This window comes from Brassica napus, chromosome C4 (genome assembly GCF_020379485.1).
Source record: "Brassica napus cultivar Da-Ae chromosome C4, Da-Ae, whole genome shotgun sequence".
NCBI lineage: Eukaryota > Viridiplantae > Streptophyta > Magnoliopsida > Brassicales > Brassicaceae > Brassica > Brassica napus.
Window position 1 is genome coordinate 1,442,477 of NC_063447.1, and position 138,890 is coordinate 1,581,366.

Below are 138,890 nucleotides of genomic sequence, written 5' to 3' on the forward strand. Positions count from 1 at the left end.
AAGATCATAAACTTCAGTATATAGAGTATTTACCGAAAACTTCAATATTTTCGTAGGGGTTAACACATAGATTTTGAAAAAAATTTAAAAATATGAAAATTTGTTTTAATGCATATTTGCATCATTCACTAACATATGATGAAGGGCAAAGAGGTTTGGAACTTTTGTTGTCTCCGTTTCTCTAGAAAATAGCGATTTTATAGTGGTTAATCCACCAATTTAGGGAGTATTATGAAGTTTTACTAAATTAATAGACAAAAAATTCAAACGATACCCGTGTATCATGAAAGTGAGTTTAATATACATTAATACAAATGTAGAATGTGTTTAGAAAATTTAAAACAACACTAAAGATCATAGATTTCAGTATATAGAGTATTTACCGAAAAATTCAATATTTTCGTAGGGGTTAACACATAGATTTTGAAAAAAATTTAAAAATATGAAAATTTTGTTTTAATGCATAGTTGCATCCTTCACTAACATATTATTAAGGTCCAAGAGGTTTGGAACTTTTATTGTCTCCGTTTTTCTAGAGAATAGCGATTTTATAGTGGTTAGTTCACCAATTTAGGGAATATTATGAAGTTTACAGAATTAATTGATAAAAAAATAAAACGATACCAATGTATCATGAAAGAGAGTTTAATACATATTAATACAAATGTAGAATGTGTTTAGAAAAATTAAAACAACACTAAAGATCATAGACTTAAGTATATAGAGTATTTACCGAAAAATTCAATATTTTCGTAGGGGTTAACACATAGATTTTGAAAAAAAATCAAAAAAATGAAAATTCTGTTTTAATGCATAGTTGCATCCTTCACTAACATATTATTAAGGTCCAAGAGGTTTGGAACTTTTGTTGTCTCCGTTTTTCTAGAGAATAGCGATTTTATAGTGGTTAGTTCACCAATTTAGGGAATATTATAAAGTTTACAGAATTAATTGACAAAAAATTAAAACGATACCAATGTATCATGAAAGAGAGTTTAATACACACTAATACAAATGTAGAATGTATTTAGAAAATTTAAAACAACACTAAAGATCATAGACTTAAGTATATAGAGTATTTACGAAAAATTCAATATTTTCGTAGGGGGTTAACTCATAGATTTTGAGAAAAATTAAAAAATTATTAAAATTTTGTTTTAACACACAGTTGCATCATTCACTAACATATGATGAAGGTCAAAGAGGTTTGGAACTTTGTTGTCTCCGTTTTTCTAGAAAATAGTGATTTATAGTGATTAATCCACCAATTTAGGGAGTATTACGAAACTTTACTAAATTAATTGACAAAAAAATAAAACGATGCTCATGCATCATGAAAGAGAGTTTAATATACATTAATACAAATGTAGAATGTGTTTAGAAAATTTAAAACAACACTAAAGATCATAGACTTCAGTATATAGAGTATTTACCGAAAACTTCAATATTTTCGTAGGGGGTTAACACATAGATTTTGAAAAAAATTCAAAAATATGAAAATTATGTTTTAATGCATAGTTGCATCATTCACTAACATATGATGAAAGGAAAAGAGGTTTGGAACTTTTTTTGTCTCCGTTTCTCTAGAAAATAGCGATTTTCAAGTGGTTAATTCACCAATTTAGGGAGTATTATGAAGTTTTACTAAATTAATGGACAAAAAATTCAAACGATACCCGTGTATCATGAAAGTGAGTTTAATATACATTAATACTAATGTAAAATGTGCTTAGAGAATTTAAAACAACACTAAAGATCATAGGCTTCAGTATATAAAGTATTTACCGAAAAATTCAATATTTTCGTAGGGCACATAGATTTTGAAAAAAATTCAAAAAAATGAAAATTCTGTTTTAATGCATAGTTGCATCCTTCACTAACATATTAAAAAGGTCAAAGAGGTTTGGAACTTTTATTGTCTCCGTTTTTCTAGAGAATAGCGATTTTATAGTGGTTAGTTCACCAATTTAGGGAATATTATAAAGTTTACAGAATTAATTGACAAAAAATTAAAAAATACCAATGTATCATGAAAGAGAGTTTAATACACACTAATACAAATGTAGAATGTGTTTAGAAAATTTAAAACAACACTAAAGATCATAGACTTAGTATATAGAGTATTTACGAAAAATTCAATATTTTCGTAGGGGTTAACTCATAGATTTTGAGAAAAATTAAAAATATTAAAATTTTGTTTTAACACACAGTTGCATCATTCACTAACATATGATGAAGGTCAAAGAGGTTTGGAACTTTTGTTGTCTCCGTTTTTCTAGAAAATAGTGATTTATAGTGATTAATCCACCAATTTAGGGAGTATTACGAAACTTTACTAAATTAATTGACAAAAAAAAGTAAAACGATGTTCATGCATCATGAAAGAGAGTTTAATATACATTAATACAAATTTAGAATGTGTTTAGAAAATTTAAAACAACACTAAAGATCATAGACTTCAGTATATAGAGTATTTACCGAAAACTTCAATATTTTCGTAGGGGTTAACACATAGATTTTGAAAAAAATTTAAAAATATGAAAATTTTGTTTTAATGCATATTTGCATCATTCACTAACATATGATGAAGGGCAAAGAGGTTTGGAACTTTTGTTGTCTCCGTTTCTCTAGAAAATAGCGATTTTATAGTGGTTAATCCACCAATTTAGGGAGTATTATGAAGTTTTACTAAATTAATAGACAAAAAATTCAAACGATACCCGTGTATCATGAAAGTGAGTTTAATATACATTAATACAAATGTAGAATGTGTTTAGAAAATTTAAAACAACACTAAAGATCATAGACTTAAGTATATAGAGTATTTACCGAAAAATTCAATATTTTCGTAGGGGTTAACACATAGATTTTGAAAAAAATTTAAAAATATGAAAATTTTGTTTTAATGCATAGTTGCATCCTTCACTAACATATTATAAGGTCAAAGAGGTTTGGAACTTTTATTGTCTCCGTTTTTCTAGAGAATAGCGATTTTATAGTGGTTAGTTCACCAATTTAGGGAATATTATGAAGTTTACAGAATTAATTGATAAAAAAATAAAACGATACCAATGTATCATGAAAGAGAGTTTAATACATATTAATACAAATGTAGAATGTGTTTAGAAAAATTAAAACAACACTAAAGATCATAGACTTAAGTATATAGAGTATTTACCGAAAAATATCGATATTTTCATAGGGGTTAACACATAGATTTTGAAAAAAAAATCAAAAAATGAAAATTCTATTTTAATGCATAGTTGCATCCTTCACTAACATATTATTAAGGTCCAAGAGGTTTGGAACTTTTGTTGTCTCTGTTTTTCTAGAGAATAGCGATTTTATAGTGGTTAGTTCACCAATTTAGGGAATATTATCAAGTTTACAGAATTAATTGACAAAAAATTAAAACGATACCAATGTATCATGAAAGAGAGTTTAATACACACTAATACAAATGTAGAATGTATTTAGAAAATTTAAAACAACACTAAAGATCATAGACTTAAGTATATAGAGTATTTACGAAAAATTCAATATTTTCGTAGGGGGTTAACTCATAGATTTTGAGAAAAATTAAAAAATTATTAAAATTTTGTTTTAACACACAGTTGCATCATTCACTAACATATGATGAAGGTCAAAGAGGTTTGGAACTTTGTTGTCTCTGTTTTTCTAGAAAATAGTGATTTATAGTGATTAATCCACCAATTTAGGGAGTATTACGAAACTTTACTAAATTAATTGACAAAAAAAATAAAACGATGCTCATGCATCATGAAAGAGAGTTTAATATACATTAATACAAATGTAGAATGTGTTTAGAAAATTTAAAACAACACTAAAGATCATAGACTTCAGTATATAGAGTATTTACCGAAAACTTCAATATTTTCGTAGGGGGTTAACACATAGATTTTGAAAAAAATTCAAAAATATGAAAATTATGTTTTAATGCATAGTTGCATCATTCACTAACATATGATGAAAGGAAAAGAGGTTTGGAACTTTTTTGTCTCCGTTTCTCTAGAAAATAGCGATTTTCAAGTGGTTAATTCACCAATTTAGGGAGTATTATGAAGTTTTACTAAATTAATGGACAAAAAATTCAAACGATACCCATGTATCATGAAAGTGAGTTTAATATACATTAATACTAATGTAAAATGTGCTTAGAGAATTTAAAACAACACTAAAGATCATAGGCTTCAGTATATAAAGTATTTACCGAAAAATTCAATATTTTCGTAGGGCACATAGATTTTGAAAAAAATTCAAAAAAATGAAAATTCTGTTTTAATGCATAGTTGCATCCTTCACTAACATATTAAAAAGGTCAAAGAGGTTTGGAACTTTTATTGTCTCCGTTTTTCTAGAGAATAGCGATTTTATAGTGGTTAGTTCACCAATTTAGGGAATATTATAAAGTTTACAGAATTAATTGACAAAAAATTAAAACAATACCAATGTATCATGAAAGAGAGTTTAATACACACTAATACAAATGTAGAATGTGTTTAGAAAATTTAAAACAACACTAAAGATCATAGACTTAGTATATAGAGTATTTACGAAAAATTCAATATTTTCGTAGGGGTTAACTCATAGATTTTGAGAAAAATTAAAAATATTAAAATTTTGTTTTAACACACAGTTGCATCATTCACTAACATATGATGAAGGTCAAAGAGGTTTGGAACTTTTGTTGTCTCCGTTTTTCTAGAAAATAGTGATTTTATAGTGATTAATCCACCAATTTAGGGAGTATTACGAAACTTTACTAAATTAATTGACAAAAAAAAGTAAAACGATGCTCATGCATCATGAAAGAGAGTTTAATATACATTAATACAAATTTAGAATGTGTTTAGAAAATTTAAAACAACACTAAAGATCATAGACTTCAGTATATAGAGTATTTACCGAAAACTTCAATATTTTCGTAGGGTTAACACATAGATTTTGAAAAAAAATCAAAAATATGAAAATTTTGTTTTAATGCATATTTGCATCATTCACTAACATATGATGAAGGGCAAAGAGGTTTGGAACTTTTGTTGTCTCCGTTTCTCTAGAAAATAGCGATTTTATAGTGGTTAATCCACCAATTTAGGGAGTATTATGAAGTTTTACTAAATTAATGGACAAAAAATTCAAACGATACCCGTGTATCATGAAAGTGAGTTTAATATACATTAATACTAATGTAAAATGTGCTTAGAGAATTTAAAACAACACTAAAGATCATAGGCTTCAGTATATAAAGTATTTACCGAAAAATTCAATATTTTCGTAGGGGTTAACACATAGATTTTGAAAAAAATTCAAAAAAATGAAAATTCTGTTTTAATGCATAGTTGCATCCTTCACTAACATATTATGAAGGTCAAAGAGGTTTGGAACTTTTATTGTCTCCGTTTTTCTAGAGAATAGCGATTTTATAGTGGTTAGTTCACCAATTTAGGGAATATTATGAAGTTTACAGAATTAATTGATAAAAAAATAAAACGATACCAATGTATCATGAAATAGAGTTTAATACATATTAATACAAATGTAGAATGTGTTTAGAAAAATTAAAACAACACTAAAGATCATAGACTTAAGTATATAGAGTATTTACCGAAAAATTCAATATTTTCGTAGGGTACACATAGATTTTGAAAAAAAATCAAAAAAATGAAAATTCTGTTTTAATGCATAGTTGCATCCTTCACTAACATATTATTAAGGTCCAAGAGGTTTGGAACTTTTGTTGTCTCCGTTTTTCTAGAGAATAGCGATTTTATAGTGGTTAGTTCACCAATTTAGGGAATATTATAAATTTTACAGAATTAATTGACAAAAAATTAAAACGATACCAATGTATCATGAAAGAGAGTTTAATACACACTAATACAAATGTAGAATGTATTTAGAAAATTTAAAACAACACTAAAGATCATAGACTTAAGTATATAGAGTATTTACGAAAATTCAATATTTTCGTAGGGGGTTAACTCATAGATTTTGAGAAAAATTAAAAAATTATTAAAATTTGTTTTAACACACAGTTGCATCATTCACTAACATATGATGAAGGTCAAAGAGGTTTGGAACTTTTGTTGTCTCCGTTTTTCTAGAAAATAGTGATTTATAGTGATTAATCCACCAATTTAGGGAGTATTACGAAACTTTACTAAATTAATTGACAAAAAAAATAAAACGATGCTCATGCATCATGAAAGAGAGTTTAATATACATTAATACAAATGTAGAATGTGTTTAGAAAATTTAAAACAACACTAAAGATCATAGACTTCAGTATATAGAGTATTTACCGAAAACTTCAATATTTTCGTAGGGGGTTAACACATAGATTTTGAAAAAAAATCAAAAATATGAAAATTATGTTTTAATGCATAGTTGCATCATTCACTAACATATGATGAAGGTCAAAGAGGTTTGGAACTTTTTTTGTCTCCGTTTCTCTAGAAAATAGCGATTTTATAGTGGTTAATCCACCAATTTAGGGAGTATTATGAAGTTTTACTAAATTAATGGACAAAAATTCAAACGATACCCGTGTATCATGAAAGAGAGTTTAATATACATTAATACTAATGTAAAATGTGCTTAGAAATTTAAAACAACACTAAAGATCATAGGCTTCAGTATATAAAGTATTTACCGAAAAATTCAATATTTTCGTAGGGCACATAGATTTTGAAAAAAATTCAAAAAAATGAAAATTTGTTTTAATGCATAGTTGCATCCTTCACTAACATATTGAAAAGGTCAAAGAGGTTTGGAACTTTTATTGTCTCCGTTTTCTAGAGAATAGCGATTTTATAGTGGTTAGTTCACCAATTTAGGGAATATTATAAAGTTTACAGAATTAATTGACAAAAAATTAAAACGATACCAATGTATCATGAAAGAGAGTTTAATACACACTAATACAAATGTAGAATGTGTTTAGAAAATTTAAAACAACACTAAAGATCATAGACTTCAGTATATAGAGTATTTACGAAAAATTCAATATTTTCGTAGGGGTTAACTCATAGATTTTGAGAAAAATTAAAAAATATTAAAAATTTGTTTTAACACACAGTTGCATCATTCACTAACATATGATGAAGGTCAAAGAGGTTTGGAACTTTTGTTGTCTCCGTTTTTCTAGAAAATAGTGATTTATAGTGATTAATCCACCAATTTAGGGAGTATTACGAAACTTTACTAAATTAATTGACAAAAAAAATAAAACGATGCTCATGCATCATGAAAGAGAGTTTAATATACATTAATACAAATGTAGAATGTGTTTAGAAAATTTAAAACAACACTAAAGATCATAGACTTCAGTATATAGAGTATTTACCGAAAACTTCAATATTTTCGTAGGGGTTAACACATAGATTTTGAAAAAAATTTAAAAATATGAAAATTTTGTTTTAATGCATATTTGCATCATTCACTAACATATGATGAAGGGCAAAGAGGTTTGGAACTTTTTTTTGTCTCCGTTTCTCTAGAAAATAGCGATTTTATAGTGGTTAATCCACCAATTTAGGGAGTATTATGAAGTTTTACTAAATTAATGGACAAAAAATTCAAACGATACCCGTGTATCATGAAAGTGAGTTTAATATACATTAATACTAATGTAAAATGTGCTTAGAGAATTTAAAACAACACTAAAGATCATAGGCTTCAGTATATAAAGTATTTACCGAAAAATTCAATATTTTCGTAGGGGTTAACACATAGATTTTGAAAAAAATTCAAAAAAATGAAAATTCTGTTTTAATGCATAGTTGCATCCTTCACTAACATATTAAAAAGGTCAAAGAGGTTTTTGGAACTTTTATTGTCTCCGTTTTTCTAGAGAATAGCGATTTTATAGTGGTTAGTTCACCAATTTAGGGAATATTATAAAGTTTACAGAATTAATTGACAAAAAATTAAAACGATACCAATGTATCATGAAAGAGAGTTTAATACACACTAATACAAATGTAGAATGTGTTTAGAAAATATAAAACAACACTAAAGATCATAGACTTAAGTATATAGAGTATTTACGAAAAATTCAATATTTTCGTAGGGGTTAACTCATAGATTTTGAGAAAAATTAAAAAATATTAAAATTTTGTTTTAACACACAGTTGCATCATTCACTAACATATGATGAAGGTCAAAGAGGTTTGGAACTTTTGTTGTCTCCGTTTTTCTAGAAAATAGTGATTTATAGTGATTAATCCACCAATTTAGGGAGTATTACGAAACTTTACTAAATTAATTGACAAAAAAAATAAAACGATGCTCATGCATCATGAAAGAGAGTTTAATATACATTAATACAAATGTAGAATGTGTTTAGAAAATTTAAAACAACACTAAAGATCATAGACTTCAGTATATAGAGTATTTACCGAAAACTTCAATATTTTCGTAGGGGGTTATTAACACATAGATTTTGAAAAAAAATCAAAAATATTAAAATTTTGTTTTAATGCATAGTTGCATCATTCACTAACATATGATGAAGGGCAAAGAGGTTTGGAACTTTTTTTTGTCTCCGTTTCTCTAGAAAATAGCGATTTTATAGTGGTTAATCCACCAATTTAGGGAGTATTATGAAGTTTTACTAAATTAATGGACAAAAAATTCAAACGATACCCATGTATCATGAAAGTGAGTTTAATATACATTAATACTAATGTAAAATGTGCTTAGAAATTTAAAACAACACTAAAGATCATAGGCTTCAGTATATAAAGTATTTACCGAAAAATTCAATATTTTCGTAGGGCACATAGATTTTGAAAAAAATTCAAAAAATGAAAATTCTGTTTTAATGCATAGTTGCATCCTTCACTAACATATTAAAAAGGTCAAAGAGGTTTTGGAACTTTTATTGTCTCCGTTTTTCTAGAGAATAGCGATTTTATAGTGGTTAGTTCACCAATTTAGGGAATATTATAAAGTTTACAGAATTAATTGACAAAAAATTAAAACGATACCAATGTATCATGAAAGAGAGTTTAATACACACTAATACAAATGTAGAATGTGTTTAGAAAATTTAAAACAACACTAAAGATCATAGACTTAAGTATATAGAGTATTTACGAAAAATTCAATATTTTCGTAGGGGTTAACTCATAGATTTTGAGAAAAATTAAAAAATATTAAAATTTTGTTTTAACACACAGTTGCATCATTCACTAACATATGATGAAGGTCAAAGAGGTTTGGAACTTTTGTTGTCTCCGTTTTTCTAGAAAATAGTGATTTATAGTGATTAATCCACCAATTTAGGGAGTATTACGAAACTTTACTAAATTAATTGACAAAAAAAATAAAACGATGCTCATGCATCATGAAAGAGAGTTTAATATACATTAATACAAATGTAGAATGTGTTTAGAAAATTTAAAACAACACTAAAGATCATAGACTTCAGTATATAGAGTATTTACCGAAAACTTCAATATTTTCGTAGGGGGTTATTAACACATAGATTTTGAAAAAAAATCAAAAATATGAAAATTATGTTTTAATGCATAGTTGCATCATTCACTAACATATGATGAAGGGCAAAGAGGTTTGGAACTTTTTTTTGTCTCCGTTTCTCTAGAAAATAGCGATTTTATAGTGGTTAATCCACCAATTTAGGGAGTATTATGAAGTTTTACTAAATTAATGGACAAAAAATTCAAACGATACCCGTGTATCATGAAAGTGAGTTTAATATACATCAATACTAATGTAAAATGTGCTTAGATAATTTAAAACAACACTAAAGATCATAGGCTTCAGTATATAAAGTATTTACCGAAAAATTCAATATTTTCGTAGGGCACATAGATTTTGAAAAAAATTCAAAAAAATGAAAATTCTGTTTTAATGCATAGTTGCATCCTTCACTAACATATTAAAAAGGTCAAAGAGGTTTTGGAACTTTTATTGTCTCCGTTTTTCTAGAGAATAGCGATTTTATAGTGGTTAGTTCACCAATTTAGGGAATATTATAAAGTTTACAGAATTAATTGACAAAAAATTAAAACGATACCAATGTATCATGAAAGAGAGTTTAATACACACTAATACAAATGTAGAATGTGTTTAGAAAATTTAAAACAACACTAAAGATCATAGACTTAAGTATATAGAGTATTTACGAAAAATTCAATATTTTCGTAGGGGTTAACTCATAGATTTTGAGAAAAATTAAAAAATATTAAAATTTTGTTTTAACACACAGTTGCATCATTCACTAACATATGATGAAGGTCAAAGAGGTTTGGAACTTTTGTTGTCTCCGTTTTTCTAGAAAATAGTGATTTATAGTGATTAATCCACCAATTTAGGGAGTATTACGAAACTTTACTAAATTAATTGACAAAAAAAATAAAACGATGCTCATGCATCGTGAAAGAGAGTTTAATATACATTAATACAAATCTATAATGTGTTTAGAAAATTTAAAACAACACTAAAGATCATAGACTTCAGTATATAGAGTATTTACCGAAAACTTCAATTAACACGTAGATTTTGAAAAAAATTTAAAAATATGAAAATTTTGTTTTAATGCATATTTGCATCATTCACTAACATATGATGAAGGGCAAAGAGGTTTGGAACTTTTGTTGTCTCCGTTTCTCTAGAAAATAGCGATTTTATAGTGGTTAATCCACCAATTTAGGGAGTATTATGAAGTTTTACTAAATTAATAGACAAAAAATTCAAACGATACCCGTGTATCATGAAAGTGAGTTTAATATACATTAATACAAAAGTAGAATGTGTTTAGAAAATTTAAAACAACACTAAATATCATAGATTTCAGTATATAGAGTATTTACCGAAAAATTCAATATTTTCGTAGGGGGTTAACACATAGATTTTGAAAAAAATTTAAAAATATGAAAATTTTGTTTTAATGCATAGTTGCATCCTTCACTAACATATTATTAAGGTCCAAGAGGTTTGGAACTTTTATTGTCTCCGTTTTTCTAGAGAATAGCGATTTTATAGTGGTTAGTTCACCAATTTAGGGAATATTATGAAGTTTACAGAATTAATTGATAAAAAAATAAAACGATACCAATGTATCATGAAAGAGAGTTTAATACATATTAATACAAATGTAGAATGTGTTTAGAAAAATTAAAACAACACTAAAGATCATAGACTTAAGTATATAGAGTATTTACCGAAAAATTCAATATTTTCGTAGGGGTTAACACATAGATTTTGAAAAAAAATCAAAAAAATGAAAATTCTGTTTTAATGCATAGTTGCATCCTTCACTAACATATTATTAAGGTCCAAGAGGTTTGGAACTTTTGTTGTCTCCGTTTTTCTAGAGAATAGCGATTTTATAGTGGTTAGTTCACCAATTTAGGGAATATTATAAAGTTTACAGAATTAATTGACAAAAAATTAAAACGATACCAATGTATCATGAAAGAGAGTTTAATACACACTAATACAAATGTAGAATGTATTTAGAAAATTTAAAACAACACTAAAGATCATAGACTTAAGTATATAGAGTATTTACGAAAAATTCAATATTTTCGTAGGGGGTTAACTCATAGATTTTGAGAAAAATTAAAAAATTATTAAAATTTTGTTTTAACACACAGTTGCATCATTCACTAACATATGATGAAGGTCAAAGAGGTTTGGAACTTCTGTTGTCTCTGTTTTTCTAGAAAATAGTGATTTATAGTGATTAATCCACCAATTTAGGGAGTATTACGAAACTTTACTAAATTAATTGACAAAAAAAATAAAACGATGCTCATGCATCATGAAAGAGAGTTTAATATACATTAATACAAATGTAGAATGTGTTTAGAAAATTTAAAACAACACTAAAGATCATAGACTTCAGTATATAGAGTATTTACCGAAAACTTCAATATTTTCGTAGGGGGTTAACACATAGATTTTGAAAAAAATTCAAAAATATGAAAATTATGTTTTAATGCATAGTTGCATCATTCACTAACATATGATGAAAGGAAAAGAGGTTTGGAACTTTTTTTGTCTCCGTTTCTCTAGAAAATAGCGATTTTCAAGTGGTTAATTCACCAATTTAGGGAGTATTATGAAGTTTTACTAAATTAATGGACAAAAAATTCAAACGATACCCGTGTATCATGAAAGTGAGTTTAATATACATTAATACTAATGTAAAATGTGCTTAGAGAATTTAAAACAACACTAAAGATCATAGGCTTCAGTATATAAAGTATTTACCGAAAAATTCAATATTTTCGTAGGGTTAACACATAGATTTTGAAAAAAATTCAAAAAAATGAAAATTCTGTTTTAATGCATAGTTGCATCCTTCACTAACATATTAAAAAGGTCAAAGAGGTTTGGAACTTTTATTGTCTCCGTTTTTCTAGAGAATAGCGATTTTATAGTGGTTAGTTCACCAATTTAGGGAATATTATAAAGTTTACAGAATTAATTGACAAAAAATTAAAACAATACCAATGTATCATGAAAGAGAGTTTAATACACACTAATACAAATGTAGAATGTGTTTAGAAAATTTAAAACAACACTAAAGATCATAGACTTAATTATATAGAGTATTTACGAAAAATTCAATATTTTCGTAGGGGTTAACTCATAGATTTTGAGAAAAATTAAAAATATTAAAATTTTGTTTTAACACACAGTTGCATCATTCACTAACATATGATGAAGGTCAAAGAGGTGTGGCACTTTTGTTGTCTCCGTTTTTCTAGAAAATAGTGATTTTATAGTGATTAATCCACCAATTTAGGGAGTATTACGAAACTATACTAAATTAATTGACAAAAAAAAGTAAAACGATGCTCATGCATCATGAAAGAGAGTTTAATATACATTAATACAAATTTAGAATGTGTTTAGAAAATTTAAAACAACACTAAAGATCATAGACTTCAGTATATAGAGTATTTACCGAAAACTTCAATATTTTCGTATTGGTTAACACATAGATTTTGAAAAAAAATCAAAAATACGAAAATTATGTTTTAATGCATATTTGCATCATTCACTAACATATGATGAAGGGCAAAGAGGTTTGGAACTTTTGTTGTCTCCGTTTCTCTAGAAAATAGCGATTTTATAGTGGTTAATCCACCAATTTAGGGAGTATTATGAAGTTTTACTAAATTAATGGACAAAAAATTCAAACGATACCCGTGTATCATGAAAGTGAGTTTAATATACATTAATACTAATGTAAAATGTGCTTAGAGAATTTAAAACAACACTAAAGATCATAGGCTTCAGTATATAAAGTATTTACCGAAAAATTCAATATTTTCGTAGGGGTTAACACATAGATTTTGAAAAAAATTCAAAAAAATGAAAATTCTGTTTTAATGCATAGTTGAATCCTTCACTAACATATTATGAAGGTCAAAGAGGTTTGGAACTTTTATTGTCTCCGTTTTTCTAGAGAATAGCGATTTTATAGTGGTTAGTTCACCAATTTAGGGAATATTATGAAGTTTACAGAATTAATTGATAAAAAAATAAAACGATACCAATGTATCATGAAATAGAGTTTAATACATATTAATACAAATCTAGAATGTGTTTAGAAAAATTAAAACAACACTAAAGATCATAGACTTAAGTATATAGAGTATTTACCGAAAAATTCAATATTTTCGTAGGGGCTAACACATAGATTTTGAAAAAAAATCAAAAAAATGAAAATTCTGTTTTAATGCATAGTTGCATTCTTCACTAACATATTATTAAGGTCCAAGAGGTTTGGAACTTTTGTTGTCTCCGTTTTTCTAGAGAATAGCGATTTTATAGTGGTTAGTTCACCAATTTAGGGAATATTATAAATTTTACAGAATTAATTGACAAAAAATTAAAACGATACCAATGTATCATGAAAGAGAGTTTAATACACACTAATACAAATGTAGAATGTATTTAGAAAATTTAAAACAACACTAAAGATCATAGACTTAAGTATATAGAGTATTTACGAAAAATTCAATATTTTCGTAGGGGGTTAACTCATAGATTTTGAGAAAAATTAAAAAATATTAAAATTTTGTTTTAACACACAGTTGCATCATTCACTAACATATGATGAAGGTCAAAGAGGTTTGGAACTTTTGTTGTCTCCGTTTTTCTAGAAAATAGTGATTTATAGTGATTAATCCACCAATTTAGGGAGTATTACGAAACTTTACTAAATTAATTGACAAAAAAAATAAAACGATGCTCATGCATCATGAAAGAGAGTTTAATATACATTAATACAAATGTAGAATGTGTTTAGAAAATTTAAAACAACACTAAAGATCATAGACTTCAGTATATAGAGTATTTACCGAAAACTTCAATATTTTCGTAGGGGGTTAACACATAGATTTTGAAAAAAATTCAAAAATATGAAAATTATGTTTTAATGCATAGTTGCATCATTCACTAACATATGATGAAGGGCAAAGAGGTTTGGAACTTTTTTTTGTCTCCGTTTCTCTAGAAAATAGCGATTTTATAGTGGTTAATCCACCAATTTAGGGAGTATTATGAAGTTTTACTAAATTAATGGACAAAAAATTCAAACGATACCCGTGTATCATGAAAGTGAGTTTAATATACATTAATACTAATGTAAAATGTGCTTAGAGAATTTAAAACAACACTAAAGATCATAGGCTTCAGTATATAAAGTATTTACCGAAAAATTCAATATTTTCGTAGGGGTCAAAGAGGTTTTGGAACTTTTATTGTCTCCGTTTTTCTAGAGAATAGCGATTTTATAGTGGTTAGTTCACCAATTTAGGGAATATTATAAAGTTTACAGAATTAATTGACAAAAAATTAAAACGATACCAATGTATCATGAAAGAGAGTTTAATACACACTAATACAAATGTAGAATGTGTTTAGAAAATATAAAACAACACTAAAGATCATAGACTTAAGTATATAGAGTATTTACGAAAAATTCAATATTTTCGTAGGGGTTAACTCATAGATTTTGAGAAAAATTAAAAAATATTAAAATTTTGTTTTAACACACAGTTGCATCATTCACTAACATATGATGAAGGTCAAAGAGGTTTGGAACTTTTGTTGTCTCCGTTTTTCTAGAAAATAGTGATTTATAGTGATTAATCCACCAATTTAGGGAGTATTACGAAACTTTACTAAATTAATTGACAAAAAAAATAAAACGATGCTCATGCATCGTGAAAGAGAGTTTAATATACATTAATACAAATCTATAATGTGTTTAGAAAATTTAAAACAACACTAAAGATCATAGACTTCAGTATATAGAGTATTTACCGAAAACTTCAATTTTTTCGTAGGGGTTAACACATAGATTTTGAAAAAAATTTAAAAATATGAAAATTTTGTTTTAATGCATATTTGCATCATTCACTAACATATGATGAAGGGCAAAGAGGTTTGGAACTTTTGTTGTCTCCGTTTCTCTAGAAAATAGCGATTTTATAGTGGTTAATCCACCAATTTAGGGAGTATTATGAAGTTTTACTAAATTAATAGACAAAAAATTCAAACGATACCCGTGTATCATGAAAGTGAGTTTAATATACATTAATACAAAAGTAGAATGTGTTTAGAAAATTTAAAACAACACTAAATAACATAGATTTCAGTATATAGAGTATTTACCGAAAAATTCAATATTTTCGTAGGGGGTTAACACATAGATTTTGAAAAAAATTTAAAAATATGAAAATTTTGTTTTAATGCATAGTTGCATCCTTCACTAACATATTATTAAGGTCCAAGAGGTTTGGAACTTTTATTGTCTCCGTTTTTCTAGAGAATAGCGATTTTATAGTGGTTAGTTCACCAATTTAGGGAATATTATGAAGTTTACAGAATTAATTGATAAAAAAATAAAACGATACCAATGTATCATGAAAGAGAGTTTAATACATATTAATACAAATGTAGAATGTGTTTAGAAAAATTAAAACAACACTAAAGATCATAGACTTAAGTATATAGAGTATTTACCGAAAAATTCAATATTTTCGTAGGGGTTAACACATAGATTTTGAAAAAAAATCAAAAAAATGAAAATTCTGTTTTAATGCATAGTTGCATCCTTCACTAACATATTATTAAGGTCCAAGAGGTTTGGAACTTTTGTTGTCTCCGTTTTTCTAGAGAATAGCGATTTTATAGTGGTTAGTTCACCAATTTAGGGAATATTATAAAGTTTACAGAATTAATTGACAAAAAATTAAAACGATACCAATGTATCATGAAAGAGAGTTTAATACACACTAATACAAATGTAGAATGTATTTAGAAAATTTAAAACAACACTAAAGATCATAGACTTAAGTATATAGAGTATTTACGAAAAATTCAATATTTTCGTAGGGGGTTAACTCATAGATTTTGAGAAAAATTAAAAAATTATTAAAATTTTGTTTTAACACACAGTTGCATCATTCACTAACATATGATGAAGGTCAAAGAGGTTTGGAACTTCTGTTGTCTCTGTTTTTCTAGAAAATAGTGATTTATAGTGATTAATCCACCAATTTAGGGAGTATTACGAAACTTTACTAAATTAATTGACAAAAAAATAAAACGATGCTCATGCATCATGAAAGAGAGTTTAATATACATTAATACAAATGTAGAATGTGTTTAGAAAATTTAAAACAACACTAAAGATCATAGACTTCAGTATATAGAGTATTTACCGAAAACTTCAATATTTTCGTAGGGGTTAACTCATAGATTTTGAAAAAAATTCAAAAATATGAAAATTATGTTTTAATGCATAGTTGCATCATTCACTAACATATGATGAAAGGAAAAGAGGTTTGGAACTTTTTTTGTCTCCGTTTCTCTAGAAAATAGCGATTTTCAAGTGGTTAATTCACCAATTTAGGGAGTATTATGAAGTTTTACTAAATTAATGGACAAAAAATTCAAACGATACCCGTGTATCATGAAAGTGAGTTTAATATACATTAATACTAATGTAAAATGTGCTTAGAGAATTTAAAACAACACTAAAGATCATAGGCTTCAGTATATAAAGTATTTACCGAAAAATTCAATATTTTCGTAGGGCACATAGATTTTGAAAAAAATTCAAAAAAATGAAAATTCTGTTTTAATGCATAGTTGCATCCTTCACTAACATATTAAAAAGGTCAAAGAGGTTTGGATCTTTTATTGTCTCCGTTTTTCTAGAGAATAGCGATTTTATAGTGGTTAGTTCACCAATTTAGGGAATATTATAAAGTTTACAGAATTAATTGACAAAAAATTAAAACAATACCAATGTATCATGAAAGAGAGTTTAATACACACTAATACAAATGTAGAATGTGTTTAGAAAATTTAAAACAACACTAAAGATCATAGACTTAATTATATAGAGTATTTACGAAAAATTCAATATTTTCGTTGGGGTTAACTCATAGATTTTGAGAAAAATTAAAAATATTAAAATTTTGTTTTAACACACAGTTGCATCATTCACTAACATATGATGAAGGTCAAAGAGGTGTGGCACTTTTGTTGTCTCCGTTTTTCTAGAAAATAGTGATTTTATAGTGATTAATCCACCAATTTAGGGAGTATTACGAAACTATACTAAATTAATTGACAAAAAAAAGTAAAACGATGCTCATGCATCATGAAAGAGAGTTTAATATACATTAATACAAATTTAGAATGTGTTTAGAAAATTTAAAACAACACTAAAGATCATAGACTTCAGTATATAGAGTATTTACCGAAAACTTCAATATTTTCGTATTGGTTAACACATAGATTTTGAAAAAAATTCAAAAATACGAAAATTATGTTTTAATGCATATTTGCATCATTCACTAACATATGATGAAGGGCAAAGAGGTTTGGAACTTTTGTTGTCTCCATTTCTCTAGAAAATAGCGATTTTATAGTGGTTAATCCACCAATTTAGGGAGTATTATGAAGTTTTACTAAATTAATGGACAAAAAATTCAAACGATACCCGTGTATCATGAAAGTGAGTTTAATATACATTAATACTAATGTAAAATGTGCTTAGAGAATTTAAAACAACACTAAAGATCACAGGCTTCAGTATATAAACTATTTACCGAAAAATTCAATATTTTCGTAGGGGTTAACACATAGATTTTGAAAAAAAATTCAAAAAAATGAAAATTCTGTTTTAATGCATAGTTGAATCCTTCACTAACATATTATGAAGGTCAAAGAGGTTTGGAACTTTTATTGTCTCCGTTTTTCTAGAGAATAGCGATTTTATAGTGGTTAGTTCACCAATTTAGGGAATATTATGAAGTTTACAGAATTAATTGATAAAAAAATAAAACGATACCAATGTATCATGAAATAGAGTTTAATACATATTAATACAAATCTAGAATGTGTTTAGAAAAATTAAAACAACACTAAAGATCATAGACTTAAGTATATAGAGTATTTACCGAAAAATTCAATATTTTCGTAGGGGCTGCTAACACATAGATTTTGAAAAAAAATCAAAAAAATGAAAATTCTGTTTTAATGCATAGTTGCATTCTTCACTAACATATTATTAAGGTCCAAGAGGTTTGGAACTTTTGTTGTCTCCGTTTTTCTAGAGAATAGCGATTTTATAGTGGTTAGTTCACCAATTTAGGGAATATTATAAATTTTACAGAATTAATTGACAAAAAATTAAAACGATACCAATGTATCATGAAAGAGAGTTTAATACACACTAATACAAATGTAGAATGTATTTAGAAAATTTAAAACAACACTAAAGATCATAGACTTAAGTATATAGAGTATTTACGAAAAATTCAATATTTTCGTAGGGGGTTAACTCATAGATTTTGAGAAAAATTAAAAAATTATTAAAATTTTGTTTTAACACACAGTTGCATCATTCACTAACATATGATGAAGGTAAAAGAGGTTTGGAACTTTTGTTGTCTCCGTTTTTCTAGAAAATAGTGATTTATAGTGATTAATCCACCAATTTAGGGAGTATTACGAAACTTTACTAAATTAATTGACAAAAAAAATAAAACGATGCTCATGCATCATGAAAGAGAGTTTAATATACATTAATACAAATGTAGAATGTGTTTAGAAAATTTAAAACAACACTAAAGATCATAGACTTCAGTATATAGAGTATTTACCGAAAACTTCAATATTTTCGTAGGGGGTTATTAACACATAGATTTTGAAAAAAATTCAAAAATATGAAAATTATGTTTTAATGCATAGTTGCATCATTCACTAACATATGATGAAGGGCAAAGAGGTTTGGAACTTTTTTTTGTCTCCGTTTCTCTAGAAAATAGCGATTTTATAGTGGTTAATCCACCAATTTAGGGAGTATTATGAAGTTTTACTAAATTAATGGACAAAAAATTCAAACGATACCCGTGTATCATGAAAGTGAGTTTAATATACATTAATACTAATGTAAAACTAGATTTTGACCCGCGCTTTGAAAGCGCGGGTTTATTTTGTTTTTTTTTTTTCAATTGACAAATATTTAGTAAATGTCACATTTTCATATATTTGTGTTTTATTTTATAAAAGACTTAAAAATTTTATCTTTATTTATCGTATTTCATTTTAAATGACTATTTATGTTAAAAAAATTAAACTTTATTTTTTTAATGAATTAAGTTGGTATAACTCTGATAAATTAATTTTATTATGGGGTTAATATTTTAATTAAAAAATTATATACTTTTAATAAAGATTTATACTTTTCAATAAAAAAATTCAATTATTTTTATGAATGCTTAAATTATATTAAGAAAAGAAAAAAATAATAATTAAGAATAGTTGAAAAAAAATTATTTGAACTTGGACTCAATGGTCCAAAGGAAAAAAAAAGGTGAGAATTGAATCTGATTTTTTAATAGGCCCAAATGGCCCAAGAGAGATTTGATTTGAGCTGGATCCAAAAATAATGACCCAATATAGATTTGTTATTAATATTACTTAATTGCCCTTAATGAAACATGCAATGTTAGTGAAGGAAACATGCCCCTAAGGTAATTATGACAATAGGATCCTGCTTTAATAGTATAGATGTGCTTAGAGAATTTAAAACAACACTAAAGATCATAGGCTTCAGTATATAAAGTATTTACCGAAAAATTCAATATTTTCGTAGGGCACATAGATTTTGAAAAAAATTCAAAAAAATGAAAATTCTGTTTTAATGCATAGTTGCATCCTTCACTAACATATTAAAAAGGTCAAAGAGGTTTTGGAACTTTTATTGTCTCCGTTTTTCTAGAGAATAGCGATTTTATAGTGGTTAGTTCACCAATTTAGGGAATATTATAAAGTTTACAGAATTAAATGACAAAAAATTAAAACAATACCAATGTATCATGAAAGAGAGTTTAATACACACTAATACAAATGTAGAATGTGTTTAGAAAATATAAAACAACACTAAAGATCATAGACTTAAGTATATAGAGTATTTACGAAAAATTCAATATTTTCGTAGGGGTTAACTCATAGATTTTGAGAAAAATTAAAAAATATTAAAATTTTGTTTTAACACACAGTTGCATCATTCACTAACATATGATGAAGGTCAAAGAGGTTTGGAACTTTTGTTGTCTCCGTTTTTCTAGAAAATAGTGATTTATAGTGATTAATCCACCAATTTAGGGAGTATTACGAAACTTTACTAAATTAATTGACAAAAAAAATAAAACGATGCTCATGCATCGTGAAAGAGAGTTTAATATACATTAATACAAATGTAGAATGTGTTTAGAAAATTTAAAACAACACTAAAGATCATAGACTTCAGTATATAGAGTATTTACCGAAAACTTCAATATTTTCGTAGGGGTTAACACATAGATTTTGAAAAAAATTTAAAAATATGAAAATTTTGTTTTAATGCATATTTGCATCATTCACTAACATATGATGAAGGGCAAAGAGGTTTGGAACTTTTGTTGTCTCCGTTTCTCTAGAAAATAGCGATTTTATAGTGGTTAATCCACCAATTTAGGGAGTATTATGAAGTTTTACTAAATTAATAGACAAAAAATTCAAACGATACCCGTGTATCATGAAAGTGAGTTTAATATACATTAATACAAAAGTAGAATGTGTTTAGAAAATTTAAAACAACACTAAATATCATAGATTTCAGTATATAGAGTATTTACCGAAAAATTCAATATTTTCGTAGGGGTTAACACATAGATTTTGAAAAAAAATTAAAAATATGAAAATTTTGTTTTAATGCATAGTTGCATCCTTCACTAACATATTATTAAGGTCCAAGAGGTTTGGAACTTTTGTTGTCTCCGTTTTTCTAGAGAATAGCGATTTTATAGTGGTTAGTTCACCAATTTAGGGAATATTATAAAGTTTACAGAATTAATTGACAAAAAATTAAAACGATACCAATGTATCATGAAAGAGAGTTTAATACACACTAATACAAATGTAGAATGTGTTTAGAAAATTTAAAACAACACTAAAGATCATAGACTTAAGTATATAGAGTATTTACGAAAAATTCAATATTTTCGTAGGGGTTAGTTAACTCATAGATTTTGAGAAAAATTAAAAAATATTAAAATTTTGTTTTAACACACAGTTGCATAATTCACTAACATATGATGAAGGTCAAAGAGGTTTGGAACTTTTTTTGTCTCCGTTTTTCTAGAAAATAGTGATTTATAGTGATTAATCCAACAATTTAGGGAGTATTACGAAACTTTGCTAAATTAGTTGACAAAAAAAATAAAACGATGCTCATGCATCATGAAAGAGAGTTTAATATACATTAATACAAATGTAGAATGTGTTTAGAAAATTTAAAACAACACTAAAGATCATAGACTTCAGTATATAGAGTATTTACCGAAAACTTCAATATTTTCGTAGGGGGTGGTTAACACATAGATTTTGAAAAAAATTCAAAAAAATAAAAATTCTGTTTTAATGCATAGTTGCATCCTTCACTAACATATTATGAATGTCAAAGAGGTTTGGAACTTTTGTTGTCTCCGTTTTTCTTGAGAATAGCGATTTTATAGTGGTTAGTTCACCAATTTAGGGAATATTATGAAGTTTACAGAATTAATTGAAAATAAAATAAAATGATACCACTGTATCATGAAAGAGAGTTTAATACACATTAATACAAATGTTGAATGTGTTTATAAAATTTAAAACAACACTAAAGATCATAGACTTAAGTATATATAGTATTTACCGAAAAATTCAATATTTTCATAGGGGTTAAATCATAGATTTTGAGAAAAATTAAAAAAATATTAAAATTTTGTTTTAACACAAAGTTGCATCATTCACTAACATATGATGAAGATCAAAGAGGTTTGAAACTTTTGTTGTCTCCGTTTTTCAAGAAAATAGTGATTTTATTTATTAATCCACCAATTTAGGGAGTATTACGAAACTTTACTAAATTAATTGACAAAAAAAATAAAACAATGCTCATGCATCATGAAAGAGAGTTTAATATACATTAATACAAATGTAGAATGTGTTTAGAAATTTTAAAACAACACTAAAGATCATAGACTTCAGTATATAGAGTACTAGGGGGGTGTTCGCGCTTCGCGCGGAATATTGTTTTACTATTGCTAAGAGCATGATTTTTTTTTGGATAATGTAATTATGTTATCGTTTTTATTTGTTAAGATCATTATTTGACGTTTTTAGTTTGTTATGTAGTAGGTGATAAGGTAATATATTTTGCGTTTGTTTTTTTTTTTGAATAATGTGTTGTTGTGTATATAGTACTTGTTAGTAGTCAAATGAGCCTCTAACGTAAACTAATATTGAATTTCAATAACTTTTCATCTACGCATTTGTTGATTCTAAGATTAACGGTTTCATCGTTAAAATTGTATTATATTTTTTTCATACTTTTGAAAATTATAATTTTTAAGATGTTTTTTGCCCTCTCCCCATATTTTAAACTTGAGCCCTCACCGTCTATGTATTTCGTTACAAATCTGGTGTGCGATGCTTCTCACCATCACCGGAAAAAAGACTCACATTTTTCTCTTGTTCTTCTTGCCTTCTTCACCTATGAGATTATATGGTATTTGTTGCAGAACGGGTTTATGAGTTTTCAGTTGTTCAGTTGCTTCCCACGGCATTGTAGGTTGTTCCAGTCAATATTGATTGCTCCTCTTCTTCCTTATATTTCAGCTGATGTTAGGAACTGCATCTCCTTGGTTGGGTCAGAGTTTATTCGTCTTTGATTTTGTATTCCTCGTCATTGGCTTACCGTCAATAGTCTCTGCTCGTTTTGGCTTTCAAGATCCAGTTTTTGGTGTTCTGACTTCTATGCTCTCTTTCATATATAGCTCGAGGACGGCTCCATAGTTTTCTGATTTCGCTCCGTCTCCCTTTCCCTCTCTATTCTTGCATCTCTTTGCAGCTTTCATCGCATCTCTGGTGGCTCTCCCTTTCACCATGTTTGCCAGTCGAGATTTGGATAATGTTTTCGTTCGTGTATGCTATGTGGGCTTGGAAGGTTATTTCTGGTCTCAAGTTTAGTCTCTGATTTTTTGGTGGTTGTCTTCCATTCTCCCTCTCTCAAGTTGCTTCTTTTCTTTCCATGTTTTCCTTGGTATAGGTGTGCGGAGTTAGTCTCTTGGAGCTTTGGTCCCTTCTATCCAGAGCTTTGTGGTTTTTCAGTTGCATGCCGTATTGTATGTTCTTTTTTAGTCTGTGAGGTGTTTCTTTCTTTTTAGCTACTGGTTGTGATTCCGGTGTTTTAGGCATATATTTTCCTGCTTTTTGGTGGCTTTGGCCTTTCGATTATTATTCTTCCTTTGGCCCGCTTTTTTAGTTTATGTGTTGGTTGTCTAATTTCTTATTCTTAATTTGATTATCTTATGATACTAATATTGAAATAAATATAATTTGTAAATGAAATAATAAAATTAGTAAAAATAATAAAATGATGAAAAGTCTTGCTATTTTTAGGTGTGAATAAATTAAATATTTAAAATATATTTATATTATTTTATTTATTTCTTGAATTTTAGAGACCAATAAGTGTGAGAAGGATTAGATAATACACAATTAGAAATTGATGGAGAAAATTGCAATAATTTAAAAGAAAAAGAATTTAAATACAAAAAAAAAACATGAGGACACATGTCAACAAACCCCCCTTCCACATGTCATAAGAAGGGAAAAAGCCAACTTTATATATAAAGATTTACCGAAAACTTCAATATTTTCGTAGGGGTTAACACATAGATTTTGAAAAAAAATTCAAAAATATGAAAATTATGTTTCAATGCATAGTTGCATTCTTCACTAACATATGATGAAGGGCAAAGAGGTTTGGAACTTTTGTTGTCTCCATTTCTCTAGAAAATAGTGATTTTATAGTGGTTAATCCACCAATTTAGGGAGTATTATGAAGTTTTACAAAATTAATTGACAAAAAAATTCAAACGATGCTCATTTATCATGAAAGAGAGTTTAATATACATTAATACAAAATTAGAACGTGCTTATAAAATTTAAAACAACACTAAAGACCATAGACTTCAGTATATAGTGTATTTACCGAAAAATTCAATATTCTCGTAGGGGGTTAACACATAGATTTTGAAAAAAAAATTAAAAATATGAAAACTTTGTTTTAATGCATAGTTGCATCCTTCACTAACATATTATGAAGGTCAAAGAGGTTTGGAACTTTTGTTGTCTCCGTTTCTCTAGAAAATAACGATTTTATAGTGGTTAATCCACCAATTTAGGGAGTATTATAAAGTTTTACTAAATTAATGAACAAAAAATTCAAACGATACCCGTGTATCATGAAAGTGAGTTTAATATACATAAAAAATAATGTAAAATTTGCTTAGAGAATTTAAAACAACACTAAAGATCATAGGCTTCAGTATATAAAGTATTTACCGAAAAAATCAATATTTTCAAAGGGGGTTAACACATAGATTTTGAAAAAAATTCCAAAAAATGAAAATTCTGTTTTAATGCATAGTTGCATCCTTCACTAACATATTATGAAGGTCAAAGAGGTTTGGAACTTTTGTTGTCTCCGTTTTTCTAGAGAATAGCGATTTTATAGTGGTTAGTTCACCAATTTAGGGAATATTATAAAGTTTACATAAATAATTGACAAAAAAATTAAAACGATACCAATGTATCATGAAAGAGAGTTTAATACACACTAATACAAATGTAGAATGTGTTTAGAAAATTTAAAACAACACTAAAGATCATAGACTTCAGTATATAGAGTATTTACCGAAAACTTCAATATTTTCGTAGGGGTTGTTAACACATAGATTTTGAAAAAAATTCAAAAATATGAAAATTATGTTTTAATGCATAGTTGCATCATTCACTAACATATGATGAAGGGCAAAGAGGTTTGATACTTTTGTTGTCTCCGTTTCTCTAGAAAATAGCGATTTTATAGTGGTTAATCCACCAATTTAGGGAGTATTATGAAGTTTTACAAAATTAATGGACAAAAAATTCAAACGATACCCATGTATCATGAAAATGAGTTTAATATACATAAAAACTAATGTAAAATTTGCTTAGAGAATTTAAAACAACACTAAAGATCATAGGCTTCAGTATATAAAGTATTTACCGAAAAATTCAATATTTTCGTAGGGGTTAACTCATAGCTTTTGAGAAAAATTAAAAAATATTAAAATTTTGTTTTAACACACAGTTGCATGATTCACTAACATATGATGAAGGTCAAAGAGGTTTGGAACTTTTGTTGTCTCCGTTTTTCTAGAAAATAGTGATTTTATAGTGATTAATCCACCAATTTAGGGAGTATTACGAAACTTTACTAAATTAATTGACAAAAAAAATAAAACAATGCTCATGCATCATAAAAGAGAGTTTAATATACATTAATACAAATGTAGAATGTGTTTAGAAAATTTAAAACAACACTAAAGATCATAGACTTCAGTATATAAAGTATTTACCGAAAACTTCAATATTTTCGTAGGGGGTTAACACATAGATTTTGAAAAAAATTCAAAAATTTGAAAACTATGTTTTAATGCATAGTTGCATCCTTCACTAACATATGATGAAGGGCAAAGAGGTTTGGAACTTTTTTTGTCTCCATTTCTTTAGAAAATAGCGATTTTATAGTGGTTAATCCACCAATTTAGGGAGTATTATGAAGTTTTACAAAATTAATTGACAAAGAAATTCAAACAATGCTCATGCATCATGAAAGAGAGTTTAATATACATTAATACAAATGTAGAATGTGTTTAGAAAATTTAAAAAAACACTAAAGATCATAGACTTCAGTATATAGAGTATTTACCGAAAAATTCAATATTCTCGTAGGGGTGTTAACACATAGATTTTGAAAAAAAAAAAAAAACATGAAAATTTTGTTTTAATGGATAGTTGCATCCTTCACTAACATATTATGAAGGTCAAAGAGGTTTGGAACTTTTGTTGTCTCCGTTTCTCTAGAAAATAGCGATTTTATAGTGGTTAATCCACCAATTTAGGGAGTATTATAAAGTTTTACTAAATTAATGGGCAAAAAATTCAAACGATACCCATGTATCATGAAAGTGAGTTTAATATACATAAAAACTAATGTAAAATTTGCTTAGAGAATTTAAAACAACACTAAAGATCATAGGCTTCAGTATATAAAGTATTTACCAAAAAATTCAATATTTTCAAAGAGGGTTAACACATAGATTTTGAAAAAAAAAAAAATATGAAAATTTTGTTTTAATGGATAGTTGCATCCTTCACTAACATATTATGAAGGTCAAAGAGGTTTGGAACTTTTGTTGTCTCCGTTTCTCTAGAAAATAGCGATTTTATAGTGGTTAATCCACCAATTTAGGGAGTATTATAAAGTTTTACTAAATTAATGGACAAAAAATTCAAACGATACCCATGTATCATGAAAATGAGTTTAATATACATAAAAACTAATGTAAAATTTGCTTAGAGAATTTAAAACAACACTAAAGATCATAGGCTTCAGTATATAAAGTATTTACCGAAAAATTCAATATTTTCGTAGGGGTTAACTCATAGCTTTTGAGAAAAATTAAAAAATATTAAAATTTTGTTTTAACACACAGTTGCATGATTCACTAACATATGATGAAGGTCAAAGAGGTTTGGAACTTTTGTTGTCTCCGTTTTTCTAGAAAATAGTGATTTTATAGTGATTAATCCACCAATTTAGGGAGTATTACGAAACTTTGCTAAATTAGTTGACAAAAAAAATAAAACGATGCTCATGCATCATGAAAGAGAGTTTAATATACATTAATACAAATGTATAATGTGTTTAGAAAATTTAAAACAACACTAAAGATAGAGTATTTACCGAAAACTTCAATATTTTCGTAGGGGTTAACACATAGATTTTGAAAAAAATTCAAAAATATTAAAATTTTGTTTTAACACACAGTATCATCCTTCACTAACATATGATGAAGGTCAAAGAGGTTTGAAACTTTTGCTGTCTCCGTTTTTCTAGAAAATAGTGATTTTATAGTGATTAATCCACCAATTTAGGGAGTATTACGAAACTTTACTAAATTAATTGACAAAAAAAATAAACGATGCTCATGCATCATGAAAGAGAGTTTAATATACATTAATACAAATGTAGAATGTGTTTAGAAAATTTGAAACAACAATAAAGATCATAGACTTCAGTATATAGAGTATTTATCGAAAACTTCAATATTTTCGTAGGGATTAATACATAGATTTTGAAAAAAAAAATCAAAAATATGAAAATTATGTTTTAATGCATAGTTGTATCCTTCACTAACATATGATGAAGGGCAAAGAAGTTTGATACTTTTGTTGTCTCCGTTTATCTAGAAAATAGCGATTTTATTGTGGTTAATCCACCAATTTAATGAGTATTATGAAGTTTTACAAAATTAGTTGACAAAAAAATTCAAAAGATGCTCACGTATCATGAATAAGAGTTTAATATACATTAATACAAAAGTATAATGTGTTTAGAAAATTTAAAACAACACTAAATATCATAGACTTCAGTATATAGAGTATTTACCGAAAAATTCAATATTTTCGTAGGGGGTTAACACATAGATTTTGAAAAAAATTTAAAAATATGAAAATTTTATTTTAATGCATAGTTGCATCCTTCACTAACATATTATGAAGGTCAAAGAGGTTTGGAACATTTGTTGTCTCCGTTTCTCTAGAAAATAGCGATTTTATAGTGGTTAATCCACCAATTTAGGGAGTATTATGAAGTTTTACTAAATTAATGGACAAAAAATTCAAACGATACTCGTGTATCATGAAAGTGAGTTTAATATACATTAATACTAATGTAAAATGTGCTTAGAGAATTTAAAACAACACTAAAGATCATAGGCTTCAGTATATAAAGTATTTACCGAAAAATTCAATATTTTCAAAGGGGTTAACACATAGATTTTGAAAAAAAATCAAAAAAATGAAAATTCTGTTTTAATGCATAGTTGCATCCTTCACTACCATATTATGAAGGTCAAATATGTTTGGAACTTTTGTTGTCTCCGTTTTTCTAGAGAATAGCAATTTTATAGTGGTTAGTTCACCAATTTAGGGAATATTATAAATTTTACAAAATTAATTGAAAAAAAAAATAAAACGATACCAATGTATCATGAAAGAGAGTTTAATACACATTAATACAAATGTAGAATGTGTTTAGAAAATTTAAAACAACACTAAAGATCATAGACTTAAGTATATAGAGTATTTACCGAAAAATTCAATATTTTCGTAGGGGTTAAATCATAGATTTTGGAAAAATTAAAAAAATATTAAAATTTTGTTTTAACACACAGTTGCATCCTTCACTAACATATGATGAAGGTCAAAGAGGTTTGGAACTTTTTTTGTCTCCGTTTTTCTAGAAAATAGTGATTTTATAGTGACTAATCCACCAATTTAGGGAGTATTACGAAACTTTACTAAATTAATTGACAAAAAAAATAAAACAATGTTCATGCATTATGAAAGAGAGTTTAATATACATTAATACAAATGTAGAATGTGTTTAGAAAATTTAAAACAACACTAAAGATCATAGACTTCAGTATATAGAGTATTTACCGAAAACTTCAATATTTTCGTAGGGGTTAACACATAGATTTTGAAAAAAAATTCAAAAATATGAAAATTATGTTTTAATGCATAGTTGCATCCTTCACTAACATATGATGAAGGGCAAAGATATGAAAATTAATGCATAGTTGCATCCTTCACTTACATAGTTGTAACCACAAAAATATGAAAATTATGTTTTAATGCATAGTTGAGCCATGATACGCTTGTCTTTAGGTCTGATGACCTGGCTGGTGCATCTCCTCTCACCATGGCTCGTCCTGCTCGATCCTATCTAGGATCAGGGACACTACAGATGCAACTATGCATTAAAGCAATATTTTTATATTTTTGAATTTTTCTCAAAATCGCTATTTTCATATGTGTAGAATGTTTCTCGAAAATATTGATTTTTCGGTAAATGTCCTATAGACTGAAGCCTATGATCTTTAGTGTCTTTTTAAAATTTCAAAACAAATTCTACATTTGTATTAATGTATATTAAACTCTCTTTCATTGTACATGGGCATCTTTTTAATTTTTTGTCAATTAATTTAGTAAAACTTCATAATACTCCCTAAATTGGTGGACTAACCACTATAAAATCGCTATTTCCTTGAGAAACGGAGACAACAAAAGTTCCAAACCTCTTTTACCTTCATCATATGTTAGTGAAGGATGCAACTATGTATTAAACAGTATTTTCATATTTTTGAATTTTTCTCAAACTCTATGTGTTAACAACGCCTACGAAAATATAGATTTTTTGGGTAAATGCTCTATATACTGAAGCCTATGATCTTTAGTGTTGTTTTAAAATTTCTAAACACATTCTACATTTGTATTAATGTATATTAAACTCTTTTTCATAGTACATGGGCATCGTTTTAATTTTTTGTCAAATAATTTAGTAAAACTTCATAATACTCCCTAAATTTGTGGACAAACCACTATAAAATCGCTTTTTTCTAGGGAAACGGAGATAACAAAAGTTCCAAACCTCTTTGACCTTAATCATATGTTAGTGAAGGATGCAACTATGCATTAAAATAGTATTTTCATATTTTTGAAATTATCTCAAAATCTATGTGTTAACCCTTACGAAAATATTGAATTTTTCGGTAAATGCTCTACATACTGAAGCCTATGATCTTTAGTGTTGTTTTAAAATTTCTAAACAGATTATATATTTGTATTAATGTATATTAAACTCCATTTCATGGTACATGAGCATTTTTTTAATTTTTTGTCAATTAATTTAGTAAAACTTCATAATACTCCATAAATTGGTGGACAAACCACTATAAAATCGCTATTTTCTTGAGAAACGGAGACAACAAAATTTCCAAACCTCTTTGACCTTCATCATAGGTTAGTGAAAGATGCAACTATGCATTAAAACAGTATACGGAGGCTTATGATCTTTAATGTTTTTTTTAATTTCTAAACACATTCTACATTTGTATTAATGTATATTAAACTCTCTTTCATGTTACATGGGCATAGTTTTAATTTTTTGTCAATTAATTTAGTAAAACTTCATAATACTCTCTAAATTGGTAGACTAACCACTATAAAATCATTATTCTCTAGAAAAACGGAGACAACAAATGTTCGAAACTTCTTTGACCTTCATCATATGTTAGTGAAGGATGCAACTATGCATTAAAACAGAATTTTCATATATTTTATATTTTCTCAAAATCTATGTGTTTAACCCCTACGAAATATTGAATTTTTCAGTAAATGATTTACATACTGAAGCCTATGATCTTTAGTGTTGTTTTAAAACTTATAAAAAAATTATATATTTGTATTAATGTATATTAAACTTTCTTTCATTGTACATGACCATCGTTTTAATTTTTTATCAATTAATTTAGTAAAACTTCATAATACTCCCAAAATTAGTGGACTAACCACTATAAAATCGTTATTTTCTAGAGAAACGGAGACAACAAAAGTTCCAAACCTCTTTGACCTTCACAAAATGTTAGTGAAGGATGCAACTATGCATTAAAACAGTATTTTCGTAATTTTGAATTTTTCTCAAAATCTATGTGTCTCTACGAAAATATTGTATTTTTCGGTGTATGCTCTATATACTGAAACCTATAATCTTTAGTGTTGTTTTAAAACTTCTAAACATATTCTACATTTGTATTAATGTATATTAAACACTTTTTCATGGTACATGGGCATCGTTTTAATTTTTTGTCAATTAATTTAGTAAAACTTCATAATACTCCCTAAATTGGTGGGCTAACCAATATAAAATCGTTATTTTCTAGAGAAACCAAGACAACAAAAATTCCAAACCTTTTTGAACTTCATCATATGTTAGTGAATGATGAAACTATGCATTAAAACAGTATTTTCATATTTTTGAATTTTTCTCAAAATCTATGTGTTAACTAACCCCTACGAAAATATTGAATTTTTCGGTAAACGCTCTATATGCTGAAGCTTATGATCTTTAGTGTTGTTTTAATTTTGACATGTTGTTTTTGATAGGCCACCGCCATAAGCTGGACAAATATTTTATCCTGAATGAAGGATCTCCCTTGGTTTTGCATTTTCTTCATTGTGGTCCAAGCTGCATTTAAATATGAACCGGTAATGCTATGATCTCAGAGCCTTGGTCTTTTACCATTGCCTTGAATCCTGTGGTGCGTCTCAGTTTTATGTTATTTGTTTTTTTGCAGGCAGTCTACATTTACTTGATTACGGATAGAATATCTCTATACATATTATCCATGTGTAAGTCCCTCTTCTCTTCTCTTTCTCACACTGTCTTTCTTGTTCAATCTAAAACACTAGACTCTTTTCTTTGCACTCAAATAGCTTGTAGAGATAAGCAGGTCGCAAAGTTGAGAAAGGCATTGGGGATGCCATATGATCCTGCAGTAACGGCCTCTGAGCAGCAAAGGATCATGGCGAGAGTGATAAGTGCGATGACAACAATTGACGTGGTGAAGAAGAAAGACAACAAATGAATCTTCTTTTGCTCTCTTACACGGCCTTTCTGCCTTTTCAGTCTTCAAATAAAAGCTACTTGAATACTCTATGTATTCATATTACAACTTATGGTACCTGTTTTTAGTTTCTGAACCTATCTCTTAGTGAAGACTTGACTTTAAAACAGCAGCCTCTCTAGATTTCCATGCATGGTTCTTGTCTATGTCAACACTATATATTGGGGCCTTGTTTTGCAATATTTGTTTATTAAAAAATGGAGCCCTAAAAGCTAAAGAAAAAAATATTGTTAACAAATTAAATGGACCATGTGCAAATTGTTACACAATTATTTGAAATCACTTTGGAAGGCAGAACTTGGCTCCAAGGATAGACATTCTTTACTTCTATATGAACATAACAAAGACCAGAGGGAGAGAGACTTGGCCTTTCTCTCTGCCTGACAGCCGGAGCTATCCAAAACGCACCGTATCAGCTATAAGCATGCAAGCTTCGTTTAGTGGGCCTTATTATTGGGCTTTATTGCCCAACTAAAGGGCTCATGCATTATAAAAATAGTCATAACTACCTAAAAACGGCAACTACTTTACAAACTTGGCGGAAAGCAGAGTTCGTAGAGTTACAAGTTTGTGAAACATGCGGGCTTGTCCTGTCCCTCTAGTTTAGTTGAAACAAATCTGGTTGAAGCTCATTACTTTAACCAATGGAAGCTATAAATGATGTGTCTCTTTGTCTCGTTTTTTGAGGGAACTTAGGTTTTTAATATTAAGCTCCTTACCTTAATCAATATACATCTCCATCTCTCTCTGTTCTGTCTAGATCTTGCTTAGATGAGAGACATTTTGCTTCTACTGTTCGTGTAAGAATCACCACCTCGCCGTTCTAGAAATGGCTTGTGCTCTTCGTAGCTTCTCAAGGAGAAATCTTTCACCAAAATGGTTCAGCAAGATCTCCTCCACAAGCCCCCCCTCTTGTTCTTCACCATATCAAAGATTATACTGAACCCAGTTTAACGGAATCAAGTCTTCTGGTTCCTATGCTTCATAGGCAAGTTTTCTTTAAAGATAGAAAGAAAATGTCTTTTGCTCAACCAGTATGTTCTCCTGGAGTATTGCTATGTAGACACATCTCTTCATCCAGCAAACCAGAAGAATGGAGCATAGATGCCTTAGGAGATATTGTTGAGGGACTTGTCCCTAAGAAGTCTGTGGAAGCAATGTCCACTACTATAGATGGATGTAGTGCTGCATTCGAAAGCTTATACTCCCCTCTGAACTGCGTGCATTATGTGATTAATGGAATCCATGACCTTACCGGCTGCAACTGGTATCTCTATTTGACTATATTTGGTTGGTTTTTATGTTTGTTACTGTTTGATGATTTACTTACAGTGGTTTGGTTTGGTTTGGTCACTACTCTTGTATGTATATATAGGTCGATGTCCGTTGTTCTTACGGCTTTACTGGCGAGTGGACTCATGTGGCCAGTCTCTATGCGGATTCAAAGACAAGTTTGGGAGTTAAAAGTTAGTTTCTTTACTTGTGTGCTTGCTTTCTCATTTTTTGCTTTTGAAACCTTTACACAATTCTTTCGTAAATTAGATTTTGCGTATGAGCATTCAGAAAGCGAGGAGAGTGATGCAGACATGTGATCCTAAATCTCTGTCTAAACATAAAAAATGGGAAGCAGAGTGTACACATAAGTGAGTTTCCTTACACAACAGTGTGTTGTCTTATGTCTCAAAATAATGAATGTTTCTCTTTGACTTTCTCTCTCTTGTGGTTCAATTATTTACATCAGATTTGGAGAATGTTACAAGTCTTATCTGCCACTAAGCCTTCTTAATCTACTCATCTTCATCAATGGGGTAAAAAGAAAAGAAAATGATTTTTTGTACACATTTTCACTCTTGTCTAGTAACTCACTGTCTATCTTTTAAAACAGATCAATACCATGGCTAAGAAAATCCCAGGGTTCACTGATCTTTCAACTCTAGACAGTTTCTACATGTTACCTCTAATGACAGGCTTAACTTTCTGGTTCACATCTAAGGTCTGAAAGGCAAACTGTGAGAAACATACATATGGTTTGACTGAAACATAATCCAAGCCAACTTTGACATGTCCGTTTTTTGATAGGTCCCCACCATAAGCCTGACAAAAAATTTATCCAGAATGAAGGAACTCCCTTTGTATTGCATTGTCTTCATTGTGGTCCAAGCTGCATATAAATATGAACCGGTATTGCTATGCTATCAGAGCTTTGATCTTTTACCATTTGTCTTGAATCATGTGGCTAGTCTCAGTTTTATGTTTTTTTTTTTGGCAGGCAGTGTACTTTTACGTGATCACATATAAAATCTCTCTATGCACATTAACCTGGAGTAAGTCCATCTTCTCTTTCTCAAACTGCTTTTCTTGTTCAGTCTAAAACACTAAACTCTTTTCCTTTTTACTCAAGTAGTGTGTAGATCTAAGCAGATAGCAAAGCTGAGCAAAAGGATAATGGCGAGAGTGATAAGTGTTATGAGGGAGTTTATTGACGTGGTGAAGAAGAAAGACAAGAACTGAATCTTCTTTTGCTCTCACACGGTTTCTCTGCCTTAGGCTTCAAATCAAAGCTACTTGACTACTCTGTATTCATGTACAACTTTTTTTATATATTCTGAACCTATCTCTTGGTGCAGACTTGACTTTAAAACAGCAATCTATCCAGTTTTCCATGCATGGTTCTTGTCTATGCCAACACAATATATATTGAGCCCTAAATGCTAACAAAAACATAGATAACAAATTAAATGGACCATTTGCTAATAAATGCTTTGTGGGCACAATTAAAAAAAAAAAACTGTTTACATAATTATTTGAAATCACTACGGACATTCTTTATTTCTATATGTACACAAGATTAGGTTTCATCCATAGGAAACTCAGGATCAGCTGGTTTCTGAGGCAATAAAGATAGCATATGAGGAAGCATAGAGTTGCGTGCTGCTGCATTCGCCCTTACATTCCTCAGAGCATGAGAAGCAAACCTAGACGCATAAATCGCAGCACCTAAGTTAAGTTTATTGCCTCCTGAATCATCGGTCTGAAGAGTATTTTCTAGTCTTTCTTCTTCTTCACGTAAAGCCCTTGAGAGCTTCTTTCTACAATATCTCTTCCATGCTGCTTGTATAAAACATGCTGCCCATGTTCGCCACTGCACTGAGTGATACCTGGTAAAAGAAGAAAAAAATCATTGCCCAAAAGACAACAAGAGTTATTTAGGGGATACATTGAACTAAACTTGACAAACAAGTTACAAGGTAGGTTAAAAAATATTTAGGGTTAGGTTGCTTTTTTGAATAGGGAAGTCTTGCCTGAACATGTGCCGTAGTTGCTTGCTATTGATGCGACGATACTGAGTAGCAACAAATTTGAGATCATCAGCTGAGAGAACAAAGCCTTCGACTTCTGTCTGAGCTTGAACGGTGCTAGTAGAGATAGGGAAGTGAGAAGTGTTTGGATCTAGTGCCCATGTGAGAAGATCTCCACAGAATTGACCAACACCCAAGCTAACCGAATTGAAGAATCCGCTTTTGCCGCCATAAGTGGTTGTGCTAGTTAACTTTCCTCTCATTATAAACACCATATCCTCAAGTGGTTCACCTTCACGCACAATGTAACTGTTCTCCGTGTAGAGAGCCGGTTTCAAACGTGCACAAAGTGCGTCTAGTAACCGATCATCCATAGCTTTAAACCACGGCACCTGAAAATAAAAGAAGTTGGCCATAAGTGGATTGGTCCAAATCTATTATATAGTATTCATGGCTCCTCAAAACTCCTGATATAGAAGCTTATATTCTCACAACGTGAACCAATTAAGGTTTATATGTTTACCGTTTTGAGCATATTCAAGCAAAGATGGCGTTTAATGTCCTTTCTGAGATCTTTTGGAAGACTGGAGAGAAGAACTTCTTCCTCAACTCCTCTGGTTTCTTGCCATTTATACTGTTCGTATTTACGTACACGTTTTCTCAGATCGTCTGGTAACATACGGTGAGACATCCATTGCTCTGCATCTCTCCTTTTCACCCTCATTTCCTCAACTCTTACCGTAGTTGATTGCAAATATTTCTACAAAAAAATTTAAGAAAACATTTTTAGAATATTAATTCACTGTTTCATTGCTTGATGTCTCTGCTGACTCCTTAACCAAAAAGACAAGAGCAAGATGTGTAAAATTTTCTCATGTTAATCAGACATGGTCTGATAGAATTAGAGTTATTTTTCGAAACAACTCTATTTCCCTCCAAACCTTAATAAATGGGTAGTCCACAAAAAAAATGTTTTGCTTGATGCTCAAAGAAGAGTTACCTGCATGTTTCCTATGAGAAGAGCAAACAAAACTAGTCCAGAGATACAAATGATGACCGCGAAAATGATCTCTCCTTCAAAGGCACTTGTCTTCAAGTTTTGGCCCAGAGCACTATTCACAAAAGAGAAACAAGATTTGTATATCTATGAGTAACACTAAGAAGTTGTTAGCACATACCTATAGCAGGACCAACTTTTGCTTGTAAAACAAAAAAGTGCATATATATTCTAGTCTACAATGTCGTTATTATAACGTTATGAAATTCACTAGAGAGAAACGTAGATGAGAGTATAAGTGTTACAAACCTAAGGTTGCGAAGACCCCACCAGAAACAATAGAAAAACTTCTTAGGGAAGTCCATTGACTCCACGACTCCAGACTGCAATGCCTCAGCGAATATACCGAAGTTGAAAACAGTCGAGTTTTTAATCTCCTCTGGGTCCATCAACGGGCAAGAACCTATTAAATACTGGCTATTGTCTTCCCCACCCGAACAGTATAAGTACGCATGAATGCAACCTTTTATCTTAGCACATGTTTCACGCCAACATCTATCTTTCCTTTCAATCGATATCAAGTACCAAAAAGATCCAAAGACATGGCTAGCTAACATGTAGAGGAATAGGTTTAGAGCAGCTCCAGCCCATGCAGTCTCAGTTACCAAACCGGACGTTCTTGTTACTTCTTTAAAAAGCGGATAGATTCGTGCAATCCTTGGAACATACTGACAAAATATTACCCATTTCAGTAGCTCTTTTGTTACCAGTGACGCAGGTCGACCCATCGATGGAACAACAGCTAGAACAACTACCTATAAAAGCAATGAAAGTTTTAGATTCAACCAACATCTTGAAGTAAGATTTGAGAAAGTAGCTGTACCTGAGGAATAGGGAGAATAGAAAGAACATCGATTATAAAGTATGACTTGAGGTATCTCACAGCGATTTTTTTATAACTCTGAACAAGCTCTCCTCTTCCAAAACCACGAGAAGAAGGAGCAATGAAGCCAGTATTAAACTGAAACAACATGTGAACCACATAGAAAGCGTCGATGAAAGTGCGGAAAACACAAGCCACTGCCTCGAGTTTCTTGTCTAGTTTAAGACAGAATCTGCCTGGATCCACCACGGGGATGAAGAAAAACAGAGGATCAAATGCTAACGCTACAACACAAAGGAGCAAGAAAATCTTGTTCCAGTTTTGAAGATAAGAGTCGTTAGGGTTCATCACTCGTATTATCTTTTTCTTGTTCTCATTCTTCTTTTGAGAATGAAACGTTAATGGCTGCTGCTTAAAGTTTCTGATCTTCTCTGAGCCTTTCTCAAAGCTACGTCTAACTGTTTTTTTAATAACAGAAGTTACTGAAGGTCTGTTCCAAGAATCTTCATTTTCAGTAAACCTGTTACAGAAAAAAAAAATTAAATCAAGATTACTACATATTAACTCTTAATTAACAAGACTAACAACAAATCCAACTGATACATACTTTACAAACGTGTTTCTTTTGAGATTCATCATCTCCATCTACTCTTGTCCTCTTCAAAAGATTCTCAAACCTGTGAAAATAAAAATAAAAAATATTATCCATTTTTCTTTGATTATTACCCCGTTTTGAAACTCCAGTAACTAATAAAGACCCAGTAAAATAAACAGAGTAATTTGACCAAAAGAAAGAAACTCCAAGATAGAAGCAAGCAAACCTTGATTTAAGAGGAGGGATCTATAGTGTTTATTCACCAAACTGATGAGCTAAAAGATTAGCCGACAGAAATATTAAAAAAGGAAGAAGGATTACATCTATTTCCTGAAATGGAAGGAAGTAAAGAGAAGGGGTTGAAGGATAATGATGTTCTAATTTAGTCGAGGTGATGATGATATAGTAGTACTAGTTTGAGTTTATGCAGAGTTATACATTGTTTGAAAACTAAAGAGATGATGAAGATACGAGTCTGGATGTCGAACACAGAAATGACAGAGGTATATAATAGTAATAAATGTAGGAAAATGAAAAGATGAGATGACTTTTGACGAAGACTCAGTCAGTCAACCCCCAAAAACAAAAATAAAAAAATAACAAAACAATTCCAAATTGGCTTTTTCTTGAGACGAATAAGGGTATTCCTACTTCTAGAGCAAATTAATATCATATCTATATATAGTATGATCATTATTTACGTAGTTATTGTTTGGATGTTGTACACACACCAACTCATCATTTCTGGACGTACAACACACACTCATGAGCCATGATGAAGAATGACTATAGTAGTACTCTAATTTTCTATTTTGTTTATTGCATTCTGTGGATATTTTTGTTATGCATTTTCAGTCTTGGTCGTGGGATTAATTTTATGAACACTGTATCTGAATTCTTGAAGCCACAGACGTTGATTAGTTTAGTCTATACATATATTCCAAGAAAGAATCAATTATTTTAAAACCTCAGGGTTTGAGGTTTAGTACACTTGAGGAGACTTTTCAATCTTTTTTGGGGTTAAGTAAGACGTCATTTTCTCCTCTAAAAAAAACAAAACTAGTAAAGAGGAAAGAGATGAGATACTCAGTGATGCGTAGTTGCATACTAAATTGCATTATGAACGGTCCACAGGAAAATGGAGGAAATTGAGATAGATAACTGTGACATATTAATATTATACAATGATATGGTCTCTACAATGCTTACTCATTCTCAAAATAAAATAAAAAAGGTGCAAATACAACTTAAAAAGCTGACCACTACTAACCAATTAATCTTTTAGTCTAATTTATTAGCCTTCAACAGAGATCATGAAACCCCTATGATTCATTTTTGGAGGTTTTCTATAATATGCTTGAAACGCCATGAACCAGTAACACCTTCCTTGCTTGGTTGCTTCCTGTTGATCAGATATCATGGCTTGATTAAGACTTGAGATTACAGTAACTAAGGCTTGTCTTCATCTGACTGAGGACATGAAGGCCCTGGGATCGAATCCACAAAGAACTCCTCTACACAATACAGTGGGGGAAACGAACAAGATTGGTTAGTGAATGATCATATAAAATGAAAGAAACATATTTAGATTTGATGTGTTATTACCTATGTCCTCTTGTTCCGGAGAATCAAGTAAAATCTCTGAATCAGATGGAAGAAATGGGGAACCAGGATAGTTTCCTAACGCCCCTAAGTCTGAAAATTACAAGATCTCCATTAATCAGACACTAAACATCAATACGGCTACTTGCATTAACTATGTTTCTATAGAAAGAACATATACATACCTCCAAGATTTGACAAATCAGCTGTGAGATCAGAGAGGCTAAAGTTCCAAGGAATCTGATCAAAAGGCCTCAGATTGTCTCTGGAATTACCAGCTCCTCCATCTGGTCCAAGCTGCAACCCAACTGAAGTCCCCACATCAGATGTGAAAGCAGAATCAAGAGCTGACGTGTCCATCCCCATCCCTGACATGTCTGAAGCAGCAAAAGGGAAGTGTCCACTCGACGCCACGGAAGCTGGACTCACCGGCATCTCCGACACTGATGACATGCCATTGTTTGGTGGAATCATTGGAGGAGTTGGATCAGCCGCAGTTGTATCTATCACCATACTACACAACAATGAAGAATCAGTAAAAAGACTTTGCTAAGACTAAGTTAATCTCTAACTGGAAACTTGGGTTCTTACTCATTCCCTGAGTTCATCCTCATTGGTTGGAAGTTCCCAGGGGCAGGGACTCCATTAACCACGTGGCAGCTTGACATTCCCATTGCATCAATATGAGGATGGCCTGGAACATGCATTTGAGGATGTTGTAGTACTGGGTATCCCATTGGCATGTTGTTAACTGCGCTACAAACCTCTAGTGTTAAATAACAGTGAAACACAAATACTCCCTCCTACGATTTCATATTAAGTGTTGTTTTAACTTTTAAATTTTGTTTATCGTTTTACATTTCCAATGCATATTTTAAACAATTTTTCCAAATTTTACTCTTATTTTTAGTTCACTAATTAATGAAACCAAACAAAAAATTATATTAAATAGGAGTAAAACAGATCTTAATTCGTGTGCAACAACCTTAAAGGCTCTCATTAAGAGAGAGAGAAGGAGTAATAAAAAGATGTTTGTGAGTGATAGAAGTGAGTCAGACTTACCAGGGGCCATAGGATGAATCCCATTCTGCATTGGGACCAATGGAACTTTAGGATGAACAGGATACTTCATGAGGTGATACTGGTGCTCAAGCAAATGATTAAACACAATGATCTGCTTCTTCAGTTTCAGTCTAATATAATAAGCTCTGAAAAAATCTGCATTCTCTTCTTCCAGTTTCTGCCATACTAAAGTTGTGAAACCAGGGTCAATTCTTGCACGGGTCAAGAGGGTCTTCACCACCTCATCTCTGTTCATGTACAGCTGAAGACATCTCTCGATCAAATTTTGGACCTACACAAGAAGAAGATCACATGAACAGACACACACACACACAAATATGTATAAGCAAAGGAAGGTGAGCCAAAGTTTCACTTACGAGTTCAATATCTTGCCTTGAAACTTTCCTACCGTCATTACTTGAGGCAGAGACAGAACCAGAGTCTTGTATAGGAGCTTCTAATGACTGGTTGTTCTTCTGTTCGCCTTGGGACTCATGTGAAACTTGTGTAGAGGACTGCATCTCCTGTGTGCTCTGCAAATCCCAATAAAACCTTTCTCTTAATCCAAAGTATGTTTACAAATGCTGAAGTAGCTAGCTACAACCTTTCATTACAGTCAACTTTCTTTATATGTTGGTCCAACTTCCTATCTATGTAAGCATTGACCTAATCCTGAGATTTTATTACTGTTTAGAGACATAAAAATAAGCTTTCAATTGGGAAACATCTCAAAAAAAAAAAAAAAAGAAAGAGCAAAATAGAGAAAGTTGCAAAACTATCTCACAGTTTTCAACAGAGTAAGACAGAGAAAACATTATAACAAGAAGAAGAAAAATGTTTGTAGACGAACCTGACCGTTCTTCATTAGAGTTGAATATAAACTATTCAGTAACTAACAACTATTCTCCTTAACAATGTTCCATCTGGACAAGCATGTTTCTGATGTATGTTTGACCAAAATACAAAACCTGTATTGACATAAACTGTTTTAGTTAAATGTCAACATGTAAGAAAAGAATGATTAGAAAAATAAAGCATGAAAAGGTGAGTTCTTTAACATTGTTTAATAGTAATCTAGATGCCACTTAGGCACACCAACGCAACCTTCAGTAACAACTATTCTCTTTAACTGGGCACGAATGTTTCTAATGGGTTTTGGCAAAATATAAACCTGGACTGATATAAACTGCATAGTTAATTCGTTATCTTATAAAAGAATGATTAAAAAACGCATCTTTGAAACTGCTAATGATAAGGAGCATGGAAAAAAGTGAGTGATTAAGCATTGTTTAATAGGAATCTAGATACCCACACACTAAAGAATCTTAAGTAAATAATAAAATAATTCATACAGCTAATTGGCTTCAAACTACAAGTACACACAAAAACAAAAAAGTCTCTTGCTTTTGGAATCATCAACTCTAATAAAAAACGAAACTTTACTATTCAGACAGCAAATCTGAAACCCTAGTAGATTGTTACCACTTCTGCAAAGACAAAAGCATGATGCTCAACGAATCTAAGAAACCAAACAGATCTATCAGGAATTGCTCACTATCTCAAAAGTTTTGTTTTTTTTTTCCTTATTTTGATAGCTAAGACAACAAGTCTATAAACAAAGAAACACGACCAAAAGATTATCCGACAAGAACCGAAGTCTTCTCCTCACCTTAATTTTCAGACCGAACTCAAACCAAAATGGTAACACTTCCGACAGAGGTTTTCTCGACGAGTTTTTATGGGGACTACGAACAAGTTCTCTCGAAGATTGAGAGGATATAACGAAATCTGAACCAGATTTTGAAAGAGGAGTCGGTGAAGTTCGTTTCAAGTAAAGATCTGGGCGTTTTTTTTCCGAGAGGGAGAAGAAGATAAAAAGAACAAGAGATAGCAAGAGGTTTCGCTACTACGCCATTACAGATAATAAGCTGAACTCAACAACCCTCAAGGAGAAGAAGGAGGCAGGGAAGCAGTAGAACAAGAAGAGAACCGCGAGAGAGAAAGGGAAAAGAGAATCTCACCATAATTAATTTCATTTATAGTCTTTATTAGTTACCACTTACGACCCACTAATTACTACATTGTCTTTTTAACTTTTTACTAGCTTTAAATAGTCAGTGAAAAAAATAAAATTACTAGAAGAAAAAATTACGGCTTCTTAGTAGTAGCTTGGCTCGGCTTCACTGGCGAGAGAGATTGTAATTATAAATTTACTGTTGTAACGCTGCTTATGATTTTTTTTTCCGTGTAAATTAGCTTATGAATTATATAAGAAAACAAATTATTGTTTGTAACGGTGAAAGTAGCCAATACTCTTCACAGAAGGCAGTGTGTCTCACAATACTCGAGATAGTTTTTTATAAAATGATGCATCTAAGTTATTTATTTTGTTATAATGTTTAAAAATGCATCTATTCCAGTTAAGTTTATAGGGTACAAGAAATGTAATATGTATAACAGCTAGTGAAAGGTAATTGCTAAGTTGTTGGTGAGGTGTTGGATGTTACGAGATGGCATGGACCTCCCCCCACTGTACTACTCTCAGTCTCCGGGAATAGCATCTCTTTCTTTCTCTGTTTTTATTGTATATCTCTTTAGGACCACTTTTTATTATTTTTTGTAATTTTCTAACAAGAAAATGTTGAAAGAATCAGAAGAAATATCATACCATACACAAGATCTCTTGATTGCGAGCTTATGGCATTATTTTTTTTTCTTTTTTGTTTGTAAATGATATACAGACATGCATGTCCACGTTATGTTAATTTTTCCTAGTGACTTATATAATTCTGCTTGAATAGTCGTCTTCACCTATGTTTTTATGTCATTATACATATCACAATACTAAAAGGCAAATATAGGAAAATCAAACCAATGAGAGAATAGAAGTTACCACGACATAAATATAGGACAGTTACCACTAAGACATTGAAACTTTTTTGGACACATATACAAAAATCATTAAGTATGTAATCACAAATTCTTATGTACAGTTACAATAATATGAATTCAACTTTCAAGACTCCGATACTTTGTTTTGTAAAAAAAAAGTAAGTGATTAAGCTAATATATTCTTTGAAAGTGTGAGAACATTGATAAATACGAAAAAACATAGATTTTTGTTTTTGTGACAAAGTTAAGAATTTTGCAAAAGTAAGTTTAACTTATAAATTTTCGTGACAAATATGAAAAAGCATAGATTTTTGTACAATTTTAACAAAACAACTCAAAACATAGTTCTCTAATGTCTTAATAAAATATTATTTAAGGGTGCAATAATTAAATATATCAATTCAATAAATTTTGTAATTTATAGACAAAACAATAACACAACAAATTTTGAAACATTTGTTTAACCTATCGATTTCTTTTCATGAGAATCCAACTAAACAAAATAAAAAAACAATTAGATTTACAAATATTTAATTACCATTTTATTCAATTTTGATTAATTTCAAATTGTAATAATGTATCTTTTTGAAGTTACAAAAAAATAATGTTCTTTCTTTATTACACTAGCATTATATATAGATTCTATATACACAAATAAATATAATATAACAACATAAGCTTGCTTTCCACAATTCATATAAAAACTTTTTAAGTTATCCACCAAAGCAAATTAATTAAATCAATCAAATTGTTTGAATACAGTAAATTGATATATAATTTTATTTTAAGCTAAATTATTTAAAAAGCGTATTTTCATTAAAAAAACAAAATAATAAATAACTAAAACTGATTTGATGATAATTTTTATGACATATATATATATATATATATATCAATTATGTGAAAGAAATAGAAACTTAATATGGAAAAAAATCTTAAATACAAAAAACTCTAAAAATTAACAAAAAAAACTAATAAAAATTAAACTGTGATATCACTTGAAAGCTTCTTAGACAATATTAATAAAATATTTAAGCGATAATTAGACAAATTTGATTTTTTTTTTTTTTTGTCAGCCAAAAGCTTATTATTAATTAGCATCAGTTATTTCAAGATGTTTAAGAAATGATGGACAAAAAAAATAGGATGGACATAAATGATATATGAACTATAAATAGTACTTTGTAAAGCTGACTTAGATAACACATTTGCACATCTATTTTCAGTCCTTTTTGATGCCTAAATTCAATTTCTTCAGAACAGTTATTCCATAAAGAGATCGTATGAGATATTTTTTTGATATTCAGATTTGTTTCTTGACTGTTAAGAAGATTGATAACTGTAAAAATATTTTTTTCGAATATGATATGTCTATAACCGAATCCCCAACATTAGACAAATTTGCTTAAAAAATAAATAATTTCATTTTTCTTATATTATATAATAAATATATATTATTTACTGATAATAAAAATATAGTTATTCATCTATCATAAATATCTATGCAAATATGTGAATCAAGTACAACAATCAAACAACATAATGATTTCCACAAAGAAAATTTTAAAAATATATTTATGTTATGTAGTTTTATTTTATATTTTTTAAATAATGTAATACACTTATTTTTTAGAATTGAGAAATACATATAATATCTACGCACGGTTAAAAAATCTAGTGCTATCAGAAAGTATCCCCTTTTCACTAGTGGGTGCTCTTATTTGGTATAAAATTACTATTAAGAGATTTAGTTATATTATAAATACCAAAGCTTTGGAGATACTAAATATGTGCTTATCTATAAAAAAAATACATGTGCAGGACTTTAGATTTCAACATAGATGTATTGAGATAAATTTCAAATCTAGAACCTTGTCTATATCTTAATTTTCTCAGTAGTTAACTTTTGAAACGTTTCAAATTAATTTGTACTCTTTTGAAGACACTTATCGCTTGTAACTTGTGACTTCGTAGTTATCAGCAAGTCGGTATTAATTGTTTTTGGCATTTATTCAATGAAAGTTGAATTATTATTTCTAATAATTTCGAGCATTACAACTGACGCCGGCTAAGGAGCCGTCACGAGCCACGCACTTGACCCACGTGAACCCAATTAAAAACACTGTTACTAGTTTAACAAAAACGCATGAAGTTAATGAAACAGACACATTCGCTTCACCAATTACGTTCAGTTCCATTAATCCGCTGGACCCACCAATTAAAAATTAAGTTTCGTCACGGAAAGTTTTTTTTTTTTTGCTTAAGGTCATGATCCATTAATAACACGACATGTGTAATCGTTTGCCGGTGAAGTTAACGTCGGAGAAGCTGGCCGCCGCGTGGCATATATATGCTGACAAACTCGGAAGAGAGCGGTCACTGACACGTGGCAGTAAAGGAGAGGAAGAGCGTGGAGTGTGCTTGACCATTTATCGCCTTGGGATTTGAGACTTTTTTAAGGGTTAAATTGGTAAGACAAGTCAACACTTTGATAATTTTTTTCCTTTACGTATACGGTCTGTGTTAGTTCTTCTAACCACGTAAACACTTTCTTTAAACCGTCCAATAAAAATAACTAAAGAGTGATTGATTGATAAGTGTATGGTTTAAGCACCTAAACATCCTGTTATAGAGACATAAAGCATCTTTTCCAAAACTTGGGATATTAGTTAATAATAGTATACTATTATATACAACAAGTTCACCCTTGATACATATGTATACAAGAAAACTATATTATAGAAGTCTTATGATATCGTAATGTACTTGTTGCTAACACTGCGAGGTGGTGTTTACATTTTACTTCCCCACATAGAGACCTATATAATATAAATTAAAGCTTTATATACGAAACAAAAGGAGGGCATGCATGGGCATGAATGGAACCTGAAAATAATGGAGTCAAAAGGGAGGAACCGATCGAGAGGACCTTCTAGCTAAAGTTTTGTCCCTGTCTACAGAGAATTTACCTTAACAAAGACAACTCAAATTGATAGGCATCCATGGACGGACCCCAATATTATTACTCTTATTTTTAATATAAAATCTAAGCAAGGAAACATGTAAATGTCTTTTTATATCTTGCACTATAATGCATAACCTAGTAGATGTCAGTGTCATACTCAATGAGAGACCTCATGGGCTTTTTAGTATGGGCTCAGCTGCACAGAAGGTCAATAGCACTTCTAAATGAACATAAGATCCATGTATTTATAAGGCCGACGTATAACATATAACTTCGTTAAGGAAAAAACCATATAACTTATGACACACAACATTTACCATAGACATTTTTTTTTGGTCAAACCATAAACAGATTAACCTTTTGTTTTTATAAACAGTTGTCATATAAATACGAGGTACATACACTCATCAATGTTTGGCATGTTTCGTTTTCGGTTTTCAAGTCATCTCTTCTTTAAAATGATAGATCGTACATTTTCCGTTAAGTAGCTAGAGCAGCTATTCGTCTTATAGACACTTCATTTCTTACACGCATTCTGAAAAGAAAAATGAAAACGCATTTGATCTCATATAATATTCTTCAATCGACATTTTGATTGATTACATATCATATCTTTAACCCCCACATGTGATCAATATTTGTTGTTAGATACTTGTCTGATTCATGCCTTTTTAGAATCAAATATTTATATAGACACTATAATGTAATATTTATATAGACACTATATGTGCTTCTTTTCTCCGCATCTCACTCCATTTGGTCTAATTCCATATGTGACATTTCCCCATAATAAAGAGATAAAACCCTTGAAAATATAGAATTAGGGAGGTTACTGGGAGATGAATTTGTGTAGAGTTTGTGAATTTTGAGAGTTGATAGATTTTAAAAAAGTTATGTAGATTGTAAAAATTTATATATATTGACTTATGAAATTTGATCATAACTTTTTTAGATTGATATAGATTTTCATGAATTTGTATTACCTCTTTTCTATCATTTTTTATAAAATAAATATAAAATATATTTATTTTCTAAATCATATAGCATGATTATTTATTTTTTGATTTCAAATTAAAAAAAAAAAATACTGATACATACAAAATTGAACAATTTTCTTAAATAGCCATTTTAAAATATTTTGTTACAAAAAGAGCATTAAAAAAAAGGAAATGACCGAAAAAAGTTTCATTAAAAATATAAAAGATAATTTTACCTCTTACGGTATAGTGTATAAGTAATAAAAAAGTTGTTTTTATATTTTTTTTCAAATTCGAACATTTTTATAGTTTTTATAATATTTCTATTTTATAAATAAATATTTTTTTCAAATTTTCTTTTTGAAATTCGAATTTTTTTTTTTGAAATTTTTTTTTAAAAAATATATATATTTTGAAATTATTAAGATTTGTAAATGTAATTATTATTATTTATATTAAAAATATAATATTTTAAAAATAATTACATATTCAAAAATGTAAAAGTATATAAATGTAATGAATTATAGTTTTGAATATATAATTTGGATTTAAGGTGCAATAAATATTTGGTAAAAATAATTATTTTGTTTTCTAGTATTTTTATCATAAGGATTTTGAAAATCACATGAATACATATGATATTTTGAAAGTTGAGTCTTATGAGTAAAAATGAATAGAATTCATCTCCCAATAACACTAGATTTAGTTAGAATTATAGAATCAATAATAACTAAACTTTTTGAATAACAAGAGATTTGAATGAATTTTGAAAATTCTTAAACCGATAATAATGGATTATACCAGGGTTCTAAAAATCGATCTAGGCGGCGCCTAGGCCCTCGTCTAGGCAGCAACTCGGTCCTATCCGAAACGATTTTCTTAAAATCCGATTTATACCGATTTATATGATTCAAATTGGTTTAAACTGTTCTAAATCAGTTAAAATTGGTTAAAATCGATCTAAAATTGTCTATATATGTTAAATAAAGCAATAATATTATTACAAATCTACAAATTTGTCTACTTTCTTCTGTTTTGTATATCTAATTTTGATAATTCATCACAATAATTTTATAATAAAACTTAAAAACTAAAATATGTTATACAAATGTATAAAATATATAAAATAAATCAACAATTTGCTAACGCCTAGGCCTCGCCTAGGCCCCGAATAATCTGCCTAGTCGCTAGTCTTCTATAAAGCGTCTAGTTACCGCCTAGCGATTTTTAGAACATTGGATTATACTAAGATTTTTATAATTCAAGAACCAATAACAATGGATTCTTAAAATTCACAAACTCTACACAAATTCATCTCCCAATAACCGTCCCTTAGTCTGATCTCGAGATACTGTTAACGCGCATATTTGTAATCAATATTATGTTCAATTAATTAACAAAAAAAAATATGTTACAGAATCACATAGGACTACGCTAAGAATCACAGGTCACAACCATTCAGTGTCGTGCCCACTTTTCATGCCATCAGACCAAAATAATATACTCCATCCGTTTTCGAAAGTAAAGTAAGATGTTTTAGATTTTTTTACTTGTTCCACAAAAATAAATTTTCTAAATTGTTAAGATACTTTTTTATACTTTTGAGAAACATCAAATGAAAATATTTGAATTGATTAAATTTCATTGGTGAAAAGTTATTGAAAATTGTATAATAAACAAAAAAAATTAAATTATAAATATTTATTGAATTCTTAATAAGCATAAACACTTTAGAAAATTTTAGTTTCGGAAATAGAGGGAGTATGAAAAATACAGAAGATTTGTTCTCATGAACTAGCTATAATTCTCTTTACTCCCTTTTCCTGTTCTTTATCCTCTCTTATTTGATTATAATATTATTCTTTAGTTTGGTGGAATTCCACCAAACTTTCCTCTTATATCAAACTTTCAAATGGAATGTCTGAGAATTTGCTTGGACAAGAATCCCTAGTGTTATTACTATCAACTATCATCAACTAAGTGTAGTTTTAAATTTTTCAATTTCATGCACTATTTATATAAGAGAATATTTGTATTCGCCTATTTCGTAATGTAAGTTGCAAATATTAACTCATTTAAACCCAAGATTATATAAGAATAACATATTGGTAGAGGCATATTAGTCTTTTCCAAAGTCAAACACAGGGAAGCTCCTTCCTTCATCTAACTGTCTGTAAAAGACCAAATTTACAACCGCAAGTCAAAGGTTTAAAGATGTTTATTAAATATTCAACCAAAAAAAAAAAAAAAGATGTTTATTAAATACAAACAAATATTTTAAAATTATTTATGGTTGTATCTGTCGTTCTTCTCTCTGATGAACGAGGCCGTTGAAGCAACGCACAGTGCAAAACTGCAGTCTACAGATTCGTTTTCTTCTACTCATCGCATTAAATTAATTGTTAAACAGTATATTTGAATAATTGAGTATGATAATAGTAATAAATAATTATTCTAGGAATTAATCAGACATGCGCAGTTATAAAATAACCTGTCTAGTTTTCAATTCTTTTTCGAGCCCCTCTCTCTCACTCTTTCTTTCGAGGAACATAAGAAAGAGCTCTTTGTGTTCGTGTCGAGGACGACATATTGTTTGATCTTTGTTGTTCCGACAAGACGGGGAAATGGATAGACGACGTCGGAGACACAGCAAGGCCAAAGCTTCGTGTTCCGAAGGTGAACATCTTTCTCTCTCTGATTATATCTCTGTCTTTCTTTGGTTCGAGTCTGATGTTTGATCGTTAGCAGAAGTAAGTAGCATCGAATGGGAAGCTGTGAAGATGTCGGAGGAAGAAGAAGATCTCATTTCTCGGATGTATAAACTCGTCGGAGACAGGTAAGCTGTTCGTTTCTATATGAATCTTTTATTACTTCTTCTAGTATTATATTATTGGATCGTAACATGACTATGTCCGGCCTCAGTGTTGATTCAGATTGTTTAGCAAACACACATTCTTACTTATAGTCTATAATGGAATTCAAAATGTTTCCTCAAATTTGGTTTGGTTCAGTTTGATTTTGATAACTGGAATGTTTGTAAATAATTGAGATTGTCCATAGAATTTCGGTTTGGTCCAGATATGTTAAACCAGATTAAAAAGTTTGGTTGTGTAGCTTTTGTTAAACTTTTTGATGGTCTATATGTGTAGGTGGGAATTGATAGCCGGGAGGATTCCTGGGCGGACGCCGGAGGAGATCGAAAGATATTGGCTTATGAAACACGGTGTCGTTTTTGCCAACAAACGAAGAGAATTTCTTAGGAGATGATTTTTGTATTAATTAAAAAAATTGTCCTCTTCTGAATATTCGCTTGACAAGGAAAAACTAAAAGCAGATGTTGTTTTAATTTACTAGTTTTTAATGTATAATTAATTTCTATATATAAAAAAAAAATTCTTAGGAGCTTCAATATTTTTTTATCATCGGTTGACATCCATATAAATGAGTTGCAACAACATTTCTGCATAGGCGAATTCTTTAATTGAACCACCCTTCAAAGTTCAAACTATTATTCGTATTATTTGTTAGTGGACGGAAATTTTGGATAAGCTAGAAAATATGGGCTAGTTCGTAAGCCCATTACTCTGTCTCAAAGAGGAAACCATACCTCAGGGCCGAAATGAAGCCCATTCCCCAGTTAAGACTTCTAAGACCCGCAATTTCACAGCAGTAGACATGCATGCCGTTTGTGTTAAAAAAAAAAAAAAAAGACATGCATGCCGTTTGAATATTTGATTCACAGCAATTATACGTTCTAGGTGTAGCCCCCCTTCACAAAAAGAACATTAATTCCGGAGTTATTCTTGGGAGTTATTCTTGGGTTAATCAACCAATAATATTTAGTTATTTCAAATTCGATATCTTTTAAAAAAAAAAACAAAATATTGTCAGATTATATTACGTTTTTAAAATTAAAAAAAAGTATAAATAAATAAAAATAATCATAGTTGCAAAAAAAAAAAGTCAAAAAAAATTAATACCATAAACAAAACACTAAACTCTAAATCTAAACCCTAAACCCTTTGGTAAACCCTAAACCCTTTGATAAATTTTAAATTCTTGAATTTAAAAAAAAAATATTTTTAACACAATCAACAAAACACTAAACTCTAAATCCGAATCCTAAATCCTAAACCTTTGTGTAAACCCTAAACCCTTGGATAAATCCGAAACTCTTGGATCAATCTTAAACCCTAAGATTTAATATTTATTCAAGAGTTTAGGGTTTACCTAAAAGTTTATGATTTAATATTTGTTCGCAGCGTTAAAAATAACTTTTGAAAAACAAATTCTTTTTTTTTGCGATTAAAAAATCTTCTTTTTGTGATTAATACAATTTTTATTTTAAAAATATAATATAATTCAATATTATTTTGTTTTCTTTTTTAAAAGATACTAAATCTAAAATGACACAATTCTATTGGCTGGTGAACCTACAGGTTCACCTCCTGGATGAACCCAAAAATAAGTCTTAATTCAGTGGCATAAGTCGAATATAAAATGCAAAAATTCCTTTTGATCAGTCTAATTTTTGTATAAACTGGATTTGTCAAATGATTCAAAACTATATAAAAATGTAGTATTTATGATTTTATTCCGAAAATTCTCATACATCTTATTACTTTCTACAAGTAGAGTGTGCTGCTATATATTAAAAAATCTATATAATTATGTGACCGTGTAGATTTAATGTTGGTTGTTGCCCATAGCGATGCTGAAAAACCCGACAAACCTTTAATCTTTAGACAAATACAATTAAAGTGTTAAGATGTTTTCCCACGTGCTTATCGAAAAAGACTCCGGTGTGTTCACACTTGGCGTGGCTAACACTGCTGAATTATAGTGTTTTGTTGGTATTATTGGTACTATTATTTTAACTAATCCGTGAACTAGGAATATATGATTTCGGTTTGTCACCTCGTTAGGTAATCAACAAATTTGATCTGTGGATTTGATTTGTAAATAAAGTTCCAATACTCTCCTATGGGTTTGACCTGTAATTTTTGAAATGATATAATTGTTTTTAACAATTATTCATAGTTTTAAGCAAAAATAAATAAAAATTTCTCCAAAGTAGAACCTTATCTGTGGTAAAAACCAAAGGAAACAAAAAAAACAAAGGAAGAAAAAAAATCTACATATTTTTACTTTATCAATTACTAAAACTAAAGTTGTTTCATGCCACACTTAACACGTTTTTCATCAATCCTGAGAATAATTGCATTATAAAATATAAAGCAGTGTTTTGGAAAAGATTAAAAAGTTAAAACAAAGGATATAAAAACGAAAACTATAGATCTTCCATTATTTCAAGCTGCTCTTGATATTTTGATCGATGTGATGTGACCGTATGGGGTTTAAAAGGGTAGGTTCACGCACGGATAAGACTTTTCTTGGAAATTACCGGGTACTTTACAAAATTTCACTGAAATTTCAGCTTGATTGTACATATTATCCTTGTCAAATACCATTTTTACGTGGATCTCCATCTATTCTGAATTTCAAATGTCTCTTGGTTCTTATCCTCTCTGTTGATATGAAAATATTGTGTTTGGAAGTTCTGTTTTCTTAAAGAAACCAGCACTAAAATTACACATTTAATTTGGCGCATTTTGTGTGGTTTACCAAATTGTCACATGCAGCATAATTAACACATATAAATTTGGTTTGAGGTCTTCCAACTTTGAATCATCATTTCTGTATGAGTGTCAGTCCTTGACCATGACGATATATCGATACTCGAATCGTTCCCTTTCAAGTTGAAGATAAGTTAATTTAATGAACATTGATTTATGGCTAAAATACTTTAAAACTTAGAAACTATCTTCTAATCAATTACATAAATATGAATCAATCATATAATATGGATGTTAAGTAAGCTACAACCTGGTGGATGAATTCATTAAAAAGTAATATTAAACTAACACAAGCATATAGATTATTAGGAACCACTGCATTTAGACTAAGTTTAAATCATGTTATCAATCCGAAGTAACAACAACGCACAGCTTGAATACTTTAAACCCCTAGTCATATATTTCAATTGTGTTTGATTAGTTAATTTATAATTATGAATAAAGTAATTAGTCCATGTGCACGTATATGTGTCTCTCCACGATCAGTTTACTTAAATGATACTCCCTCCGAATACAAATATATGATGTTTTAGACTTTTCGTTTGTATACAAATATATGATGTTTTATCTCAAATTAATGTTTTTTTATTTAAAAATAAAATATAAATTAAAATGTAAAATGGTAAGTGGTTGAATTTTATTGGGATCCAAATAAAACTTTACATCTAAAACAAAAAATAATAAATAAAATTATATAATAAAGTTTTCCGTGAATAAGCTTAAACATCTTACATTTGTTATCTCAACTGGATGTTTATTATCTATTCGTTTGATCAGACGCGTAGGAAAAAGAGTAGACGCGTTGCATAGAGTAAACATCCAGTTGAGATATAAATGTAATCTTATTTAGTGAGCCTCTATCTACCAGCAGCCTCTAATCGCTAACTTCCAAAAAAAATCATTAGTTTACTTTTGACTCAGAAAGCTACAAGGTTGATAACCGAGAACCATAGAATATACAGTAATGTGGTTATATTAATAGTTTCTACTATTCATCGTATACACATATTATACTGTACGATGAACATGCCAAATGCATAAAGCCATACTCAATAAAGTACCTAGCATTTAATTTTGTTTTGTATCATTTTGTTCAATTATATGTATTCAAATGGTAGAGAGAGGTGATTTTTATAACACATGGAGGATGGATCATTAAGAACAAAAAGCAATACGTCGCTGTTAATCGTGTGAAAGGGAGAGAGGCGCATTAGTATATTCTCTAATCCACTACACCTGCATGGTTAGATTTGATACATAGATTCTTGAATTTACTTTTAGGGTAATACAGTCTTGATCTTTGACGCACCTATAAAAACATAATTAGCTTTTCGCTAAAAAGAAGCATAAGTAGTTACATAATCAACATCATACATATAATGTCTTATATTATTTTAATTAATCGAATAACTAGAATGTAAAACTATGACTATGAGTGATCAAATTGGCATGACATCACCCGTCCTTACGTCACTGGAAACCAAAATTAATAAATGAACCGGATCTGTAACGCGGTAAGACTAAGTTGTATCTTTGAAGATGATTTTTTTTCTGCATCACTTTGAAGATGATTGTTTATTGGTTTACTCGGCTGAAAATTTATAGCCACCAAATAAAAACAAAATAATCGAATTATAAAAAAATCATTTTAAAAGAAATATAATAAAATTAGATAATTTGATTGAGTGAGAGTTCATCAAACATGGGTTCTATTGTGATCAGGGAGAGAGATAGTTGACACTTTATTGATTATATATTATATGTAACTCATATGATCGATCAATAGTTGAATCTAAAAAGATTATAAACCTAAAATTTATACTTATATATGTTAAGTTTAGTAAGTAGATGATTTGTATTTCTAAATAAAAATCAGATACTAGTAACCACAACCTCATACGTTCTTTTTCTTTAGCATTTTGAGAATAATTGTAGTTATTTTTTTTTGTCAATTTCTCTACAATATCCTTTGTCTTTTCCACACAGCTTCTTCTTGACTAAGCTTAAAAACAAAAAGAAAAATAAATAATAAAAACAAAACAAAACTTATTGGGCAAGCACAAGGACATAAACCACATCACAATAGATTCTTTATCATCATTCGTTTATATAAACACACGAAACTCACATATCATCAAACTCACTCAAAAAAAGAAATACAGCGAATTCAAAAAAAAAAAAAAGATTCTTGCAAGTGAAAGCAGAGATGGTGATGGAAGAGAAACTCGTGATCAACGAACTGGAACAAGGGAGAGAGCTTGCCAAACGTCTGATGAGCAATCTCAAAGATACTTCCTCAATCGAATCCAGCAAAAGCTTGATCTCTGAGATCCTCAGTATCTACCAGAATGCTATTTCCATGTTAGACGACAAGAAGGTCCTTAAACGAAGCCGTGAGATCGATGACAAAGATTCTAAGAACGTGATTAAAAAGAGGTAAATTGAGTTCAAAAGATTGATTTTTTTTTTTGTATGTGTTTGTTTTCCAAATTTGAGATCTCATTCTCATGTGTCTTGTTCTTTGTGATTTGCAGGAAAGTGTTTGAGAAGAAGACAGAGAAAGTTAGTTTCTTTGTCGGAGCAGGACAAGAAAAGGGTTCAATTGATGATGGTTATTGCTGGAGAAAGTACGGTCAAAAAGAGATTCACGGATCCATAAACCCTAGGTATTATTATTAATCATCAATTATCATCATTTAATTTTAAATTTTTTGTCTTTTTTTTTTTTTTTGAACTGAAAATTTACTAACGTATTCTGTTTCTGTTATTTACAGAGGATATTTCAGATGCACGCATCGATTCACGCAAAACTGTTTAGCAGTGAAGCAAGTCCAAAAATCCGACAGAGATCCTTCCATTTTCGAAGTGAAGTATGTCGGGAGCCACACTTGTAACAACACTACTACATCTCCAAAGACACCGAACTTCTCTGTTTCGACGTTCCAGGAAGGAAACACAGCGGATGAGCAACGAGAAGACATCAAACCGACGAAAACAGAGGAAGCGATGATGAGTTTTGAAGATCTTGAGAGCAAGAAGAACATTTTCAGAACGTTTTCTTTCTCTAACTACGAGTTTGAGAATGGTGGTGGTGGTTGGAAAGGCAACCTCTTCCATGAGAATCAGCTGTCTCCTGCTGCGACTACGTCAGGGTCTGGAATCACTAGCGAGATTGCAACGGCTCCTGCTTCTGTTGAGAACTCGGAGACTGCAGATTCGTATTTCTCGTCTTTGGACAATATTATCGACTTTGGACCGGATTGGTTGCTGTCGTGTGACGTTTTGAATTGGTGAATGTAATATTAATGTGGTAGTAACTATATAGATGGTGACTGGTGAGTGTAATATTTAGGATTAGATTTAATATATTTGCTGATGGATTAGAGATTGGCTTTTTTTCAATAGGGGAGGGTTTGTTGATTCCCATTGAAGTTTAATGGTTCTTTATGATGATTAATAAATAAAATGTTACTATTAAGTTTACAAATTGATCATTTTGGAGTGATTAAAATTACATTGTTTTGTAAACCAAAGATATGCAATTAGATAGTAAAACAGATGATTTACAAATTATATCTTAGGTAGTATGGGCCTGAGCCCAATAAGAAATTAACAGCCCAATCCCATATTAACAGAGAGAGAGAGAGAGAGAAGTCGTTAGAATCTGGTAGATAGCCGGAGGAGAGACGCACAACCAAACTTACGAAGAAGAAGAAGAAGGATGATATACCGAAAGTGGAGTTTGCTGTCCGGTCCACCGGTTATCCTCGGCGGAGCTGTAGTCGCCGCGATCGCCGTCGGCATCGTCTTACAGAACGTATATTACTGCTCCATCTCTTTTTGTTTGGATCGTTTTTTTTATAATAGAGATCCGTAACAGGTCGTTAGATCTATATCTTGATTGGCTTCTCCTTTGATGTTACTCTGATCTCAAATTCATTTGATTAGCTAGTAATCGAAAGGAACCGTCCTCTGATCGAAAGTTTCTGTTGATCCAAAGATTTGGCTTTTTTTAATGATTAGGTTACGAAAGGGGAGCAAAAGAAGAATGTCTCACCAAACAAGTGAGATCATGGATAATGAGAAGAAGACGCTAGCTACGCAAGTGTGGTGTTAATCTCGTGAGTTGAAACGTTTTTAGTTCATGGAGTGTTTGTTGTAAGCTCAATAATGCTTTTTGTAAGCTTTTTGAACACACAGATCATTTTGTGTCTGTTTTAAGGTTATTGTTGCTAATAATAATTGATTGATAACAAGGCTCTCTAGAGTAAGTACAGAGTGCTAGGATGCTCTGAACATATTTCTTCATGCATATCTTCTTGGAACTCTCATCCCGAACCCACGTTTTAGCTTATCAACCCTGAGACCATGTAAGCATCAACCTCAGATACATAAAAAGTTAAGGCAAAAGAGATGGACTTTGTGGAAAGCTTACGTTGGGGCGAGTTTGCCAAGACTGTTTAGCTCTTCACCTGTATCTTCGTCTATGACTCTACCCGTGATGTAAACAGTGTAGGATCGATCTCTGTCCCTAGGGAGACCTCTGGCAATCAGCAAGCGCAGGTCTTTCTGGTGAAGCTCTCTTCCGTTCACAAACACTCTTGTGTTTCCTCCTGAGCAGTTCTCTGGCATTGGGTAGTTAAGCTCTTCAATGAAAGGCTGTAAGGAAAGGTGTCACGCCAACGTTAGTACACGTTAAGAAGAAGAAGCTGTAGAGAGACTGAAGAGTGATGTTTACCGGTAGTATTCCAAGACATTGACCTCCCATAACTCCCCAGAATCCAGCTCTGTAATCATACCTGATACCAAGGAGCAGAAGATAGCTTAGTAAATGACTAAGAGTTCACGAGATTGGAGGGACCTCGTGTACCAGTAGTTTCCAGGCCGGATTGGTCCAGCTTGCTTCTCCGCCATTTTCACCAGACGTTCAGCTACAAGATGCCCATTCACCAAAACATCACTTCCCCCTCGGTTCTGCATTGACTTCTTTAGATCATTGAAGCTACTTTTCACCATACTCGCGAATCCACCCTTTCGGGTTCTTCCGTCCTCTTCTCTATAGTCATCACCAGAATCTTGAGACACTCCGTTGTTGTGAGAGTAGTCATTAACGTCCATCTCGATTAGAACCGAAGCTTCTTTCATAGAGTTCTGTCTCTTGACTGTCTTGCTTAGTAACACCTTGTTCTGTTCTGAACGAGAGCTTTGGCTCCTTGCCCCTGAACGATCCTTTACGTTGATGGAAGAGTAAAAAGGCAAATCTGGAATGAGTTTCCTGCCTGTTTGACTGTCTGAACTAAGCTCGTCTTCAGAGAAGCTAGGAGAAGCAGGACCAGTTGATACATAGTCTAGGCAAGAGACGTCAAGAGCAGTTAACCAATGCAGCCTACTGAGAGTTTCTTCTTCTTCTCTTGCCGAAGCAGGATCAGTTGAGAGAATGAGTTTCTTATCAGCAAAGGAGAAATCTATCAGACAAGAACACGCTCCGCAGCGCAGTCTCTGTTGCTTTCTAGTAGCAGAATCTGTTTTGTCTGGCAGTTTCAGAATCTTGGAGCACTTTTTACAGTTAATAAATGGTGCACCACCAGCTACAGGGTGGACTAAGCGAGAACCACCTGATGATGATACAGCTCTAGAGGGTTTGCAATGACCACGAGATTGAGAAGCAGGAGGGTAAGGAGGTATAAAGGATCTAGGACTATGCAGTGGAGAAGGAAACGCAGTGCTTCTCTCATAAGGGTAGAAACCTATGTTATGAAGAGCATCAGGGAGCCCTGAGGGAGGATAAACTGAGCCTGAAGCTCTATGATATGGATCATAGCAGTGGAAGCAAGAGCAAGTTGATTGGTGAAGAAGCATTCCATTTCCTTGGTGTGTGTTAAACAAATCATGACAGTTATTGCTAGTATACTGTCTAGAGTAGTGGTGATGAGTTTGATGGTAATAAGGACCTGCAAGGTGTTTACCAGAGCTTGGAAACCGCAGTGGAGCCTTTTTGGATGACCTTGGGATCTGTTGCTCTTTGGGTTGATGAAGCTGTTCTTTTAGCTTATCCATTTTTTTCACAAGCTCAGCTCTGTCTTGCTGGATTGCTTCATCACTAGACACAGAATCTTGAAAGTAGTTAGAAGCAGAGAATCTGAACGACCGATCCAAACCAGATTGAGAACCGCTAACAACATTCTGTTTTGAACAAGGAACATCTGTTTGACCAGTTTGGTTGTGTCTTGATGAATCATCATCTGAATCAGATTCTTCTTCGCTTGAACAAGAGTTAACTTCAGTTTCTTTGGCTCTCGTTTTCACTGAGTTATCCGGCACTGGATCTGCTTCACGGTCCTTGTTTTTGGCTTTACATAGAAATAATAATAATTAAAAAAAAAAAAAAAAACTATCAGGTTTTGTCCAAAAGAGAAGATTGTAAAACGGGAAACTAACCGCAAAGAACGGTTCCACAACCACCGCACTGGAAGAAGGAACAGTCTTTGGGCTCTGGTAAGAGATTCTTGCACTTTGGACAACGAACTAGCTTCACTTCTATCGTAGACTCGGCCATTAGTTAAAACACTGAGCTGAGAAGAGAAATACTCAACAAGCAATATAAGAAGAAAGACCAAAGAAGACTGCTTCTTGAAGCAAAGACAGAGAGCTGAAGTTTTTGTTTTTTTTTTGCTTTTTCTTTAATGAGCTTTTTAGGTCTCTAGAGAGATGAGGAAGGTGGAATCTGTGAAGAACCTCTTGGTTCTATTCGTTACTCTTTCACCTAAAACCTTCATTTTTCCCCCACAAAAGTAAACTTGAAGAAGAGTAAATCAGAGAGAGAGAGAGAGAGAGTCGGACTGTAGTTTCCAGAAGTAAGCAACAGAACCGAAAAATTAAAACAGCTTAATGATTTTGCTCTTTGCTCTTTGCTCTTTAGGACCAGAGAAACGGTTTAAAGAATTTAAAGGTTTAGTTAGGCTTTGATGGTTATATCAAAAGTCCACATTTCATATTTGGTTCTTTTTCCACACATTAAAGAAAACGACTGATAAAGTGAGCTCATAATCGATTTATTATGGGCGGGACAATCTACAAAGTGGGCCATTTCTTCATTTTATGTTTCTTCTTTATTTTTGAAATCGCCAAGGAATAAAATTTAAAGATTATTTTTGCTTTTTTTAAAAAAAAAATTTTGTTGGAAATCCGAAATTTTTCTTATTACTGCTAAAATTTGCAAATTAATATTTGACATAACAATAAAAAATTTCATTATATATTTAGATAATTAGTAAAATACGGTTGGAATATAGTACTAGTAATCTAGTATGTAAGTGGAACTCACAAAATATCAAAGAAAACATTAAATTGATGAAGTGGTCAAAAGCTAAAGCTGGTTTTGAGACAATAAAGAAAACATTAAATTGATGAAGTGAGTAGTTAAATGTCTATTTCTCATTTAATTTTCTAATTCACTTGTACTGATTTTGATTTTTTTGTATATATTTTCATCATGTACTTGACTTTCGAAGACCTTAGACCATGATTATCCTTTGGGTTTCTTAAAAAATTAAAAAGCAAACTAATCGCGGACCGCCACGAGTCAGTGGAGCCCGCGAACAATGTAAGAAACTCACTAAGATCGGTTTTTAATTAATAGTTTTTGTAACCGATCCTTAATGGTTTTGTAGGGGTCCACGCATTAAGAAACCCACTAAAGATCCTGGATAATAATGCTCTTACTGCATTTTTATTGAATGTTTCAATATCTTTTTGTTCAATAAACAAACCGTGTGAACTTTCCATCTAACATTTTTAACTTTTGAAAAAAAAGAGAGAGTTACAGTTGGTAAAATTTCAAAAGATTGAAGGAGGGAGAGGAACCAAACTTATTCCAATTCATTTGAGACAACGAAAAAAACAAATTAAAGCAAAAAAAAAAACAGATATGGTCGAAGGCTATATATCCTACATAGGAATAAGATTTAAAGTACAAAACTAAAGGTAAGCAAACTATCTTTTAAAGTTCGAACTCACTTCGAATCAATCAATCAAATTTGTTGTTGAAAAAAAAATTGTTATTGAACTAGGAAATTTCCAACACTGAATATGGGCCTATATGGACTCATTCGTAATCTTCACGACCTGTACTGTATTACGCAATAGGTATTACTACCACTCATTACACCGACCGAGGTGAAGCTCGGACCATTACCTTGATGGCTTGATTAATCCCAGATATCCCTAAACTACGTATGAAGTGGTCAATAAAGAGAACCATGTGATTTTTCTTCAAAAAATCCTTAGAACAATTTTTTTCATAACATAAACAGGTTAAAAAGAAGAAGAATTTTTTTTTGTCACATTTTAATTAGTCAAAGTAGTTCTAAAAATACAACCAGGCAACATAATCTTCTTGATTTCTTTCTTAATTTCGTAATTCTTCTTTCTATTCCACCAATATTTCCTCCGTTGACTAGAACTTGTGGTCATCTTAGAAGAAGCATATGCATTGTTGTTGTCTTTATCTTTTGCCATCACAGCTTGTAGACTCAAACGGGGCGGCCGAACGTGAGCTGGAGAGAAAGGCAGCAGTTTGCGTTCGATGATGTGAGCAAAAGAGGCGAGCTCGTAAGAATCGTAGAGTGGACTCTCACAGTCCCATATTTTGCTTGCACGACCATCAGTTAATACTGTTTTTTGTGAGTTATAGCTTCTTCCATGGAGTTGTGTGTTTGACATAACTGAAAGACTTGAGAGTTTCTTCGCTATCTTGTTTTCTGACAGCAACAAATAAGTTATAGCTTTGTCTGAGTTGTCTCTCGGTCGAAGTGTGTTGTTTATATAGGGATTGAAAATCTGAGCTGGCTAGATAGAATTTTGTGGGTTGAGTGTGTTTTTTACGTAGTAATAAATTGTGAGGCGGTTCTATTATTTACTTAATACCACTCGGTACTCGACGTAGCGATATGTGTATAATGTGCTGCATGCTGGTATGTTAACGTTCCTGTACAATTAATAATTTCCAGCTATCATTTTACAAATAGAGGAAAAAGATCTAAATATGCCACATTCCAAAATTCATATTTCCATTTGTATTATTGTGGATTCTTTTCTAAAAAATTATAATTATTTTCCCTAAATGAAAAGATATGGTACGCTTTATTATTATTTATCATCTATTTTGTTCATGAGAACTTAATGTGCCAAAGAGTAAAGAGTTTGGTGTGGGAAAAAAAAGAGGGCATGCATGAACCTGCGTGTGTTGTATATATGCTGTCCAGTGAAAAAGCGATAACGCATAAGATTTTCATCATCTTATTTTGGAAAATCATCTTATTATCGTATAAAGCAGAAAAGAAAAAGAAACACATGTGTAATATACTAATATATATGAAAAAACTTATTTACCAGTTTATCATTTTAAAATATCTTCACATTTTTTTTATGATCGGAGAAAGTTCCAGCCGGAAGTCCTTTACTGCTTGAACCAACGTGGTTTGGTTGTCGCATTTTTATTATATTTAAGATTATAACTGTTTGATGAGTGTTTTGATTTAAAATATACAGTTAGGAATGTCAAATGGACAAGTTGGGCGTGGCATTTTATTATATTTAAGATTAAAATTTAATTTTTATTGTAAAAGATGGAAGTATACTAAATTTCGTATATTTTATAGACTTAAACTTTATTAGTTTGTAATTTGAAGACGAGAAAATTTGATTTTGAAGTTTTTGTGATTTTGATGAAAAATATGACTTTCAGTTTCAGGAAAACATGATTTTGCGATTTTGACCGAAAAAATATAATTTTAACGGGAAATTACGATTTTGCGATTTTGGCGGAAAACACGATTTTATGGTTTTGATGGAAAAAAAAGTAATTTTTACGGGAAAATATGATTTTTTCAGTTTTGGCGAAAACTCGATTTTATGTTTTAGTAAGACAAAGTAAAATTATAATTTGTTTTCTTAATTTCTTAAATCTAGATATTTTAGCTATTTGTGCTGTCCAATGTCAAGATGGTCTTGTCCGGTTTTACCCATGAATCCAATTGGAATTGTCCATTTAAACCCATTTAACTTTGTATAATATAGGTGTGTCCATATTAACCTATAATAATTTGGACACAGCAGCCCTTTTGATATCCGTATATACAATACATATTTGTTGATAACGTGAAATATACACATTAGTCCAAAATATTATAATAATTCACTTTCAGAGATGGACTTGGATAGATCGGACGAGAATATATGCATAATACATCAATGTATAATATATGCTGATGAAACATTTCTCTCCAAATTTACCTGTGAAAATCTCTCGCCGTAAACATATTGTTATATGATATCCTAAAAAACATACGTAAAACGATAACATTACTTAGAGCACACGTTTATTGTAGGTCTTTTAGGTTGGATCTATTATCGTAATATAAGATACGATCTCTTAGTTTTTTAAGATATATAAGAGATATAAAAAACGTTATAATTATCGAAAGTTACTTTAAGATTTACATGCAAAGCGTAAAAGTATTCATATTATAAATCAGCTTAGTGCTAATCAGCTCATTAACGACAATATGCTTTTAGACATCATCAACACTACTAGGTCCTACCAATGATGTCATAATCACGGATAGCTGCTAACCACACCACTATAGTTTTATCTGCACTTACTCTATTGCGTAAATGATTATTGTACTTGAAAAAGACATGTCTAGATCAGATTCATTCAACAATCATATCTCTGATTGCACAAAATGCAAAGTAAAACCACTGTGATTAATACATATTTCTTCTACATAAAGATAAAAAAAAGTTTTTTTTTTGGTTCCTTACATTGAATCTAATAACAAAAGTAAAACTTATCTATCAACAATAAAAATAACAAACAACTTTTCAAGATTTCACAACATTTCACTCAAAAGCTGTACTGAAGAATCTACTCACCACATTCTCACACAGAATCTGCAGAACCTTAGCATTACTTGGCTTCACACATCTTGGCATCTTAAACTGTCCAGCAGATGAACCAAGGCCAAGAAAATGTTCCTGAATCTTCTTGAAAGTTCCTTTCTCGAGAACTCTCAGCTCCAAAGCTCCAATAGTCTTGCATTTTCTTGAACTCATGTAACCCGCATCGATGAACCCTTTGTCTAAACAGTTGCAGCAGTCTTGAAGAACATCTTCGTTTGTCTCACCTGAGATCTCCCAGAATATAACGTAATGTCCTGGCTCTGTAGAGAGATCTACATGGCTCGAGAAGTCTATGACTTCGATCTTTTCTTCTGAGAGTCTCTTTGCTGCTGATTCTACTGAAAGCTGAAGGTCTCTTTCAGTGTTCTTGTCGATGTTGATGGAGAGGATTAGGTTTCTCCTGCACACGAACTTGAGTTGTGGAGTCTTGTTGTAGAAACTCATGATCTTTACTACATCCCCAAGACGGTATCGATACAATCCTGCGCAATGTGGAACATATTTCACTTCAAATATATTATAGAAAAAATCTCTGAAAAATAACACTCCCTAACACTTTAAATCTTACAGTTTTCCGACTAACATTTTTAATAATTAAAGTAATATTTGTATCACAAAAAAAAACTTCCGATCTGACATACTATTCATCAAGTAAAAAAAGAAACTGACCAGTAATATTATAAAACCGATGATGTGTCAAGTTTTTTTAATTTAAAAAAATAATAATTACTTAACAAGGAGTTAAGCAGTAGGTAAACTCTTAGTACCTGCATAGTTTGTTAAGACAACCTCGTACTCTCGTCCGACCTTAACCTCAGTTAAACCAACCGGTTCCTGCTCTCCTTCCCCTGTTTCAGACACAAGTAAAAACTCAAAGTAACCAAGATTAGGAATCACAGCGAACGTAGCTTCCTCTGGAGACAATCTCGGCGTAACGTTAGCAGCAATCCACCCCTCCGAGCTACCGTAATCATGACTCACAAGAGGTAAATCACCAGCGTAATGCCTCAGCTTCTTCACATACGGCTCCATGGAGCCAGTCATGATCCCATAAACATACTTAGCGTTCGGGAACAGCGCAGGAATCAACCCGTACCAGTTGCTCAAACTCAAACACTTGTCGCGTATCGTCTCCGCTAGCTCAGGGTTAGGTGCCGTGAGGAGCTTCGACATTGCGGTGCGGACCGAAGGGACAGTGATACGACTACTCAAGACACCGTGTTTGATATCGGTAACGATCTCTTCCCAAACATGTTCAAAGGTCCTAAACGCGTGGACTAGACCGTGAGCGAAGGGGGCGAAGACGTACTGGACCTGGTCTCTGAAGAGGATCCCGGACAAGAGATGGCAGTACAGTGCTTGGTGAACATCAGGACTGAAGATGACTTCGTCGGGACTACAACAAAGAGACTGTATCGATCTCATCCCTGCTTTGAAGTTGGGGTTACGGTACACGTTAGTGGTTGCGGTTCCAATAGGTACACCTCCTGTTGATATGTATTGCTTGCTGCTGAAGATAAACTGCAATGCTCTCCCATTGTCATCAATAGGGAACTCTCTGTACAAAATATAAACAACAATTAGTAGTTTTTTTTTTTTTTTGCTAAATCAATAATTAGTAGTTGCAATTCAAGAAATAGCTAACCACTTTATTGAAGATTATTGCCTAGGCAGGCGCCTAACCGATATTATGGATATTTTGGACGTAGACCGATTTTTTTTTTTAAAAATGTTCTGTTCAGACGGTTTTTAGGACAGTTAGACCATGATTAACCCGAGTTTTTAGGATGGGGTTCTTAGCTTTGGTTAAGAACCGTTTCTTAGCTTTTAATTAGGAAAAGTAAAGAACCGTCTTTTAAATAAGAGATATAAGAGCCGGCTTTTAACCAAAAAGTGTAAAAAAAACAAAAAAAAACAAAAAAAAACAAAAAATGTCAAATCATGAGTTAAGAAGCGAGAATAAATTAATAACCGGTCTTCTTAGTAGTTGTTTTCACTGTCTTCATGTAAATGGATGGATACATAAAAAGGTGTGAGAATGTGGGGAACATGACCAGTATACCTGTTCCTGAAGGCAAAAGCAGTACGAAACAGCTGTAGTGTGTTCTCCATCAACTCATCAGTGAAAGGAACAAACTTTGGACGGCCTTGACTAGTTCCAGAGCTGTTCATTAACAAACAGAGAGACTTTTGAGTAACATAATCATCAAAAGAGATCATTTTTAGAAATGGGTTCTTGTAAGAACGAACCTTAAGGAGATGGCTGGAGCGGGATGGCCAGTGAGGATAGGTGACGTGTCACCATCGACCATTCTTTTGATGTAAGGCTCCAACTCAGAATCAGTGACTAACGGAACCAAAGCTTTGAAATCTCCTTCTGGGTCTGTCGTGTTGTCTCCGTTGATCCCGAAGTTTCGCAAGTAAATGGCGGATTTGTTCTTGTGGAGAATCTCTTTTAAGGTTTGTTTCTGGACTTGGTCAGCGTTTCTCGTCATTTCATCGAACTCGTCGATGACTCTGTTCATGTTGAAAGTCTCAGCCTTTTTCTCCAACATCCTAAAATAAAATAAAAAAAAGTGAGGAAATAATATGATCAGAGACAATCTATAACCAGATTCTAAAATTTAGCAAAAGGAGGTTAGGTTCTGACAGAGTTGCAGATAGCTAAGAGAAGAAAGAGAGAGATGATAAGTAATTAAGGAAGGAAGAAACTTTAAAGCTCTTTATGTATCTGATAATACATAAAGGGAAAGTTTTTTTTTATAAAAAAGCAGGAAATTAAAAGAACTTTTCAGCAGATTTTTTTTTTTCTTTTTTAAAGTGGAGAAACGGTTTTCCGGAACCTACGCGATACTCTTTGTGAGAAGAAGAAGGATGATGATCTTGAGAAAGATCAATACTTTAAGGACGAGGAATTAATAATCGAGGAACCCAGTAGTTTTCTAGAGTTTACAATCAGAACCCATGTCGGAATCTATTAGATTGGTAAGAGAATAGAACTTTGGAATCTATCTGAATAAAAGTAGAGAGAGAGAGAGAGAGAGAGAGAGAGAGAGAGAGAGAGAGAGAGAGAGAGAGAGAGAGAGAGAGAGAGAGGTCAACGAGTTGGAGCCGGAGAAACTGCTCTTTTCCCCCGATGAGAAGAAACGAATTACATGAGAGAGAGAGAGTACCTACCTGTTGTGAGCTCTGTAGCTTGGTGGAGTATAGAGATAGAGAGAGAAAGAAAGATTTAGGAGAGAGAGAGAAGATAAGTGATTGTAGAAAAGTCGGAGAATCTGTGGAATTTATAGAGCGGAAAAGAAGAAGAAGTTTGATAGTTTTGAAGTCGATGATGAATCAGTGAAAGACGTTAAGTTTTTTTTCTTCTTTTCCGAGTGTTGCCAACACTTTGCCGACGGTATTTAATTTTTTTTATTTATCTTCTTCGTTCCGACCAAAATTTTGTTTTATTTCGGTCCAATCCCATTAAAGTACATTCATATGTAACGCCAACTTTTTCTTTTTAACCGGGCTGGTTCTCTGGGACCTATTCTTCTTTACTTTATTTACTACTAGTCTACTACTATAATATAACTTCCTTGGGGACTCCGACTTTCATGTTACAAGACACCAAAAAATATTCGCATTTTGGTCAACATATTACATCGAGTGTTTAAATATCTCGACAGAACCATACGTTTTTCTGTTTTCTTCTGTGCTTCAAAGCACAATATATAATATCATACACATATACTACTCTTATCAGTTTAGGAATAGCTTATGTCAAGAGAACTATAGTATATTCTTGATTGTTGGTTTAATATTATATTATATGGTATCCACGGATATAAAACTTCCATTTGTTTACAAATTAATTAAAACAAAGCTGAAAAACAAGTTTAGTTTGGTTTACTCAGTTGTATAACATAGGTATCCAATTTTAAGTATATTAAAACTAGGAAATCACATTTTTGCATTATCAGTTCTTCCATACTTTCTACGAAGAAATCATGCTTTGACTAATATCTGTAAAAAAAAATCATTTCGAAGAAGTTTAAACATATAAGCAAACAAAAAAATCATCCTTCGTGGATGGTTCAGCTAGAATCTCCTTCATCCAATAGAGGCTCTTTTCTCATTGCTAAGAGTATGCTCAATCTGAGGAACAGGAACTCCTATGCGGCAGCAGGTTTCCTTTATGGCTATCTTCTCTTTCAACTCTGAGAAATCTTATGCCTCCGATGGGATTTTTTTTTCTCCGATGGTATGATTAGATTGTATATAATTTTAGAAACTAGCTGTTTTGTTGTAAATGGGGTCACTCTTTGTATGGGTTAGCTATCTTCATGGTAGTTCCTTTACGTCCTGTAATCTTTGCTCATCTGAGCTTTAATCTAATACAAATCAGATGTTCAAAAAAAAAAAGCAAACAAATATAAACATTGGTTATATTGTACATGCATGACAAATCAACAATAAATGTTTAGAGCTAAAATCAGAAGTTGATGCGTTGGTTATAATACATTGGAGTAGTATACATCCATGACAAATCAACAATAAAATGTTTATACATGCATGACAAATCAACAATAAATGTTGATACATTGGTTATACTATACATGCGTGATGACACAGCTGGTGTATTTCTGAACAAAAATATTTTTATGATTTAATTACATTTTGGTTCTGGTTCCACAACAAAATAAATCATACTAGTTGGAAAATACGTATGAACATGATTAGGTGGAAATTAAAATAACAGATGTCAATGAAGTTACGAGGTAAAATGATTCCACACGTCAGAAAAATATAAGTTACAACGACATCTAATTAGATTAAAATCTTGAATAAAAATCGAATATTTTCGTGGACTTTTAATTTGATTGTTTTGGAGGGATTATAATAATTATAGACCAGAAGCAAATGTCCCTCTGGAACGCATTTAGCAAGACTAAAGTGCGCTCCCTTAACTTATTACATGTCGCGAGTGCCGTCCAGTTATTTCGCCTCGTCTCCTATTAATTTTTGTGGGTCACGTTCTTTACATTTTCCTTAGTTTCGCCCCAAATGTTTGTTGAAATTACGAGAAATGCCAGATTTTAAGTGGGCCTCAAGGCCATCCGCATTAGGGTTTTAAATCCAGGTTCACAAGCTTTCCAAAACAAAAAAGGTGAACTCACGGTCTTCGAGACGGGTTCACAACTATTTCGCGGGCCGCCACGACGCGTGGAGCCCGTGATTGGTTGGGCTTTTTATTTTTATTTTTATTTTTATTTTTATTTTTTAAGAAATCAAACGAAAAAAAGAAAATAATAATAAAAAATTAAATTGGTGAAACTCTTCCTAAGTTTCATTAATGAAGATGCTCTAATAAGCTTTTCCTAAAAAGAACCAAAAATTAGCCAGATCCATTAGCATACCACAAATATTACCAGACAAATATTACCAGAGACCCACTGACGCATTAAAAATTTAAGTGTTCTTTTTCTTACCGCTGCTTACATTTTTTTTTTTTTTGAACTTAGCTTTACCGCTGCTTACATTATTGGCTTAAAGATATTGTATTTGTTTAAGGTGCGAGTCTTATGACTATGATTCACCTTCACTTAAGTTCGATTATAACATTGTAAATTTTTACAATATTGATATACTATGTTTATAGTATTTCTGAGTTTGAGTTGTTCGAATAAGTGAGCGCACTCCATACTCGCTTTTAATACATTAGATACAAAGTGATTATGATAAGACGAATGAGTAAAGGACACACAGTTCTTCAATAAAGAGGCTAACATGCAAAGTGATCATGATAAGATGAATGAGTAAACGACACACAGTTCTTCAATAAGCATTGATATATATTCTAATAACCATACATATTGATGTCTCTATGCATTTGTCATTAGCTAATCGAATATTTTTGACCATAGTGGTCCCAGGAGGCATGGATATATTATGTTGCCTCGCTTTACTTACAGATATTATTATATGTTTGTTTACCTTCACAATTATCCAATGGAAGCACACATTAGATTTCGGATATAGATCCAGCAATATAATTATAACTTATTATTTACAATTAGATGCTACAACCAAGTGACCAACGAAACTAGTTCCTAATTATCTATGAAAACGAGTTGAATATACAGTACCATTATTTTGGTTTGTACTAGTATAATTGTGTAACTACTGATCAACTTTTAACAGCATAATACTATTTAGAATAACCAAATTTTATAAATAACCATTTGGTGATACAAATATCTTCAAAATGATTGCTCGCATATACAATTTAGAAAATTTAAACAGACATCAATAACATTGAAGAAAAAAACACACTACAAAAGTCAAATTACACGTATACGATCATTACAAAAATGGTCGTACTAGCTCAATAACGCAATCAAATAACTGAGAAAAAGGTGAGACGTACGTTTGTAAGCAAAAGTTTCATGAATTAAACGATAAAGTACATTTAACAAAGATAAGAAGCTCATGAAGTTCACGTACGTATCAAATGATTGATCACTCACTATATTTGACAATTGACATTTTTATCAGTTTCCTCTTTAGTCTATAAAATCAATCGATCATATTCTAGTTGTTACGAACGTTATTGCTCCGTTATCTAAAATTGATGACTCATATTAAACATCTCCGAAATTTAAAAATATAGATTTTAAAAATATAATTCTAATCATAAGTTGATAAACTATATACTTTATTTCACATTGATTTATATGACTCATGCATACAAAATATTTTCTAGAAAATTAAACAAATTGGATGTCATAATAATGGAGATCCTTTTTTATTTAAAGAGTTGTTTGGAGGTAAAGTAAGTTTTTTAGTAACTTGAGGTTAAGTTCAAAAAAAAAAAAAAAAATGGAGACCCTGTCATGACATGACTCACGACTCCATTGCTCATAGTCACTACTCATCACTTAAGTGACAATTGACAAACCCTAACTTCTTTCTTGTACACTCACTAAAAATGGCTTTTGCGAAAACGACCCCTCATTTAGTACGCAATTCCGTTTCCGGCCACTTTTGTTTGTTAATCATCGCTTATCATCACCTTTTGTTTGTTTTAAAGCAATCTTCTCCATGTCGATGAAAGACCCATATCGTGTGAACACCTTTTACATTCGACGGCTAGCCGAAATTTATAAAGATTTAAAATCATAATTATATGTAGCTGTATCATGTATTTTAATGTTCATGATAGTGTGGAATATTCGACCGACCGTATTAAACTACTTATGAAAGTTTTAATACTAAAGAGTATGTAGGCTGGCGAGTTTTGGTTTTATTTCCGAATTTACCTCACGACTTGTGTGATGTGTCGACCAAGGTCAGTGCCGAACTGCCGATCCGACAATCTCATGTGAGTTCAATTATTTATTAATTCAAGTTTAACATAACTAATGGTCTCAAGTTGTGAGAAAAAAAGTTAAAAAGATTGTGGGTTAGGTTATGGACGTAAAGTTATTAATTAACAATGATTGATTAAGGGAGATTAGGTAGGTGTTACTGGCTGTTAATCATGGTTCCATGTTATTTTTAGGTCACCTACCGACCATGGAGAAGATTACACACGTAGTCGTCTTGTGTTTGGGCCTATTGTTCGTATCGGAGGTTTATTTGACTGGGTTTTTGGTGCCAGTATATTGCATAACTGGATGGTAGGATGTTTTTTCAATAATGAACCTAAAGGAGTTATTGGTAACTTAATTTGTATTTTAATAGAAAAATGTAAGGTTAAATTTATTATAAGTCATATATTTTTAGTTAAGGTTATGTCATATGCTTTTAGGATTTATTTCATATCACTGATTGAATTTTTTATTATACTAATATAGTATTGAAATAAAGAGTCTCTTACATTATTTCGTAAACACAAATTTTTCAGTATATTATATTTTTAGATTTTTTAGTTTTTATAAGTAAACAAAAAATGAATTTTCCAAAATATATGAAAAACCATAGTAAGAAATAAAAATTTCTTAAATGTCTTGAATATATATTGGTGTGTACATTTTTGTTGGGTTCTTCAAATTCTCACTTGTGATGTGTGACCTATTTTCCATGTTAGGTTAAAAAGAAAACTGCATCTTAGCTGTAGTGATACAAATAATATATGTTCTTTACAAAGTAAATACTTGAAAATATTACATTGATGGGAAAACTCTCTTCATCTTTTCCATCTTCTCATAATGCTCAATACCAAAATTTTGATTGCAATTAAAAAAATATGATGATTGCTTTCAGCTTCTAGGGCAATCACGTACAAGATCACCGGTCATGATGACCCTTCACATTCTCCTGGACCTGTGCATCATGGACATAAACAATGGTAATGTTAAACATTAACAAAAGGAGCTGTGCAATAATTTAAAGAAAGTTATATTCACCTGAATTCCTTAGCCATGGGTTGAAGCACATGTGTCCTTTTCTCCATGAGCTTTGATTCCTTCATAAACCTCTTGTTTGCACGTGCTCTGGAATCACGAATCTCATGCGCAACATGATCTCTTCTCTCTTTCTCCAAATTCTTATCATCTTCGTCGTCCTTCGTACAAAGCTGAGAGAGAAGCACCACCATGAGATTTACATCCACCAAAGAAGCAGCTGCTTCATCTTCTCTTCTCTCCTCCTCCTGATCGTGTTTAGCTTCACGAGATGAATCCATAACCCGAAAAGAAGTCAAACAAAAAGAATACAGTTATTTTGGAACTTTTCGTCCCAAGGATTAGCCGTCTTTAGGACAAAAGACCTCTCTCTTTTTGTGGCTTATTATAGTAAGTATCTAACTTAATGATATATGGCTATACAACTACATGAATCAATTTGCAGTTTTATTGTGTGGCTATTGTATTTTTCCCCCTTGGAGATTTGATGGAAGAGAAGTAAAGCTTCTAAAATTTGTTAGTCAACAGACCCGTGAGCAACTAGCGATTAGAACCGAATGTTTTTTTTACAGAGCTGATCATGAGCCAAAAAGTTCATAAAGTACTACTTTTAGATGCCAAAACTTATATAAAATTTTGAGAATAGAAAAACTTTATAATTTAGCACCAAAGCCTTATAGTATTATCATTGTAAGTATAATTAATGTTCATTATCATGCAGTCAACTACATAACGCCGTACAGGCTTTCTCAACATACATGTAAGTTTTAAATGTGTGATGATATAAAAGGTTGAATTGTCTGCCGAATGAAAACTGGTTTATTGCAAAACCAACCGATTAATTACCAAAATAAATGATTTGTTTTACTAGGAAGAATATGAAGTGTATTCTAGTGTTTCTTCTTTTTCGTTGTTTGTTGATGTTTAAATTTTTTTACCAACCTTAATTCATATCGATTCCAACATGTGTTGGATAAAACTAAAATACAACTTCCAAATATAATTACCCTAGCTAGAGATCAATGTCACATCCATTATCCACACCACTCGTTTTTTATCATCTGGTACATTTATATTGAATTCAACCAAAGATTACACAGAGCCGATAAAAGTTTGTAAGCTTTCCCGAATCATAAGCCAACGAGGTAAAAATAAGCTCTCGGAAACAAAGTTTGAAACATCCATAAAACATTAAACTGAAAGAAGGGAACAAAGCAACCTAGAGAAGTATAATAATCTGCAGGAAAAGAGGAGCTGAGCAGAGCTAGAGCTGGAAGAAGATATGAGCGAGAAAATGATTTGTCTTAAATTATTGGAGTTAGACAATGATGTCTAAGAACGGTTCCCTCTAAAACCAAGATGATGAGGACATCAAATCAGAATCAACCCTGGAGGAAGAAATCAAGAGAAAGTCAGTGGAACTGAAGCAAGCTAAAGAAGCCAACCAGGACATAGGTGCACTCAAAACGCCATATCTTGCAAACCAGGAGTAATTTATTCTTGAAACTTGTTTTTTTGGATTCTGCACTCAACAAGAGCACGCGGCGAATTGGTTTCATATCAAAAAGATTAATGGTTTAGAAGATATGCAGGTTTCAAGTCGAAGGTGTCCCAACTTTCCTTATTTGGAAGATCAGTGGTTTAATAAGTTGCAAACAAAACATTAGAGACCAGAATATTTATCTATGCAATCAGGAGACACATAAAAGGGTCCAGAAGAGTCAGGCACTTTCTTAACATGCACCAGAAAGCACCAGATTACATGGAATCAAAGGAGACAATACTTGCCATTTTTGGATGCTTTCACATTTGGAGGAATAAAGCACCAACGACCAACCTATCAAAGCTACAACGTTTTGGAGATATAATTAACTCATCAGGAAGCCTACAGATGCACCAGCACCCACCAGAATACTCAGAATCAACCAAGACCAGAATTGCCATTTTGGGAGTCAAAAGCCATCAATTCCCAACAGCTCTTTTCTCACCACGCTTGGAATGATTTCGACCATTATTTCAGCAATCAGAATATTCCTAAGAAGCTTTCCTACAGTCTAAAACCGTCCAGATACAAAGCCATCATTCCAGCCCTTGAATCAAGCCATTCGAAACCCCAAAATCCTTAAAAAGCTAGTTTTCTTTATGTTTGATTTTCTTTCCATTTTCCTAGACTTAGATTAATGTCTCTGAGCATATATATATAAGCTCCCTTAGGTAATCTTCACTTTTCAATCAACCAAGTTTATAAGAAAATATTTTTTTTTATCCAAAGTTTGTCTTTGCATAAAATATATCTTTAGGATTCAAAGAGTGATTCTTTGTAATTCTACTGATTTTTATTTTATTTGTGTGATTCAAATATACTTAGTACACTGATTGAGAGAGTCAATCAAACCCACGGATTGAGAGAGTCAATCATTATCTATCCATATTCCATCCATCACCATTGGTAAATTGGTTATACGAATATTTGCTTGTCTTCCATCAACCATCCTACCATGGTCCATTATGTGCATGTATCACAAGAACACACCACCACAAAAAAAGCTGCTTCTTCAACAAGAAGCCACAAGAGAACAAATCTCCAACTCGAGCAGCTATTGAGTGAGAAGAAAACCAACGTGAGTATCAGAACTCCCGAAAATAAACATTGTTCTCTGACGTTATAAAAAACATTAGCAAAAAAAAGAAGAAAAAAAAAGTTATAAAACTAATGGGCTTTGATAACTTGTTGGACCTTCAAATAAAACAACTGGCAATAACTTTCGTTATCGAGAGAGATCCGAGAAACCTCCTAGGCAAGGAAGATTATCATGACGATGATATCGGATCTCCCCAAGGATTTGGAATCGGAGATACTTTCTAGGGTTCCGGCAAAGTCTCTATGGGAACTGAAAACGACATGCAAACGATGGTACGCTTTGTTCAGGGATCGAATCGCCGGCGGAGATCTCCTCCTCCAAAATAACAACAACGGATCTATCGAGTTGACAGGTAAACTCACAAGTCTAAAGTGTTCAAAAGATTTGAACATCTCTGAGATATTTCAGTGCGACGGTTTAATGTTATGCTCAGTGAAGAGTGAACTTGTGGTTTGGAACCCATGTACTGGTCAAACTAGGAGCATCAAACCCAGGACTTGTTACTGTTATGACGATGCATATGCTTTAGGATACACCACTTCTTCTAGTGGTGGTCATCGTAGCTACAGAATCCTGAGGCGTTATTATAGTCAAAACGACAAGAAAGTAGTGTTGGGTGAAATCTATGATCTTAGCTCTGATTCTTGGAGGGTTCTTGATGATTACTTTCCTCCTCTTGGCTACTCCGTGAATCGCAACGGCGTGTGTTTGAAAGGAGACGCTTACTTTGTTGCTCCTCGAGATAAAGTAAATGATGCTTTCTTGATCACAAAGTTCGATTTCACTACCGAGACGCTCGTGCGTCTCCCTCTTCCGTTTAAGAATCTTCATCCTTGGGATAAAGCGTTTCTTTCGGTCGTTAGAGATGAAAAAATCGCCTTGTTACACGTTTTTGAAACGGAAGGGTCGATGAGGATATTGGTGACCAATAAGATTGACGATGATGAAGCCAAAGACCTGTCGTGGAGGAGCGACGTGGCCCTGGGAATCGATTGTTATAAACATAACTTGTATTTCGAAAGCTTCTTGTTCGACGAAGAGAATAAAGTGGCGGTACTGTCTTGTGCAGCACACTTGCGTCGTAAATTTTTGACCAGAATCTACGTTGCTGACGAGTATATATATGTATAAACAAGTTTATGAAGCTAAGACATCTACTTTCGATTGGCCACGTATCATCACTTATGCTCCGAGTTTGGTTCACATTCAGAAAAGTACACCTAAGAAGAGGCAAAAGAGACAGAGGTTAGCTAGCCCTTAAATGAATTACTCTCTTTCTTTTTGTTTTTTCTTCTCGTCTTGGTGATGGATGTTCTTCTGGTTTGTTTCGGTTTAGGCGACGCTTGATTATGATTTTCTTGTTTTGCTTTTGTGTATTTGGATCATGTATTCAAATACAATGTTCAGCTTGTACCCAACCGCTTCAAATGTTTTATCTTGGAGAGAATGTCATTACTTAAGCAGAATCTTATTCATGGACTGAGAGTGAACAATCGCAATACCAAACTAGATTCTGTTCAGTAACGTAACCTGTCCTAAAGGCGTTTGATTCGATTCGAAACCGGGATGTTACTTTATTTACCAGTTATTTATACTTCCTAGAATCCAAAATCCAAATAAACCGAAAAGAGCCAACGTGTAAACCAAACGTACGGTATGTGGTGAATATTAGTTTTACTTAAACCAAGTAAGCATTCCATAATGGTCGACTGAGAGAACTTAAGTCAATTACAACCAAAACTTTTCGAACATATCGTTCTCTTCACCTTCTCTCTTCTTTTTTTGCTAGATTAGAACACCCTAGATAGACAAATAACGAATCGACCTATTGATTGTCTAAAGTCTAAACTGCCCAGCCCATAAACTATATTAGCCTTGGAGTATTTATTTAAATTTATTCGGCAGTAGTATATCGTGGCCTGTTAATCTCCACACCTTTCACGTGAGACCCCTCTCTCGAAATGGAGAATAGACTAAGCGACGTTGACGTGTTTTAATCTCCTCTTCTTAAACAAATATATCCCCCCCCCCCATGCAAACCCTTAAGATTAAGAGACCCTTATCACATTATTTACCAATCTACCCCTACGGCCAGCCCTAATGCTTCCTAAAGAGGAAAGCCCAGAGTGGCAAGTACCGTAAATAACATCAAAAACCAGCACCGTCTCTTTACCTTAAAGCATGATTAATGTGGAGTTCTTAGGGTGGGTTCTTAGCGAAATATAAGAACTTGTCTCTTAACTTTTAACTAAAAAACTAAGAACCGACTCTTAAATAAGATATTTAAAAGCTGGTTCTTAGTTTTTTTAGTTAAAAGTTAAGAGACGGGTTCTTATATTCTGCTAAGAACTCCATCTTAAGAACTTTTCATTAATCATGCTCTTATGTCACTAATCACACGTAATCCAGTGTGGTATTAGTCTCTTTAATCACTTTGTTTAGAGAAGCACGGAGTGAAATAATTGGGCAGCCAGACGGAGAAAAAAATCTTTATATTTTCTCTCATAAAGGGTATTATAAAAAATAAAATAAAATAATGTTAGGAAAATCCTCCGCTAACAAAAAAGAAAAAACATCTTATTATATAAAGTTTGGTTCTTCAAAGTTAACCACATATCATACAAACCTCTTCAGCAATGGAACTTGCCATTAGCATATCTTTTGGGAGCATAAGAAGATCGCTAAGCTCATTTAACAATACAAAGGCTTCACTTTCCGCATTTATCATCATCATCTTTGCTGTTCATACATTTCAGTGAGGCATCTAGACCAATTACCAATCTGCAACATAGAAATGCTATTGGATTAGTCAGCGTATTTTTTCAACTCTCTAACGGTTATGACCAAACTGAACCTTTTTTTTTTGCTACCGCGTTTTTAAGTTGTGCTCCTGATTCAAAGGTTTTGGAGACGACCTTTCTTCTCTGAATCACCATTCTCACTTCCATTTTGATTCAGAGGTCTCTCTGATGCGAGACTTACCAAACGCTTGTGAAACAATCTCCCTTAGAGATATGATGTTTGGTAACCAGAAGGTCAACCTAGCAAGAAAAAAAAGTGTTTAGAAAGAATCAAGATCCTGAAAATGTTCAACTCACATGTTAAGTTTTAATATAAAGCCCATAGCAAGAGACCCAGTATTATAAATCTAAATAAATAAAATTTGGCCCCATTTTTATCTAGATATACACAGTAATTGGTCGGGCCTATCACAGATTTTGGTTTATTTTTAGCGGATCTCGGCCTCTCAAAACCCTCCAAGGGTTTCTCCAAGGGTTACTCCAAAGGTTTCGCTAGAGGTAACTCGCAAGATTTCGCCAGAAGAAACTGTGGCGGCTAAGGCTAAACAAAACAGAAAAGCAAAAAAAAATCATTTCAGATAATTATTTGATATCAAATAGTAAAACATTAGGCCAAGGCAAAGAAAACTAAAATAAGGTATTTAGTTTTTTTTGCCCAATTTTTTTACGATTTGAAATTCGTCAAATAATTATCTAAAAAGGATTTTTTTTTTTTTTTGTTTAGCCGCGCTCTCCAACACCGCTCGCTCCAAAGCCAAAACCAAAACCAAAACCACTCAAGGTATTTGGTTATCTTTGCCCAATGTTATACTGATTTGAAATACATTATCTGAAAAGTGTTTTGTTTACGGTTCTTCTACAACAACCCATTGGTGCTCTTTGGCATTGTTGATCTTATGCGAAAGAGAGTAATGTCTTTGTTTATTTTGTTTCAAAGACCAAAGCAAAAACCATTTGAAATATAATTGTAATCTTATTTAGTGACCTCTATCTACCAGCAGCCTCTAATCACTAACTTCCAACAAAATCATTAGTTTATTTTTGACTTAGAAAGCTACAGGGTTGATAACCGAGAACCTTAGAATATACAGTAATGTGGTTATATTATCAATAGTATCTACTATTCATCGTATACACATATTATACTGTACGATGAACATGCCAAATGCATAAAGCCATAATCAATAAAGTATATAGCATTAAATTTGTTTTGTATCCTTTTGTTCAATTATATGCATTCAAATTGTATAGATTGGTGACTTTTTTAACACATGGTGAATTGATCAACAAGAACAAAAAGCAATGCGTCGCTGTTAATCGTGTGAAAGGGAGAGGCACATTAGTATAGATTCTCTAATCCACACCTGCATGGTTAGATTTGATCCATAGATTCTTGAATTTACTTTTAGGGTACTATAGTCTTGATCTTTGACCCACCTTATAAAAACATATTTAGCTTTTCGCTAAAAAGAAGCATAAGTAGTTACATAATTAACATCATACATACAATGTCTAATATATTTTAATTAATAGAATAACTAGAATGTAAAACTATGACACTGAAGTGATCAAATTGGCTGTGTGAATAAGACGTGTGTTCGGGAAGTTTTTATTGGCTTCGCCGTGGGGTGTTGGTGCATATGAAGCGCGTAGAGAACCTACTCAAGGTCCAATGGCAAGTCTTAGTTGGGATTGAAGGGTGTTTACAGCGACGGTTAAGGATTCAAACCTCTCTCTTTCCAGTTTATGTTTTGGTGATGTTTGTGTGCTTCCAGGTTATCTCGCTGCTCTTCTTATCTTGAGGTTATTGTTGATGAGTTCTCGCTAGGTAACCTCATCTTTGGGTACAAGGTTAAAGCCTCCTCTCCTGTTAGGCATGGGTTCGCGGGTCAACCCGCCCCGCACGACCCGCCAACCCGCGGATCGTTTCTTTTTTTTAGTTAAAATTTCGACCCGCTCAACCCGTAAAGAAATAAACTAATACCTGCACCCGCCCCACTTTATTTTGCGGGTAACCCGCGGGTTATATTTTTAATTAAAAAATAATTATTTAATTAGTTTTTCTATAAAATAATATATTTATAAGTAATTTTTTATATTATTTTTTTAAAATTTAATTATTTTTTTAAAAAATTAATTATTTTTCTAAAAAAAATCGAATTTTTCAAAAAAAAAGTTTATGGAGCTACGATATCTATTTTCGATTGCCCACGTATCATCACTTAGCTTGGTTCACATTCAGAAAAGTACACCTATGAAGAGGCAAAAGAAACAGAGGTTGTGTTATAGCCCTTAAAATGAATTACTCTTTCTTTTTGTTTTTTTCTTCTGGTTTGTTTCGGTTTAGGCGACGCTTGATTATGATTTCGCTTGTTTTGCTTTTGTGTATTGGATTATTTATTCAAATACAATGGTCAGCTTCTACCCAATTCCGCTTCAAATGTTTTATCTTGGAGAGAATGTCATTACGTAAGCAGAATCTTATTCATGGACTGAGAGTGAACAATCGCAATACCAAACTAGATTCTGTTGAGTAACGTAACCTGTCCCAAAGGCGTTTGATTCGATTCTGTTTTGTTTTTGGATATCTTTTACAACAACACACACATACATACTTAGTATACTCTCTTACTAACTACTACACTTGCACTTCAACCACTACAACTTAACCTTAACTCTACTAAGGCCATGATTATCGCTAAAATTGTTTTTTGGGTTTCTCTGATTAAAAAAATAAAAATAAAAAAGGAACCAATCGCGGGCCGCCACGTGTCAGTGGGGCCCGCAAACAGTACAAGAAACAGACCAAAGTCGATCCTTACTTTGAAACCGATTTTAGTAGTTTTGTGGGGCCCTCAGCATTACTTTTTTTAAGAAATCCCCTTAAGGAACCGCGATAGTTATGCTCTAGCAACTCTTACCAACTCAAACAACAACTCTAGACTTGCTAGACATTAAAATCAACACTTCACACATTTGATGGCTTAACTAAACTAACTAGACTTAACAAGAACCAAGTCTCTTCCTTGACTTCTTGTTGTTGTCGTTGGATTTACTTCTTCTTCTTCTGTTGCTTGCGCTCCAAGCTTCTTCTTCTTCTTCCATTTCTTTGTAACTTCTTCTAAGCTACTCTTTTTTATTCTTCTTCTCTTGGAGTATTTAATCAAGGTTCAGTCTCAACAGATTCAAAACCGGAATGTTACTTTATTACCAGTTATTTATACTTCCTAGAATCCAAAAATCTAACCGTAATCCAAATAAACCGAAAAAGAGCGAATGTGTAAACCAAACGTATGTGGTGAAAATTAAGTTTACTTAAACCAAGTAAGCATTCCATAATGGTCGACTGAGAGAACTTTAAGTCAATTACAACCAAAACTTTTCGAAGATATTTTTGTTCTTTGCAAGTAAAACTTTCGTAGAGATCATCGTTCTCTTCACCTTCTCTCTTCTTTTTTGCTAGACTAAAATTTGGGGGAAATGTTCATTTAAATCCTCAACTTTTTAATTTAATTGGAAAAAAGCATGAATTTTTCCTTAGACCATTTAAAGCACCAATTTAAACCTCAACTTAATTTGACTAAACCAAATTTACTTCGTGTAACGGACTGATTTAACAGAGTTAAACACCGTTTCCAATTTCCGTTAAATCTCTCAAAACTACGTTGTTTTTTTTTTAAATTATATTTGAAAGGAATTGAATTCATGACCAAAGCTACACTCTTTGTAAACTCGAACCACTAGACCACTTACAATTTTATTAGCTTGAATAAATACCAATAGATATTATTCTTCTTGTCCGAATCTGTTTAGTTTTCTCCTCCTCCTTTTCCATGGAAGCTCACAATTTAATCAGTTAAATTTTTTTTTTTTTGCTAAACGATGTTCTTCTTGGTGTAACAGTTAAAACTTTTCTTCTCAACGATAAACTTTTTTTGTCCCGACTTCTTCATCTTCTTCTTCTTCTCCGGCAAACACTTCTTTATTCTCTCTCTTCTTCCTCGCTCTGGAAAATCTCAGAAAATTACAGACGAAAATCCACATCAAAATCCATGGAATCTCCGGCCATTCTTCAAAGAACACGTCTTTGTCCAGTCGTTGACCGTTTTTCAAATGTATCATCACAAAAATAGGATTTACACTCTTCAACATTTTCTCCTTACAATAACCGATTGAGGGATTTAGATTGCACTACAAGAAAACACATACTTAGCGAGGAAATTTAACGAGGAAAAACAATCCTCGTAAATTTACGTCGATTTTACGAGGAACTTACGTGGAAAACTAAAGTCATCGTTATTTCCTCGTAACGTAACGACAAAAGTGTTTCGTCGTAAAGTGGATGTAATTTAACGAGTATTTTACGAGGAAAAACAATTTCCTCGTAAATACGACGTAAACTTTGCGTGTTATTTACGAGGAAATAGTTTACGTGTATTTAGCGAGGAAATTTTGAATCCACCAAGTTAGCTTCCTTCCATACCCTCGGATGAGAGATTCAGGTATAAATTGGTTAGCAGTGATCAAAGTTACACCTCGAGGACGAATCATCAGTGGAGAAGAACCACCATTGCAAGAAGAACAAATAAATGAAGTCGAGGAACCTGAACAAGAAATTGATGACATCCTTCTCATTGATCCGCATAATCACGAGTACGAAGATCTTACCGATGATGCCACAGACGAAGCTGTTGAAGACGAGTTTAATGAAAATGATGATGTTTCTAGTGATGACGAGAATGTCGATGTATCCGATTGATGTATTTGTTTTATGAATAAGATGAGGGAGTTTGTTTTATGAATAAGATAATGTGGGGTTTGTTTTATGAATAAGGTAATGTGGGAGTTTGTTTTATGAATAAGCAAATGTGGGAATTGTGGTTTGGAATAGAAATAAAGATGGGGTTTGGAATATATGAAGTAGAAAATAAGGAATATGGGGTTTGGGGTTTGGGGTTTCGGATTCTAGAGATTTAAACATAACACTCGTTAATTCCACGTAAGCCAACGAGGAAATAACGACGAAATATTAAAATAAAGAACGCATGCTCGTTAATTCCACGTAAGCACAAATCGTCGTAAAGACCACGTATAAGAAATCGTCGTAAATTCCACGTAGGCAGAAATCGTCGTAAAGACCACGTATAAGAAATCGTCGTAAATTCCACGTAGGCAGAAATCGTCGTAAATACCTCGTAAGCCAACGAGGAAATAACGACGAAATTTAAAAATAAAGATGGAGTTTGGAATATATGAAAATAAGGAATATGGAGTTTGGGGTTTGGAATATGGGGTTTGGGGTTTCGGGTTTCGGGTTTGGGGTTTAGAGGTTTCGGGGTTTGAGGTTTGGGGTTTGGGGTTTCAGGTTTGGGGTTTGGGGTTTGGGGTTTGGAGGTTTCGGGGTTTGAGGTTTGGGGTTTGGGGTTTCAGGTTTGGGGTTTGGGGTTTGGGGTTTAGAGGTTTCGGATTTTAGGGATTTAAACATAATACTCGTTAATTCCACGTAAACACAAATCGTCGTAAAGACCACGTATAAGAAATCGTCGTAAATTCCACGTAGGCAGAAATCGTCGTAAAGACCCCGTATAAGAAATCGTCGTAAATTCCACGTAGGCAGAAATCGTCGTAAATACCTCGTAAGCCAACGAGGAAATAACGACGAAATTTAAAAATAAAGATGGAGTTTGGAATATATGAAAATAAGGAATATGGAGTTTGGGGTTTGGAATATGGGGTTTGGGGTTTGGGGTTTCGGGTTTCGGGTTTAGAGGTTTCGGGGTTTGAGGTTTGGGGTTTGGGGTTTGGGGTTTGGGTTTTGGGGTTTGGGGTTTGGGGTTTGGGGTTTGGAGGTTTCGGGGTTTGAGGTTTGGGGTTTGGGGTTTCAGGTTTGGGGTTTGGGGTTTGGGGTTTGGAGGTTTCGGATTTTAGGGATTTAAACATAATACTCGTTAATTCCACGTAAGCACAAATCGTCGTAAAGACCCCGTATAAGAAATCGTCGTAAATTCCACGTAGGCAGAAATCGTCGTAAATACCTCGTAAGGCAACGAGGAAATAACGACGAAATTTAAAAATAAAGATGGAGTTTGGAATATATGAAAATAAGGAATATGGAGTTTGGGGTTTGGAATATGGGTTTGGGGTTTCGGGTTTCGGGTTTAGAGGTTTCGGGGTTTGAGGTTTGGGGTTTAGGGTTTGGGGTTTGGGGTTTGGGGTTTGGAGGTTTCGGGGTTTGAGGTTTGGGGTTTGGGGTTTCAGGTTTGGGGTTTGGGGTTTGGAGGTTTCGGATTTTAGGGATTTAAACATAATACTCGTTAATTCCACGTAAGCACAAATCGTCGTAAAGACCACGTATAAGAAATCGTCGTAAATTCCACGTAGGCAGAAATCGTCGTAAAGACCACGTATAAGAAATCGTCATAAATTCCACGTAGGCAGAAATCGTCGTAAATACCTCGTAAGCTAACGAGGAAATAACGACGAAATTTAAAAATAAAGATGGAGTTTGGAATATATGAAAATAAGGAATATGGAGTTTGGGGTTTGGAATATGGGATTTGGGGTTTCGGGTTTAGAGGTTTCGGGGTTTGAGGTTTGGGGTTTGGGGTTTGGGGTTTGGGGTTTGGAGGTTTCGGGGTTTGAAGTCTGGGGTTTGGGGTTTCAGGTTTGGGGTTTGGGGTTTGGGGTTTGAGGTTTGGAGGTTTCGGATTTTAGGGATTTAAACACGTAAGCAGAAATCGTCGTAAAGACCACGTTGGATGAAATCGTCGTAAATACCTTGTAAAAGGATTTAAACATAACACTCGTTAATTCCATGTAAGCAGAAATCGTCGTAAATACCTCGTAGTGTAAAAACTAGAAAAAAAAGGGAAAAGGATAAAAATACCAGATTAACATGTGGCAAGACTTCCAGCAATTATAATACGTAAGTCTCGCCCACATGAATTCTAATATCTTATCATTTTCCTATTTTTTTCAAATATTTATAATTTGAATAGGATTTTACTCAGGAATGTGATTTCAGATAAGATGTGATTTGGGAGTTTGTGTGTGGTTTGAGAATGAGAGTTGTGGGTATATTTATAGGAAAGCAAAGCTCGTTAATTCCACGTAAGCAAAATCGTCGTTAATACCTTGTATATAAAAACACGGACCTTTGCGATTCCTCGTAATTTCCTCGTATTGAAAAACACGGGCCTTTGTAACTGTTCGCTATTTCGTCGTAATTTTACGACGAATTTGCGACGATATGTAATCTTATATATACCCCCGAGCTCTCACTCTTTCTTTCCTCTCTACTTCCTCTCCACCTCCTCTCCATTTCGTAGCAATGGTAAGTCTCTCTAATTCCTCTCTAATTTGGTTAGTTTAGGATAGATTAGGTGGTTAGTATAGGGAATTTAGATAGGTTTACGGATTTTATGTTATTTAGTGTTCATTAGGTGGATAATGTTGGGAAATATACTATTGATGTTAATTTTAAAAATTTAATTGGGCCTTGGGGATCACTGAGAGGGTGAGGAAGAAGTTTAACACGAAGGCGAAAGTTCGCTTGTTGGACACGGTCTCCAACTGGAAGGGTGACTGGATCGTGAAGGGGTATGAGCGTGGCAAACCCGCTGAGCTCACCACAGATGTGTGGGATGGCCTCATCCGTTATTGGCGCCTTCCTGGTTCCATTAGAATCGCCCAGGCTTGCTCTAACTCCCGTAACACGGTCGATGAGCACGGAAACGGGCCGATGCTTCACACTACGGGCCAAAAACTCCACGCCGGTGTCCGTTTGGAAATGGTAATTAAATATTTTATTAAATAAATTTTTTAATATATATATTTTTATTCTAACTTTCTTAAATGTTTTTTAGGCCAAAGAGACGAGACATCTTCCGTCTCTTATGGAACTTTACGAGAGGACCCACAAGAACAAGGCGGGCGTATTTGTAGATGGCAAGTCCGAGCAAATCTACAACGACGTGGTTGCTCGGGTTGAAGACCGCCAGACTCAGCTGACCCAGCAGTCTACCGACGGATTACCCGTCACCTTATCCACACTTGAAGTGGATAAGATTTACGAGGAGGTAAATTTTCAAAAAATTTAATTTTTTATTATTCATTTAATATAACTTTAAATTTTTACTAACAATATTTATTTTTTGTTTTTAAGGTTGTCCCTAAAAAAAGGGACGGACGTTGGGGATTGGTTCTGTCAACGATGTTCCGAGAGCTACATCGTTTTATGGTCAGCGACGGGATGATGAAGTCACTGAGCTGCGTAGAGAGTCCGCTCAGCTGCGTAACAAAATCTCGTATGGATGGAGTCGATGGCTTCTTGGACGTTATAGCGGCCACAAATCCGGAATGGGAGTCCATGTTGAGGAACATGCGACAACAACATCCCATTCGAGGCGAGTCATCCGACGTACATAACGAGGCGGATGTTACGAGGAGGAGTGATGAATTCTACCAGGCGATGAACGACCTTTAGTTTTTTTTTCCGGTTGTTGTATTATAAATTCAAAACTTATTTATATATAAAATATTTTCATATTGATTTATTTTTATTTTAAATTTTAATTTTATTAATAAATTAAATCATTTTAGTTATTTTTTAATTATATTTTTAAATTCTGTAAAATAATAAAAACGAAGTAAATTCGTAGCTAAGGTACGACCTATTTACGTGGAAACCTTACGAGGAAATAACGAGAAATAATAAACGAGTATTTTACGAGAAAACATTTACGAGGAAATAACGAGGAAAGATAAACGAGTATTTTACGAGGAAAAACTTTCAAGGTATTTACGTGTAGTTTACGAGGAACTTGTTTCGAGGTATTTACGAGGAAATATAGCGACCTCCTTACGTGGAATGTTGACGTGGTCTTTACGACGAACTGATCTACTTCGTCTTTACGACGAAATATATTCCTCGCTACGTTACGACGAATTAGCGAGGAAATATGTGTTACGACAGATGAGTAACGAGCAAACGTGGTTCCTCGCTAATTCGTCGTAAAGCCTCTTTTACGACGAACTCACGAGGAAAACCGCACTCGTTAAGATTATGTTTTCTTGTAGTGTTGGGAGAAGTTGATTAGGACAAGAAGAATAATATTTGTTGGTATTTATTGAAGCTAACAAAATTGTAAGTGGTTTAGTGGTTCGAGTTTAAATGAATGTAGCTTTGGTCATGGATTCAATTATTTTAAAATACAATTTTTAAAAAAAATTCTAAAACGACGTAGTTTCAGGAATTTAACGGAAATTGGAAACAATGGTTAACTCTGTTAAATCAATCCATCACACAAGATAAATTTGGTTTAGTCAAATTAAATTAAAGTTTAAATTAGTTATTCAAGATAAATTAGTGCTTTAAATAGTCTAAAAAAAGTTCATGCTTTTTTACAACTAAACTAAAAAGTTGAGGATTCAAATGACCGTTTTCCCATTAAAATTTAGATTGTAGATAGACAAATATATGTACATTGTTATGTTTTCCTAAATATAATGGGCCATGAGAATGGCCTTGCTTATAACAACGAGAATCGACCTATTCATTGTCTAAACTGCCCAGCCCATAAAACTATATTAGCCTTGGAGTATTTATTTAAATTTATTCGTCAGTGGTATATCGTGGCCTGTTAATCTCCACACCTTTCACGTGAGACCCCTCTCTCGAAATGGAGAATAGATTAAGCGACGTTGACGTGTTTTAATCTCCTCCTCTTAAAACAAATATCCTGCCTCCACGCAAAACATTCTTAATACCCTCACCTTTTCTCATTATTTACCACTCTACCCCTACGACCAGCCCTAATGCTTCCGAAAGAGGAAACCCCAGAGTGGCATTTCCCGTAAATAACACCAAAAACCAGCACCGTCTCTTTAGCTTATGTCACTAATCACAAGTAATCCCGTGTGTTGTTAGTCTCTTTAATCACTTGTTTAAATAATTGGGCAGCCAGACGAAAAAAAATCTTTCTCTTTTTTCTCGTAAAGTAATATTAAAATTAAATAAAATAATGTGGGGAAAATCCTCCACCAGAATAAAGGAAAAGCATATCATTAAAATATGTGGCTTCAAGCCTAAAATAATAATTTAAAAAATATAAGGAAACGAAGAAGATGAAGAAGGAATGATTCTAGTGTGCAGAGAAAGAGAGATTCATTGTGTGTATTCGAGATTAGATATTATTTTGCTTCTCGAAGTTTATAGCCTCACACCTTCCTTCGTCGTTGTGGATTCTCACCGATTCGCTCAATGATCTGACTGTGATGATCTCTACGTATCCGGTAACCGATTTTGATTTTCGTGTATTTATCGTTTTCGTGTGGATTCGAATTCTCACACAATCGTATTCGTGTGTAGCTGCTGGAGATTTAGGTTACAATACGTTTGGATTTGAACATGCAATTGATTCTGATGCCATTGTTATGATTAGGTTATGAGGCTGTGTTGTTGATGACGATGCGATGAATGCTATGGAACGAGTCGGTGAAGAAACGGTGGGGAGCAACAACGTGCAGTTGAAAGGACGAGTGGATGATGTTCCTACGGTGAATGAATCGGAGCCTGGAAGCTCAGCTCACAACGTTGTTGATATCGACAAGGCTCCGGAGGAAGCTAAGATCTCTGTTGAAGAGCTGACTTATAATAGAGCTGTTCAAGGGAGTAATAATAATAATAATAATCATATGGAGAGTTCTAGGGCTGGCAAGTTCGAGCATTTGTATCGTCTTGGATCTTCTGCGTTTAGAGGAGGAGCTGGAGATGGAGGAGGAGGAGGAGGAGATGTTGATTCTCAGCCACGTGATATGGATCAGATGCTGTCGAGGATTAGGCAGCAGCTCGCGGGAGCTCCTTCGGAGAGGCAAAACTTGATGAAGCCTTTTGTGAACAAGAGGAGCGATCAGAATCTGGAAGCTTTCTCCGAGCGTCTGAGAGCAGCTGGTGGAGAGAACAGCGTGGGGCCTGCGTGGATCAGCGACGGTGTCCAGTTGAAAACTCCGTTGAGTTCTTCGAGTTTTTCTCAGCTGATACTTAAAAGAGCTATGAAGGGGAAAGGTGTAGTTGGTAAAAACCAGGAAGCTCCTCCTCCTGAGTCGCCTATTGCTCATGATCCGTTGGCTGTAAAACCAATCCCCAAAGGTAATGGGGTTGTATCGCATGGTGAAGGGAACCATACTAACTCTTCTTCTTGTGGAATCAGTTTGAGGGAGTTTATTAGATCGAGTTATGGTAAACGAGAGAAACGACACAGCCTTTCTCTATTTAGGCAGCTGGTGGAGCTGATTGGCTCAGCACATTCGCAAGGATTGTTTTTGCTGGAACTGAGACCATCGCTTTTCGCTTTGGTCCCGTCGAAGAAACTTAGATATAATGGTACTTTCGGAAAGAGCAGTATAGAATCGGATGGTGACGAAGATTTGAATAGGAAGAGGCACGTGGTTCAGGAATCATCTCTTGTGGGTAGGGATTTGAAGAAAAGAAGAATGGATTTGAACGCTCCAGGGAATCAACTTCAGGCCACTTCAAGTGGGAGACCTTTGAAAAGGAAAAGCCCCTTGATTGATTTAAACGTGGTTGATGTGCGTAATCCAGACAGTTGTGAACTTCAACAGCAAAGCTATATGAAAAATTTAGGCGTGCCTTCAGTGACGAGAAAACAGTCTATGTCCACTTGGCTAGAAGAGCAATGGTATACTTGTCCAGAGGAAATAAATGGAGAAGATATCGGAGAGAAGTCAAATATATATTCCCTTGGTGTTCTTCTATTTGAGGTAAATATATATATCACCGGTTTTATAATAGTTGTGATATGACTTTTAGTGCTTATGTGTTTTACTTTCTTTCATTTTTTGTCTGTGTGCTAGTGGTTTAGGCTATGGGTAATTTCCATTTTATTTTTCAGTCTTCTCGTAATCGTGAAATTGCTTAGTATTTGCTGTGTAACTTGTCAGTTTTTAGGTTTGCTTGTTTGACCCTTTGATGTGAAGATGCTTACTGAAAGCTCTAGCTTGACCATGGTTGTTTCAGTTGCTATGCCATTGTGAGTCCAGTGAGATGCATGCTGCAATGATGGCGGATTTACGTCATCGGATTCTCCCACCAGCATTTCTCTCAAGATACCCAAAGGAAGCTGGATTTTGTCTTTGGCTTCTACATCCTGAGCCCTCCTCCCGACCAACAGCTAGGTAGTTTTCTTTTATATATATTACTACCTTAAATATTTATCACATTTATTCAATTTTCAAAGAGTCTTGAGCCGTCTATAAGATTTCTTTCCTGGATGCCTTCAACTTTATTCAATGTTTTCCCTCATTATTGTGAAGATTCTGTGTCATGGCACTGTTATTATCTTTATATGTTCTCAGTCTCTTCTTTTTCTTTGACAGAGAAATACTGAAGTCTGAGTTGATATATGTGGAGGATTCTGCTAAATCGACTGCCGCCGCCGAGGAAATGTCTGAGCTGTTACTTCATTTTTTGTCTTCACTTGAAAAGCAGAAGAAGAAAAAGGCATCTAAGCTTTTGCAAGACATCCAGACCTTGGAGGATGATATCAAAGAGGCCGAGCGAAGATATTCTTCAAAAGCATCTCTGGTGAGATCTCGTGAAGCGATTGAAAGCACTCCTGGCGCCTTGTTTGTACCAACTGCTAATACAGACAGGCTGATGAGTAATATCCGTCAACTTGAAGATGCATATTTCATCATGAGATCACAAATGAAGTTATCGGATTCTACGGCTAGTGCCCGTTCTGACAAAAGCCTTCTAAAGGACAAGGACAAGTGGTCTGAAAACCAAAATAAGGATCAGGATGCGAGAACCAAAGGAAAATCGTCAGATCAACTTGAAGTGTTTTTCGAGGGGTTGTGCAAATTTGCTCGGTATAGCAAGTTCGAAACCTGTGGAACAATCAGAAGTGGAGACCTTTTAAACTCCGCCAGTGTGGTCTGCTCATTGAGTTTTGACCCTGATGAGGAACACATAGCAGCTGCTGGGATATCAAAGAAAATCAAGATTTTTGACTTCAACGCATTTATGAATGAATCTGTCGGTGTTCATTATCCACTAGTAGAGATGGTCAACAAATCGAAATTAAGCTGCGTTTGCTGGAATAGTTACATCAAAAACTACTTGGCCTCGACTGACTATGACGGTGTAGTCCAGGTGCGTATGGAAATTTATGGTTTCTCCTGTCTATGTTACGCGGTAGGATCTATAGGACCAAGATCATGTACTCTTTATAAATGTTAATCATGTGATAATATTAGGTAAAGAGCTGTCTGATTGACCGTGAAAATGCATTGGTCCTGGTTTTTAGCTGACATTTTCTTACTGTGTGGTGAATGCAGATATGGGATGCTGGGACTGGACAAGGATTTTCCCAATACACAGAACACCAGAAGAGAGCCTGGTCAGTTGATTTTTCTCCATCTGACCCGACGAAATTTGTCAGTGGAAGTGATGACTGTTCAGTAAAGCTTTGGAGCGTCAATGAGGCACGGTTCTTTCCCTTAGATCTCATAATACTGCTAGAATTTTTATTTTTATGTCCAAATTATTATATATAGCTCCAGAAAGTAATGGAACTTTATGACTATCCAAAAAGTAAACTTATATTCTTTTCTGGTGGCTATGCAGAAACGGTCATTAGGAACAATCTGGAGTCCAGCAAATGTGTGTTGCGTGCAATTCTCTTCATATTCCAATCATTTATTGGCATTTGGGTCAGCTGATTACAAGGTCTATTGCTATGATCTTCGTTACGTCAAAACTCCTTGGTGCACATTGGCTGGCCACGAGAAAGCTGTTAGCTACGTTAAATTCATGGATTCAGAGACCATCGTCACTGCTTCCACTGATAACTCTCTCAAGCTTTGGAATCTCAACAAGACAAATTCCTCTGGTTTGTCTCCTGGTGCTTGTTCAATGACGTATAAAGGACATACAAATCAAAAGGTTACTCCTAAAAACTTTATTCTATCTTACCTTAACTTTCTCCTTTATTAAGTTAGTTCTGATGTCTAAAATCTTTTACCGGAATACAGAACTTTGTCGGATTATCGGTCTTGGATGGATACATAGCCTGTGGTTCAGAGACCAATGAGGTATTTTATTACATTAGCTTAACACACAGCCTTTGGGATACTTAATGGTTTGCCTCTCAACTTATAAAAAAAAAACGTTTTCTACTTGGATGTTGTTTCCTTTTCAGGTATATAGTTACTATAGATCCTTACCAATGCCAATGACTTCATACAAGTTTGGATCAGTGGATCCCGTTTCTGGAAACGAATACTTTGATGACAATGGACAGTTTGTGTCGAGCGTCTGTTGGAGAAAGAAATCGAATATGCTTGTAGCTGCGAATTCTACTGGAAACATGAAGCTACTAAAACTGGTTTGACATTTGTGGGCGAGTGAGTTCTTTTGGAAAACAAATCTCAAAACCCTAATCTCTCAAGTCTGTATCCAAGACAAACAGTTTGACTTGAACCTACTTTTTTGTCCTGGAAACGTTGAATCCTATATGACCGTGACAGGCTATGGTTGGCAACCAAATCTCGGAGAAGTTTGAAGCAAAAAAAAAAAAGGCTCTCTGCGTCTGTGATAATATTTGATTCTTCTTCGTTAGTAACTGTATATGAGATGAAAGTTCTCAGATTCTTCGGAAAGTGACTCAGATTTGGTCTTGCACAAACAAGTTCGGCATCAATGTGTAATGATTAGAGGTATATAATCTGTACAAGTGTGTTCCCATAGCTTCATTATGTTATTGTTGTTGGATATCTTATCTACTGTGTTAGAGATAATAAAGCGAGAAAAGAGGTCTCTGATTATTATTTCTCTGTTGGATTATAAAAACAAATCAAGTGAGTTTCGTTTCGTGTTATGTCGTTTTGATATCAAGAAAAAAAGATCGAAAAAGTGACAATCAGAACCTCCTACTAAACTACAATGGTGTTTTTATATACGAGTTTACAAAGGTACAACAATAAATAACTAAGAAGTATATAAACTCGTGATACAATCTGGAAAAATCCATTTACAAAGTCTTGTTCCACTTAACAAACGCAAGTCTTATGTCTTTATGGTTGAAGTAGAATTGCACTCGCAAGAAAAAAGTTGTTTAATATTATTTTCTGAGACCACTAAAGGGTGAGAAATCAGTTCCACTATTTCCAAATACTGATGATAGAAACGGTAAGGACATTGTCTTAACTTCTACAACAATTGTAAAAGTGTTTCTAAATATAGAGAAAGTTGAGAGAAGCGCATTGATTTGTGACTTCATCTCCATGTGCATACGATGTTTGCTAGTGTGATCAAGTCCCTAGAAAAAACAAGCGTACTAGAGTATGGCGTTGATGAGGCGCACATGGGTTTGGATTGGCCTTCGTCATTGTTCCAATGATTGTTACAATTCATTCAAAACAAAATATTAAAAAATATCGTATAGATCATAAATTTTGCAATTTACATAAAAAAAATTAGAAAATCTCACCCTTTTGTTGGCTTTAAAAACAGTGTTCAAAATAATAATCAAAACATTATCTTTCCTTGAAGCAAAATCTTACTACCATTTGGTTCTATCCATCTCTTGCAAGTCATGTTTCACATTGGCCAGGTAAGAATCTTTTGAATGTACCTGCAACAAGTCCGGACGAACAAAAAATGAAGAAGATGCTTTTGCGGATTCAATAGAAAACAAATCAGCATAAAATCGACAGTGAATTGGCATAATATCATTTTTGGATACTTGTTCATCATGACACTAGCAGTTGTATCTTTCACCTTTGTTCTGATGTATCTATTTACATTATCTTGCAAAATACGTGACCAAACATTGGTAATAGAATTGGAACCATAAGAGGCAGGCTGGGTTAACAGGGCACATGGCTGCTTGACAAGTCCGTTACTGCATCCTTTTCATTGTCCCTCTATTTCAAGCTCTTTGTGCTAATCGTTAATTTCTTTCTCTAATAAGAAAATAAATATACCATGATTTATTGTCTTGAAATGATTTATTGTCTCTTTCACAACTTCACATCTTATGCATCTACGTTCATTACCCAAATGTTGGTATGTAAAACACTGGTTTATAGGCCACATATTATGAAAGAGCTTGCGAGATATAAAGTTTACTCGTCATATAAATCTATAGACGGTAGAGAAAATAAGAAACCCCGCTAATAATTACTTGTTAAGCTCTCTGATTTTTCTATAAAATTAATACGAAAATGTGTTTTTCTCCACACCCTTCAAGTACCAATTAGAAAATCTAGTAGAGTATCATGATTGAATAAGTCAGAGAGGCATGGGTCATTCAACTATTCACCTCACATGTTGTGTGTATCTTTCCTTCTGTATACTGTATCACATGTTGTATGAAGCTTTTTGTATGTTTTTAGTTACCCTTGAAAAATACAACTTCAGAACGTTTCACGATTTTCAAATTCGAATTTTCTAAGTTTTTGAAAAGGTAATAACCCAACATTATTTCCAACTGCAACATGCATGTTCGCCTAATATTTAAAAGACTATTATATCTGAAACATGTAAAATGATTGATGTTAATGATCCAACGGCTAATACCTCTAACGAGTTTGTCAAATAGTCACCTAATAAAGATTACACCAATCATTAAACAATAATTATAATTGTACAGCAGATTATTCATGTCTTACATTCAACAGCCGACGTATTCCAAATTAAAATAAGCCAAGTATAATCATATACTCGTCAAAATAATTATAAATTATGTGGCATAGAGTGACATTGTAAGTTGATAAAAGAAGCTCACTAAAATGATTCAAACAATTATATCAATGCCAAGTAAACCGAGCTTAACTAATTTTTATGTTTATGTAAACTGAAACTACCTTATGAGCAATCTACCTAAACAATTAAACATTGATGAATGAAGCGTTAATCAAAGCTGATCACCACCTACTAGCCGTTAAATTAATCAAGAAAAAGGAAAAACAACATTGCATAGAAAGAGAATCGAATCATCATCGGTTAAAAAGCAAAGAAACAAAGAAATTGGAGACACTGGTGGAGTCATGACGTATAATAGGTCCAGTTTGGCTGCCAATCTGTCATTCAGCCCCACCACTACACTAACAAAAAGAGATACTTTTATTATTATTTAAACAAAATAACTAACAAACAAAAAATTACAGAAAAAAAGATATAATCACATCACATGCCCCCTTCGTCGCTGTAACGTTACTAAACTAGCCGCCAAATTCAATTAAATAATTTTTGCTTTTGTCTACTTTCGTTACAATTTTTTTTTAAAAAAATATTAAGCTTTATTTATTTTTAATTTCTGTTAAAAAAAAACCATTTTGCTCTCACGAAATTTTCACCAGTGACAAATAAATAATTCTAGAAACATATCAAATGTCATTGATTGAATAATCAAATGTCAATTTTGACAAGGAAGGAAACTATAAAAAAAAAGGAAAAATCTCGGAAAAATCATGCTTTAGTTGACTGGTAAATAGATTTGACCGGGTTCTAACCGGAAATCACGAACCGGGTTCACCTACTATATAAACACACACCTACACAAGTTGTCTCCATACATCATCATCATCTTCTTCACAGGCCTTCTCATTTCATCTCCGTCTCTGCAGATAACTCTCTCTCTCTCGCCGGATTTTTCATTTCACCTGCAGAGCTCACGATCTTATTCAATGGCGTCGAGAAACTCCGTAGCCGGATTCGCGTTATTCACATTCGTATTCGCCGTCTTCTCGTCTCTCGCCGGCGCTCAAACCCTAGCTCCCGCTCCTGCTCCCACGAGTGACGGTAACTCTCATCGCATTTCCCCGTCCAGATCTGAATCCCCGTGGAATCTGGAATAACCGATCTCGATCTCTAATTTGAATTTGGTTTAATTGACATTTGAATTTGGTTTTTGATTGGTTTGATAAACAGGGACATCGATAGATCAAGGGATAGCGTATTTGCTAATGGTGGTGGCGCTCGTGCTCACTTACCTAATCCATCCTCTCGATGCATCTTCTTCCCTCAGCTTCTTCTGATTTTTTTTTTTTTAGTTTCATTTTGAGCTATTGTTGTGGATAACAAACAGTCTCTAAGAAGAGTCTCTCATGATTTGTGCTGCTATTATGATGATGATGATGATGATGATTCCTGGGGATTGAACCTCTCTCTCTATTGTTTTCCATCAATCATATTGTTTGTTTGTTTATAATCTTTTATATTTAATTTATTCTTATTCATATATGTCAGCTTGGTGTTGTTTATTAAGCTTCAAATGAAATTACCAGAAACTTTGACAATTTTTTAACTTTGAACAAAAGAAAAAAAAATGTAACAAAAGTAAGAGATTAGCACATTTCTAATTGCCATTGGGAATAAAGTTTACTCTCTCTATCCCACTATACATCAAAAGGTCTGGTTTTCTTCTTTCAGAAAAAAAAATGAATTATGCAAATTTTTTGACAATTATTAACTTCGAATAAATTAACAAAACTAAGATATTAGCACACTTCTACTTGATCAATGGCGTATAGTTTACTCTCATTATAAAATGTCAAATGATAGGAAATAATATATAGTCTCACTACTCGATTATTTATGACATTTCACATGTTGCATACCCCTCCTTGACCATGGAGTTATTGTATTCTTCCCGACAAGAATCTCGTGTCGTAAAATTAAATAAATAAACAATATTCGACTTTCAGAGAAAAACTAAATCTTAAAATTTTCAAAAGAATTTTCTTTTATTTTTGCCGTGCAAGTTCTTATTGAGTGTTAGATGCCAAGGACTTCTCTAGCTTCTGCATCCAAATGTAATCTTTGTAGTAACTACAAAACGTGTTACTACTGTTGGTGAAAGTGGTGGAGTCCGTACTTGACCACTTCGTAAAAGGAAACCACAATGGCTACAGATGGTCCAGCCCGTCCAACTCTAGCCCCTGCTCCACTAAACATCCCTCTCATTCCTCCATCCCTATACAATAACACCAACATACAGATCTTAACTTTCTACTAATGTCAACAAGGAAACTGTTTCCTTTTGCTAATTCATACCTCCAAATCTCAGCCAAGGTTTGTCTTGTCGTCATTTTCATAGCTCTATCTCTATTCTTCTGCAAAAAAAAAAAAAAACAAAACAAAACCGTTTCAATGTTAGTTTGGTTAAAGAATCCAAATACAACCTCAGTGGAGTTAAGGAAGATGAAATTAGTTATGTATTTTTTAACCTCTATTTGACGCCGAGTCTTTGCAACATCAAGTGGGCAAGTAGCTGCAGCAGCAACCGCACCAGCAACAAAACCAGCAGTGAAGTTTGCTCCTATTATACTCCCCGCCCTTGGTTCTTCACCCATCAAAGAGAGAATGCTTCTCCGTGTCTAATTAGTCGTCAAGAAACAGTCGTGAGGAACACACAATGGAAGATTCTGAATACTTTTTTTTAACAGAGACAGAACTTTACTCACTGGCTCAAGTATCGACCAGCAGATTGCAGAGAACGGAACGTCCCTAGCAAGTTGAGCACCAAGACCAGTCCACAACATCCTGTAATTTTGTCCATTACTTGAAGAGCCCTTAACTGGATTCACAGCGTCAACTAACGTCTTCCAAACGCCGGGAAGTTTCACGCCTCTTTGCGTTCCCTTAAACGCCTAAAAAAACCCAAAAGTATACATTGGTTCTCTTTGTCTACTCTCACTTGCAAGGATATAACTTCAGCTGACTATGTCTACTAGACTACTATTATGGAGTTGCTAACTTCTCTGCTCATTAATAGTCTAAAAACTGATGAAATAAAGGCAAGCCATTAGGATTACCTGCATACGCGTCCTTGCCAGCTCAACAGGATAGATAGAGATACAAGCCAAGGAGCGTGCTATAGTCCCGGCAACAAGTGGGACATAAGGCGTCAAAGATGGAGACTTCTCCGCCGTGAAATCCTCCATTATGTTGCGGAAATAATCATAAAAAGGCATGTAGATCCCAACCTAATCAGCACATTCACCATGATCAATACTTTGCATAAGAAGAAAGATTCTTTTAATTGTCAGAAGTAGGACTCACGGTTGGAACGGCCAAGGCTAAACTAGCGTTAGTACCTCTCCAAAGCCTAGAAAACCCTTCCTGCATAAAGTCGTTCCTGTGAAACTCTACCAATGAGTAAATAGTGAACCACCACAAGATTGTATAGTACTAGATTATGTCACACTATACCAGAAACTAGTACAAGATGTGTAGTATCATTCACATGACAATCAGAGAATAAAGAATCCACACATCACTGTTACTCTTTATTGGCATCTAAAACCAGACAAGACACAAGGCAAATGCTCTAACCTGTCGGATGATTTTAATGAACACATCAAGTGTTCCCTTGTACTGATGATCTGAACATACAGTTGCAGAGCCAGTAATACGACACACCCCTCCAGAACTACTAGGTCTCAAATCATGTGCCACCTGTGCAATAAACAGAAGAAGATGTAATCAATCAAGAATCCATTTCAAAGCTGCTTATCAAACATACCGTGGAGTTCGATTCGAAACAACCAAGACGACATGAGCCTTGGTACGGAACACCTGCAGCTTGTGCTTGTAACCTTGTCTGGTTAATACAAACAAAACAAAACAAAACAAAGCTCAATCAGATTGTCTCAATAACAGACTAAAAGTGTGGAAAGTTGGAACCTTGACGACATCGAGAGGGTTGACTATGACCGCCGATATAAAAGCGGCGCCGCCGGCGGATAAAGCTCTTTCTCCGAATCTCAAATTCTCATTCACCATCGGTTTCGATTTTGATTCCAATTTCGCTTCTTCTTCCACCATCATTGGAATCAATTCAATTTCAAATCCTCGAGCAATACACACGTCGTCGTTAATCAGAAAGGTTGGTGATCTCTAGGGCTTTCCAATTTTGCATGGGGAATCTCAAAAAAAAAGGAAAGAAAATGATTCGTTGCGACGTTGTTGCCCACTGATGCTAGAAAAAAAAATCAAGCAGAAGACACGCCAAGATGCCGACGTTTTCAAACAATTTGACCGCACTGCTTGCCGTTTTTGACTTAGCTTCGTTCACACTATGGGCCTCTTATGGGCCTAACCCCTCTTTCGCCAATGCCTTATGCTTTAGGATACACCACTTCTTCTAGTGGTGGTCATCGTAGCTACAAAATCCTGAGGCGTTATTATAGTCAAAACGACAAGAAAGTAGTGTTGGGTGAGATCTATGAGTTTACCTCTGATTCGTGGAGGGTTCTTGATGCCTCCTTTCCTCTTCTTGGCTACTCCGTGAATCGCAACGGCGTGTGTTTGAAAGGAGACGCTTACTTTGTTGCTCCTCGAGATAAAGTAAATGATGCTTTTCTTGATCACAAAGTTCGATTTCACTACCGAGACGCTCGTGCGTCTCCCTCTTCCGTTTCAGAATCTTCATCCTTGGGATAAAGCGTTTCTTTCAGCTGTTAGAGATGAAAAAATCGCCTTGTTACATGTTCTTAACACGGAAGGGTCGATGAGGATATTGGTGACCAATAAGATTGACGATGATGATGAAGCCAAAGACCTGTCGTGGAGGAGCGACCCGGTCCTGGGAAGCGATTTAAATGAACATAACATGTATTTTGAAAGCTTCTTGTTCGACGAAGAGAATAAAGTGGCGGTACTGTCTTGTGTAGCAGAGTTGCGTCATAAATTTGTGACCAGAATCTACATTTCTGACGAGTATATGGAGAAACAAGTTTATGAAGCTAAGATATCTACTTTCGATTGGCCACGTATCATCACTTATGCTCCAAGCTTGGTTCGCATTCAGAAAAGTACACCTAACAAGAGGCATAAGAAACAGAGGCTGTGTTATAGCCCTTAAATGAATTACTCTTTCTTCTTTCTTCTGGTTTGTTTCGGTTTAGGCGACGCTTGATTATGATTTTCTTGTTTTGCTTTTGTGTTTGAAAACGGTCTATTCATCAACAAGAATAGGGGCTACAATGTTTTGTGAAGACAATTAAAACACGATAAGTTGAGAATCAAGCTGCGAAACCAATAGTAATAAGTGGTATCTTTATATTGGCCCAATATCACTATGAGCATTTCACCAACTAGGTACTAATAGCTTTGATACCTAACACTATTATTGTTTATTATCATTAGAGAAAACAAACCGAGGGTTTTGGCATATTATAAAGACAAATCATCCATCACTGAATTAGTGATGTTGATGCATCCAAGTCTAACCTCTATTGGCTCAAACAGCTGCAGAAATGAGTGTCATGTTGGACCCGGATTCGAGTAGGTGCAACATGGAAAAAAGAGTTAACTTCCGGCCAGATCCGATATAAATGTACCTAAAAACGCATAACGGTCCACATTCAATATGCATTTAACTTGTTTTGAATTGAAAAAAAAGAGAAACAAAACTAAAGTAGCTCAAGCCATAACCTACACCTCTTGACGTGGGTTATAATCATAATGTTTTATGTTGTTGCCTGAGGAAGAAAAATCTTGTCCAAACCGTTCAAAACTTATAATCATGAGTCGAAAGATGTAAGTTAAAAAAATGCTAAATCAATCTCTACAAATTACAGTCGTTATGTTATATAATTTGAATTTACATAAGTTTCTTTCACATTCAAATGTAATCCCTTTCTTATTAAAGGAGGAGCATTGCTAGAAATAAACCTTGGCCTCATGTGTTTATTACATGAGTGCCATTTCCTAGGTGTCATCACCACATGCACTCTCACTTACTTTTTAGAAAAACCCTTCATGAACTAGAAAAATTACATACAAATGCCACTGGTCATTACATTATACTATATGATTTCGGATTTCAAAAATCACTTTCGGATTACATTCCGATTTCCAAAAAAAAAATCGGGATCTAAATAAGGCAGCATATTAACTCATTTCTAAGGTAGACTTTATGATATGTTCAAAAATTTGGAAATGTTTTATTTAAATAAGGCAACACAATAAGTGTCTCATCGATCGTTATGTATGCTTTAGTACAATTTTTGATTCTTTAAACGTGGTACAACTAAGTTCTTTAACCTGTATCAGTACTTGGTACATCTAAAGTTCATATCAAAATTCATAAAACTAATCTTGCAACAAGCAAACTATGTTTATCATAAAACTAATCTACAATCGTTTATCATAATATTTATATCATAACCTATACGAATGTTCATATCAAATCGTTTTATGATATTTTTGATTCAATTCATCGAAAATAACCAATTAAACCCAAGACTTAATGCTTCAAAATATTAAGGAAACACAATTTAATTGTTAATGTAATCAAGGAAACTAAATTCAAAGAATTGAAAAACTTACTTTAATCGATAGGGGAATGATTCTGATATATTTTTGTCGTGACCATCACTGATACATCTAAAGTTCATATCAAAATTCATAAAACTAATCTTGCAACAAGCAAACTATGTTTATAGGAGTAGGATTTCTTGAAGAATATATGATGGAACCTACGAACGGAAATAATGGTATCATCGACCACAAAATCTGTTTTTTTGTACTACACATCCCGTAAGTATTCAACATCTGTAAAAAGAAAGATATACATTTGTATAGTATCACATGGTTTGAACCCCTTTTTTTTTTACAGTAACGTCGTCATTAAGTGTGTCGCTTATGGTGCATTTGCTCATGTTTTCAATGATTTATGGAATTCTATAGATGCAGACATAATATTATGTGTTTTGTAGTGTTGGCAAATTAAATGGGGACAAGGTAATCTATTGTATTTATTGTATATACAATAAATTAATCGGAGCTGATATTATATGTATATTTTACTAATATTTTTTCATATTTCATAATAAGGCCGACTTAAGAGGGTTACTAACATTGATGGGTTTTCCAAAGTTGTCTTCGACCCCATTGGTGTTCCAGAAATTGATGCTTTACGATTGAGGTAATACATGCATTCACATATTTTGTTAAATAATGTTTTTAAATTCTCTAGATGATCTATTTGCTATATTTCTCATAATAGGATTGCAAACGAAGACTTATGAAAACATTATTGACATCAGTTATTTTGTCTCCATTTTTATTTTTGTTTTGTTTTTTTATACATTGTTCATTTTATATTTTATTAGACTGTTGCTTATGTTTCATTTAATATTGTATTTATAATTTACCCGCATGCAAACAAATATACAATTTAATTTTAATGGCCATCGCATATAAATTTATATTGACATACTAAAATTCTTAGCTATAATCCGTACTTTCTTACATATATTGTTTTTACTATGACTTTAATTTTTATTATGTCTACATATTAAAAGTTATAATATTTTAATAATCTTCTCGCCCCGTGCAGGGCGCGGGTTATCACCTAGTATTGTTTAAGCGAACAAGTTGTAGGAAAACAAAACACTTTGTGCCTTTATTCTTTGGTTCTTGCATTGTTACCTAAATTGACAACATGATGACAAGCTTTTGAATCTTTGATATAACAGCTGATATTTCACAAGCATCTTATTTACCAGCTTTGTATTTACAAGAGAACCGACGTTAAACCGGGTGAGATCTAAGTGTAAAGCGTTTTGAGAAGGTATTTACTTAAAAGAAGATTTGATGGGACCCAATTTAATCTCATTGGTACAGAGATTTTGTAGGCAACTTGTCTCACCTCTCAATTTGATTTGGGCCAACCTCTGTCTGATAAACACATTACCTTTTCCAACGTGGTTCTCAACATGGGCTTAGACCCACTTTATTTATTGCTCATCTATGTGAGATATATATATATATATTACAAATTAAAGTCTTTTGAATTTTACTGCGGAAAAACGATTGGTTGATGTTGTTTTAAAACATTTTTTTGTTTGCCTGTCATTTGAAAAACTATTAACAGAGCATCTCCTACCATACGCATTAAGTTAAAATTTCAGAATAAATTGTCAGAATATAAAGATAATTATATAGAATTCCTCTAATAGATGAGTGGAGCGTTGCTTCTTTGCGAGAAAGAAGGTCTCTCCGTAGTCTAGTCGCACTTCGGGAAGTGAAAATGGTCTGGTCCAGTTTTTAAAACACACGAAAGAGACAAATCTATTCAATTGGTCAAATTAAACCTCGAACGGACCAATGCTGTTGTTGTCATTGCTGTTTTTGGTGAATGGTCCTTTTTTTATTTCTAAAACATCACAGTTCACAGACCCCTTTCTACTATTTTGAGTTTCTCAAATAAGATTTCTTTTCTTTTTGGCATGTCTATTTTGATTACACTCTCGTCACAAATGGAGAAAAATGATGATGAAAAAACATAGTTAGTAGAAATGCAAGAAAAGTCTACAATCTAATATAAAACATTTCCAAAAGTAGGAAGAGAGTGGCAGGTTTAAACCATGTGAATAAATTAATGGCAAATTTACAAGATGTTTCTGAAATGATATTAGGAAACGTCGTAATCTAAAGTTTGATACATTGGAAAAAATAATTAAATAAATCATAGTGGGGGACTAAGGTCAACGACAAGATTATGAGAAGTCTTCATCTTCATTGGAAGACTCTTTCCTTTAAATTTCCATTTCCAAAACAGAAGACTCTGTGGTCTTTCCTTTAAATTTCATGTCCCAATACATTGTCTTTCTCTCATTAACACTGTTTCATTGCTTTTATCTACTCACTTCCTCTCCTTAAAAGATTGATGTATACCAAACTTTGTATAGTTTAGTTTTGCTGTTTATGTCCAATCAAATTAACTATTTGCATGGACGTGAATTTTGGATACAAGAAGTAAAACGTGTAGTAAGTGGTTGTCTTTGAAATTGATAATGGTGTTAAAGTGAAGACAATTTGTAGTGTTAGATATGATTCAATAAGTTGGTTCTTCACATTAATGGGCATTGTTGCTCTGACACTTAAAGCCAAAAGTTACATTGGAGTATATAGCTATACAAAATAAACAATATTTATCTTTTGATAGAATGTTTAAATTAGATTTTTAGTTGATTTGGTCTTAGATATGTAGGATTTTATAGTAATTTTGTTTCACTTTTATTATTTATTGCTAGGACTTAGTTGAAGAGTTTGATTTGATGTTTTTCATGTATAAGAAAAAAATGTGACATGTCACACAAACCCCACTTGGTGAGATTCATGGGAAGGAACAAAAGACAAAGATTTACATTTATTATAAGATATACTAGAATTAATAATATTTGCTTCCTTGCATAGTGACAAACATAAAAATATCAAAACAACAAAAACCTCCCCAAAATCCCCAATTCAAAACTCACAAATTTTAAAATCTAATACTATATTTACTCGCAACATAAAAATCTGATACCTATATTTACTCGCAACATAAAATTTTAAAATTACGAATAATAAATTAAGAATCCGTTACGCTTCTCCGGGATTCTCCCTCTTCTTCTTCCAACCGATCGGAGCCGTACACCTTGGTCGAACTGGAAAAAAGGGAAAACGGACGACCAAGATGCATCACCAAACACTCATCACTCGAAAAAACCGAAAAATAAAAAGAAATTTTCTCATTTAATCAGAATAAATGATCCTTGAAAAACTCATCCACGTCCCACGAGCAAGAGCTCAAATCCTCGATCACGCCTAGTGGAAAACTCTCCGACAACTTCGAGACTGTACTGCTGTTCGGTAATAACTGGAACTCGTCTAGAAACAAAGGATCAGGGGCAATTTCGGAATCCCAGAAACAGTCTCTCGCGGGAAACAGTTCGGGAGGCGAGAAAAACGGATCGGGCGAGGCAAAACCCGCCGGAGCTTCTTGATGGGCCGAGGAGAGATTAATGGGCCCTGTCTCTTCGTTGCCGCTAAAACGGAGAACAGAGGTAGGAGAACGCATGATGCTACTGGATCGAGACTCCTCCATCGCCGAATCGTCACTAGACGGAGGAGTGAGAATATTCGTCAAAGCGTGACGTCCTTTGATCCGAATCGCGGCTCTGTCGTATCCGATGGCGGCTTCCTCCGCCGTGTCAAACGTTCCGAGCCAGACTCGAGCTCGTTTCGAAGGATCGCGAATCTCCGCCGCGTATTTCCCCCACGGCCGCCGTCTCACTCCTCTGTACTTGACTGGCTCCGCCGCCTTGTTCGTCGGTTTCTTGCGTTTTGAAGCTCCGTTGTTGTTGTCGTCGCAGAACCTGATTACTTCCACGTAACGTTTCACTCTCTTGGCCGGAGACACGAATCTGTCGTCGGTTTCTTCGTCGCTGGAGGAATCGGTAGCGCATGGATCAGTGACTGTGATTTTCACAACCTTGGGGCAACCGTTGATGGGTTGGTTTGTTAGGGATGTGAGCTTCCGGTGAACCGTGTACTTGACGTTTCTCTCTCGGCTTTTCATTTCTCTTAGAGATCGGAGAAGAGAGAGGAAGAGAGTAGATTTTGGATTAACAGTTACAAAGAAAGAAGAAGAGTCAAAAAGGCTACGAATATATCGCCGTTTGTTAGTAACATCCCGTTTTAAATATAGTCACGCCTTATTTATTGCTTTTTCCATTTTTTAACCAAAAAAAAAAAAAAATTCTTTTTGTTTTTCATTTTTCTCACTTTCCTTTTCGATTTTGGAAGATTTCATTTTTATTGTGAAAATTCCGAGAATTTCAATATTTTATTTGTAAATGTCATAATTATGTTTTCTATTAGGAGTATTAAAAATGGCTTTTAAGTAGTAGTCATTAAGAGAGAGATTAGTGGCGCTTCAAACGACTAGCCACTTCTCTGATCTGTGAGCTAGACTATCGACACTTGGCATAGTTCGGTTTGGTCTAAACCATCCTATACAAGCTACTTAGGCGATCTCCACGCGTGATGCATGTTCGTGTACCTCACGTGCTTGTGAGAAGAAATGGGCCTTCTGTCACGTGAGACTGGTCACTCAACACTGCTTTTGACCCACTACGATAATTATGAATTTTATGGTAATGATGTTTATGGAATGTTTTCTCAAAAGCTTTGGGAAAGGACGCTGTTATCATTATGCACTACAAAATAAGTGTTGAATTGTATCACTTCATTTGTATCACAAAACTAAGTGATCTTATTTTACATTACTTATTTATAAGTGAGGCAAAAAATACATAATTTAGCATCCGTTACAATAAATGATGTTGGTATTAATAAATTTGGCATCAATTGAATTAAGTGATATAATTTCTATAAATTAGAATCATTTAAACAAAAGTGATATAATTATATAAATTTAAATCGATTAACTAATTGATGTATTTCTTTTTTAGTTAACATCAATTACAAAAATAATACAAAATTTACATCAGTAACAAGTGATTCTAACAAAAACTATATTAATGATTCTCTTCCTAAAATTATATTTTCACATTCAAACGTAACTGTGGTACCTTAAGGATTCATAATTATGTTTTTAATAATTAAATAACATATAGAACTAGGAGGCCATGTTGCTTTGACCGTTGAATATATCAATGATAAATTTCCTTGTCCAAACACTAAGTTAGTGGTGCCCACTTCATTGTTAATGTCAAATATCGTTAATTTCACTATCCAAATAAAAATGTATATAAAAATTGTAGTTCTCATTTATGAAAAATTAGTTTAGATTGGCATCAGATATTTATGTCGAAAAAAAAGGAATCTGTTTTGTATATTGTTTGATGTTGACTTTCACTTTTAGAAACACAATTAGTTATTTGATCATAATTCAAAATTTTTATTCGATAAGAACTGAGATATTGAACGTGACCTAGAAAGAAGAGAAGATGGAAATTGATAGACTTTAATCACGTACCTGTAGCTTGTTTATGCAAAAAGGAATCTTACGCTTTTCCAGAGATATCCTAGAGGAAGAGACTACGAAGGGTTCAGTAAGTTTCATAAAGTTTCATAAGGGTTAATGTTTAATGTTTTGTCATCTACGAGATTTTCAAGAGTATTGATGTTGTGAGTTGCTTTCATTTATTTGTCAGATTTCTAGGCCATTATCATAACTGGATTTGGGAAAAGAAATTGCTACGTCAAAGGAAACACAGTAAGGGTCAAGGTTCGAAACATTTCTTCACTACAAAAAAAAAGCTTTCACAACCAAGACTAGTCTTGGAGGTTAGTGAGGACAATTGTTGTTTCATTTCATCATTATCACTGAAACAATAAAAAGAGACACAAAATTAAAAAGAAAAACTAATAAACCTTATCTAAATTTATAATAAAGCGACACATTTTCAGTATACAAAAAAAGTCAAAACGCTAAAAAGATTTCCAGCAAACGTATCGTTCAAATTTATAAGGTTTTTAAAACTAAATCAATTATTATAACTGTTTTCATTGTTCTATTTATAAACAGATTGATTTGAAACATTTAGGAATTTAAAGTCAAATTTGTAAATTCTAAAACTTATAAATGTGCTAAATAAAATTTTCAGGTTTTAATGGACAAGTCGTGGATAAATAAACCACGATTATCCCAAGACTACAGATTGGGGGTGAAACGTTTTCTGGATTTTGCATTTACTAGATCAAATGCAAACATGATGAAATGTCCATGTAACCGTTGTCTTCTAACCAAATCTTTGTCAAAAGATGATATCGAAGGTGACTTGATGTGCTATGGGTTTTTAAGTTCTTACACAAGTTGGATACTACATGGAGAGGAAGTGTGTGTCACAGGAAATACAAGACTACCGTCTGATGTTAATGAGTCTGAATTGGATTCAACTTTGAATCTTTTAGATGACATTTTTCCCGATATTAGTGTGAATATGCCTGGTGAATATGGAAATGAAACGACCAGTCAACCTATGGGCGCAGACAGACCATCAACTTCCAGTGGAACCTTTGGAAAAGGAGAAAGTTTTGATGAGTTGTTTGCTGATTATAATCAAGAGCTGTATCCAGACTGCACTAAGTTCACGAAGTTGTCCTTTATACTGAAACTATACCATATCAAATGTATGTGCAAGATTAGTGACAAGGGAATGTCCATGGTGCTTGATTTGATGAAAGAAGCATTTACACATGCTAAATTGCCAGATTCGTTTAATGATATGAAAAAGGTTATTCGCAAACTGGGAATGACTTATGAGTCAATCCATGCATGTCCAAATGATTGCATGTTGTATTGGGAGGCAGATGCAGAAAGAGAGATTTGCAAGGTTTGTGAAGCTTCTCGTTGGAAAGAAAATACAAAGAGCACAAATTCTGGATCAGAGAAAAAAAAAAGTAAAGCTCCTGCAAAAGTTTTGCGGTATTTTCCTCTAAAGCCACGGTTGCAACGTTTATTCATGTCATCCAAAACTGCTACTCACATGAGATGGCATGCAACTACTAGTAACAATGATGGTAAACTTCGTCATCCAAGAGATGGTAGGGCTTGGAAAGAATTTGATCAAAACCATCATGAATTTGCTTCTGATCCAAGGCATGTCAGATTGGGCTTGGCGACAGATGGTTTTAACCCATTTGGTACGATGAGTAGCAGTTATAGCATCTGGCCGGTGATATTATTTCCTTATAATTTTCCACCGTGGATGTCAATGAAGCAGACATCAATGATCCTCTCTATGGTTATCCCCGGAAAACACATGCCTGGTAATGATATTGATGTATACTTGCAGCCACTTATCAAAGAGTTGAAGGAGTTATGGTTTGATGGGATTGAAACGTTAGATTCTTCGACAAAGCAAACTTTTAACATGAGAGCAGCTCTTATGTGGACAATTAGTGATTTTCCTGGTCTTGGAAATTTGTCGGGTTGGAATACATATACAGCATCAGCATGTCCAAGCTGTAATTATGATGGAATCGGACAACGTTTACGCCACGGAAAAAAAAATTGTTTTATCGGTCATCGCCGATTTCTTCCTCCAGATCATGGTTTTCGTCAGATCACTGCACATTTTGATGGGAAAACAGAAACTAGGCATCCACCAGCCACACTGACAGGCTCTACAATTGTTCAACAACTACAACAAGTTGATGTTACCCTTGGTAAGAAGAATAGTTTAGTTGGTGTTGGAAGAAAGAGGGATCGAAGTGATGCTGGAAGATCTAGTACTCAACAGTGGAAGAAAAGAAGTATATTTTTCGAGCTGCCCTATTGGGAAGTTACAATGTTGCGACATAATTTGGATGTCATGCACATAGAGAAGAATGTGTTTGACAATCTAGCCTACACATTGTTGGATGACAAAAATAAATCTAAAGATAATCTGAATGCTAGAAAAGATCTTCGTGAGATGGGTATACGTTCTGACTTGTGGCCTGATCATAATGACAAGTATCAAGCTGCGTGTTTTTCTCTGAACAATCATGGAAAAGATACTTTTTTAAGTGTCTTAAAAAATGTAAAACTTCCAGATGGTTATGCTTCAAACATATCAAGTTGTGCTGATGTTAGTGGTCGAAAGCTAGCAGGTTTAAAAAGCCATGATTGTCACGTGATAATGAGAGATTTATTTTCAGTCGCAGTTCGAAATCTGCTGCCAACAGATGTGACATCAGCCATTGTCGAGATCTGTCAGTTTTTTAGAGATATCTCTGCAAAAGTTCTTGATATCAATGAGCTTGATAGATTACAAGATCGTATTGTGGTGACTTTATGCCGTATGGAGATGTTTTTTCCTCCATCTTTTTTTACAGTGATGGTACATTTAATAGTACATCTCACAGAAGAGGCAAAACTTGGTGGACCAGTTCCATTTCGTTGGATGTATCCGATTGAAAGGTGTGTTTTGATTAATTAATTTTTATATATAAATATATATACACACATTTGAAACCTTACTTGATTCAATTACCTGCAGGACTCTAGGATATTTTAAATCATATGTTCGGAATCGTGCTAAGCCAGAAGGATCTATATGTAAGCAGTATTTAGCTGATGAGTGTATAACATTTTGTTCAATGTATCTCAATGATATAGAGACACGATTCACTCGGACTGGCCGCGTTGATGATCAGCCTTTAGCTGATACTAACATTAGACCACACTCAGAACTTCTACTTATTTTTCCAAACCATGGAAGATTTGTTGGAGCAGGTCAAGTTTATTCTCTTAGTCATGTTGAGAGACAACAAGCACATCGACATGTATTGATCAACTGTCAACTACTTGATCCATTACGAGAGTAAGTTTATCTCTTTCAAGAATAACTAGTTCAATTATGTTTCATTAAAGTTTACTAATATACTTGTTATGTTACTTGATTGTTTAGGAAATATAAAAATGAGTTGTTGACGAAACAGACTCATCAAAGCAATAGGCATCGTGCTATTGACATTGATCGAGAAATGCATCTTAATATTGCAAACTGGCTCAAACAGAAAGTAGAGTCAAATGAGTTAGATGGGATAACTGATGATATACGGTGTTTAGCTTTGGGTCCATCTGATAAAGTTTTGAAGTATACAGCTTATAATATCAATGGTTGCAAGTTCCGTACAGCGGAAAGAGAAGCTAATTTGAAAACACAAAATAGTGGTGTTTATGTGGCTGCTGAGACTATGAGCTATGCTAGTTCTCGTGATCCTAACCCAAGAACAGGAATTGTTCCATACTATGGCAACCTTACCGAAGTTATGGAGCTCAACTACTATGAAGTTTTCAAAGTTGTATTATTCAGGTGTACGTGGGCGGACACCCGTACGGAACGAGGATACAAAACAGATACATATGGTCATCATATGGTAAATTTTTCACGCTTGTTACACACTGGGGATAATGCAGAGGATGAACCATATATATTGGCGTCTCAAGCAAAAATGGTTTACTACGTTAAAGATCCATCTGAATTAGAGTGGAATATTGCAATTCATATGCAGCCGAGAGACGTATATGATATGGGTGATTCAAATGGCTCAGAACAGTTGAATGATGAATCTGATTTAGATTAAATTTTCCTTTCTTTCATGAACAACTCAACTTTGAGCTTCCATAATTCAGGTTCGATCCTTACGGTTTTTTTTCTTTTGTTTACACATGCATGATTCGTGACAACTGTCCTTTGTCTTTTAGATTATGCATAAGCTTGTCCAGAAATTGATTGTGTTTCTATATCGTTACAGCTGTAGACATCTACTTGATTTCTCACATCTAAAGAGTATATGTTTGACTCTTGACTCAAGTCCTTACAGGTCAGTATAATCTTTAGTCATCAGAATGTTTCAAGTGCATTTGAAGCTGTACTGAGTTATGAATATCTATTCTATCTTCAGAAATTAATTTGAAGCGTACGATTCAAAAGGCATTGTAGTGGCTGGAGACAATAACAAAAGTACACTTGGATCACTTCTTTCTTTCTAGGGGCGTGGATCAAATTATTGTTTCGAGGCTACAACTAGTTGGTATTACTTTAAAAATAATATTTGGCCTGCAGTATCAATCAAAATCTAATTTCACTTGCTGTAACTAACTTTGAAATTTAAGAACATTTCTATCGGCAAGTGAGACACATTGATGTTGCTTTTGCAGGTACTTGTACGTGACATGTGGATTTTTGAGAAGGCTCTATTCTATACAAAAGCTTGCTGGCGTCTTTGTGGCATGATCGAGTCTTGTATGATTTTTTTGCCAATTATATATTGTCACAATCTAAGTCACAATCTGAGTGACTTCGGTCACATGCATGTATTAGTGAAAATATGTGAAAATAATGTCTGTTTTTTATCCCGCCACTACGTTTTTTCTCAAGCGGGAATTAATTAAAGAGTTTCTTAATTATATACATGTTTAGTTATTTTTTTTTGCAGGCACACTACGCTTTTTTGACGGTTAAGGTACGTAGCTCTGATCCTGATCGAATTCAATAGTTGGGATACCTTGAGCAGATCGATTTGATTGGATTCATCCACTAAGTGAACGAGCTTTGAGGGGATTAATTTGATTCTCCAAAACGAGTCTCTCTTCAAAAACGAAAGAAAATTGTTGTAAATGTATCTTTTTCTGGTTTTTTTTTTTTGAAAAATATATCTTCTTCTGAGTTTCAACGTCTTTGTTGAAACACAAAATTGTCTCAAACATTTATATCTCTTCTCTGAGGTTTAGTTAATTTTTTTTTGTCTTCTTCTTCTTCTTCTTCTTCTCAATTTATCGATAGTTGTAAGAATGAATATAACAAGTTTTATTTATTTTTTATCTTGTTTAGGATTATGGATTTCATGGATTCAGAGACACAACCTCCAGATGATTCACCGCATTTAGAAACAAGTTTCAATGCGCCTCCTCCACTTGCTCCAGAATGTAAAAGCTTCAAGTGGAAAATACAAGTGATAGGTAATAAATATAATCTAAACTGATCACTACTTTTAATATTAATAGAATTTTTTTTTCAAAGAAATTGTTAATTAGACATTTAGTCAACAAGGTATACACGCATGATTTTATATTTCTCTTTCATTTGGTATCTTATTATTTTATTGAACATATTAGATGGTGGAAACTTGTAAGCCATATTTTTCTCTGCATGACTCTATCTTATTGTCTTCTCACTAGACTTAGTTTTATATTATGTACTAATTTATTTTTATCGTCTATGTGATGTGTTTATCAATAAGATTCTGAGGGCAGTGTAGAAGGCAAAATGGTGACATCTAAAGATGTATGGAAACTTCAGAGCAGTAAAGTGATCGTGCATTTTGATGAAAATAGCGGTCAACCAATTGGGGATTCTGGTGGTTTACTCGGATCATGGTTAGGTCAATTAAGCAATGATGTGAATTTGCTACCTATCAATTACAGTGATTGGAGGATGGTCAATATTCACACTAAAAGAAAAGTGTGGGATGTTATTCAGGTAGTTTCTGCCATCATTTCATCTCTATATATTTTCTTGATCAAGTAATGTTTTGTGATATATGTATTATTTTAATGAATTGTTGGGTATTGTTTTTTTCAGTCCAAATTCTGGTTTGATGATCCAACGATGAGAAAAGGATATGTGATGAGTGCATTGGGAAGCAGATGCAAAGATGTCAAACTACGTCTTTGGAAAGAACACAAACGAAATGATCAACTTCAAACATTGCAGAATCGACCCAATAATGTTCCTGAAGAACAATGGGAGCATTTTGTGCACATGAGATTTACTGAAAAATGGAAGGTAAAATTTATTTATTGTACATTTATATGTTGTATATTTCTTATCAAGCACATTTAATATTTTTACATTTGAGATTTCAGAAAATGCAAGAGAGGAATACAAAGAACCAAAAAAAACATACTATGCCTCATGTATGTGGAAGAAAGAGTTTCTCGAGAAAAAGAAATGATATAGTAAGTAACATTCATAGTTATGATATAAAACTAGTTTATTATACTAATTTTGTTTATGAAGACAATCAGAACCGGAAAAACTCCATGTCGAGCAGAGTTTTTTATTGAGACGCGCACGAAACCTGATGGAAGCTTTGTATGTGAAGAGGCAAAAACACGAGCGGTTAGTTTTATATAAAATCATCATTCATTGTTTTTTTGCCAATTAGTTTAACATTTACTTTTTGCATGTTTTTTAGGAAGCGCTTACAACTTTGTTGAATCAAAATTCTCATGGCACAAGCAATGTTGCAGCCACACTGGATGATGAATTTGCTCAAGTTTTTGGTCCGGAGCGTCCAGGACGAGTACGTTGTGTTGGTCGAGGACCTACACCATCAAAATTGGTGAGACGTTGTACTGCAACTAGACAAGAGGTGGACAATTCTGAAATGGTCGTTGGGTTGCAGACACAAGTGAAAGAACTATCAAATCAAGTTAAGGGAATGAGTACTTTCATCCAACAAATAATTGGTACTTCAACCGGTGAACAGGTAATAATATTTATAATAATAGTCTATAAGTTAAAATATCTCATTATATATTATATATAAAACTAATACATTAAAATAAATACTTAGGCAAGAGCATGGGCTGCAAGTTTTGCAGTAGCTTTTGCTAACATACCAAACCCACCTTTCGCAAACATACCGACTCCATCTAATCCTAATCAGGTAAATAGTATGTTTAAGTTTAAAGAAAAAGATTGTATGATACATAACAATTTATATTATTTTATTTCAGGAAATGCAATGATGCAGGTGTCCATGGATATTCAAATGTTGGAAACTATGCTGGTGATCATCATTAACATTAGTTTAGCAACATTTTTCTACAATGTTTGTTTAATTTATTTCTGTTTTGTGAATTTGTATTATGGATGAATATGTAATTCAGATGCTTGTAGATTAATTAGTAATTCAGATTTGTGTTTTTCTTTAAAAAAATATTTTTTCGTTTTCTAAAATATAATATTTTTAATATTAATAATAAATACGGAAATAAAAAATATTTTCATCACTTTTTATAAGTGATACATTTAATTAGAATAATTTGTGAAAACTGAAATAAATGTAACATCAATTATAAGTAAATGATACCAATACTTTAAATCGGTAACTATATAATGATACATTTTTGGATCACTTCTTAAAATTGATATTAATTATATGTCAGTTATTTATAAGTGATACAAATTATTAAATCAATTATTTTAATTGATAGAAATACTTACATCATTTAGTATAGTTGATGTAAGAACTAATATCATTTATCAGAAATTGATACATAATAACATCATTTATGTAAATGATATAAATAATTTATATTTTTGTATCAATTATTAAATGAATTGATGTAAATTATTTGCATCACCACTTTCAGAGTCACTTTTTTAAGTGATGTAAAACTCTTTTACATCATTTATAAGTAATACAAATATTCAAAATAAATGATGTAAGACTACCTTTTTTTTGTAGTGATGATCTCGTCATAATTCGAATGTCTCTCAGATTATTTTAATTTTGTTGAAAATTATGATATGTTTGCTTGGAGATCAAGTGACTGCAGCCCTGATTATTTGCTTTCCTATATTATAACTATATTCAGCGTTAACACTGGACTTGAATTAGGGAGCAAAATTTGAAAATTTTATTCAAATGATAGTTATGTTCCTATACATATTAAGGCACTTAACATTAAGTTTAGGGATACGGTCAAACTTGGATGTTCTTAATCAATATAAGTGTTTAAAAATTGGATGTTCTCACAAGTTAACGATATATGAAAAAAAACTCCTAATATTTCTCTTTATATTCCACTGAAGTTTTGACCTACTCAGGTTCTTATATGGACGTGGATACATCTTCTTTCATAAGTTTTGTAATAGAAATTGGGGGCCATAACCAGATCTTTTGTATGATTAGCCAAAGTAATTGACTAATGTAACGGTTTGAGATGAAATACAATTAAATATAAATTAACAGATCCTTAGTGGAACCATATATGGAGTATAAGAATCGACAATGAATATGTAGTGTATGGTGTGCATTAATCTAATTATAGAAAAAGAGAGAAATCGAAAGAGAATTTGGACTATCTTAGCCTAAGGGCCACATGAAGAACCTTGTAGACAAAGTGATCACAAAAGAAGTTGCAAGAGAGGTAAGGCATGCATGCCGGGCCGTCTCAAATTAATTTTAGACCAGTTCAAAAAAATTATTAATTGTATATTTGGCGATTTTATCAAGTAATTTTAAAAACTAATAACTTAGTTTGATTTTTTTTAATTATAAGTTATTAATTTAGCATTATATCTAACATTTTAAAGTTCCTTACCATAATTTATCTACATATTTTTAAAAAATCTTGATTTTTCAATTTTTATATTTGGAGTCCTATTCGACCGCTCCAATTGCACGTGCTGTTAGAAGTCCCTGCATGCATGAGATTTTTTCTTGTTTGTTAAATATATGTACCATTATTGTTTGTTATATAAATGAGGTATGAGTTGGTGTAGGTAGGAAACGAGGTGGTCTATTTATTTATTTGTTCTGTTGTCTATATGTCTTTCTTTATGTTTGTTTATGAGAAAAACATCATCACTGATTAATTAATAAACATACTATACACTTTACTTATCATTTGCAGGATTACATTTCAGATATTAATTATTTAAGTAAACAATAGAACATATATGTCGAGCGTTGTGACTGACTAATGTTCAATGACACTTTTCAGACTGCAGATTTTGGAGTTCAAATATATAACGTTTATAATTTAAAGTTTAAGTTGTGTGCTTGAATAAACGGAATAAAGGTAAATGTCAAAAGAATTGATTCAGAATAAAATATAATTTTAGATTTTTCAACATTTTATAAACGTAACATAATAAAAATATGAATCTACACATATACAAACTGTTTTGAGAGAAAGGTGAACGAAGATTAGCTCATAGGCTCATACAATGATGTATCCTTCACTACCTGTATGTAAAATACAATATGAGTTTACTTTTCACCAGACTATTTCGGAGTCTGCTATTTGAACCTATATCTCTGTAATTAACAAATATTTAAACCCTACAAAAATATTGGTCAGTCCACAAACCAATATAAACTGGTGTTTATTACAGAGATATAAACTGATGTTTATTACACATAGATTTTGAGAAAAATTCAAATATATGAAAATACTCTTTTAATGCATAGTTGCATCCTTCACTAACATATAATGAAGGTCAAAGATGTTTGGAACTTTTGTCGTCTCCGTTTCTCTAGAAAATAGCGATTTATAGTGGTTAATTCACCAATTTATGAAGTATTATGAAGTTTTACTAAATTAATTGACAAAAATTAAAACGAAGCCCATGTACCATCAAAGAGAGTTTAATATACATTAATACAAATATATAACGTGTATAGAAATTTTAAAACAACACTAAAAATTACAGACTTCAGTATATAGAGCATTTACACATAGATTTTGAGAAAAAATTTCAAAAATATGAAAATACTGTTTTAATGCATATTTGCAACCTTCAATAACATATGATGAAGATCAAAGAGGTTTAAAACTTTTGTGGTCTCCGTTTCTCTAGAAAATAACGATTTTATAGTGGTTAGTCCACCAATTTATGGAGTATTATGAAATTTTACTGAATTAGTTGACAAAAAAATAAAACGATGCCCATGTTCCATGAAAGAAAGTTTAATATACATTAATACAAATATAGAATGTGTTTAGAAATTTTAAAACAACACTAAAGATCATATGCTTCAGTATATAGAGCATTTCGTGAAAAATTCAATATTTTCGTAGGGGTTGTTAACACATAGATTTTGAGAAAAATTCAAAAACATGAAAATACGGTTTTAATGCATAGTTGCATCATTCACTCTACCATATGATGAATGTCAAAGAGGTTTGTAACTTTTGTGTTAATGCATAGTTCATCATTCACTAACATATTATGAAGGAAAAAGAGGTTTGAAACCTTTGTTGTCTCCATTTTTCTAGAGAATAGTGATTTTAAAGTGGTTAGTCCACCAACTTAAGGAGTATTATGAATTTTACTAAATTAATTGACAAAAAATTAAAACGATGCCTATGTACCATGAAAGAGAGTTTAATATAAATTAATTCAAATATAAAATGTGTTTAGAAATTTTCAAACATCACTAAAGATCATAGGCTTCAGTATATAGAGCATTTACAGAAAAATTCAATATTTTCGTACGGGTTAACACATAGATTTTGAGAAAAATTCAAAAATATGAAAAAACTGTTTTAGTGTATAGTTGCATCATTCACTAACATATGATGAAGGTCAAAGAGGTTTGAAACCTTTGTTGTCTCCCTTTTTCTAGAGAATAGCGATGTTATAGTGGTTAGTCCACAAACTTAGGAGTATTATGAATTTTACTAAATTAATTGACAAAAAAATTAAAACGATGCCTATGTACCATGAAAGAGAGTTTAATATACATTAATTCAAATATTGAATGTGTTTAGAAATTTTAAAACACACTAAAGATCATAGACTTCAGTATATAGAGCATTTACCGAAAAATTCAATATTTTCGTAGGAGAGGTTAACACATAGATTTTGAGAAAAATTCAAAAATATGAAAATACTGTTTTAATGCATAGTTGCATCCTTCACTAACATATGATGAAGATCAAATATCTTTGAAACTTTTGTTGTCTCTGTTCTCTAGAAAATATCTATTTTATAGTGGTTAGTCCACCAATTTAGGGAGTATTATGAAGTTTTACTAAATTAATTGACAAAAATTAAAACGATGTCCATGTACCATGAAAGAGGGTTTAATATACATTAATACAAATATGTAATGTGTTTAGAAATTTTAAAACAACATTAAATATCATAGGCTTCAATATATAAAGCATTTACCGAAAAATTCAATATTTTCGTAGGGGTTAACACAAAGATTTTGAGAAAAATTCAAAAATAGGAAAATATTTTTTTAAAGCATAGTTCATCTTTCACTAACATATGATGAAGGAAAAAGAGGTTTGAAACCTTTGTTGTCTCCGTTTTTCTAGAGAATAGCGATTTTATAGTGGTTAGTCCACCAACTTAGGGAGTATTATGAATTTTACTAAATTAATTGACAAAAATATTTAAAAGATGCCTATGTACCATGAAAGAGAATTTTTTTTTAACAACATCACTCAAGTACTAACTAGAATCTCCAACCGATCTAGCGAGCCAAACCGGTGGAGTTGAATCGACATAAAGCAAAGCTGAAGGAGAACTCCTCGCACCACGTGCAAGCTTGTCCGCCAAGGTATTTTGTGCTCTAAGAATATGTCTGATCCGGAAGTGGGGGAAGAACGTATTACTTCGGTTGAATTCTTCCATGTGTGTAGAACAGGCAGGCCATTCTTCAGGTGTCGACACCATCTTCACCAGCTGAGAACAATCTGTCGCAAAAACTACGTCAGAATATTGGAGGGTTTTCATGCATTCCATTGCCCAAATTAGTGCTTCACATTCAGCATGGAGAGGTGACAAACTTCTACGAAGATTCATCGCCCCCATCATGACCTCTGTTGATCCACTCTTTCTAGAAAACCACCCTTGTCCTGTGAACTTATCATCTTCTTTCCAAGCGCCATCAATATAACAAACTCTAGACTCTTCCAGGGCTAGAGACACATATTGATGTACATTCCCAGTATAGGAATTAGGGTCCTTTGCGGTTAGTTATGCCTCCGTCCACATCCTACTTTCCACCTCTGCCATCCTTAAGATCTCCTGTGGATTGGCATCCTTATTTGAATAGATCTTGTCATTTCTAGCCTTCCAAATATACCATAGTAACCATGGAGAGTAGTGTAAATCTTCCTCCTTTGGTAATCTCCAAAATAAATAATCCATATTGGTGAAAACGGACGACGATGGAAAGAACTCTGGAGAAGAAGGAATCCTAGAAAGTGCCCAAGTTTGTAATGCGGGTGGGCATTCGAAAAGAACATGGTTAGTAGTCTCATCATCTGCCCCACACATGCTACATCGTGTATCACAAACAATCCCTCGAGTTGTAAGGTTTTTGGACACTGATAGTGTACCAGAAAGAGATTGCCACACAAAATGTCTCAATTTTGGTGGACATTTCAGTTTCCAAGAAAAGGCCAATAACGGTTTAACATTAGGTCCATAGAAAATACTCCTCTGGACTCTATCTGGGTATAAAGATTCAGTTCGAAAACATGATTTAACCGAATATTTACCAGATTCCGTAAAGCTCCACCCCACTGTATCTGGATTTCGAGATCTACTAATTGCTAAACCCTGAATCAGTTTCACATCATCAGGATGTATATGAGCATTCAGCAAGTCTACATTCCATGAGCAGTCAGTTGGGTTAATGAAATGTTCCACCTTTAATGAAGGGTGTAAAAATTGAGTACTTGATTTTGGTATTGCTGACCTCGGGCGAGGAGCGGGAATCCACGGATCTGCCCATACGGAGATGGATTGTCCTGTTCCCACTCTTTTGATTAGCCCTTTTTTAACCAGAGATCTAGCTGAGCAGATTCTTCTCCATCCATAAGAGGATGAATATGATCTATGATCGTCCAAAGGATCCGTATTCCGAAAATAACTGCCTTTAAAAACTTTTGAGAACAAACATTCTGGTTTATCTAGTAACCGCCAGAATTGTTTAGCCAACAGAGCTGTATTAAAGTCTTGAAGATCTCTAAAGTTCAGCCCTCCCTCCTCCTTAGGAGCACACACTTTATCCCAAGAAAGCCAGTGTATTCCTTTTTTATTTCCACTTCCTCCCCACCAGAAATGAGAAAGAGTACTTGTTATTTTCTTCGTAACTCCTTTAGGAAGTCTGAAACATGACATTACATGCGTTGGCATCAGTGAAGCCACTGATTTGATTAGGACTTCCTTTCCCCCTTTAGTAAGAAACCGAACTGTCCAGCCATTTACTTTATTATTAACTCGGTCATTTAGGTACCAAAAATTTATATTTTAGATCCCCCAAGACTTTCCGGAATGCCTAAATAATTGCTCATCCCTCCTACATTGGTAATCCCCAAAATAGTATGAATATCTGCTTTAATATTATATGGGACCTTATGCCCAAATTGAACCGATGATTTCTGAAAGTTAATTTGTTGACCAGAGGCTGCCTCATAGTTTTTAAGTAGTTTTAAAATTATACCACATTCCTCCTTCGTAGCCTTACAGAAAAATAAACTATCGTCCGCAAATAAGAGATGAGAAATATTCGGACTGCCACGTGCAATTTTCAGTCCCGTTAGTCGTTTCTCACGCTCCTCCTTCTTAATATTTGCTATGAGGGCTTCAGTACACAAGATAAATAAATATGGAGACAACGGATCTCCTTGCCTTAACCCTCTCTCTGGGACAATATGCCCTTTCGGCTGCCCATTCAATAGAACCTGATAATTAACTGAAGAGATGCATTGCATCATTAGGGTCACCTAATCACTCGAGAAACCCATCTTCAATAGCAAACGCTTGACAAAAGGCCACTCGACACGATCATAAGCCTTACTCATATCTGTCTTGATTGCTAAGAATTTATCTTTGCATGCATTGTTTGTACGAAGACCATGAAACATTTTCTGAGCAATGAGAATATTATCCGAAATTAATCTTCCAGATACAAACGCAGATTGAGTTTCCGATATCAGCTTTGGTAGCAGACCTTTTAGCCGCTGACATAATACCTTTGAAATAATCTTATACCCAACATTACATAAACTAATTGGTCGCAATTCAGTCATCCTATTGGGTCTCACCGTTTTGGGAATAAGACAAATATTCGTCATATTTAATTTATCATCAAACACTCCTGAAGTAAGGAAATTATTAACCATATTCACCACGTCCTCTTTGATGATTGACCATGATTGTTGATAGAAAAGTGCAGTCATTCCGTCTGGTCCAGGGGTTTTTTCTGGATGCATCATGAATAGTGCTGCTTTAACCTCCTCTTCCGTAGCCACAGCCATAAGTTTTCGATTTTGACCGTCCGTTATCGAAGTAGGGACTTCCTCTAGAAAGCTATCAAAAACCTCTGGGGATGACGTATGGAACAAGTCCATAAAATATTTTACTGCAACTTCTTCAACCTTGGACTCTGAATTAACCCAAGTTCCTTCTTCATTATACAGGCCAATGATCCTATTCTGAATCCTTCTCTGTTTAGTAAGAGCATGGTAAAATTCGTATTCCGATCACCGCAGGTATGCCATTTCGTTCTACTCTTCTGCTCCCAATATTGTTCCTCATCTCGATATGCTTCCTGTAATTTCCGAGATACTTCCAGGACCTCATCATTTGTTTTGGAAAAATCATTTTGAATTTCCTCAAGAGCCTTTTGTAAATTATTTATTTTATCCTTCCCATATGGTGGATTAGATTTTCTCCAAACCGAAATCTCATGTCTACAGTTGTGAATTTTCCCAACAATTCCTACATCCCCACGCCTATTACTCGAATGCCAGCCGCGATTGATGGATTCCATTAGACCTTCTTCACCGATCCATCTCTTATCAAACCGGAATTGTTTACGAAATTTAAGTATTTTATTCTCAATAGACGCCACAATAGGTCTATGATTCGAACCTACCATTCGCAAGTATTCTACATGAGAGCAAGGAAACAGATTATGTCACTCATTATTTCCTAAAGCCCGATCCAACCAACATTTAACCACTTGCTTATTCCTCCGCCCACTCCAAGATAAAGTGTTACCTAAACTCGGAAAATCGAACAAACCGCAATTCGCAATCATATTATTAAAGGATATGAAGGTATCGGCGTGCCGCAGGACCCCTCCTTCCTTTTCATGATTCCCTGTAATCTCATTTAGATCTCCAATAATAAACCATGGTTCATCACGAACTATACCAATTCGAGTTAATTTTTCCCAGACATCATCTCGTAGACTTTGATTTGGTTCTCCATAAACAAAGGATATAAAAAATTCGTTTCCCTTCATATTCCGTCTCCACATCAATAATTTTATTGTTAGATGACAGAATGGTTACCTTAAAGATGAATCATAGAAAAGAGCTAGACCCCCACGTCTACCTAGAGGATCAACTGTATGCAGATGACTATAACCAAAATGAAACTGAACCGATTGTACAAAATCAAATTGTTACTTTCGTGGGGATTAACAAATATATTTTGAGAAAAATTCAAAAATATAAAATACTGTTTTAATGCATAGTTGCATAATTAAAACGATATCCATGTACCATGAAAGAGAGTATAATATACATTAATACAAATTTAGAATGTGTTTAGTAATTTTAAAACAACACTAAAGATAATAGGCTTCACTATATAGAGCATTTACAGAAAAATTCAATATTTTCGTAGGAGTTAACACATAGATTTTGAGAAAAATTCAAAAATATGAAAATACTGTTTTAATGCATAGTTCATCTTTCACTAACATATGATGAAGGAAAAAGAGGTTTGAAACCTTTTTTGTATCCGTTTTTCTAGAGAATAGCGATTTTATAGTGGTTAGTTCACCAACTTAGGGAGTATTATGAATTTTACTAAATTATTTGACAAAAAAATTAAAACGATGCCTATGTACCATGAAAGAGAGTTTAATATACATTAATTCATATATTGAATGTGTTTAGAAATTTTAAAACAACACTAATGATCATAGGCTTCAGTATATAGAGCATTTATCGAAAAATTCAATATTTTCGTAGGGGGGTTAACACATAGATTTTGAGAAAAATTCAAAAATATGAAAATACTGTTTTAATGCATAGTTCATCTTTCACTAACATATGACAAAGGAAAAAGATGTTTGAAACCTTTGCTCTCTCCGTTTTCTAGAGAATAGCGATTTTATAATGGTTATTCCACCAATTTAGGGAGTATTATGAATTTTACTAAATTAATTGAGTAAAAACTAAAACGATGCCAGTGTACCATGAAAGAGAGTTTAATATACATTAATACAAATATATAATGTTTTTAGAAATTTTCAAACATCACTAAAGATCATATGCTTCAGTATATAGAGCATTTACCGAAAATGCAATATTTTCGTGGGGGTTAACACATAGATTTTAAGAAAAATTCAAAAATATGAAAATAAAGTTTTAATGCATAGTTCAACTTTCACTATCATATGATGAAAGTAAAAGAGGTTTGAAACCTTTTCCGTCTCCGTTTTTCTAGAGAATAGCGATTTTATAGTGGTTAGTCCACCAACTTAGGGAGTATTATGAATTTTACTAAATTATTCGACAAAAAAATTAAAACGATGCCTATGTAACGTGAAAGAGAGTTTAATATACATTAATTCAAATATTGAATGTGTTTAGAAATTTTAAAACAACACTAATGATCATAGGCTTCAGTATTTAGAGCATTTACCGAAAAATTCAATATTTTCGTAGGGGGGTTAACACATAGATTTTGAGAAAAAATCAAAAATATGAAAATACTGTTTTAATGCATAGTTCATCTTTCACTAACATATGACGAAGGAAAAAGAGGTTTGAAACCTTTGCTCTCTCCGTTTTTCTAGAGAATAGCGATTTTATAATGGTTATTCCACCAATTTAGGGAGTATTATGAATTTTACTAAATTAACTGACTAAAAACTAAAACGATGCCCGTGTACCATGAAAGAGAGTTTAATATACATTAATACAAATATATAATGTGTTTAGAAATTTTCAAACATGACTAAAGATCATAGGCTTCAGTATATTGAGCATTTACCGAAAATTCAATATTTTCGTGGGGGTTAACACATTGATTTTAAGAAAAATTCAAAAATATGAAAATAAAGTTTTAATGCATAGTTTATCATTCAATAACATATGATGAAACTAAAAGAGGTTTGAAACTTTTTCTGTCTCCGTTTTTCTAGAGAATAGCGATTTTATAGTGGTTAGTCCACTAACTTAGGGAGTCTTATGAATTTTACTAAATTAATTGACAAACAAATTAAAACGATGGCTATGTACTATTAAAGAGAGTTTAATATACATTAATTCAAATATAGAATGTGTTTAGAAATTTTAAAACAACACTAAAGATCATAGGCTTCAGTATATAGAGCATTTACCGAAAATTCAATATTTTTGTGGAGGTTAACACATAGATTTTGAGAAAAATTCAAAAATATGAAAATACTGCTTTAATGCATAGTTCATCTTTCACTAACATATAATGAAGGAAAAATAGGTTTGAAACCTTTTTTGTATCCGTTTTTCTAGAGAATAGCGATTTTTTCGTGGTTAGTTCACCAACTTAGGGAGTATTATGAATTTTACTAAATTATTCGACAAAAATATTAAAACGATGCCTATGTACCGTGAAAAAGAGTTTAATATACATTAATTCAAATATTGAATGTGTTTAGAAATTTTAAAACAACACTAATGATCATAGGCTTCAGTATATAGAGCATTTACCGAAAAATTAAATATTTTTGTAGGGGAGTTAATACATAGATTTTGAGAAAAATTCAAAAATATGAAAATACTGTTTTAATGCATAGTTCATCTTTCACTAACATATGACGAAGGAAAAAGAGGTTTGAAACCTTTACTCTCTCCGTTTTTCTAGAGAATAGTGATTTTATAGTGGTTAGTCCACCAACTTAGGGTGTCTTATGAATTTTACTAAATTAATTGGCAAACAAATTAAAACGATGGCTATGTACCATGAAAGGGAGTTTAATATACGTTAATTCAAATATAGAATGTGTTTAGAAATTTTAAAACAACACTAAAGATCATAGACTTCAGTATATAGAGCATTTACCGAAAATTCAATATTTTCGTGGGGGTTAACACATAGATTTTGAGAAAAATTTAAAAATATAAAAATACCTTTTTAATGCATAGTTGCATCCTTAACTAACCAATAATGAAGGTCAAAGAGGTTTAGAACTTTTGTTATCTCCTTTTTCTAGAAAGTAGCTATTTTATAGTGGTTAGTTCACCAATTTAGGAAGTATTATGAAGTTTACTAAATTAATTGATAAAAACTGAAAACGATATCCATGTACCATGAAAGAGAGCATAATATACATTAATTCAAATTTAGAATGTGTTTAGAAATTTTAAAACAACACTAAAGATCATAGGCTTCACTATATAGAGTAGTTACCGAAAAATTCCATATTTTCGTAGGAGTTAACACATATATTTTGAGAAAAATTCAAAAATTTGAAAATATTGTTTTAATGCATAGTTCATCTTTCACTAACATATGATGAAGGAAAAAGAGGTTTGAAACCTTTTTTGTATCCGTTTTTCTAGAGAATAGCGGCTTTTTAGTGGTTAGTTCACCAACTTAGGGAGTATTATGAATTTTACTAAATTAATCGACAAAAAAAATTAAAACGGTGCCTATGTACCATGAAAGTGAGTTTAATATACATTAATTCAAATATTTAATGTGTTTAGAAATTTTAAAACAACACTAAAGATCATATGCTTCAGTATATAGAGCATTTACCAAAAAATTCAATATTTTCGTAGGAGTTAACACATAGGTTTTGAGAAAAATTCAAAAATTTGAAAATACTGTTTTAATGCATAGTTAATCCTTCACTAACATATGATGAAGGAAAAAGGCGTTTGAAACCCTTGCTGTCTCCGTTTTTCTAGAGAATAGCGATTTTATAGTGGTTAGTCCACCAACTTAGGGAGTTTTATGAATTTTACTAAATTAATTGAAAACAAAATTAAAACAATGCCTATGTACCCTGAAAGAGAGTTTAATATACACTAATTCAAATATTTAATGTGTTTAGAAATATTAAAACAACACTAAAGATCATAGGCTTCTGTATGTAGAGCATTTACCGAAAAATTCAATATTTTCGTAGGAAATAACACATAGATTTTGAGAAAAATTCAAAAGTATGAAAATACTGTTTTAATACATAGTTCATCCTTCACTAACATATGATGAAGGAAAAAGAGGTTTGAAACCTTTGTTGTATCCATTTTTCTAGAGAATAGCGATTTTATAGTGGTTAGTCCACCAACTTAGGGAGTATTATGAATTTTACTAAATTAATTGACAAACAAATTAAAACGATGCCTATGTACCATGAAAGAGAGTTTAATATACATTAATTCAAATATTGAATGTGTTTATCAATTTTAAAACAACACTAAAGATCATAGGCTTCAGTATATAGAGCATTTACCGAAAATTCAATATTTTCGTAGGGTTTAACACATAGATTTTGAGAAAGATTCAAAAATATGAAAATATTGTTTTAATTCATAGTTCATCCTTCACTAACATATCCTGAAGGAAAAAGAAGTTTGAAACCTTTGTTGTATCCGTTTTTCTAGAGAATAGCGATTTTATAGTTGTTAGTCCACCAACTTAGGGAGTATAATGAATTTTACTAAATTAATTGAAAAAATTAAAACGATATCCATGTACCATGAAAGAGAGCATAATATATATTAATACAAATTTAGAATGTATTTAGTAATTTTAAAACAACACTAAAGATAATAGGCTTCACTATATAGAGCATTTACAGAAAAATTCAATATTTTCGTAGGAGTTAACACATAGATTTTGAGAAAAATTCAAAAATATGAAAATACTGTTTTAATGCATAGTTCATCTTTCACTAACATATGATGAAAGAAAAAGAGGTTTGAAACCTTTTTTGTATCCGTTTTTCTAGAGAATAGCGATTTTATAGTGGTTAGTTCACCAACTTAGGGAGTATTATGAATTTTACTAAATTATTTGACAAAAAAATTAAAACGATGCCTATGTACCATGAAAGAGAGTTTAATATACATTAATTCATATATTGAATGTGTTTAGAAATTTTAAAACAACACTAATGATCATAGGCTTCAGTATATAGAACATTTATCGAAAAATTCAATATTTTCGTAGGGGGGTTAACACATAGATTTTGAGAAAAATTCAAAAATATGAAAATACTGTTTTAATGCATAGTTCATCTTTCACTAACATATGACAAAGGAAAAAGAGGTTTGAAACCTTTGCTCTCTCCGTTTTCTAGAGAATAGCGATTTTATAATGGTTATTCCACCAATTTAGGGAGTATTATGAATTTTACTAAATTAATTGAGTAAAAACTAAAACGATGCCCGTGTACCATGAAAGAGAGTTTAATATACATTAATACAAATATATAATGTTTTTAGAAATTTTTAAACATCACTAAAGATCATATGCTTCAGTATATAGAGCATTTACCGAAAATGCAATATTTTCGTGGGGGTTAACACATAGATTTTAAGAAAAATTCAAAAATATGAAAATAAAGTTTTAATGCGTAGTTCAACTTTCACTAACATATGATGAAAGTAAAAGAGGTTTGAAACCTTTTTGGTCTCCGTTTTTCTAGAGAATAGAGATTTTATAGTGGTTAATACACCAACTTAGGGAGTATTATTAATTTTACTAAATTATTCGACAAAAAAATTAAAACGATGCCTATGTAGCATGAAAGAGAGTTTAATATACATTAATTCAAATATTGAATGTGTTTAGAAATTTTAAAACAACACTAATGATCATAGGCTTCAGTATTTAGAGCATTTACCGAAAAATTCAATATTTTCGTAGGGGGGTTAACACATAGATTTTGAGAAAAAATCAAAAATATGAAAATACTGTTTTAATGCATAGTTCATCTTTCACTAACATATGACGAAGGAAAAAGAGGTTTGAAACCTTTGCTCTCTCCGTTTTTCTAGAAAATAGCGATTTTATAATGGTTATTCCACCAATTTAGGGAGTATTATGAATTTTACTAAATTAACTGACTAAAAACTAAAACGATGCCCGTGTACCATGAAAGAGAGTTTAATATACATTAATACAAATATATAATGTGCTTCGAAATTTTCAAACATCACTAAAGATCATAGGCTTCAGTATATTGAGCATTTACCGAAAATTCAATATTTTCGTGGGGGGTTAGTTAACACATAGATTTTAAGAAAAATTCAAAAATATGAAAATAAAGTTTTAATGCATAGTTTATCATTCAATAACATATGATGAAAGTAAAAGAGGTTTGAAACCTTTTCTGTCTCCGTTTTTCTAGAGAATAGCGATTTTATAGTGGTTAGTCCACCAACTTAGGGAGTCTTATGAATTTTACTAAATTAATTGACAAACAAATTAAAACGATATCCATGTACCATGAAAGAGAGCATAATATACATTAATACAAATTTAGAATGTGTTTAGTAATTTTAAAACAACACTAAAGATAATAGGCTTCACTATATATAGCATTTACAGAAAAATTCAATATTTTCGTAGGAGTTAACACATAGATTTTGAGAAAAATTCAAAAATATGAAAATACTGTTTTAATGCATAGTTCATCTTTCACTAACATATGATGAAGGAAAAAGAGGTTTGAAACCTTTTTTGTATCCGTTTTTCTAGAGAATAGCGATTTTATAGTGGTTAGTTCACCAACTTAGGGAGTATTATGAATTTTACTAAATTATTTGACAAAAAAATTAAAACGATGCCTATGTACCATGAAAGAGAGTTTAATATACATTAATTCATATATTGAATGTGTTTAGAAATTTTTAAACAACACTAATGATCATAGGCTTCAGTATATAGAGCATTTATCGAAAAATTCAATATTTTCATAGGGGGGTTAACACATAGATTTTGAGAAAAATTCAAAAATATGAAATTTCTGTTTTAATGCATAGTTCATCTTTCACTAACATATGACGAAGGAAAAAGAGGTTTGAAACCTTTGCTCTCTCCGTTTTTCTAGAGAATAGTGATTTTATAGTGGTTAGTCCACCAACTTAGGGTGTCTTATGAATTTTACTAAATTAATTGACAAACAAATTAAAACGATGGCTATGTACCATGAAAGAGAGTTTAATATACATTAATTAAAATATAGAATGTGTTTAGAAATTTTAAAACAACACTAAAGATCATAGGCTTCAGTATATAGAGCATTTACCGAAAATTCAATATTTTCGTGGGGGTTAACACATAGATTTTGAGAAAAATTCAAAAATATAAAAATACCTTTTTAATGCATAGTTGCATCCTTAACTAACCAATAATGAAGGTCAAAGAGGTTTAGAGCTTTTGTTATTTCCTTTTTCTAGAAAGTAGCTATTTTATAGTGGTTAGTTCACCAATTTAGGGAGTATTATGAAGTTTGCTAAATTAATTGATAAAAACTGAAAACGATATCCATGTACCATGAAAGAGAGCATAATATATATTAATTCAAATTTAGAATGTGTTTAGAAATTTTAAAACAACACTAAAGATCATAGGCTTCACTATATTAAGTAGTTACCGAAAAATTCAATATTTTCGTAGGAGTTAACACATATATTTTGAGAAAAATTCAAAAATATGAAAATAATGTTTTAATGCATAGTTCATCTTTCACTAACATATGATGAAGGAAAAAGAGGTTTGAAACCTTTTTTGTATCCGTTTTTCTAGAGAATAGCGATTTTTTAGTGGTTAGTTCACCAACTTAGGGAGTATTATGAATTTTACTAAATTAATCGACAAAAAAATTAAAACGGTGCCTATGTACCATGAAAGTGAGTTTAATATACATTAATTCAAATATTTAATGTGTTTAGAAATTTTAAAATAACACTAAAGATCATATGCTTCAGTATATAGAGCATTTACCAAAAAATTCAATATTTTCGTAGGAGTTAACACATAGATTTTGAGAAAAATTCAAAAATTTGAAAATACTGTTTTAATGCATAGTTAATCCTTCACTAACATATGATGAAGGAAAAAGGCGTTTGAAACCCTTGCTGTCTCCGTTTTTCTAGAGAATAGCGATTTTATAGTGGTTAGTCCACCAACTTAGGGAGTTTTATGAATTTTACTAAATTAATTGAAAACAAAATTAAAACAATGCCTATGTACCCTGAAAGAGAGTTTAATATACAGTAATTCAAATATTGAATGTGTTTAGAAATATTAAAACAACACTAAAGATCATAGGCTTCTGTATGTAGAGCATTTACCGAAAAATTCAATATTTTTGTAGGAGATAACACATAGATTTTGAGAAAAATTCAAAAGTATGAAAATACTGTTTTAATACATAGTTCATCATTCACTAACATATGATGAAGGAAAAAGAGGTTTGAAACCTTTGTTGTATCCATTTTTCTAGAGAATAGCGATTTTATAGTGGTTAGTCCACCAACTTAGGGAGTATTATGAATTTTACTAAATTAATTGACAAACAAATTAAAACGGTGCCTATGTACCATGAAAGAGAGTTTAATATACATTAATTCAAATATTGAATGTGTTTATAAATTTTAAAACAACACTAAAGATCATAGGCTTCAGTATATAGAGCATTTACCGAAAATTCAATATTTTCGTAGGGGTTAACACATAGATTTTGAGAAAGATTCAAAAATATGAAAATACTGTTTTAATTCATAGTTCATCCTTCACTAACATATGCTGAAGGAAAAAGAAGTTTGAAACCTTTGTTGTATCCGTTTTTCTAGAGAATAGCGATTTTATAGTTGTTAGTCCACCAACTTAGGGAGTATAATGAATTTTACTAAATTAATTGAAAAAATTAAAACAATATCCATGTACCATGAAAGAGAGCATAATATATATTAATACAAATTTAGAATGTGTTTAGTAATTTTTAAACAACACTAAAGATAATAGGCTTCACTATATAGAGCATTTACAAAAAAATTCACTATTTTCGTAGGAGTTAACACATAGATTTTGAGAAAAATTCAAAAATATGAAAATACTGTTTTAATGCATAGTTCATCTTTCACTAACATATGATGAAGGAAAAAGAGGTTTGAAACCTTTTTTGTATCCGTTTTTCTAGAGAATAGCGATTTTATAGTGGTTAGTCCACCAACTTAGGGAGTATTATGAATTTTACTAAATTAATTGACAAACAAATTAAAAAGATGCCTATGTACCATGAAAGAGAGTTTAATATACATTAATTCAAATATTGAATGTGTTTATAAATTTTAAAACAACACTAAAGATCATAGGCTTCAGTATATAGAGCATTTACCGAAAATTCAATATTTTCGTAGGGGTTAACACATAGATTTTGAGAAAGATTCAAAAATATGAAAATACTGTTTTAATTCATAGTTCATCCTTCACTAACATATGCTGAAGGAAAAAGAAGTTTGAAACCTTTGTTGTATCCGTTTTTCTAGAGAATAGCGATTTTATAGTTGTTAGTCCACCAACTTAGGGAGTATAATGAATTTTACTAAATTAATTGAAAAAATTAAAACGATATCCATGTACCATGAAAGAGAGCATAATATATATTAATACAAATTTAGAATGTGTTTAGTAATTTTTAAACAACACTAAAGATAATAGGCTTCACTATATAGAGCATTTACAAAAAAATTCAATATTTTCGTAGGAGTTAACACATAGATTTTGAGAAAAATTCAAAAATATGAAAATACTGTTTTAATGCATAGTTCATCTTTCACTAACATATGATGAAGGAAAAAGAGGTTTGAAACCTTTTTTGTATCCGTTTTTCTAGAGAATAGCGATTTTATAGTGGTTAGTCCACCAACTTAGGGAGTATTATGAATTTTACTAAATTAATTGACAAAAAATTAAAACGATGCCTATGTACCATGAAAGAGAGTTTAATATACATTAATTCAAATATTGAATGTGTTTATAAATTTTAAAACAACACTAAAGATCATAGGCTTCAGTATATAGAGCATTTACCGAAAATTCAATATTTTCGTAGGGGTTAACACATAGATTTTGAGAAAATTCAAAAATATGAAAATACTGTTTTAATCATAGTTCATCCTTCACTAACATATGATGAAGGAAAAAGAAGTTTGAAACCTTTGTTGTATCCGTTTTTCTAGAGAATAGCGATTTATAGTTGTTAGTCCACCAACTTAGGGAGTATAATGAATTTTACTAAATTAATTGAAAAAATTAAAACGATATCCATGTACCATGAAAGAGAGCATAATATATATTAATACAAATTTAGAATGTGTTTAGTAATTTTAAACAACACTAAAGATCATAGGCTTCACTATATAGAGCATTTACAAAAAAATTCAATATTTTCGTAGGAGTTAACACATAGATTTTGAGAAAAATTCAAAAATATGAAAATACTGTTTTAATGCATAGTTCATCTTTCACTAACATATGATGAAGGAAAAGAGGTTTGAAACCTTTTTGTATCCGTTTTTCTAGAGAATAGCGATTTTATAGTGGTTAGTCCACCAACTTAGGGAGTATTATGAATTTTACTAAATTAATTGACAAAAAATTAAAACGATGCCTATGTACCATGAAAGAGAGTTTAATATACATTAATCAAATATTGAATGTGTTTAGAAATTTTAAAACAACACTAAAGATCATAGGCTTCAGTATATAGAGCATTTACCGAAAAATTCAATATTTTCGTAGGGGTTAACACATAGATTTTGAGAAAGATTCAAAAATATGAAAATACTGTTTTAATCATAGTTCATCCTTCACTAACATATGCTGAAGGAAAAGAAGTTTGAAACCTTTGTTGTATCCGTTTTTCTAGAGAATAGCGATTTTATAGTTGTTAGTCCACCAACTTAGGGAGTATTATGAATTTTACTAAATTAATTGAAAAAATTAAAACGATATCCATGTACCATGAAAGAGAGCATAATATATATTAATACAAATTTAGAATGTGTTTAGTAATTTTTAAACAACACTAAAGATCATAGGCTTCACTATATAGAGCATTTACCGAAAAAATTCAATATTTTCGTCGGGGTTAACACATAGATTTTGAGAAAATTTCAAAAATATGAAAATACTGTTTTAATGCCTAGTTCATCTTTCACTAACATATGATGAAGGAAAAAGAGGTTTGAAACCTTTGTTGTATCCGTTTTTCTAGAGAATAGCGATTTTATAGTGGTTAGTCCACCAACTTAGGGAGTATTATGAATTTTACTAAATTAATTGACAAAAAATTAAAACGATGCCCATGTACCATGAAAGAGAGTTTAATATACATTAATTAAATATTGAATGTGTTTAGAAATTTTAAAACAACACTAAAGATCATAGGCTTCAGTATATAGAGCATTTACCGAAAATTCAATATTTTCGTAGGGGTTAACACATAGATTTTGAGAAAAATTCAAAAATATGAAAATACTGTTTTAATGCATAGTTCATCCTTCACTAACATATGATGAAGGAAAAAGACGTTTGAAACCTTTGTTGTCTCCGTTTTTCTAGAGAATAGCAATTTTATAGTGGTTAGTCCACCAATTTAGGGAGTATTATGAATTTTACTAAATTAATTGAAAAATTAAAACGATATCCATGTACCATGAAAGAGAGTTTAATATACATTAATACAAATTTAGAATGTGTTTAGAATTTTTAACAACACTAAAGATCATAGGCTTCAGTATATAGAGCATTTACAAAAAATTCAATATTTTCGTAGGGTTAACACATAGATTTTGAGAAAAATTCAAAAATATGAAATACTGTTTTAATGCATAGTTCATCCTTCACTAACATATGATGAAGGAAAAGAGGTTTGAAACCTTTTTTGTCTCCGTTTTTCTAGAGAATAGCGATTTTATAGTGGTTAGTCCACCAATTAGGGAGTATTATGAATTTTACTAAATTAATTGACAAAAAATTAAAACGATGCCCATGTACCATGAAAGAGAGTTTAATATACATTAATACAAATGTAGAATGTGTTTAAAATTTTAAAACAACACTAAAGATCATAGGCTTCAGTATATAGGGCATTTACCGAAAAAATTCAATATTTTCGTCGGGGTTAACACATAGATTTTGAGAAAATTCAAAAATATGAAAATACTGTTTAATGCCTAGTTCATCCTTCACTAACATATGATGAAGGAAAAAGAGGTTTGAAACCTTTGGTGTCTCCGTTTTTCTAGAGAATAGCGATTTTATAGTGGTTAGTCCACCAACTTTGGGATTATTATGAATTTTACTAAACTATTTGACAAAAAATTAAAACGATCCATGTACCATGAAAGAGAGTTTAATATACATTATACAAATTAGAATGTGTTTAGTAATTTTTAAACAACACTAAAGATCATAGGCTTCAGTATATAGAGCATTTACAAAAAATTCAATATTTTCGTAGGGGTTAACACATAGATTTTGAGAAAAAATTCAAAAATATGAAAATACTGTTTTAATGCATAGTTCATCCTTCACTAACATATGATGAAGGAAAAAGGGGTTTGAACACTTTTTTGTCTCCATTTTTCTAGAGAAAAGCGATTTTATATTGGTTAGTCCACCAATTTAGGGAGTATTATGAATTTTACTAAATTAATTGTCAAAACATTAAAACGATGACCATGTACCATGAAATAGAGTTTAATATACATTAATACAAATTAGAATGTGTTTTAGAAATTTTAAAACAACACTAAGATCATAGGCTTCAGTATATAGAGCATTTACCGAAAAATTCAATATTTCGTAGGGTTAACACATAGATTTGAGAAAATTTCAAAATATGAAAATACTGTTTAATGCATAGTTCTCCTTCACTAACATATGATGAAGGAAAAAGAGGTTTGAAACCTTGTTGTCTCCGTTTTTCTAGAGAATAGCGATTTTATAGTGGTTAGTCCACCAATTAGGGAGTATTATGAATTTTACTAAATTAATTGAAAAAATTAAAACGATGTCCATGTACCATGAAAGAGAGTTTAATATATTAATACAAATTTAGAATGTGTTTAGAAATTTTAAAACAACACTAAATATCATAGGCTTCAGTATATAGAGCATTTACCGAAAAATTCAATATTTTCGTAGGGGTTAACACATAGATTTTGAGAAAAATTCAAAATATGAAAATACTGTTTTAATGCATAGTTGCATCTTCACTAACATATGATGAAGGTCAAAGAGGTTTGAAACCTTTTTTGTCTCCGTTTTCTAGAGAAATAGCGATTTTATAGTGGTTAGTCCACCAATTTAGGGGTAGTATATGAATTTTACTAAATTAATTGACAAAAATTAAAACGATATCCATGTACCATGAAAGAGAGTTTAATATACATTAATACAAATGTAGAATGTGTTTAGAAATTTTAAAACAACACTAAAGATCATAGGATTCAGTATATAGAGCATATACCGAAAAATTCAATATTTTCGTAGGGGTTAACACATAGATTTTGAGAAAAATTCAAAAATATGAAAATACTGTTTTAATGCATAGTTCATCCTTCACTAACATATGATGAAGGAAAAAGAGGTTTGAAACCTTTTTGTCTCCGTTTTTCTAGAGAATAGCGATTTATAGTGGTTAGTCACCAATTTAGGGAGAGTATTATGAAGTTTTACTAAATTAATTGACAAAAAAAATTAAAAGATGCCCATGTACCATGAAAGAGAGTTTAATATACATTAATACAAATATGAATGTGTTAGAAATTTTAAACAACACTAAAGATCATAGGCTTCAGTATATAGAGCATTTACCAAAAAATTCAATATTTTCGTAGGGTTAACACATAGATTTGAGAAAAATTCAAAAATATGAAAATACTGTTTTAATGCCAGTTAATCCTTCACTAACATATGATGAAGGAAAAGGAGTTTGAAACCTTTGTTGTCTCCGTTTTTCTAGAGAATAGCGATTTTATAGTGGTTAGTCCACCAATTTAGGAAGTATTATGAATTTTACTAAATTAATTGACAAAAAATTAAAACGATGCCCATGTACCATGAAAGAGAGTTTAATATACATTAATACAAATATAGAATGTGTTTAGAAATTTTAAAACAACACTAAAGATCATAGGCTTCAGTATAGAGCATTACCGAAAAATTCAATATTTTCGTAGGGGTTAACACATAGATTTTGAGAAAAATTCAAAAATATGAAAATACTGTTTTAATGCATAGTTCATCCTTCACTAACATATGATGAAGGAAAAAGAGGTTTGAAACCTTTGTTGTCTCCGTTTTTCTAGAGAATAGCGATTTTATAGTGGTTAGTCCACAATTTAGGGAGTATTATGAATTTTACTAAATTAATTGACAAAAAATTAAAACGATGCCCATGTACCATGAAAGAGAGTTTAATATACATTAATACAAATATAGAATGTGTTTAGAAATTTTAAAACAACACTAAAGATCATAGGCTTCAGTATATAGAGCATTTACCGAAAATTCAATATTTTCGTAGGGGTTAACACATAGATTTTGAGAAAAATTCAAAAATATTAAAATACTGTTTTAATGCTTAGTTCATCCTTCACTAACATATGATGAAGGAAAAAGAAGTTTGAAACCTGTTGTCTCCGTTTTTCTAGAGATAGCGATTTATAGTTGTTAGTCCACCAACTTAGGGAGTATTATGAATTTTACTAAATTAATGAAAAAATTAAAACGATGTCCATGTACCATGAAAGAGAGTTTAATATACATTAATACAAATGTAGAATGTGTTAGAATTTTTAAACAACACTAAAGATCATAGGCTTCAGTATATAGAGCATTTACAAAAAAATTCAATATTTTCGTAGGGGTAACACATAGATTTTGAGAAAATTCAAAAATATGAAAATACTGTTTTAATGCATAGTTCATCCTTCACTAACATATGATGAAGGAAAAGAGGTTTGAAACTTTTTGTCTCCGTTTTCTAGAGAATAGCGATTTTATAGTGGTTAGTCCACCAATTTAGGGAGTATTATGAATTTTACTAAATTAATTGACAAAAAATTAAAACGATGCCTATGTACCATGAAAGAGAGTTTAATATACATTAATACAAATATAGAATGTGTTTAGAAATTTAAAACAACACTAAAGATCATAGGCTTCAGTATATAGAGCATTTACCGAAAATTCAATATTTTCGTAGGGGTTAACCAAGATTTTGAGAAAGATTCAAAAATATGAAAATACTGTTTTAATCATAGTTCATCCTTCACTAACATATGATGAAGGAAAAAGAGTTGAAAACTTTGTTGTCTCCGTTTTTCTAGAGAATAGCGATTTTATAGTGGTTAGTCCACAACATTTAGGGAGTATTATGAATTTTACTAAATTAATTGAAAAAAAATTAAAACGATATCCATGTACCATGAAAGAGAGTTTAATATACATTAATACAAATTAGAATGTGTTAGAAATTTTTAAACAACACTAAAGATCATAGGCTTCAGTATATAGAGCATTTACAAAAAAATTCAATATTTTGTAGGGGTAACACATAGATTTTGAGAAAAATTCAAAAATATGAAAATACTGTTTTAATGCATAGTTCATCTTTCACTAACATATGATGAAGGAAAAAGAGGTTTGAAACCTTTTTGTCTCCGTTTTCTAGAGAATAGCGATTTTATAGTGGTTAGTCCACCAATTTGGGAGTATTATGAATTTACTAAATTATTGACAAAAAATAAAACGATGCCCATGTACCATGAAAGAGAGTTTAATATACATTAATCAAATTGAATGTGTTTTAGAAATTTAAAACAACACTTAAGATCATAGGATTCAGTATATAGAACATTTACCGAAAAATTCAAATTTTCGTAGGGTTAACACATAGATTTGAGAAAAAATTCAAAAATAAAAAAATACTGTTTTAATGCAAAGTTCATCCTTCACTAACATATGATGAAGGAAAGGAGGTTTGAAACCTTGTTGTCTGTCTCCTTTTCTAGAGAATAGCGATTTTATAGTGGTTAGTCCACCAATTTAGGGAGTATTATGAATTTACTAAATTAATGGACAAAAAAATTAAAACGATGCCATGTACCATGAAAAAGAGTTTAATATACATAATTAAAATGGAATGTGTTTAGAAATTTTAAAACAACACTAAAGATATAGGCTTCAGTATATAAAGCATTTACCGAAAAATTAATATTTTCGTAGGGGTTAACACATAGATTTGAGAAAAATTTAAAATATGAAAATATGTTTGAATGCATAGTTCATCCTCACTAACATATGATGAAGGAAAAAGAGGTTTGAAACTTTGGTGTCTCCGTTTTTCTAGAGAATAGAGATTTTATAGTGGTTAGTCCACCAACTTGGAGTATTATGAATTTATAAATTAATTGACAAAAAATTAAACGATGCCCATGTACCAGAAAGAGAGTTTAATATACATTAATACAAATATAGAATGTGTTTAGAAATTTTAAAACAACACTAAAGATCATAGGATTCAGTATATAGAGCATTTACCGAAATTCAATCTTTCGAGGGGTTAACACATAGATTTGAGAAAAATTCAAAAATATAAAAATACTGTTTAATGCATAGTTCATCCTTCACTAACATATGCTGAAGGAAAAAGAGGTTTGAAACCTTTGTTGTCTCCGTTTTTCTAGAGAAATAGCGATTTTATAGTGGTTAGTCCACCAACTTTGGAAGTAGTATATGAATTTTAAAAATTAATTAACAAAAAAATTAAGTACGAGCATATGTATCATGAAGAGAGGGTAATATACATTAATTAAATATAGAATGTGTTTAGATTTTTAAAACACAATAAAGATCATAGGTTCAGTATT

General features: G+C 32.2%; 16 protein-coding genes across 28 annotated transcripts; 9 read left to right on the top strand and 7 right to left on the bottom strand.

The window, feature by feature from the left end:
* The first annotated feature begins 32,732 nt into the window (after nucleotides 1-32,732).
* LOC106412499 (mitochondrial inner membrane protein OXA1-like) lies at nucleotides 32,733-34,907 on the top strand. Its single transcript, XM_013853408.3, is given in 9 exon segments — nucleotides 32,733-33,096; nucleotides 33,098-33,465; nucleotides 33,574-33,664; nucleotides 33,741-33,841; nucleotides 33,940-34,006; nucleotides 34,084-34,191; nucleotides 34,278-34,379; nucleotides 34,468-34,522; nucleotides 34,603-34,907. Coding segments are annotated over 9 exon segments (1,068 nt in total). The 5' UTR covers nucleotides 32,733-33,027; the 3' UTR covers nucleotides 34,710-34,907.
* A 16-nt stretch (nucleotides 34,908-34,923) lies between these two features.
* LOC106415505 (probable cyclic nucleotide-gated ion channel 3) lies at nucleotides 34,924-38,724 on the bottom strand. The gene is made up of 8 exons (XM_022712604.2): nucleotides 38,199-38,724; nucleotides 37,985-38,054; nucleotides 37,378-37,897; nucleotides 36,804-37,309; nucleotides 36,498-36,609; nucleotides 36,021-36,257; nucleotides 35,501-35,889; nucleotides 34,924-35,356 (listed from the first exon to the last, which is right to left on the bottom strand). Exons 2-8 carry the CDS (start codon nucleotides 38,020-38,022, stop codon nucleotides 35,047-35,049), a joined length of 2,112 nt encoding a protein of 703 aa, XP_022568325.2. The 5' UTR covers nucleotides 38,023-38,054; nucleotides 38,199-38,724; the 3' UTR covers nucleotides 34,924-35,046.
* A 387-nt stretch (nucleotides 38,725-39,111) lies between these two features.
* BNAC04G01240D lies at nucleotides 39,112-42,649 on the bottom strand. 6 transcript variants are annotated; one of them, XM_013856602.3, is made up of 8 exons: nucleotides 42,306-42,649; nucleotides 41,487-41,604; nucleotides 41,014-41,169; nucleotides 40,637-40,928; nucleotides 40,166-40,325; nucleotides 39,760-40,088; nucleotides 39,578-39,667; nucleotides 39,112-39,486 (listed from the first exon to the last, which is right to left on the bottom strand). In XM_013856602.3, exons 2-8 carry the CDS (start codon nucleotides 41,499-41,501, stop codon nucleotides 39,422-39,424), a joined length of 1,107 nt encoding a protein of 368 aa, XP_013712056.1. In that variant the 5' UTR covers nucleotides 41,502-41,604; nucleotides 42,306-42,649; the 3' UTR covers nucleotides 39,112-39,421. The 6 variants fall into 6 exon arrangements, with proteins under 6 accessions (XP_013712056.1, XP_022568323.1, XP_048610355.1 ...); XM_022712602.2 differs by lacking the exon at nucleotides 42,306-42,649 and adding an exon at nucleotides 41,241-41,308; XM_048754398.1 differs by lacking the exon at nucleotides 42,306-42,649 and adding an exon at nucleotides 41,216-41,308.
* Nucleotides 42,650-49,726: 7,077 nt separating this feature from the next.
* LOC106414491 (transcription factor CPC) lies at nucleotides 49,727-50,892 on the top strand. 2 transcript variants are annotated; one of them, XM_013855138.3, is made up of 3 exons: nucleotides 49,727-50,146; nucleotides 50,216-50,306; nucleotides 50,620-50,892. In XM_013855138.3, the coding sequence occupies exons 1-3, from the start codon at nucleotides 50,095-50,097 to the stop codon at nucleotides 50,735-50,737; spliced, it is 261 nt and encodes an 86-aa protein (XP_013710592.1). In that variant the 5' UTR covers nucleotides 49,727-50,094; the 3' UTR covers nucleotides 50,738-50,892. The 2 variants fall into 2 exon arrangements, with proteins under 2 accessions (XP_013710592.1, XP_013710566.1); XM_013855112.3 differs by having other exon boundaries at nucleotides 49,758-50,146; nucleotides 50,219-50,306.
* A 4,293-nt stretch (nucleotides 50,893-55,185) lies between these two features.
* On the top strand, nucleotides 55,186-57,362 carry LOC106415947 (probable WRKY transcription factor 46). Its single transcript, XM_013856759.3, has 4 exons — nucleotides 55,186-55,542; nucleotides 55,641-55,772; nucleotides 55,881-56,923; nucleotides 57,130-57,362. The coding sequence occupies exons 1-3, from the start codon at nucleotides 55,313-55,315 to the stop codon at nucleotides 56,398-56,400; spliced, it is 882 nt and encodes a 293-aa protein (XP_013712213.1). The 5' UTR covers nucleotides 55,186-55,312; the 3' UTR covers nucleotides 56,401-56,923; nucleotides 57,130-57,362.
* Nucleotides 57,275-60,188, bottom strand: BNAC04G01190D. The gene is made up of 5 exons (XM_013856758.3): nucleotides 59,545-60,188; nucleotides 57,977-59,456; nucleotides 57,845-57,905; nucleotides 57,542-57,765; nucleotides 57,275-57,466 (listed from the first exon to the last, which is right to left on the bottom strand). The coding sequence occupies exons 1-5, from the start codon at nucleotides 59,660-59,662 to the stop codon at nucleotides 57,412-57,414; spliced, it is 1,938 nt and encodes a 645-aa protein (XP_013712212.2). The 5' UTR covers nucleotides 59,663-60,188; the 3' UTR covers nucleotides 57,275-57,411.
* A 3,664-nt stretch (nucleotides 60,189-63,852) lies between these two features.
* On the bottom strand, nucleotides 63,853-67,499 carry LOC106415372 (jasmonoyl--L-amino acid synthetase JAR1). Of its 3 annotated transcripts, none has more exons than XM_013856052.3 (5): nucleotides 67,246-67,499; nucleotides 66,319-66,624; nucleotides 66,131-66,232; nucleotides 64,836-65,626; nucleotides 63,853-64,550 (listed from the first exon to the last, which is right to left on the bottom strand). In XM_013856052.3, the coding sequence occupies exons 2-5, from the start codon at nucleotides 66,621-66,623 to the stop codon at nucleotides 64,009-64,011; spliced, it is 1,740 nt and encodes a 579-aa protein (XP_013711506.1). In that variant the 5' UTR covers nucleotide 66,624; nucleotides 67,246-67,499; the 3' UTR covers nucleotides 63,853-64,008. The 3 variants fall into 3 exon arrangements, with proteins under 3 accessions (XP_013711506.1, XP_013711507.1, XP_048610357.1); XM_013856053.3 differs by having other exon boundaries at nucleotides 67,242-67,449; XM_048754400.1 differs by lacking the exon at nucleotides 67,246-67,499 and adding an exon at nucleotides 66,719-66,756.
* Nucleotides 67,500-71,297: 3,798 nt separating this feature from the next.
* On the bottom strand, nucleotides 71,298-73,049 carry BNAC04G01160D. Its single transcript, XM_013853406.3, has 2 exons — nucleotides 72,462-73,049; nucleotides 71,298-72,378 (listed from the first exon to the last, which is right to left on the bottom strand). Exons 1-2 carry the CDS (start codon nucleotides 72,737-72,739, stop codon nucleotides 72,363-72,365), a joined length of 294 nt encoding a protein of 97 aa, XP_013708860.2. The 5' UTR covers nucleotides 72,740-73,049; the 3' UTR covers nucleotides 71,298-72,362.
* Nucleotides 73,050-74,001: 952 nt separating this feature from the next.
* Nucleotides 74,002-79,043, top strand: LOC106412496 (putative F-box/kelch-repeat protein At3g17540). The gene has a single exon (XM_048754401.1). The coding sequence runs from the start codon at nucleotides 75,272-75,274 to the stop codon at nucleotides 76,229-76,231; it is 960 nt and encodes a 319-aa protein (XP_048610358.1). The 5' UTR covers nucleotides 74,002-75,271; the 3' UTR covers nucleotides 76,232-79,043.
* Nucleotides 79,044-87,933: 8,890 nt separating this feature from the next.
* LOC106415001 (protein SUPPRESSOR OF PHYA-105 1) lies at nucleotides 87,934-92,751 on the top strand. Of its 2 annotated transcripts, none has more exons than XM_048754403.1 (8): nucleotides 87,934-88,194; nucleotides 88,344-89,682; nucleotides 89,939-90,096; nucleotides 90,298-91,075; nucleotides 91,261-91,407; nucleotides 91,550-91,867; nucleotides 91,957-92,016; nucleotides 92,124-92,751. In XM_048754403.1, the coding sequence occupies exons 2-8, from the start codon at nucleotides 88,375-88,377 to the stop codon at nucleotides 92,313-92,315; spliced, it is 2,961 nt and encodes a 986-aa protein (XP_048610360.1). In that variant the 5' UTR covers nucleotides 87,934-88,194; nucleotides 88,344-88,374; the 3' UTR covers nucleotides 92,316-92,751. The 2 variants fall into 2 exon arrangements, with proteins under 2 accessions (XP_048610360.1, XP_048610361.1); XM_048754404.1 differs by having other exon boundaries at nucleotides 87,983-88,194; nucleotides 88,271-89,682.
* Nucleotides 92,752-95,338: 2,587 nt separating this feature from the next.
* On the top strand, nucleotides 95,339-96,169 carry LOC106411732 (arabinogalactan protein 16). Its single transcript, XM_013852544.3, has 2 exons — nucleotides 95,339-95,728; nucleotides 95,858-96,169. Exons 1-2 carry the CDS (start codon nucleotides 95,614-95,616, stop codon nucleotides 95,962-95,964), a joined length of 222 nt encoding a protein of 73 aa, XP_013707998.1. The 5' UTR covers nucleotides 95,339-95,613; the 3' UTR covers nucleotides 95,965-96,169.
* A 305-nt stretch (nucleotides 96,170-96,474) lies between these two features.
* Nucleotides 96,475-98,944, bottom strand: LOC106411967 (mitochondrial carrier protein MTM1). Of its 2 annotated transcripts, none has more exons than XM_013852835.3 (9): nucleotides 98,615-98,944; nucleotides 98,454-98,531; nucleotides 98,264-98,386; nucleotides 97,991-98,050; nucleotides 97,744-97,914; nucleotides 97,393-97,578; nucleotides 97,156-97,305; nucleotides 96,983-97,041; nucleotides 96,475-96,902 (listed from the first exon to the last, which is right to left on the bottom strand). In XM_013852835.3, exons 1-9 carry the CDS (start codon nucleotides 98,756-98,758, stop codon nucleotides 96,773-96,775), a joined length of 1,101 nt encoding a protein of 366 aa, XP_013708289.2. In that variant the 5' UTR covers nucleotides 98,759-98,944; the 3' UTR covers nucleotides 96,475-96,772. The 2 variants fall into 2 exon arrangements, with proteins under 2 accessions (XP_013708289.2, XP_013708290.1); XM_013852836.3 differs by having other exon boundaries at nucleotides 97,991-98,066; nucleotides 98,615-98,861.
* Nucleotides 98,945-99,043: 99 nt separating this feature from the next.
* Nucleotides 99,044-99,794, top strand: LOC106412495 (putative F-box/kelch-repeat protein At3g17540). Its single transcript, XM_048754052.1, has 2 exons — nucleotides 99,044-99,329; nucleotides 99,388-99,794. The coding sequence occupies exons 1-2, from the start codon at nucleotides 99,044-99,046 to the stop codon at nucleotides 99,792-99,794; spliced, it is 693 nt and encodes a 230-aa protein (XP_048610009.1).
* A 4,280-nt stretch (nucleotides 99,795-104,074) lies between these two features.
* On the bottom strand, nucleotides 104,075-105,467 carry LOC106414003 (ethylene-responsive transcription factor CRF5). The gene has a single exon (XM_013854718.3). It carries the CDS (start codon nucleotides 105,282-105,284, stop codon nucleotides 104,463-104,465), a length of 822 nt encoding a protein of 273 aa, XP_013710172.2. The 5' UTR covers nucleotides 105,285-105,467; the 3' UTR covers nucleotides 104,075-104,462.
* Nucleotides 105,468-107,442: 1,975 nt separating this feature from the next.
* On the top strand, nucleotides 107,443-110,806 carry LOC125585281. Its single transcript, XM_048754053.1, has 5 exons — nucleotides 107,443-109,153; nucleotides 109,271-109,327; nucleotides 109,376-109,516; nucleotides 109,836-110,040; nucleotides 110,128-110,806. The coding sequence occupies exons 1-5, from the start codon at nucleotides 107,443-107,445 to the stop codon at nucleotides 110,804-110,806; spliced, it is 2,793 nt and encodes a 930-aa protein (XP_048610010.1).
* A 975-nt stretch (nucleotides 110,807-111,781) lies between these two features.
* On the top strand, nucleotides 111,782-114,160 carry LOC125585404. Of its 3 annotated transcripts, XM_048754407.1 has the most exons (6): nucleotides 111,782-113,010; nucleotides 113,091-113,183; nucleotides 113,245-113,346; nucleotides 113,423-113,716; nucleotides 113,804-113,896; nucleotides 113,967-114,086. In XM_048754407.1, exons 1-6 carry the CDS (start codon nucleotides 112,834-112,836, stop codon nucleotides 113,976-113,978), a joined length of 771 nt encoding a protein of 256 aa, XP_048610364.1. In that variant the 5' UTR covers nucleotides 111,782-112,833; the 3' UTR covers nucleotides 113,979-114,086. The 3 variants fall into 3 exon arrangements, with proteins under 3 accessions (XP_048610364.1, XP_048610362.1, XP_048610363.1); XM_048754405.1 differs by having other exon boundaries at nucleotides 113,804-114,160; XM_048754406.1 differs by having other exon boundaries at nucleotides 112,813-113,183; nucleotides 113,804-114,160.
* Nucleotides 114,161-138,890: the final 24,730 nt, after the last annotated feature.

Excerpts from the sequence above, each read along its gene's own strand:
- LOC125585281 (XM_048754053.1), top strand. The coding sequence starts at position 107,443 with ATGATGAAATGTCCATGTAACCGTTGTCTTCTAACCAAATCTTTGTCA. Across the intron at positions 109,154-109,270 it reads AAAAGATCTTCGTGAGATGG|ATGGTTATGCTTCAAACATA; the intron begins GTATACGTTCTG and ends TAAAACTTCCAG. Across the intron at positions 109,328-109,375 it reads TAGTGGTCGAAAGCTAGCAG|TCGCAGTTCGAAATCTGCTG; the intron begins GTTTAAAAAGCC and ends ATTTATTTTCAG.
- LOC106415505 (XM_022712604.2), bottom strand. The coding sequence starts at position 38,022 with ATGGAGATGATGAATCTCAAAAGAAACACGTTTGTAAA. Across the intron at positions 36,258-36,497 it reads TTCTCATAGGAAACATGCAG|AAATATTTGCAATCAACTAC; the intron begins GTAACTCTTCTT and ends ATTTTTTTGTAG. Across the intron at positions 35,890-36,020 it reads GCTTGAATATGCTCAAAACG|GTGCCGTGGTTTAAAGCTAT; the intron begins GTAAACATATAA and ends TTTTATTTTCAG.
- LOC106412495 (XM_048754052.1), top strand. The coding sequence starts at position 99,044 with ATGCCTTATGCTTTAGGATACACCACTTCTTCTAGTGGTGGTCATCGT. Across the intron at positions 99,330-99,387 it reads ATTTCACTACCGAGACGCTC|CTGTTAGAGATGAAAAAATC; the intron begins GTGCGTCTCCCT and ends CGTTTCTTTCAG.
- LOC106411967 (XM_013852835.3), bottom strand. The coding sequence starts at position 98,758 with ATGATGGTGGAAGAAGAAGCGAAATTGGAATCAAAATCGAAACCGATG. Across the intron at positions 97,579-97,743 it reads TGGCAAGGACGCGTATGCAG|GCGTTTAAGGGAACGCAAAG; the intron begins GTAATCCTAATG and ends GGGTTTTTTTAG. Across the intron at positions 97,306-97,392 it reads GCTGGTCGATACTTGAGCCA|ACACGGAGAAGCATTCTCTC; the intron begins GTGAGTAAAGTT and ends ACGACTAATTAG.
- LOC106415372 (XM_013856052.3), bottom strand. The coding sequence starts at position 66,623 with ATGTTGGAGAAAAAGGCTGAGACTTTCAACATGAACAGAGTCATCGAC. Across the intron at positions 65,627-66,130 it reads GCTTTTGCCTTCAGGAACAG|AGAGTTCCCTATTGATGACA; the intron begins GTATACTGGTCA and ends TATTTTGTACAG. Across the intron at positions 64,551-64,835 it reads TGTCTTAACAAACTATGCAG|GATTGTATCGATACCGTCTT; the intron begins GTACTAAGAGTT and ends CACATTGCGCAG.
- BNAC04G01160D (XM_013853406.3), bottom strand. The coding sequence starts at position 72,739 with ATGGATTCATCTCGTGAAGCTAAACACGATCAGGAGGAGGAGAGAAGA.
- LOC125585404 (XM_048754405.1), top strand. The coding sequence starts at position 112,834 with ATGAGAAAAGGATATGTGATGAGTGCATTGGGAAGCAGATGCAAAGAT. Across the intron at positions 113,011-113,090 it reads GATTTACTGAAAAATGGAAG|AAAATGCAAGAGAGGAATAC; the intron begins GTAAAATTTATT and ends TTGAGATTTCAG. Across the intron at positions 113,347-113,422 it reads AAGAGGCAAAAACACGAGCG|GAAGCGCTTACAACTTTGTT; the intron begins GTTAGTTTTATA and ends CATGTTTTTTAG.
- LOC106415947 (XM_013856759.3), top strand. The coding sequence starts at position 55,313 with ATGGTGATGGAAGAGAAACTCGTGATCAACGAACTGGAACAAGGGAGA. Across the intron at positions 55,543-55,640 it reads AAGAACGTGATTAAAAAGAG|GAAAGTGTTTGAGAAGAAGA; the intron begins GTAAATTGAGTT and ends TGTGATTTGCAG. Across the intron at positions 55,773-55,880 it reads CACGGATCCATAAACCCTAG|AGGATATTTCAGATGCACGC; the intron begins GTATTATTATTA and ends TGTTATTTACAG.
- LOC106411732 (XM_013852544.3), top strand. The coding sequence starts at position 95,614 with ATGGCGTCGAGAAACTCCGTAGCCGGATTCGCGTTATTCACATTCGTA. Across the intron at positions 95,729-95,857 it reads TCCTGCTCCCACGAGTGACG|GGACATCGATAGATCAAGGG; the intron begins GTAACTCTCATC and ends TTTGATAAACAG.
- LOC106414003 (XM_013854718.3), bottom strand. The coding sequence starts at position 105,284 with ATGAAAAGCCGAGAGAGAAACGTCAAGTACACGGTTCACCGGAAGCTC.
- BNAC04G01190D (XM_013856758.3), bottom strand. The coding sequence starts at position 59,662 with ATGGCCGAGTCTACGATAGAAGTGAAGCTAGTTCGTTGTCCAAAGTGC. Across the intron at positions 59,457-59,544 it reads TTGTGGAACCGTTCTTTGCG|CCAAAAACAAGGACCGTGAA; the intron begins GTTAGTTTCCCG and ends TTCTATGTAAAG. Across the intron at positions 57,467-57,541 it reads CTTGGCAAACTCGCCCCAAC|GGTTGATAAGCTAAAACGTG; the intron begins GTAAGCTTTCCA and ends ACATGGTCTCAG.
- LOC106415001 (XM_048754403.1), top strand. The coding sequence starts at position 88,375 with ATGAATGCTATGGAACGAGTCGGTGAAGAAACGGTGGGGAGCAACAAC. Across the intron at positions 89,683-89,938 it reads TTGGTGTTCTTCTATTTGAG|TTGCTATGCCATTGTGAGTC; the intron begins GTAAATATATAT and ends TGGTTGTTTCAG. Across the intron at positions 90,097-90,297 it reads TCCTCCCGACCAACAGCTAG|AGAAATACTGAAGTCTGAGT; the intron begins GTAGTTTTCTTT and ends TTTCTTTGACAG.
- LOC106412496 (XM_048754401.1), top strand. The coding sequence starts at position 75,272 with ATGACGATGATATCGGATCTCCCCAAGGATTTGGAATCGGAGATACTT.
- LOC106414491 (XM_013855138.3), top strand. The coding sequence starts at position 50,095 with ATGGATAGACGACGTCGGAGACACAGCAAGGCCAAAGCTTCGTGTTCC. Across the intron at positions 50,147-50,215 it reads CAAAGCTTCGTGTTCCGAAG|CAGAAGTAAGTAGCATCGAA; the intron begins GTGAACATCTTT and ends TTTGATCGTTAG. Across the intron at positions 50,307-50,619 it reads TATAAACTCGTCGGAGACAG|GTGGGAATTGATAGCCGGGA; the intron begins GTAAGCTGTTCG and ends CTATATGTGTAG.
- BNAC04G01240D (XM_013856602.3), bottom strand. Across the intron at positions 40,929-41,013 it reads CAAGGCAAGATATTGAACTC|GTCCAAAATTTGATCGAGAG; the intron begins GTAAGTGAAACT and ends CTTCTTGTGTAG. Across the intron at positions 40,089-40,165 it reads AGGATGAACTCAGGGAATGA|TATGGTGATAGATACAACTG; the intron begins GTAAGAACCCAA and ends ATTGTTGTGTAG.